This window comes from Corvus moneduloides, chromosome 3 (genome assembly GCF_009650955.1).
Source record: "Corvus moneduloides isolate bCorMon1 chromosome 3, bCorMon1.pri, whole genome shotgun sequence".
Taxonomy (NCBI): domain Eukaryota; kingdom Metazoa; phylum Chordata; class Aves; order Passeriformes; family Corvidae; genus Corvus; species Corvus moneduloides.
Window position 1 is genome coordinate 15,343,503 of NC_045478.1, and position 121,896 is coordinate 15,465,398.

Consider the following 121,896-nt stretch of genomic DNA (forward strand, 5'->3'; position numbering starts at 1 on the left):
CTTTGTTAGCAGGACATTATGTGGCAGATAGGCACACACACAAACAGCACCCCATCAGAATATTAATTAGTGCTTCTGTATGCAATTTATTTAAAAGACAGTGTTCCAAATTCCACAAGACTAATGTTACAATTAAAACACTTGAATAACTCTCACTGTAATTTCCATAGCCAAGTGCTCATCCATGCCTACACACTTGGAGAAAACAGATCTGGAGATAAATTCACTTAAGAATATTTAGATCTTTAGCTGAGAAGAGCCAAAGTAGGAGAATAAACGGAGGATCCATCTCCAAAGCCAGGAATATGCTGTGACCAGTGGGAGTCGGTGTCAATAAATCAACTGTGTGCTCACATTTCTCATATTTGGCTCCTGAAGGTGCAGGGTGGCAGCTGGGAGGGTTTTCTAGCATCACACTGAGGTTAACTCCCAGTAGCATCCAAGTCAGGTTCTGAAGCACGCACAGGAATCCCACCATGTCCTGTTTGCTCTCTGATTAAAATCTAGTTCTCAGTAAAACTCTTGACTGCCTTTCCTCCTGTGACTGTGTCGACTGACAAGACTGCCACAAGGAGACGCTGGTCACTGCTGACACTGGAGCTTTTTCATTAACTAGACCTACTGCTCAAGTGACCATCTTATTTTGCTGGCCACGGGCTGCAGGGCAACCACACTGCTGCTCTGGCGGCCTGTCCAAAGCAGCAGAAGAGATGTGACACTTCCAGGCTGCCCACCCACACTCCAAAGAGGACACATTCATAGCTACCACCATGTGAAAGAGAGAGAGAGATCCCTCCCAAAATAGCCCACACTCAAAGCAGGCAACGGCAGAAAACAACAACCCCAGGCCACACAGCCCTCCATTTTCAAAGGTGTATCATCCAGAGATATTTAACCAGGTTCATGAGAAGGGGTAACACAGAGTCCTCAGCTCAATTTAGGCTGTGAACACCTTGGGTATAAAATTTCCCCTTTTACTTAAAGGAGGATCAGCCTGCCTGGCACAGCAGTACCATGTCCTGATCAGACCATCCCAGCACAGACCCACCACAGCTCCAGCAACCAACCTCAGGAGCAGCTGTGGCCTCAGCTGCAGCAGAAGCGATAATGGGGTGAGAGAAGTGCTGGCAGGGATGAGCAATCAGGGAAGATGTGTATATTTTATCTCTCATTGTTAAACTACATGGTAAATGGCATTGTACTAAGAAGTATTCTGCCATTTCTCTGAAAGAGTTCTGTCTTGATATGTTCCATGGTAAAAAGTTTCTGAATAATTTAAAGCCAAAATTTATTGTCTTCCTTCATGTCCAACTGTCCTCTTCTCTTCCCAATGCACTGACAGTAGAACAGAGCACAACAGGGCAGGGTGGAATATATTTTTCACCTTATTAGATGAAGCTGCCTGACATCCATGGCACAGTTTGACACCCCACTGAAATGCTGCAATTCAAGGAATTTGTCTGATGTTTCCACCAGAAGCATTTTTAGCTTTTCTCTTCTGCAAAACATTTCAGAATTCCAGCTTTTCACCCCAGTTAAGGACAAACTTCATGATGCTGGAATGTCTCACAGTACTTACCATTTCAGTGGGCTGCAGTTCAGCTGACAGGTTTGTGTAACACCAACCTCTAACTCCATCCTTTCTATAATTGGAGAATTTCAAAGATAGGTTCAAGTACAAAAATCAAACCCAACTGCTGGCAAAACTGAGCATGGTTTTCTCTGGGGCTGTGAATCACATGTGATGCTACTAGAAATAAAGGATATAATGTATCTCAAAACCAAAAATCCAAACTTAGAAAAAAAAAAAAGGCTATATATTCAATATTCACCTTGCTCTAGATATCACAAATTATTTCCAAGCACAATGGTCATATGCCTCTCTCTTACCCATTTCAAGGCATACTATTGTGTCAATGCTAGTTCTGCGCTAATAGATATTAACAGCGTTTTTTCTCATTTTCATATTGACCCAAGATCTTCAATATCTTGACAGGTTACTTGAAATGACTGTTCAAGTCAGCTCACATTTGTCACATATTTAAGTCACAGGTATTGAGCTTGTCAGCTGAATTGCCAGTATTGGGCTTGTCAGCTGAACTTTTCAATTTGGTATGAGAGAAAACCAAATTGTTATTGACACACCACAGGAAATATCCTGCTCTCTGGATACAAAAAGCCAAAGGTTACCACAAGGACCACCTGGGGAATTGAGAGTATAAAAAAGGGAAGAATGGGTTGTCATGAAGTCAGCAGGCAGGTCCTGAGAAAAAAGAAAACAATTCGTTTCTGCTTTTTGATGTTCTACTAAAAATTTCCTTGGCTGAACCTTTGTTAGTCAAGCCCAGTAGGACTGCCAGCTTTCTTTGGTCCTACCAGATTTTCTATTCCTCTTGGAAGACTTTTAATTCTGGACCTCAAGTCTGTGTTCCTTAGGCATACTTGGTTTTGCATCTGTTCATCCTATTTGCTGGAGATGAAAGATGGTTGACAGCAGGCATTTAACTATAGACAAAGTCTGTAAAAAAAAGAGTATAAATATTTAACTGTTAGTCTAATAAATAGAGCACATATTATAGTGGTTACTGCACATTTAAAATACAAAACCAACAAAGCGCCCAGAGATAAAAAATGGCAAGAAGGGAGCTGAGCTTCATTCACAACTTTTCATACAAAATTATTGTGTGTTAGACTTGTATATGCTTTTGTGCTCAGCTGGGCATTCATTTTTCAAGCTGCCTCTTAGATGGATGGATGGCCACACAGAAGATGTGCAAAGTAATGTCAAAGTGTGTGCAATAATTTTTAAATGACATGGTGTCACAGGGAATCATCTCTAATAACAACGGCTCCGTGCAGGGTGATGACAGTCCTGAAGAGGATACTGTGATACTGAGTCTGTCATGAGCAACACAGCTTCAGGTTTCTTCCTATTCTTTTTTCCTGACAGTCACTTAACTGAAAGCACCACCTGATGAAAACTGGCAGCAGTGTCCTAGGGAGAGAGCAGTGTAATGACATAAATTCAATAACCAGGGATCTTCTCCCAGAGATCAAATGAAAGCCTGAAAGAGTTTCGCACACACTGTTGTTTGGGTCAAGATTAGTCATTACGCTTTTTTTTTGAGTTGGACTTTGAAGAGCATATCCTTGCTGTTCTTCCAGCACAGTCAGTCAAAAGAAAAGAACTTCCACAGTATGGTAAATCTTTTAGCTCTGCCAGGTATGGTTCCCGTCTCTGTAACCTTCACCAAGACCCTTTTGGAGCTCTGTTCCACCCCCATCGGTGATGACTAGGAGTAGCAACTCCATACAAGCCAGTAAATTAACCCTGGAACACAATGGCTGAATCAGATGTGTACATTTTGTCATTGATATTGACTGCAGAAAACCTAAAGGTATTGAGTAATAATTTCCAGGATCCCTTGGCAGCAATCCCTTGAGCAGCTGCCAGCCTCTGGTCTCCGCAGGGCCATCTCCATGCCAAGGTGGCACTGAACTGCTTCTGCTCAGCCTGAGCACCTCTGGACCAAAGAGGAGCTTCAACACTACGTACCCAGCTCTCTCCTACCACTCCCCAGGCTTCAGAGGCGGCTGGGGCATGAGAGGTAATGGTCCCTATGAAAAGGCAGAGAGTGAGGGGCGAGTGCCTCAGCCATGAGCACAAAACCAGCCCTCACTCCTCCGCTTCTGAGCTAAAGACTCACCAGGTTATTATTGTAAATGCCTTTCCAGAAGACTTAGTACCGTGGTACAGCAATGCCTGGCAGTATGGCAGGATGCCACAGATGGAGCCCATGGGTGTGTGGCTGCACTGAATTCCCCAGGGAGCGATTACGGCTGACGTCTTTGATGAGGAGATTTATTTATGCACGGGATGCAGTCAGTGTCCTCATCTTCCATCTATTTTCTTGTAATTACAGGGACATATGGTTGTGTTTCATAATTAATTTTCACAAATTAGGAGCATTCAGAGGAGGCTGCTTAGAACAAAAGAGTCAGGGTCTTATGTGAGTTTGTTCTTACAATAATTTAAAATATTTGTAAGAAAGTTGGTTGTTCCAGCTGCAACAAAAAGATTTGATACCTTCAAAACCCATCGTCACTGGGGACCTCAGCACCCTTGGTGAATCTAAACAAAATTAAATTCCCAACACTATTTCATGGCCAGAAAATATTTTTTCTACAACTGGGGAGACCAAGACACAAAAAGTGAGTGTTTCAATTCAGCCTTGTAATAGGAACCGCAGCAGGGAAAATTTAGGTCAAAATGTTTTCATCAAAAGAGGAGAAGAATCCACCAGAAGGATAATAAGATCAATGGTTCAATTCATATTTTTAGAATTCCCCTTTTTAAATGTCAAAGATGATTTTCCTGCTAACATATTACCGAAACATAATAGCATCAGACTTTTTACTACAAAGAAGTTCTGGATGCATAGTTGTAACTGCTTGGATTTAAAGAGGATCAGTGTTTAGACCTTCCCAAGTAACAGAAATCCTGGCAAAGCTTACAGATGTCTTAGGCCCTAAAGATTTGCTTTGGCTATGGTTTGCTTTCACTTCAAGTATATGCCATTAAGAGATACTAATGGTTCAGTATTTGACACACTGAAATAAATCTGAAAATAACAAGAAGGAATTAAGAGGTCTTGAAATTTCCCTGAATACCCAGAAGAATTCCTGGAAAATGAAGCAGTGGAATAATTCCCTAGGTAAGCAGTCTCCCATTACCTTCCAAATTTAATTACAGCCTTGGATGTACAACTGGAAAAACAAACAGCAGTGAAAGGATTCTGCCCTGTCAATAAAGTTCTTCTATTTCTGACTTGCACCAGTGTTAAGTAAGTTTTTCCCTTTTTTGATATAAAGACTAATTAAAAGAGCTCTAGATACATTGCTACTTTTCAGTGGCTCCCCACAAATCTCTTCAAACAGAATATTCTACTTTCATGGCTCAGCATCCAGATATACTCTGAATTGACATTAAATTAAATTAAATTGTCCTGCAGAAAAATAATAATAAAAAAAATCTGCTCCAGGTAACTAACAAAACCTTGTTTTAATGACTGTAGAATACAAAGGAAATTCCAGATATTTGAAGGTGTGGGATTTTCTCCTCCCGACACAGCCATTCATCCAGTACTGTTAGAAGTCAAAAGAATTATTCTGGAGAAACACAAACACTCTAGGAAGGTATTTAAATAAATATGTAAAGCAGATTGCCTTATTCTATTCACTTATTTAGATGAAAAACACAGTAAATTCTGTTTGGCATTTCCTGATGATTGCCCTTGTTAAAAATTGCACTTAATATTCTCTCTCTGTGGAATCATGGAAAAATTTTAGCTAGAAGGGACTGCTAGAGGTCCTCAATCCAACCTCCCACTTAAAACAGGACTAGCTTCAAAGCCCTTCAAATTTCAGGTTTTATTGCCCTGTATATCAGCTCTGGACCAGTAACAGAAAACTACGTGGTGCTGTAACATTTCAAGCAGAACCACAGTGGTCAAAGATGTCAGTTTGGGGCAGTCTCCTCCGTTACAATCTGAAGGTAGCCTGAATAAACCCAGCCTGTGTATGAATTTTGCTCTTCCGCAAGCCCAAGGCTTTCTCCAGTGGGACCTCCAAGTGATGCTCCACATGGGAGCAGTCTGAGCCTGCTCACGGGCTCTACAGACCCACCCTGGCACTGCTGGGTGCCCATGGAGCACACAGAGGGCACTGCTGGGTGCCCATGGAGCACACAGAGGGTACAGAGGGTGCATGGCAGCCCAAGCCACCTCCAGGTGCCCTGAACCCAACTCATCCAAGTCCGTGCTGAGCCCAGCACACAGCCAAGGTAAGGCAGCAGCAAACTGGGGGACCTGACATGTGTGCCTGCTCCCAGACCTGTTTTTTACCCCTCCACAGGATCACAGCAGTGGAACAAGCACTGAGGTTCCTCAAGGCAGAACATTGTCCTCTCTGACTGCATGAATAAGATGCAAACCTCTTAAATCCAAATTAATATTCTTATTACTGTGGTGGAGTGAAACGATGCAGGCAGTACCACACAGAGGCGAGACTAAAAGAGTTCGATCTCCCAGTCTCCAGTGGGATTTATTATGGCCATTTTTTACAGTCTTTCTGAGCCCAGCAGGCAAACCAACTGCACTTCCCCAGCACACACAGAAACATGTTTTCACAAACAGTGAATACCTTGTGAGACAAGCACTCCCTGCACTTGCAGCAGAAAGGGATTATGTGGCTATTCAGAAAACAGCATAATAGAAATTTAATTCTGCTGTTTTAAGGATTTGCAAAGATCATTTGCCCAAGGAGAAAAATAACATCAGAGAGTAAAAGCATGAGCAGCTGAGTGTGATGGCTAGGCTCGTCCTTGCCTTTGCTCCAATAGATGTGACTCAGAAATGTCACACCCCTCTCCTCCTGCAGCAGCTCTCTCCTGACTCCTAACAGCGCCACGCAGGTAAGCAAACACGGAGGAAATAATGACAAGATGGAAAAATAAAGGAGGGAGAGAGGATCCCACGTTATGTAACACTGCATTTAAAGGATTAATTGGGACAGCCTGATAAGGGTGAATTGAATGTGTGAGAGCTACAATTTTTTTAATTGAGCAGCTTTTCTCCAGGGAAGAGAGCTAAGTTTAAACCATCTGTCCAATTTCAGTGTCATTTCCCAAGGAAATGATTAAATATTTTAAGATTAAATCAAAATATGGGCATCAAGGCAGGAGCCTAGAAATAAATGATTTTGGGGTTTGTTTTACATGCAGTAATATGAAGTTCAAAGTTGGTGAATTTTAAACACCATTTCTCCCTCCCTCATGCACATACACACACACACATATTTTTACCCACAGCCAAGTGAAACACTGAGACACAAGGCACTTTACAGCATCTGCGTGAGCCAAAGGCCAGTGTGCAGCAAGGGACCAGAAAAAAAAAAACTGTGAGAAAGGGTGGGACAGCATCTGCCACACAGGGAGAACCCAAAAAGGCTCCTGGGGTGAAGGATCCTCTCATGGGTGCCTCAGGGGAAGAGTGAACATGGCAGCTCTGACCCCACAAAGTCATTTTCCATGAGGCTAAGAGCATTTCTAAAGTCTAACAAAGGATCTGAGCTACAGATGATAATCACAAGGCAACTGAGGAAATAAGGGACTTCAGGTGGTGGCTCATACACAAAGCAACTCCTCCACTACCCTGACATGTTCCGCATGTCCCATGATGTCCATCCCCACCTCGTGTCCAGCTGTGAGGTGTTGTCCAAGGCAAGAGAGAGGTGAGGACACAAAACCGAGCTACTGTGCCAGTAAGTCCCTGAGCATCTGCTGAGGTAAGCCAGGTGGCCAGAGTTCATGTTTCCCTTCCTGTTCGGGGCATACTAGAAAGATTTTCCCTTTCCCATCTTACAGCTGAAAAGTATCCAGCAGTCAGGACTGGAAATAGGCCTGCTGAAAGGACTGCCTGCTTGGAGTGGAGAAAGGTTTGTCTGGAAAGTCAGTTAGCTCTCCTGACAAACAGAGCACACTTCACTTAACCACAGTAGTGATGCTGTGCCCATCGGTGAATGATGCTGGTGAGAACCTGGTCATGACTCAATTTCAGATTAAGAAGCCTAAATTTCAGATACTTACATTTACACTGAGCGTATAAACTGGCGTCATAGTCCCTGGTGTTTTAGGGATCATTTTAGTTCTCTAACCAGAGTCACTGAGTGCCATTGAGGGTTCTCAGGGTGTCTGCAGAGGGCTCATGGGCATGTCACAATGTCTGCATGGACCTGTGTTCTGCTAGAGACACCCTGGGACCTCCCAGGACCACTGAAGTGGTGAAAGGCACTTGTGTTTAGGTCACTGCCCCTTCTTCATGCCAGACTTCCCGGCTACAGCTCTGAGCTCCAGAGCAGGGCTCAGCCCACACTGCCCGCAGTGTCCCAGCAGGACACCAGCCCACGGTGTCACCTTTTCCATAGGGGACTTCCTCCTGCACTGCTCCACCTTTAATGTGGAAAGCCCTGTGTTCTCCCAGGTAGACACAACAGCTGATAGGGGCAGACTTTACCCCAACCTTGGGCACCCTTAGACCACGCTCACTGTGGCGGAACAGAGAAGTGTTATGGAATTTAATCAGGGGCCAGTGGCAGTAGAGATTTTTCCATAAAGTCTTAAGTTGCAGCTCCAAGTGTTAAAGGGAAAACCTTTGCTTTTATTTCTGATTATGAAGGAAGTTTCTCTCCTTTCTGCCTAGGAAGAAACCTGGAGAATATGAGGAAAGCAAACTGAACCAATGAAACCAAAGTGAGCATCATTAGTATTTTCCTCTAAAATCTGATGGTTTTTAACTCAAACTCATAATGGGCCAAGAATTCTTGCTCCTGGCAGTGCTGTAGGAGAGGGATTAGTCTCAGCTTTATCCAGCATTTATCTGGTCTGTCACTGAGAGCTTGTTTTAATGGCAATGAAGCGAAACAGGCACTTTCATCTCAGCAGGTGTCTCAGACACCATGTTAGATATTGGATATAAAACTTCACTAACTCTGTGCCTAGAAAAATTCATATCCTAGCTGATCACTGCTGCAAAATGATAATTTTCCTGATTTTTTTGATGTGTCATTTAATCAGTTTTTAAGACACAAATGTTATTTTTGTAGGGCAGCCAGCTCCTTAACCTCATTTACAAATTTTTTTAATTTTTGGTTTTATCTTCCCTCAACAACATTTCCTAATGTTCAGCTAATTAGATCCATCAGCTTCCCTTTCACCCTTATTAAATATTGATTTGTTTACAAAACTTTTCACACCACCTCTTAACCAGAACTACTTCATAACCAAAGTCATTTTTATCAATGAGCAAAACACCATTTTTCTTCAAGTATTTAAATAATCTTTTCAAATTTTTAACTTTTCTTCTTCGAAAAACAACCATTTACCAAGTACCCAGATTATGCAACCACTTGTGGAACTTACCTCCTGTTTGCACACCCAGGGAAAAAAAACATATCTGTCCAGTGGTTTCTATACCCTTGAAACAACTCTGTTATTGACCTTCTCCATGGAACAAATAAAAGGCTGACCTTCCACTATGGAAGGAGTAATTTTAACTTATAAAACTGTTATAAAACTGTACTGTGAAATTTTATAATGCATTGTAATTTTTGGGACTGCCAGGGCTATTTTATTACTAGCAGCACAAGTTCTTGAGCATCTTGAGTGGAATGGTGAGGCATTAGAGAGTAGAGTAACCAAATTCCATTAGCATTTTCTTCTTGGTGAAGAAAATACATTTGCAAATATAGGAATTTTAAATGTGAGAGTAATATTTTTCCTTCCTTATGAAAAAAGCAGGTATAATTTTGTATGCAGGAAAACATTCTTCCTCATAGAGAAGTTCTTTAACCATTGAATTTTTTTCCCTTTTGACAATACTATATATTTCCAACCCGACTTTCAATTTAATGAAGGAAACTAAAGCTGCATTTCTTCCTGGTAAACTTAAAATAAATGAGAAATGTTCAGATGAAAACAATCTTCATATAAGTAAAAATCATATTTTCTTCTGCCATTGCAAAATGTGTTGAAAAATACAGACTAAAATAACCCAGATACAACCAGTCTGTGTGTCTATTTTAAAACAAGATTACTGGATTTTTTTCCTCTTTGTTGAATTATACTTTCTACAAAAATCATAGCTTGTGCAGGCTAAGATTAAATTTCTTGCTAGAGCTATTTCAGGGGAAAACTATAGAAAAAGGAAGAAAGATAAGACTGAACCAGAATCTGCAGTTCCTTTGCCTCCCCCCCTCCCCTCCCCAGTAATTTTTATCTTATCTTTACTGGACTTTGTTGTTAAAAGACAACAAAATGAGAGAAATTCTATGGCTGTGGGCTGACTCCTCTGAACTGTTGACCAAAGTGAATACACCTGCCCTGGTGCAAGCAGTGAGCACCAAGAAGATGTCTGCAAGATTTTCGTCAGAGCAAGGGACTGGGGCATGTCCTTGGTGGTTGGTCTAGGGGGAGCAGGCACCCCTCCCCACAGCTTCCCCAGTAGCCACAACCTTCACTTGTTGTACCAGCTGTGCTTACAAAATTACAGCCTGTGCCAGGCTGGACCACTACTGATGTGGAACTGGGGGAAGAGAGTGGAGGAAGGCTGTAGGAAGGCTGGAGCACAGGTCTTACCAGGAACAGCTGAGGGAGCTGGGAGTGTTTAGCCCAGAAAAAGGAGGCTCAGGGCAGACCTTATCTACAACCATCTGAAAGGAGGTTGTAGCAAGGTTGGGGTTGGCCTCTTCTCACAAGTAGCAAGAGATAGTACCAGAGGAAATGGCCTCAAGCTGCACCAGAGGAGGCTTAGATTGGATACTAGGAAAAATTTCTTAACTGGAAAGGCTGTCAAGCATTGGAACAGGCTGCCCAGGGATATGGTGGAGTCACCATACCTGGAGGTATTTAAAGATGTAGTTCTTAGGGACATGGTTTAGTGGTGGAATTGACAATGCTGGGCTAATGTTTGGACTTAAAGATCTTAGATTTCTTTTCAGCCTAAATGATTCTGTGATTCTCTGATTCCACATTTTTATGAAAATAAAAGGGAACTGAGAACCCAAGACTCACATTACAAAACCACCTTGCCAACCACTAAAAAGCTGTTTTACATATTTGGCTTGATTCATTGTTTTAAGTTAATTTTCCAACTCCAGCTGCAAACAGCTTCAGGACATGGGTGGAAAACTTCTCAACCCCACCAGACCACCCTGGGACATTGTGCTGGGCAGCCACACAAAGAAAAAGGGGCTGTGGTTAGGATTTGATAATACACCCTGCACTGGCTGCTACATGAGATGTTGCCAAGAAAAACCCAAGGCCCCTTCATGTCTCCATAGTAGAAGAGATACTGATGGTCAGCAGAAATGAGACTGGGAAGCACTGGCTCAGGGCCCCATCACAAGAACAGCCCTGCTCTATAAGCTGAGTCCCGTGACATAGGGATTTTATTGAAATAGCCTTCTTGGATGGTAACGGCACTAAAAGGAGGAGTAACATCTCCAACAGCAGAAGCAGCGAGCAGCTTCCCTGGGTTCTTTCACAGCAGCTGCAGACCACATGCTGGAGGGACCTTCTGTGCAGCCACAGGCTGTGGGCCCTGAGCAAGGCTGCACCAGCATCTCCAACAAGGGATTGTCTCTGGGTGCAGATTCCAGCTAAACTGTCTCCTCTGTCAATCAGAAGTCAGTGTGTGTCCTACAACATCCTCGCATTGCTTGCAAGTTGTACCATACAAGACCACAGATGAATCCGTTCTGGCATGGAAGAATCACAGACAGCACAGACCCCCTAAATAAAGCTGGTGCACTGTCTGCTGTGACTTGCTAAAGTAGGTTAAGCATCTCTTCTCCTAAGGCAAGAGGGGATTCATGACTAGGAAGTCTGTGGTGTTGCTGATATTACTGTCCATTGTCATACACATCTGTGTCAAATAGCCAGAACTCCTCAGATCTTATTCTTCTGTAGTGCAAAGGCGTGGGTTTGTAGTTTGCGCACATCTTTGAACTGCAAGATAAACAACTGAAGGGAACTTAAACTGAGGAGCTCAGAAGTGGTGCTGCAGAAGAGTCTGCACCAGACACAACCCCTCACTGCACTCTACAAGCTCACCCCTCCCTGACACGAGTGATCCAGGGATCACATTGCAGCTCAACAAAGCAGATACCTCCCCCCAGAAGCCTCTGCATCACTGAACTAGATCAGTTTTGTCCTGACTATATTGTGCTCTATCCAGTTCTATAAGCCCCCCGCTCACTTCAGCAGCTTTCAGGCAGGACACTTCTTCTTCCAGCTTTTTAAGTCCTGACTGATATTCATGAAAAGTTTTGCTACCCTGAGAAGCAGCAGGGGAAGGGATATGGAGGAGGAAAATTAATGTTAGTACAGAGATGTTCTGCACGACTTCAAGACAAAAAATAGCCAGGGAGACTTTTAAAGAGACACAGCTAATGCAATGGTCTTGAAATAAAAGCAGAAATGAAGGCAAAAAGTTAACCTTGAATTGAGGAAGTTGTATAGTCTGGGAATTAGCGACTGTGGCTGAATCTCTACACTGAGAGATATTTTTCTGGAGAAACTGAGACTGAAATAAATGCTGTAACTTAATTTCAGTGCTCCAGAAAGCCAATGGCAGTCAGGACTTAATCTGTCCAGGCCCAGTACACTGCGTTTTGCATACTGCCTGCTGTGTTTCAAAGGTGACCCCTACATCCTCATACTCTACCCAAAACAGAGAGGGATAACATTGTCTTCACTGAGATCAGGAAATATTTTATCATTAACCTGGACCCAGCTCCAACCCTAACACCTGCCTTGATGGCAATAGAGCCCCATTTGAGCAGCTCGTCGTATCAATTTTTTGTGCCTGAGTAGAACATCTCATCGGAGGAGGACCTGAGCTAGTGTCTGCTGCCTCCTTCAAGCAATTAACACATCTACTATGGGGAATGTTTGACAGGAAGGATGTCTTCCCTCTCCAGGAGAGAAGTGGTATGACTGAGGTGCTTTGCTAAAGGCACAAAATGCACCCAAGCTTGTACCACAATGACAATCTGATGTCTTCCAAAGACCTTCAAAAAAATGGCTTTCAAAGGGATCTGAAAATGGTCCCTACTTCACATAATATTTGGGAGGAACTTTGGTGTTGAGAACAGCCTTTAGCAATACCACTTTAAATGAAAGAGCAAATGAAAATTAAATGAAAAAATAATCAGCATTTAATGCTCTCTTTTATGTACTTTTCTTTTTTGAGTAGTTTTTTGTGATGGGTTTAAAACTAGATCTAGATTGTGCCTCTCATGCATCAGACAGGCTAACTATAAGATACTGAGACACTTGAAAGTCAGAAATGTAGGTGATGCTGATAACATCTTCAAATAGTGCAATAATAGCGTTCAGTCACTCAAGGTCTTTCATTTTTGGAACTGCCCCATATGAGCATGACATTCATTAGTTCAAACCTGTATCGTGCTACAGCAGTTTGAAAAAAAAAGTCACTAGGAAGAGTATTAAAAATTTCATGAAGTAGTCTTTCCCTCAGGCATTTCTTTCAAGGTCAGAAAGCCTCGCTCTTGTTTTTTATGCTGACATGAAAACATTCAGAGAGATGCCGTGACGTGAAGACCCACACCTAATCCTGATCTTTAATTCTGAAAAACGTTCATCTTCACACAGTGTTTTCAAATGTGACTTTCTTTGATCTCCACGAAATTAAGAAAATTATGTGCCCTGTTCCCAGGCATGCCTGCTGTAGGATGCTCACATAGAAAGCTTCTCAGGGACCAGCAGAGCCTCATGAATAAAAACTGCTCCAAACCTTCCTTCAGCCAAACCAGAAGGAAACATTTATGACAGGTGAAAGGTATGATAAGGGTTGCATCTCTCAGCTTTTCTCTTTGCTTGCAGCAAAGCGAAGCTCACTTGCTTTGTGGTGAGGGACCTTGTCCCCCCAGAGGCTCCCAGGCAGGACCAGATCCCAGGGAACACACATTGCCTGGAGCAGATGCTCCACTCTCCATCCCAAACCCCAAGCCCCTGTTCTCCACATCATCCAGCCTTTCAAATCCTCAAACCAATGTTTGCAGCATTCAGTCTCAAGGATCGCTGGCAACATCAAGAGGAGAAACACACCCATTTGGTTTCCTCTGTCAGATAAAGCATGGCTATTCCCAATGTCACTTTCAAATATCAAGCCTTTCAAAATTCTGTGAAAATATGATTTATGGAGTTGTGCATGGGGGAATTCTATCAACATTAAAAACAGAGCTTGTCAGAGCTTTATGACTTTTCCTTCCTCTCATCTCCAGCCTTTTTTTTTCTCAAAAAAAAAGGGCATTTCTTATAGTTCAGATGTGTTCTCCAAAAAAGTTCAGTTTTCTGATTACTAAGTTTACCAAAGCCACACAGTAATGAGAAAAAAGATTTTGAAAGCATCAGTGTGATTTAGGTGCCTAAATCCTCTTCTGTAGTAATGATGAAGACCCTGTTCTGCCAATTCACCAAATTTGGCTTCAGGGCTCCTACAGGAACACAGGAGTTTCAGGAGCAAGATCACCCCATCAGTTTGACACAAATTCACCTTTTAAAGTTTTATGTTCCTTAAAATTTTTTTGAGAACTTTATACCTGTATTTGTTAGACTGCAGTTGAGTACCACCTGCCCAAACCACCCTAAATTCAGACAGGAGTGGTCTCTCTTAAAGCCAGCACAAAAACTTGAAGTCGATGCAGCCCATGCCTGCCAGTGCTCTGGCCAATTTGGGAGCACAACTGCATTCCCAGCAGGCTCTGACAGACAGCTGGCAATGCCCAGTGCCCTCTCCCCTCTGCCATCCCCAGCTTCTCATGTTTGCAGTTTGATGTCCCCTTTGGTTGTGCAGACACAAGTTTTCACGGAACTGTGATGGAGTCAGGATCATGGAAATGGTCTGGGCTTTCTAAAAGAGAAAGGCAAAGGATCTCCAAGAAGAAAAATAAATATCCATTTTTTTCCAGGCTCATTAGAGTTCATAGCATAGCCCTACAAATAAGAAGAGCAGCAAGAAGAGAGGAAGAAGTGACAGGACTCTTCTCTGGGAAAAAAAAAGAAATTAAAAAATTGCAGATGGCAATCCACCCTGACCTTACGGAAAATCAGGAGGACCTAGGCTCCCCTCTAAGACTTTTCCCCCCTCCCTCAAGTGCACACCCTTGATGTCAGCTGCTGCTGCTTGTGCCCAGAGCTCCAGCCCCAGCTCCACAGCAGGGCCAGCTCTCCCTGCAGGCTGCCCCCAGCACAGGCAGCCCGAGCTCAGCCAGAGTTCAGTGCACACTGCCACTGGCATTTTGACTTATCTCATACAGGGAAGTAAAATACCCTAAAATAAAGCCCCAAACCAGTGGAGTTTTGTTGCTACGCTGTGGCAGGATTCCCTCATGGCTTAACAACATATGAGATGTGCAAGGAAGTGATTGAGTCATCCCTGGAGGTATTTAAAAGATACATAGATGTGGCACTTGGGGGCATGGTTTAGTGGTGGACTTGGCAGTGTTGGGTTAACGGTTGGAGTCAGTGATCCTGGAGGTCTTTTCCAATTTAAATGACTCTATGACTTTAAATTCAAAGCTTCCTGCAAGGTTGGGAATTTCATAACCACACCCTTGTGGCAGGAGTATCCAGTCGGGCTGAGCTCTCAGTGCAGTCTTTCCCTTCTGGGAGCACATCAGAGCAGCTCTTCCATACCTACCCCTGCCAGGACATTACAGCTTTGAGACCGCTGACCACCGCCCCTCTGTAAAATGGAACTGAAACTAGCTTTTCCATGGATATGCAGGCTTCTTCTTTCCAAGCAAAATGGCAGATGCTCTGGCACAGACTGCAACTCTCGGCTTCATTTCCATAGGAGGTCAGCCTAAAATCTTGTGTAGAACAGTCCAGCCAAGTACAGAAAGGTAATAGACAGCCACAGTTACTGCAGTGGACAGCTGGGCAGCCAGAATCAGCCCAAGCAGCTCATCCCCATCTTCCCATCAAGTACATCCAGGAGGACTCTGAAGCTTCTGAGTCTTGGGCCAAATCACAGAGCTGCATCCAGGTGCAGCAGTCCCCAGGGATCATGATCGAGACCAAAAGAAGCCTCCTCTAAAGTGAGATCAACGGCCATGACTGAGTCAGCTGATGGATGTGGACACGTGCCCCAAGCTGCCGCACACAAGCCATGGGGACCCGGGGAAGCTCAGAGCCTATGGGGATCCAGGCAGGTCCCCAGCCATGCTGCACATGAGGAGGAAGGACTGGAATGGGTGGCAGATGAAGAGCAGCCTGACAGAACACAATGCCATGCCCTAGAATAGCTTGGGACTGCTCAGACAAGTCTCAGCTTTGCTGTTTTATTGGGCACAATCCAGCAAATCCATTTACTCTCCTGCTAATGCTCATTTTATCACACTCTAATTTTATGAGAACTTCCTAACACAGGGAGACCCCACACAGTGTATACAAAAGGCTTCAGTGCTGACCTCTAAGGCTAATGGCTCTGTCTGCATTTGAGATATTTGGAGTTGTACACTTAAAGCCAGATCTTGGGCTGACAAGCACTGTGAGCAATATGGGTGGCACTCCCAGCAGGCCAAGCAGAGTTCCAGTCAGAGGTGTGCAGGGGGTCTTTGTGGGGATGGAGCCAAGGGAGCTGTCCTGCCCTGGGATCAGGATGCTTCTAACAGTTCAGTAAAGGAAGATGCTGCTGCTAGCTTTTGGACAGCAGTAGCATATTTTCAGCTACGGTGGCAAAATCTGAAAAGAAAAAGAACCAAAGGATCTGGCTCGGTGCTCACCACCAGTTTTATTTCCTTCCTCATAACACCCAGGCAAGATGCTGAAGTAAACTGTCCAAGCACTGCTTTCTGTCAAGGTCAGAGTTCAATGATGCAAAGTCTTCTCGGGATGAAGTACCTCAGTACTGAGGCTGCTGCCACTGACACCATCAGCCTCATCTTCAGTGGCAGTCCAGCACTTGCCCTGACCCCTTGTGTTTTCATACCCCAGTAGAGCCTACAAGCCCTGTGCGCACTCGCTGCCGAACACAAGAAACTGATGCTCCAGGGAGCTTTCAAAACAGAAAGAACACACAAGACCAGAGAGTAACATTAAATGACTGTCTTGTCCACAGCCAGCCTGGCTTCTGAGCATGGTGTTTCATAATCATGAAGTTATGATTAGGAGTTAAGTTTATCTGTTCACACACCTTGCAGTGCACAGTCTTACAAAAGCCAACACAACTGATTTCATCATACTTTCATCATCTTACTAGTAAGATATATGAGTGCTCATATCCTCTGCTGGACCAGCATAACCTTGGGCATTAGGTGGCTAAATAGCTGAAGGCAAATAGGAACTTCCATTACCTGAAAGGAGACTAATATTTATTTTAAAGTCCCAAAATGAAAGTAGAATTTTGCCATTTTACAATTGTATTTTTCATCGAACCTTCATGCAGATGGAAACCTTCATATAGTATAGAGCTGTTTTAGAGACCCACACAGAACAGAAAGCACTTTAAATCTGCACAGGAAGACTTAGAAGCAACAGCGGCCTGGTCAAAGGAAAAGAAAACAAAAAAATAGGCATTTTCCCTCACCTCTGACTACAACACCCAGATCCCAGAAGCAATTTTCAAGTAATTTCATGCCAACATTTATTGTCTCCAGTAAAGAATTTGCAGACAGTGAAACCTGGAATGGCTAATAGGCACTTGTCCATGATCTGCATCTAAGGAGTTGCCTATTATTAGTTAATGAGCAGACAGCAATTCAGAGTTCTAATTTTAGCACCAACACATGCCAGGAACTGGAAACAAAAAGAAGCAAAGAGAAACAGGCCAGGACTGAATAAAAAAAGGATGTTCTGCTGCCTTTCCATCAGTTGTAGAAACGGTCCCACCTGCCACATCTCAGACTCCAGTTGTCTCCTGACAGCAGCAGTCACTCCATGGTGTGGAACAGAAACACAGACATGGCACTGACCCCAGAGATCAGCCAGTCGGCATCTCTCTCCCTCCTCAAGGCAGGCTCAGGTCTCCTCTAGCAGGTTCTGATCCACCTCTAAAGCTGTGCAAAAGCAATGCTGCTACTAGAGGTTCCCAAGGGCTGGGGCCATGTCTTTGAATAGCTCTTCTTCTTCTAAACTAGGACATCCTTCAAGAGCAAAACACTTCACTGTCAGGCTGGAAAGACCCAACAACACAGTTCTATGAGATGTCCATGACCACTGTGAAGAAACAGTGGGGTGGGTGATGCTTGGTGCTGCAAGGGCTCCACACCCAGCAGGGAACAAGTATCCAGCAGTGTCAGTCATGGTCAAGCCCCTACAAATACATAAGAGAGGTCTTAAACACTGAATCATAACAGCACAGCTTTGGCTCTTTGGAGAGTGGGGCAGATTTACCCATCTTTGGCTTCACAGCTCGTCATCAAACATGTGCAGGCCCTTAACTGGGTGTCCAGAGCAAACAAAAGCTGAACTGTGACATTGCCACTTTTCGCTTAGCAGGCAGGCAATTAATCTCATGTTTAATTGTATCTGATGAATGACACTCACAGGCCCCATGCTGTTTAAAATGTGACATATTTTATTTATCATAGCAGCTTCTACAGTTCTACAAATGGATGACACACAATCCATTATCATTTTGGAAGCATTATTATTCACACGAACGTCCCAGAACCTTAGAAATTTTTTTAATTCCTCTTTTTTTCTACATTCCTTTCAAATTCAGAATGCAAATTCCCTATCTTGCCAGTGAGATTTCCTCCTCCTCACCAACCCAAAATAAATTAGAGAACAAGCTGCTATCTCTAAAAGCTTTATAAATAAAACATACAGCACACACACACATAAAGGCTACAATTTTAGAGTACTTTTGTATCCTGGATGGATTTAGAGATGTCATTGCAAATGCATAGATGCTGCCAGTCACGGCAGCTTAACAAGTGCTATGAGGTTTGACACCCATCAGACTGCAGCCCTTTGTGGCAGCTGAGGCTTTCCAGGGCAGAAAGTAACATGACAATTGCTTCTATCAAAGAGAGAAAATAATGGCAACCACACCGGCAGATACAACAAGGGACAGCACTAAAATTACTCTTTCCTGGCTCAACTAAATAAAAAATTATGACAGTTCAAAAGAATGTTAAAAGTTTTCTGGAAGTGGCTGAATCACACTATTCAAAGCTGTCAGTGGAAACATCTGCTTTCTTCTTTACCTCAAAAAGGAAATATTTAAAAAAAAAAAAAGGGAAAAAAAATAACTCAATTTGAGTTTTGATTTTTCTCCTTTTTTCCAACCAAAACACACAAAGTATGAGGAGAGAACAAGAAAAGAAAGTAGCTCCAGAGCTAAGAAATCCTGTTTGCTCTACGAGATTGTGCTGGTTTTTAACTCAATTAACACAAAGCTGCTGTTTAGGCATCACCCATCTGTCGGTGATGCCTGCAGGGGATGGCTGCCGGAGATGGCCTGGCAGAGACAGAGGCTGCACTAAAGTTTCCTTCCCACGGCATCTAATGCAGCCTGAACACCGACTCAGAGCTCTCCGTGGCTTCCAGCCCTCCAGCTTGGAGACTAAACAGGCAGGAAAGGTGAAAAAAGGAAAAAAGAGAAAAACTGGAGCAGGAGGAAAATACTACATTCCAAACTGAATAGCTTGAAACTTTTTAACCCATGTTTGGAAAAATTAGATACATCAATTAAAGCAGCCCTCCTACGGCACCAGCACCCACTGTGGGTGAGGAGGCAGCTCACTCACTGCCTGCCCAGGGATCACAGGGAATGGTCACAGGATCTCTGTATGATCCCAGCACAGAGCAGGCAGAGAAGTACATGACCAGCCCTGAGCAGCTCTGTGAAGGGAGGTGGCCCTGCATGAAGCGTGAGGTGAGGGGTCTGGGACAGAGGTCTGCAAAAACCTCTGTCTATCCATCTAGCTCACTATGTAACTCTCCAAATAATCATCTTCCTTTCTTTAGGGCTTAAAAGGCTCCCAAGGGATCAAGGAGGTGGATTCAAGAGCCAAAATGGGTTCTGCAGACAAGTGGCTGTCACAAAATTGTTTTTCTAAGCCAGATCACAAGTGTGGTTAGCTTCAAGTGCCACGGCGACAACTAAAAAGCTGAGACAAAAAGAGTCATGCTGGAAGTTTTAAAAGGTCGGATGCATTTTAAACATTTTTGAGGTCTGGTTTATTGGCTCTGCTCCTACAGAAAGCTCTCTGTTAGACTTCCACCTGAGCAGGTAACACAGCTTAATGCATTAGCTCCACTCTCAGCATGAGGCACACATAGAAGCCTTGCACGTCTCTGCCCGCCCAAGGTGGTGTCTGACCCCCACAAAAGCTTGCCGAGCTGGACGGGCTGGGAGACTGCTTGGGAAGCCCCAGCCCTGACTAACCCCCTGCAAAGGGAAGCATCTGCCCTCACTGGCATTTCCCATGAAATAGGATACACACAAACTTCATACCATCTTTTTCTGCCCTGAAATGGGAAATTTCATTACCCATGCGGGTGTCTGAGTTTTTGGAAAACGCTAAGCTCCTGGCCTCAGTAAGGGCCCACAGTAAACAGACCTAAAAAAGAGCTTTTTCACTCCCATTAGGCTCACTAACCTCCATTTTCACTAACCTCCATTTTCACTGCATTTCCCCTGTTCTTGGATGAGGAGGAAGAGTGAAGGACACCAAGCTGACCTTCAGCACCCCGATGCAGGATCTCCAAATTGTTCTCCCAGCTTGTTTTGCTCAGCTCCTTTGCAAACCGGACAGCCCCAGCCTCCTTTCACAAACCCCCCTGTGGTGTGAGCTACAGGGGTTCATCACACCCTGTGTCTTCTCTGCTTTCTGGGAGTGGGGGCTACTTTTTCCTACCTGCCATTAATTGTTCAGTAACCAGGACACAGCTGGGTCTCAGGTCACCAGGCAAGGCTGTCACGACATGCAGACAACTGCAGCACTACAGTTTAAAGCCAGAGTCCAAGAGAAGGTGGCAGCAGGCAAGGCACAAAGGAGAAAATCAAGCTGCCATCTTAACTGTGATTTCAGTGATTCATAGGAGTCATTTTAGTCAATTCACTGGTTAATGACTTAGCAGCACTGGCACAAGGTCAAATCACAAATGGGTAAGAGCATTCCTCCAAAGCAATCACTTATTTCTCTATTTCCAGCTCTCCAACTCAACTTGAAGAGCAGCACTAGAAAGGAGAGAGAAATCAGCTTTTCGTCTAAAAAAGACTTGTGAGAAACCGTAAGTGCCAAGCATGTTTCCTCTCCACCCTTGTCTCTTTTCATACCAGCCCAGTTCCTTAATCTGCTACAGCTGCCACTCCTTCAGTGGTGAAAAATATTTGTAATACACATTGCTGCATGTTGCAGAAACACTGAAGAGCAACTGGAGATCAATTAAACAGCCTTATCCCTAAGCAGCAACACGTTAAAATGCAGGAAAGGCAAGTGATAACCAGCAATGGGTTGATGCAATGCACTATCTTCATTAAAATCTACCCGTAAAAATTAATCTTGCTGAAGTACAGCTGATGTTTCATCCTATTTGCGTGTGATCTTCACGTAACTGGTGGTAACAAGATGACGGATAAAGGCAATAGAAAAACATGGTATTAATTATGCAAACTCCTTGGTTCTAAGTCCTAAGCACATCAAAATATCCACACCATAAGAGATCAGGAGAATTGAAAGAAAGTGAAACCTTGTCAGCTCCTGCCCTTCCCTCCCAGAGGACAGGAGACAGCTGAAGCAGCACTCTGGGATCAGTCCCTCTGATCTTCTGACCATGCTGCCCCAGAGGGGTCATCTTTCACTTCAAAATCATCTTTAGCCATTCCTCTCCCTTCAGACATGGTTTATTAAATGACATACTAGAGGAAGACTGACATGGACAGAGGACAGGAGGAAAGCATGGAGGAGCCCAGATATTCTTAGCTCTGACAGGTCCGTGGGGACATCTCTAGGTGGGACTCTGAAATAGACAAAACAGCAGATGGTGGCGGCAGCAGATAAGAGACTTCCCCTCATCACTGCCCTCTCCACATTTGACTGAGGCATTTAGTGAGCATCCATCCCAGCCATCCTGGATGCTATTTCTACACGTCCTCCCAGCTGCTTCCACCAAACCTGAATCCCTCAAGTATTTTGTATATGTTGCAGTTTAACCCCAGCCAGCAGCTCAGTCCCACACAGCCGCTCACTCACCCTCACCAGTGGCATGGGGGAGAGAACTGAAAGCATGAACATGAGAAAACTTGAGGGTTGAGATACAGGCAGTTTAACAGCAAAAGCTACATGCACAAGCAAAGCAGAACAAGAAATTCATTCACTTCTTCCCATGGGCAGGCAGGAGTTCAGCCATCTCCAGAAAAGCAGAACTCCATCACACATAACACAGACTTGGAAGACCAAACACCATCACTCTGAACATCTCCCCTTTCCTCCTTCTGCCCCCAGCTGTATATGCTGAGCATGAGGCCATATGGTCTGGGGGGTCAGTCAGGGTCAGCTGTCCCAGCTGTGTCTCCTCCCACTCCTTGTGGCCCCCCAGCCCACTCACTGATGGGGTGGGGTGAGGAGCAGAAAAGGCCTTGGCTCTGTGCGAGCCCTGCTCAGCAATAGCAAAAACATCCTGGTGTTAATTAACCTTGTTTCTATAACAGCCCAATACGATTTAGTGTGCAGAAAATTGTGTTTTGCTGAGATGAGGGCACTTGCTTTCAAAAACAAACAGGGCTGAAACGGTTTCCTTTTTCAAAACCATCTCAGCTGTTTAAAACCATCCTAATTTACTGATAGTCACTCTATTAGAGGTATCCAAGGAAGGGCTGGGACCTGAAATAGGACTACATCCATAATGAGGTGAGATAACACACTACACCTGAGAGTTTTTGACCATGGGTGGGGTTAATTTCAATCCAGGACAGAATTTCACAGACCTACATTCCTACATGACCTTTTCCAGTTTCCAAGAAAACAGTTCTCTTTCATGCTGCCTTTTATTATTATTAACTGAACAAACTTGAGTGATTGGGACATACAACATGACAAGAAAATAAAGACAGTTTGAGATGAGCATTTTTCATTTGCACTGCTCTATTGGATTACACTAAGACTGTTGACCTTATTAAGATTCAGGTTAACAGCCAACTTCAGAAATATCTACATGTGCACCTGAGTGTTAAACTAAATGCTTGGAAGACATATTAAATCAAATAAAGAATGATAGGTTGTTGTTTCTATCCTACCAGTCATTCAAGCACTGCTTGTTTCTGCATATACATGAAATACAGAAAACTGACAAGGGTGTTTGTCATGGCTGCTCTCCCTTCCCTTCAAAGCACACCTATCTTTACACAGGTACCTTTCTTGCAAGGCCACCTTTTCAGTCTTTGCTTACACAGATCCAGCACAATGCACTGTGGCAATGTGTGTTGTGCATCATCTACTGCAAACCAAAAGCAAACCTGGGCTTGAATTCAGTCCTTCCTACTTGCAGAGGTTATAACTCTCAGATCAGCCCCACCACTTTCCCTAGGAATCAAGTTTGAAAGAAGAGACAGGACCTGAGAGGCAGAACCTCTGAACTACATACCTTTCAAGGACAATCTGGATTTATTTTTGTTAACACACTCAGTCACAGCCCACTTAGACAGTGGACATGTGAGATCCCCCAGAAATCCCTTCCCACCATGCCACCCAGGATGCAGCTTCATGAAAGGAGCCCAGATAACTACCCCTGTACCTCTGTTTGCCCCTGGTGAACCAGGAGCAATGATGGGGAGTAAGATTTACCAAGATAGACATGCATTTTACTACATCTGTAGTCAAAATTTTGCCTAAACCTCAGCTCAAGCTTCCTCCTTAACCCAGACATATCCTGTGGGTCAGGACCACCACCATTTCTAGTTCTTCTTCTCAACATCCTCAGCAGCAGAAACGGACTCAGGACAATAAAAGTGTTGCCTTAATTCAGGCTGTCTTCCCAGATCTCCCATGACTAATGATTTCTTTTCCTGATTACACGAGGAAAGAAGATATTCATTCCAGCTGAATCAGACACTGCAAAGGTCCTCAAAAAATCGTCTAAGTGACTCCACCAAGACAGTGAAGCACAGGATCCTAGCCTGTCCCTGGCACATGTTCATGTAGCTTGTTCTTGAAAACTCTGCTGATGACTGTTTATAACCTTCCCAGATGATTTATCAGTGCATCCCTCCCTTTGTAGTTAAACTGCTCTTTCTTCACCCACTGTAAAAATTAACCCCACCCAAGCTGAGGTGCTCATGGACAACACCATGACCTGGTGACTGCTGCCTTCCAACATACCACTTTGCCCTCATTCACTCCATAATTTTTTTGAATGCCATACTACAGCAGCCTCATTCTCTATCTAGCTCCTACCTAACAGATCCTTTTTTCCATCTCATTATGTCAAAAGCACAACATATTTTGCTTCCCTTTTTAAAGCTCTTCTTTGCCTGTTCTGCTTCTCTCATACTGTCTCTTAGACACAGAGTTTGCAGTAAAACCTTTTAAATCCTACATTAACCTCTCCTTCCAAGTCTCCTGTGCCCCAAAGCAGAGGGATTGTTCTGGCAGGGAGCTGGTGGCTGGTGTTGATTCAATAGCATCACTCTTGCTTTGCACCCTCTTTTTGCTGCACCAACATGCCCTATCTCATCTTCAAGTAGGCATTAGGGTCATGATACAATTGCTGTGCTTAACAAGCCTCCTCTAGGCCCCACTAATGGTCTGAACTACACTCACTTCGAGCCTCTGGGACATGTGTGGCAATTAGTTTTCACGTGTGCCTCTAAATTAAGCCAAATTATTCCATGTTTGCCATGGCTAAAAGCGAATGCATGAACAAGACCAGAAGGTAAGGAGCAGGAACTTGTTATGCAGCAGTCACTTGAGTCTGAGCCCTTGCTCTTTTCCAAAAGAGGTTTCAAGCTCTTTCTCCCCTGCAGCACCTCATAAATGGGGTCCAGCTGCCTTGAGGCAACTGCAATTAAAAGCACTCTCCAGAGGAGCAGATTTCCTCTGACAAAGTATTTCTGTGTTCCTCTATATTACATTCTTATCCACGAATAAATGCAGTAGGCTTATCTCTGTTACTCAGTGTTTGCTTTAATAACTAGCATGAAGCCTGTATTTATTACCCAAATCCTGTTTCTAAATCTCACTCCTGGATAAAGACATGGCTGCTCTCCTCAGATTGCCCCACAGCTCTTCTTTCTTTCATAAGGAAAGAACCTACCTCTATCCTGCCCCAACAGACCTGCTGCCATTCTGACATCTGACGTTGCTGCCAGAAACATCCATGGGTTGTCCCAAGTTGCCATCCTTCCTGGGAAATCAACAAAAAGATCACAGTGACTTTGCAAAGCAGATGCACACAGTGCATGGCTCCACCTACTCAAAGACTGGAAAAGACTATGGTTATCTCCCCAAAAGTGGCAAAGCCACATCTGGAGTCTCACTGAGAGACACTCTGAAGTAGCAGAGAACAGTCTATCAGTACGTATAGGAGGGTCTCATTAAGAGAGCTGCTCAGGTTTTCATATGCTCCAAGTGTCTTGAGTAGAGTCTGGTAATCACAACAGAGTAAGCTCAAGACTTTCCTTTTCTGGGAAACTACTTGGCTCAGGGAGCAGTGCTCTCCCAGCAATGCTCCTGCGCTTCCTTCCAAACCCCAGAAGAGCAGTGCTGTCTACAAGCATGAGAGATGTTTTGCTCAAGGGAGAATGTAGGAAAGTTGTTGAGATGAGGAAAAGAAGCTCAGAAAGCAAAAAATACATTAAAAAGGAGAGCAGCCAGGAGGTTTCCAACAGGTATAAACTCAAATGGCTTTTAAAGCAATTAAAAATTGTCCTCTCCTGGCTCTAGTGAAATCAGCAGAGATCAGTTCCCAGTTGCTCATCAGATTACTTCTTCTTCCTCAGCAAGCAGAGCAGTCTAAGGGAAGGTTAAAATCTGCTTCAGACAACAAACACCTGGCTATGTCAGAGCAGGGGACCTGGTCAACCTCGGCAGGAGCACACAGCCAACGGGGCAGCAGAGCTGTCCCCAGCACCCATCCACCCTCAGCCATGGGCTGCCACGAGATCCAGCCCACTATCCTGGCTGGCCCAGGGTAGCATCTTACCAGGTTCCCAGCATCACACTCAGCTGGTCAGTCACCTCCTGTGAACACCACCCTCCACTCAACCCCATCTCTTACCCCCTTTGAAGTTGTCTGCTCCCTCCAGTCCTCCAGCATAAGAGCTCATGTAATCAGTCTCTAAACCTGGTTTAGTCAAGTGATCTGGATAGCTTTAAAAAAAAAAAGAAATTGTTCTGTCTTGGTTCAGGGGTTTTTTACCCCCTTAACCCACTCATTTTGACCATCCAAAGCTTCTGGAGAATCATACATGACATGAGATGGGACAGCTGGGAACCTCTGGAGGGAGATCAGGGATGTGAAAGGAGCCTAATAACAACTGGAAGTATGTCAGGTTCCCACAGAGCAGAAGTCTCAGAGCCACAGGGGTCTCAGATGCAACACTCCAAAGCAGTTGTGTTGTGTTGGAAGCTGTTAATTAAACACAGTTTATTTTGGCTTTCAGTGATTTACACAGATTTAAAGCCAGACTGGTTAAAGCAGTCATTTTGCATGAGCTGTGCCATCCATGCCTTTAATCAAAAGCAACACCAAAGAAGCACTTTTCCACTATCAGTTTTCTCATCAGTGTTTCATTGGGCAACCCTCTTTAATGAAATACAACTGCATTTTGAGAAAGAGCTTTTGTGGGGATTTTTAGACCAAATACCTGGATGCTTCTAGAATCCCAGCTTGGTACCAATTAAAAAACAGGGCAGCATGACCTAGAGAATTCAAGGAAATGTCGTTGCCTACTGTGAGCTCCTGGGCAGCAGCTTCATTTGCTAAAATTAGAGGAGCAAGAATCTTTGTTTTTAAACATGCCAGATTACCATCTTTTAAGTAAATGCTCAAATGTTTCAACCTAGTCCATACTACATCAGTAAAACCTAACCATTTTTTTCATAGGTTGCTCTGACAAAACCTGGCATGTGCCGAATTTTCTGGATAAGGCATTTTGTTGAATAAGTGATGGAAACAATTTTTAAGAGTTAAACCTTAGGACCTGCAAGTTGAGAACTTTACTGGAATCAGATCACACTCTATGTGGACAGAAATTTGCAGTCTGCCTTCTCACAGTAGCTGCTACCTGTTTTGTGCCAAGAACACAACAGGCATTGTCTGAGACAAGAAAAAAGACAATTTCTGCCCTAAGAACACCTAAAACCAGACAACTGGTGAACTGGAGGCCTTGGGGGTGTTCATCTTTGTGCATTAGTATAGTCACTGCAGTCCATGAAAAAATTAACTGAAGTCTTTGAAAGACTTTTGAAAGGAAATCAAAGTTTTGATGACTTGATGGTGAACATGGTGGTGATGCTGGGTTGATAGTTGGACATGATGATCTTAAAGATCCTTTTCAACCTTAAGGATTCTGTGATTTTGCGATGTCTTGGATAGTTTTGCATTAGCCCAGATAAGTCTTTAAACCAGAAGTCATTGTACAGCAAATCCTCACAGGCTATGAAGGCATCCAGCTTCGCCTCCAAGCTCCTGTGATCCTGCAGGAGAGCTAGCAGCTGCCTTCACTAGTGTGCCCAGGGACATTACACATCACATCTCACATGCAATATTCTTTAGATTTTAATGGAGAGCTAGTTCTTCTCTAGGATGATCTAGAAACCACATGCAAAGAACAGAACTGCCTCAGAATCTAGATGATGTAATTTATTTTCACCATTACTTTTATCCCTATTGAATCCAGACAGACTTTTTGCTGAAGGATATAAAACCCTGGAGTTCATTTATTCAGGCAGCATCCTCTACTTGTGAGTCCTTCTCTCATACTGTAAAGTCTTCTGCAAAGGGCATCACTCCCTGGCACAGCTTTCAGATCCATGGACAACCCATGCACAGCTACACAAAGAGACAGGAGGACTATTTATAGGTCTCATCCTACCAAATGACTGATTGTTGTGTTGTAAGCAAAATTCAATTAGGAGAGCCTGCAAGATCAGCCTCTGTGCTCGTTAGCATCCAGCACAGGGCAGCTGGTTTGGCTGCCTATTGACTGAGCAATCGACAGACAGTCGCTGCATCCAGCCACGGAAACATCTGAGGAGTACAGTTCAGGAATGGGGGAGGTATCCAAATAAAATCAGCCTGAAGGGGCTTGAACTACAAGACAATTACAAGTTTCCAAGTTTGCCAACAAAACTTCAGCATTATCCTTATAAGAAATCTTTCATACATGACATTTTGCTTGCCTGCCTCTAACAATAAACAACTTTAACATTAATTTTGCTGCTCCCACAGCTGTAAACTCTGCAGATCAGGATCTGGCTTGTATGATTGTATCTAAGTAAAGAGCTCCTGAATCAAACCATCTACCCTGAAATGCCCACGGGAGGCCTCAGAAGTACCCCACACAAGTTACCACAAAACCTTATGCATGTCCCTGCTCCTCTGCTCCCCAAATCATCAGCTCTCTCCCCAAAAGTTTCTCACTTTGCAAGGGAGGTTCCCAATAATCAAAGGCTCTTCCAGAGGAAGATTTACTGGAGGTGTCTAAGAAAGGTGAATGACCTGAAGGTATGTCCCTTGTCTTCCCACCGTTTGTACTCATTTAAACTAAATTGGATTTTTAGATAAGCTGGAGTTGGGTAATTTCCTTCCAAGTACTTAGGACCTGCCACAACTTCTAAATGACTTATCATCATGTAAGTCTCAGGAGAGCCTGGGAACAGATGTAACCCAAAGGGGAACTCTGTAGTCAGTGAAACAGCAGAGCTCAGAACAAGAGTTTTAAGTATTTCCTCTCTAAGCTCCAACAAACTTTCCCATGGCTGGACACACACCCAGGTCAGTGACCTGGCATATCCAGGCCTGATAAAGGCAAGATTATTCAGCATGGAGGTTTAATACACACAGTCCTTACACCAAAACCCCACCTATTCCAAAGGGGCTTTTATCAAAGTCACCAAGATCTGACACAGCTCAGATACACAAGTGTGCTGTAAATCTTGGTGCCACATTGCCATATAATTTCAAAACAAATTATTATTGAAATGGTCCCAAACCAGTTTGTGACTACTGAGAAAGGACTAATGGGTTACAGTGAGGGGGTAAAAACTTCCTGGAGTCTTGTCCAGGATCAGGGTTTGCTGCTCCCAGCCTTTAGTTTCATTGCACACAGGAGCCAGCAAATTAAGACTTGAGCCATCATAAAAATTTGCATCATGTCAGAAGCATTTGGTACCCTGAGGATGATGTACTCAGCGCCGTCTGTCAGCACTAAATGATGGCAGTGATTTCCATTGGGAGCAGAGTCTGGACACAGCATAAGATACAGAGGCACCACCAAGAAGACACCTTGATGCTGGCCACTTTGAAGTCCTGCATTTTAGCCAGCAAATGCAAAGTTTCCTTGGCATTTGCAAAAGATGATCAGAGCAGGAGAATTAATCAGACTAAACAGGCACTGTCCAACCATTGCAACTAAATACATTATAGCGTCACTTTGCACTGACACTGCATGGCTACTTTATTTAGAAAACAAAAACGTTTACCTGTTTACAGAGTCTTGCAGCTTCCAAATAGTTAGCAATTGTCATTGTTTTCATCTTCTGCAAGGGGAAACTGAGAAATGATTCCCAGTCACAAAGGGGCTGGATAAGCAATGACACATACACAAATCACAAATCCATGTCCACAGGAATAAGTTTATCCTCCTCTAGCTTCTGACCTGCCTAACAAAACCAAATAAAAATCATCTGCTCACACTTGTCTACAGGTGAGTTATTTACTGACTAAACTCCTCCATGAATAATATTTCAAGCACTTGTTCCTCTCCATCTGCTTCGCTCTTTTATCAAGTGTGGTGAACATGGGAGATTGTTTCCTCAATTTTTTGTTCATTTCCTTCTTGTAATTAACCACATTCGCTTTTTACAGCAGCATGAGAAACACCTCACTCCCTGTTAAACTGCCAATAGATTCAACAACAACAATTCATTATATCCTGCTGGACTTACATCATCTCTAAGAAAGATGATCTGGATAAACACCTTTCTTTGATACCCTCTGTTCCAGCTTAACATTTGGGGAGGGGTCAAAGATGTAAGATGAAAATATACAGCATCTTTTTCACCGTCCATCTATCCAAAAAAAAAAACCAAAAAAAAAAGAACAGAAAGAATGCAATCAGCAAACACAAAGTACTTCACTGCAGGTTGATAGTTGGTAAAACAATCTGCAAAGAGTCCCTGACCTTAACTGAACAACTTCTGAAATTATGCATGATCCCAAGATCTGCCATTTGACCAGAGCACAACCACTAACCCCAAAAAAGTCATCACTAGCAACCACAATGAGAACTGGATTTGAGCTCAGAGACAAGGAACTAGACTTTGTTGATCTTCTTACCTGGAATTCAATGACACAGTGGGGAGGCCAGAAACCTGAATTTATGGGCTGAGTTTAAACTTCTCCTGTCCGGTGATTTCCAGGCAGTGTATCTTACTGAAAGCCAACCTACTACTTTTAATTTGGTGTCTGGCTTTGCAGCTTAGAAAGCTTCACATGAGTGATAAACTTGTAACTAGAAAATGAAGTTTGAATCATTACTGTTCCAATTACTGAAATAACTTGCATTTGTTAGAATTTTTTTTATTGTGTTCATTAATAGTGTCTAAATGTCAAGCAAAAAGCATCTTTGTGCATTCATTCTACTGTCCAAATTTATTCACCCAGCAAAGGTCAGGAATTTGCTGAATTACAAATGCAATTGTGTAGAGCAACTTAGTGTAACTTAGTGAAAGCTGCAGTCAATTTGTTCAACCCAGCATCCTGAAGTTCCCATGGAAAAATTATTGCGCCAGATGCATTAAGTGCAAATTGCATTAGAAATTCATTTATAATTAAAACTGCCATTTCTGTGCCTCCTGCCATATCCCACTTTCTGCTGAACAGACACATCACTCCAGCCCTTGCTGCTTCTGTATCTGTTTTAGTCTTTGTAACAGTTAATCTCCTGGGAGATGCATGTGCTCAAGAAACCACGGCAGGAGTTAAGCAGTGCTTTGTAGAATGGTCTGGGTTGGAAGGGACCTTAAAGATCTTCTAGTCCCAATCCCCCTGCTGTGGGCAGGGACACCTTCCCCTAGACCAGGCTGCTCAAACCTCATCCAGCCTGGCCTAGAACACTTCCAGGAATGGGCCCTCCACTGCTTCTTTGAGCAACCTGTTCCAATGCCTCACCATCTGCACAATAAAGAATTTCTTCCTTCCTAATATCTAATCTAACTCTGAAATTATGGGAGTAGGAGCAGAGAAACTGCCATCTCTCCATTGGCTTTTTCTTTCCCCCTCCCTAGGACTGAGCTAAGCACACTGGCCTCAAAAGCAAACGTGGCCAGCCTGGACTTGCTCCATAGCTCTGCTTGACTTGTTCCAGTGATGAGATAGGAGACACCAGTGATTTGATCTTCTCCACTAAATGCCTGGAAACACTGAAGAAGGAGCCACCAAGGACACCCAGCTCCTTGCACTGATCAGTGCCCATCTCTTCATGTGCTTCTACCACTGCCCACTCCTGCAGGAGACATCCACCACTGCCCTAGTGCCTGCCCCAGGACAGAGAGGGCCCAGCCAGCACAGTTTCATCTCGGAACCCCTCCCAGCATCTTGTCTGCACCCTCCACCCTGCTGGCACTGGATCCGCAGCCCCTGGGCAAGCCTGTACCCTGTGCAGGGGAGACTGAGCATGCAGCCTGTACCCCTCCCTGCCCCCACAGGCTTATGTGGCAAACAGCTCCTTGTGGGCTGTGGCGACCCAAATCATGGCATCAGCACATGTCACACATTCCATAAAACCTAGACAGCATCTGCCAAGGGAGAAGAGCAGGGAAGCATGGCATGTGCTTTGAAGGATTGCATCACTGGGAAGACACCTCTGATGCTGAGCTCAGCTCCACAGTGATACAGGCATTTCTTACCACAGAAAATCAAGCACAGACACAGGATTCCACAAAGCTAGTGCTTCTCCCTCTGATGTGATACACAGCACAAGGTTAACCCATCTATGTGGAGCATCCCTTCACTTACCTCCCCCACCAGAGCAGTCCCACTGGACAGCGCTGGTCCCAGCATCACTACCTCACAGTAGCACCTCACCTGGGATCTTGCTGGGCCAGAACTCAGGTATAAGCTTTCCTTGTGAATTTCCAGTTTAAAGCAAGGTTATGGTACCCTTGGTTAAAAGGGCGATAGAAGTACTACTTAATTACTCAGCATTACAACGCAGCTCTTCTGAGAGGCTGGAGAAGGAAATTGGCACTGTTCTGATGGAATATTCCATGTGGCTAACAACAATTTCATGCAGCCTAAGAGAAGACAGGCAGTTATCTAGATCTGTTGAAAGGTAAGAGCGACATGCAAAGTGTTATTCTTTCCTTACATGAAGTACAACCATATATTTTCAGGCTATATAGCTTATATTTTTAGATGAGAAGAAAGCAAAACAAGGAGAAAAACATCAAGCTGAAAATAAATTGGATGCAATTCAAAGGGACAGTGGAAAAATACAGGATGACAAAGAGATGGTAAAGCAGCAACTTAATAAAAAAAGATCAGGGCATCACTACTAATCACAAGCAAGCAGTGCCCTGCAAGCACTGTGTGCCTCCACACCATGCAGAATGAACAAACATCCTGCAGCACCTGGCAGGGCTGGAGGCAAGTACTACCCAGGAATCAACAGCTCTAAGATCTCAACAGCAAACCTAAATGTAGCCTTGGACATGTGTTTCAGAAAAGATACCCAGGAGACCAACAGGCATCATCAGTGACCAGGAATGTATGGCCTTAAAGGAAAGGTTGGACTAACTGGTGGTGAGGCAGTTAAGGAGGCAAAAGGCTGACGAGAGACTTGATACTTCCTTTTAAAGACATGAAAAGCAGCTACCAAGCAGAGAAGATTAATTGTCTTCTCTGTCAGGATAACCAAAAGGTTTAAATCAGAAGGATGCTTAGAGTAGACAAGAGAAAGGATTTTTAACAGTGAGGATAGTGAAGATCCAGAGCAGGTTACCTGGGAGTAAGGTGTAATGCCTTTGGTGCACATAAGTAAAGTAATTCAGGCAGAATCCACCTGTCCTGGGACAAGGGATGGCCTCTGACTTCTGCAGGTAAACAAACCCCTGCCCTTTGAATCACCCTCTCCTATAGGACATCTAAAGACAGAGCAGCACTCATTGTGCTCCAAAATGTACTCAGGATCATGTGAGAATGGAATTTGCCCTGCTGACAGGAACTGAGAGGCAGACAGTTGGGAGGCACATCAAGGGACTTGGAAGAGATGCTCCTTTTATCTGTTGGGCTGCAGGTTGGTAAGAAGAGCCACTGGCTGGCTCCTCACCACCAGCAGTGACCAAACCAACCTGACCTCACAAGCATACTCACTCACTTATTAATTGGGAGAATAAACCACCTGAAGAAGGAACATGAGCAGAAAGAAGCATGCTGCACTGCAGGGGAAGCTCAGCTTGGCTAAGCATGTGAGGCTTTGAGCTGTGGAGGTTGCAGAGGGTGGGCAGCAGGCAGCCTCCATGGGAGGTCACAGATACTTGTGCTATGCTTGGCCCACAAACTCTTTTGCCTCATTGGACACACAAAAAAAAATCTTAAATATCTAACAGCTCCTGTCAATATTAATTCTCTCCCAAGTGGCTTGCTATTCACAGCAGGATAACTAAAGCAACACTCATTACTTTAATTAGTGAAGGAGACAGAAAAATACAACCAGAGCTTGCAAAACAGCCACTTTTACTTTATTTGAAATGCCTACCACGAGCCCATAGCAAAAATGCTTAATTTCTGCCCATAAAATTTGTAAGTACTCTTCTGCATATGCTGTCTACAGAGCACAATTTCTTTTCTGCTGAGGAGAGTTGCACCACAGCAGAAAATGCACTTCTAAATTTTCTCAGGACAGATATACCCAGAAAGACATTTTATTACTGGTACTATGAATCCCAATGCTACACTAAAGCAAGTGATACAGATGCAGTGTCTCCAAAGAGACCAAGAACCAGAAAGCCAACAGGTTTCTTCAACACTCTACTGTAGTGGTAGTTTATGCCTGGACTACAATTCCAAATCATGTCTTAGCACATAGAAAATAGGCTTTCATGGGCTTTTTCTTTGCAATCAGTCATTCAACATCCCATTGCCAGCAAGGAAAATTGGTCACCTGCCTAACCCCTTTCTGTGATGAGTCTAGCTCCAAATAGGAAAGCAGGAGGCAGGCGTGGTGGATTACACAGTGAGACCCTGAGAGCACGTGTCTGAGCAAGGTTCTGCTGCAGCAGTGAAAGACACAATTACGCTCATCATTTTTTAATTAGGAAATGATGTGTGATTTACAAGCCTTAGTGCAATGTGGTATTTGAACAGCGAGGAGTGACATTTCCAAACGGCATTACAGGAACTTTCTCTTCCCCTGCCCAAGCCCCCCAGTCATTTAAGCAAGTCATTCAGACAAAGAGCAAAAGTCCTTTGTCTGGGTTTTAAACCAAACTAGTGGAGTCCTGTATGTGTTCTTTTCATTCTTTTTTCCATCTTTTTCCAGCCTCTTTTTCTTTAATAAGACACAGTTTCTCCTCTGCAGTGACAACTGTGAGTGTACCTGTCTGAAGTCCAGCATACATAACTGGGATTTGAGTTTCCCTTGAAAGAAAGTTCACCAAGTCTGAAAGAGGAGAATTATGCACCCAACAGCCCAGCCATGTCAGAGACCTTATCTGCTGAAGGACTGTGGCTAGCGTGGAGCCACCATCACCACTGGCAGCATGATCCTGCAGCCTGCTCCTCAACCACACCCAGCACACACTGCAGGTCAGATCCACATCCAGCATGTGAGGTCAAGATATCCAGCATGTGAGGTCAAGATATACAGTGTGTGAGTGAAAAAGCTCAGAGAAGTTGTGTGGAAAGAGCTCACTCTCAGCACACAAGGCTTGGTGGGTCTGAGAAGGAGGAAGGATGCTTTGCTCGTGTCTCCTGCTGCTTCAGAACCCACAGCACTTCAGTTACAAAACTTACAGACAGCTATTTGACCACCTGGTGTGTTCCCCAACCACAGCTGCAACAAGGAGACACATCTGCTCTCCCCAGATCTGAAAAAACTTTTTATTTAAGTCTTCATCAACCATGGAAAGCCAGGAAGAATGTCATGGCATCTTTAGAAACTCATGGTCCCAAACTCCATGGTCCAACCAGGATTTGGGGGATCACAGCTCTGTGGTACACTCATCCCAGCTCAGAGGTGTGTGCAGTGCACGTTCAGCTCTGGTGGTGGGAACTCTGAGAGCAGGCCAGAGCACACAAAACTAAAGCTATGGAATGATAACTGTCTGTTAGGGATGTAGCTGTGACCTGCCACTTCATATAAAGCTGTTACTACAAAAGAAAATTCCCCACGTGCAGGCGAGGCCTGAGCCTAATGCAGCATCTCCAGAGGAAACATCTGCTCACTGGTACATATGGGCAGAAGGGTTTTAAGAAAGACAGTGAGAAAGAGTAATAGAAGCTACCAAAACCACAGGTGAAAACCTCACTAGCAAGAATAGCATGGTCTCAAAAATAAGAGGGCTGAAATATTAATACTGCCCATGCCTGCTGGGAGGAATACAGCAGGAGAAAGGTCGCAGACAGTACTTCAGACTCAGAGGCATGAGTCAAAGCATGACTTTAGATTGCTAGTAGACATGGTGTTCCATCAGCAGTCATGAGTGGATACAGCCAGCCTAGGAATCAACAGAGACATTCTAAATGCACCACATAAAACCTCAGGGGTCTGAACAGACTAGCAAGAGCTTGGCCACCAGTTTCAGGTGGAAGGCAATCATTCCCTTTGGCACACTTACCTCCATGTGAAGAGGTGAGAGTGGTGTGTGGACACAAACCATGCTATCCTTGATTGCAGCCTGAGCAATGCCCCAGGTCATCACAAAGGCTCAATGAATTTAACAACCCCTGGAGCATTATGTAGGGAAATGAGCACCCAAAGGGAAAATACCCAACAATCTACCTATTAGAAGGAAAAGCAGTCTTTAAGAGGCAGCTGTTAATATGGGAATTGCATTTCTAGAAAACGTACTCTCAACACAGTCATCTGTTGTGTTTTAAAAAAAGACATTTCTTACTGTTAAGGCTTTATCAGACCACTCGCACATGAAACAACTGCTAAACCTTACACATTCAAAACCAGATTTTTTTTTTCCTATCTACCAAAATATCCCACCTTGGGATTTGACCTTATCTTGAAGATGACTTGAATAATCTGAATTAAATTATGCTTGCAAAACAATTAAAAAATACTGCCTGTGGACTGCAAGCACTTAAATATCATTAAATGATGATACAGCAGTAAATTATGCCATCCTTGGAACTTGCAGCTCCCAGGTTCAGACTCAGAATTCAAACCTGTGTAATTTAAATCTTGCCTCTCCCTAAACTGAATAAAACATTACCTGTGTTTGTTTGTATTCTCCATATTTCATTCACTGTAGTTCTCTTCCATGCAAGTCTCAAAGACAAGCTCTAAAATATAGGGGTGATCATGAGATATGTGTTCCACTGTGACTTATCTTCACTGCTTCTAATTAATTTCACTGTTAATTTCATTACTAAAGAACTCCAGAACAGCTCAGTATTTTCAGTAATTCTTCAGTTTTGTTTGGGTTTATCCATTACTCCACCTAATTCCAGGTGCTTCTGTTCATTTCAATAACCACACCAGATTTGGCACAGTCCTATAATTCACCTTTTCACACAACCATTAAGGTAGAAGGAGATCTTCAAGATCATCCAGTCCAACCATCAATGCAGCACCACCACATTGATGCCTAAACCATATTCCAAGTACCACATGCAGATGCCTCTTGAACACTTCCAGAGATGGTCAATCCAGCACCCCCCTGAGCAATTTATTTCAATGCCTGACCACCCTTTCAGTGAAAAAAGGATTTCTAATATCTAACCTGAACCTTCTCTGGTGCAACTTGAGGCCATTTCTTCTTGTCCAGTCTCTTGAGACATGGCGGAAGAGACCAATCCCCACCTCACTACAACCTCCTTTCAGAGCTGGAGGGAGCAATGAGGTCCTCACTAAGCCTACTTTTCTCCAGGCCAAACAGCCTCAGTTCCTTCAGCTGCTCCTTGTAAGAGATGTTTTCTAGACCCTTCACCAACTTCATTTCCCTCCTCTGGACCAGCTCCAGACCTCAATGTCCTTTTTGAGGTGAGGGGCTCAGAATTAGACACAGCACTCAACTTGTGGCCTCACCAGTGCAGAAAAATCTCTTCCCTAGTCCTGCTAGCCATAATTTTCTTGATATGGGCTTTTGTCTTCTCTCCCACTGTGATATCAGATGAGTTTTCCAGGGGGTCATCTGCTGGGGTGAGGAAGAAGCAGGATGAGCAGCGACCCTCAGCAGCAAGAGAGCCAGGAAGAGCTCACATCATGTAAATGTTTCCTGTCCTATTTGAGCATGGCTTTGCAAAGGTAACACTGCTAGTGATATAATGAAGCACTAACTGAACATGGAAGGCTCCAAATAACACAGGCACTGGGCAAGAGAACACATACCTTAAATACTGCCCCTATTTCCCAGCCAGAGGTGAGGGAAGAAGTCTCTTGCACAGCACTAGGGGGAAGCTTTATTAGAAACATGGGTGAGTGTGGTCCAGTTCCTTCAGCTGCCTCAGGGACTCAGGGTGGCATCTGATTTTGGTTGCTTAAATTAACCCCAGGCTCCAGAGTCCCTCAGGGCTGGGCTCATTCTGTCATTTCCCAGGTGAGAATAGATGATCTCCATCAGGCTCGTAATTCACAAGGAGGACAGGCTTCCCTCCCCATAAAAGTCTTCTGCTTCCAGGTAGCCAAGCCACAAAATACACCTTGCATGTCTTGGGAAGCCAAAAAGCAGGGGAGACTGGGGCATCTGCTCCTGAAGGCCACAGCACTCAGTTTCTGGAAACAGTTGAGCAGAGCCAGGCTGCCTTCAAGGATTCTGCAGCTTCAGCATCAGAAGCCCCAACTCTCCCCACCCATTCAAATCACTCACAAGCTGGCCACCTTCCCCCTGAAGTATGGATGCACATCCAGGGGCTTTCCCTGGCCCAGCAAACACCTGGCTATGGAACATAAGAGGGGAAAAGTTTTACAGGCAAAGGACACTCCTGTGGAGCACATCACTTGAACCCCACCATGAGAGCTGGCAGGGGGACCAAGAGGGGGACACCTCATGTGGGGACCAGCTGCTCGCTGCTGTTGCAACTAGCACTGCAAGCTTAGAGGAAACCTGGCTGCTAAGAGGACTGGATACCCTGGGATTTTAGTCTCAAGTTGAGGGACAGCTCCAGCTGGGGTTAGCCACTGGCTGCTTTATAGTAGGTGGATAAAACATGGGTGGTGGGGCATCAGTTCTGGCCTCTTTTGTTGATTGCAAACAGCATTTTCAGCAGGCTGAACTAAACACAAGGGGTTTTCTCCTACAACAGGGCACTCAAGAGTTGCCAAGCAGCCATAGCAGAGCACATCCAGCTGCAGATTGTTCCTTCAACCTATGAGGGAAGCGTGTCTGTTTTGCAAGACAGGAGAGATGTGCTTGGCTGGTTTCCACTCCCACCCTAGGGAAGGCTGTGCATCACCACTCTGTTTCTTCATAGATCTAATCATCTGCTTCATCTCTTCACCTTGCAAAAAGCTGCTGCAAGAAGCAGTCTGATAATAAATTGCTGCATCTTACATTTTAAATCCTCAACACAATCAGCAAACTGCTTTTCCTCCACACATTAAGCTGCCCAGAACAATGTTTCCCAAACAGGCCAGGCTTCACCTGCAATACTCTTCAGAAGATGCTATCCCACAGCCCCAGGCAAGCCTGAGCATCTCTGCAAACATGGAGCTTGCTAATGAATGGTCCCCAGTTGCCCCGGATCTAACTCTGGAGTGAGGTGCCACAGAAAATAAGCTCAGTTTTGGAAGAGGGTGCACCTCTGAGCAGCAGATGGGATCAGACAGGTAGTCTTTGTCCTAATCACTGGTTTTTTCAGTATAAGGAAAAAAATACTACAAGCTTCAGAGTTTTCCCTCCAAGATCCTGTTAAATTCATTAGCAGCCAACAAAGAGAGGGAATTCTCCATTTGAGGTCTTTTCAGAGAATAAGACAGTACAACACTATTAGTGCAGGAAAGCACAGAAGACACATTTTCTAGGGCTGCAGGCCACTGCTAGACTGCATGAATGTTTATATGAAGGTCCTTTTTAAAGTCTTCACATAAAGGGTCAATAACAATCCGAATACATAAACATGTACGCAAGTTAGTAAACACATAAGCTAACATATAAATTGCTTATGCCCATCCATAATACATACTTTCATCTCATTTATATTGCATACTCTTCACATCCATGACATGCTTATGAGGATCCATTCAACAAGTTAATCTTTGATACAGATTAAGCATGACCTAAATTTTAGTCTGCATCTCTCATATGCTCCCTCAGGACAAAGGTTTTATTCAGAGAGCTCTGGTTCCTATAGGCAGCCTCTCTGCCCATAGGGGCTGCTGCACAGCTCAGGTACCTGCCTGCATGGATGCAGACATGGCTTGAGCTCCACTCCATGCGAGCTCAGGACTGCCTGCACCCACCTGAGCAGAGATGCTCCCACATCCCTTTCTTCTCCTTTCAGCCACATTTTGCAGACAACAAGCATCAAACAAAGCAAAAAGGAAAAACCAAACAAACAAGTAAAAAAAGCCCCAATATGAACATCACACTGCTTGAATTCTTCATCTTGGCTGCCTTGATGCCACAGCAAGCAGAGCATCAGGGCAAAGAGGGAGGGAGCATGTACAAAGAGAGACAGAGGGAAAACAGATCACACAAAGAGGAAATAAAAACACAAACCAAAACGGGTAACAGACAAGATCAGCAGCAAAAGAGGCAAATTCAGGAGACAGGCACTCGTGAGCATGACAGGTGAAGCGATGCGAGCAGCCAATACATGACTGTGGGTTTCAGCAGATAGTGTGATGCTTTCACTCCCATCCAAACAGCTGCCCCATGACTGCCTTCTCTGTGCCTATCGGCCTTTGCTGAAACCAGGATGCAGCAGCTCCCACCCCAACAGGCAGCCTTTAAAAACTCAACCTGTGAGCCCATGGAGGGCAGCTCTGACAGATGGGCAGGGCTGGATTTGGCTGCAGGGGCTGTGGGCTCCTGCCTGCCGCTCACGGCCCAGCGCATTAGTGTAAGCTGCCCTCCTTGGGTTCACCATTTCAGCAATCACATAATCCTGGGGATTAAGCAGTAAACAGAGTGCCTGCTCAGCAAAGGTCTGAAAAAGGTTGTGTGAGGTACAAAAGAGGGAACCAGAGGAGGACTGGCTTGACCCCAGTGTGATACAGAGGACCAGCAGCTGGGCAGCACTGAGAATCCCATTTACAAAACCCACAAGCTTCAGATGCATCAGGGAGATTATGTGATTCCAGCTGTGTAAAGCTGGAATTCATGTCACCAGATGTAAATGCCGAAACAAGAGTTAATCTCTAAGATTGCCTGTGCCATTCAAGAAAAGAAATGAGGCACCTTCCATCCCTCTGGAAGCTGTTGTCTGACACTGGCCAAATAAGCTGCCCTTTCCCCTTCATCAGCTCTAAGGGGGTACTGGGTTTACCAGCCCAGATATAAATTTCTTTGTCATAAGCATGGAAACTTAAATTAAACTAATCCCAGGATATCTCACATGTGGTACTTGCTTTTCATGCTACCACAGGTCTGCTCCATCCCAGCAGCTCATCGCCCAAGCTGAATAAATATCCCTTTGACAGTGATATTTAAAAATATGTATCTTCTGTAGCATGTCAATGAAGTCTGAGGGCAGTGGCTTTATGTAATAATTAACAACTGTTTGGGGAAATTATTCGTTAAGTTTTAAGGGCAACATTATTTGTCATTCTTGTCCTAATTAAGATCAACACCAAGGAAATGTGGCTGCCTTGTGGGAAATTATGCTTCTTCCAGACAGTACATGAAGCCTCTTGAAAAGTGAAAATTTAGCAACAAGTGCTTGATTTTGAGAAAAGCTCTAGCTTGGGGGAGTTCTCTTATGGACTTCCAAGAAAGACCAATCCACCCGTTCAGGAATCTGTACCCAAAGTATCATGCAGAGAGGCTGCACGCACACTGAAACCCCAGTGAACAACACATACCATCGTGCTTCAGCACTGACCTGATGCTTCCACACCTCAAATCCCATTCCAAGGCATCAGCACCACAACCACAGCTAACAGTGAGCTTTAGCAACCTTCAGCTCTGTGAATGGAGACACAGCCCTGTAATACAAGACAAGGCTAATAATATTTTTTGGACACATTGGTCTGGGTAACACAAATGACACGGTGATTCAGCTTAATTATAAACTTCCTGTTAGAAATATCAAGGTTGCTCTGATGGCACTGTCAATTGTTCTTCTGACTCATCCAGTTGTTCTTGTAACCTGGCAAAACAAAACCTTCTTTGACCCTTAAGGTATAAATAATTAAAGAAACCATCATTTTGAAAGAGTACCTGGCAATTCATAGTTGCTGGAACACCATAGTAACACACAGAGAGAATTCAACATTCTGCTTAGGGACAGTGGCTTTTATTACAATCTCCACTCCCTGAAAGACAGCCATAAAACACCCATTTCATCCCTCATTTGAAAGAGGCACATTAACTTCCCACCCCTTTATGCTTCCAGCAAGGTCAGATAGATCATCACTAATCAAGGGTGAATCAGAAATCCACACGTTCCAGGCCAATCTTACAAGATCAGTAGTTCAGAAAGTCTTGCTCATTTGACACACAGGCTTGAACCTTCCTGCAAGTTAGTTCTACCTTAAAGCACAGAGCTAGAGACCCAGCAGGAAAAATTCAAGGGCACTACACCCCTTTCCATCTCAAAGCCTGACCCTTCTGCATGAAAACAGGACCCTCATCCCCAGGTCCAAGGGGAAAAGATATTCATGGTAAACAGAGAGACAGAAAGACAAAGCCCACAGCAAAACAATTCTGTACCTCTCTGCCTCAGCAGAACCTCCAGCACAAAGCAAGAAGCAGCCTCCTTACCAGAAAACTCTACGGGCTCCCAAAGCAAGAATGGCTTTTTTTAAAAAAGCCATGTTTTTAACTTACCTCTCAGGAGGTCTTGAACATGATTTGCAAAGCCTCAGGACCAAGTGGGCTCCCACAGCACACAACAGAGCATCACCCCAGGCTCCTGGGAGGCATTAAGGCAGCAGTCAGTTAATTAGGGTAGGGTTTGCAAGAGCCTCCCAGCCTTCTCTCACAGACAATACGGAGTGGCAGCATTCACTTCATCAAGGGCAGGATCAAGTTATTTGTGGTTCACAGTAGCCCACTTGTTCCTCTTGAGGTTTTTGTCTCTCTTTGGCATAAACAACTTGAAAAGCCTGTGCAGCTAAGTTCCCAAGTCCTACACAACTGTGAAACTTCCTTTCCAATCTCCCTTTGGTGAACTCTAAAATGCCACATGGGGCATTAACAATCCCCATAATAAACCCTCACTAGTATGACTACAGGATACATTTTTTTTTCCATTACTCTGTCTTCTATTTTATTTAAGAACTTGATTTTGGGAGGCACAAAAGGCCTGATTTGCAAAGATGCTGTGACTGAACAGGGAGGGGGGAACACAGATGTACAGCTCTTCTGAAAATCACATCTCACACTGTGAAACCAAACACCGAAAAATTACCAGTGAGAACTCTATTTTTAGCTATCCTGTGTCATAATATTCACCGTTCCCAAGCCAACTTTCTGGCAAATATTTAGAGTGAGTCTCACAACCCCATGCTTTGTCAACAAAGCTCGGTGATTACCTAGAGCGGCTGCAGGCACAGCACCTGCAGCACTGCAGACAGCAGAGCTTCAGCCCGTTACCATGGCACTTCTAGGTGGATTTTGACTGTTTGCATGTAGAGAAGGCAAGATAAACCTACTATGTCTTTAATATGTGATAAGCAGGGCACAACTAATCCCCAAATAAAATGGCTTACAGGGCTCATCTAAGCCAGGGGAAAGTGAATTTTCACACCGGGCATTTGTGGCAACTCTGAACTGCACTTGCTGCTGGAGAGCTATTCCTGGATGGGTGTTGGTCACAGTCAGAAGCAGATGCTGCTGTGCCCAGGGGTGGTGAGGCTGCAGCAGGAAGAGCTGAGGTTGGGCACCACACTGCAGCCAGCCCCATCCCCTGCCAGCAGCCACATCCCAGCACCTTTGTGTTGGCAGCAGTATGAACACAGGTTCAGTCCTCAAAGCCACCCAGGTGAACCCACCCCAGGAAACCCCTGCACTTGTGCAGTTCAGGAGATGTAACACCTCCATTTACAGCACAGCCCATTTAAAGTGAATTTTAGATTAACTACCAGCACAGCAATACATGGTTTGTTGCCGCAAGTCAGATGCACCCTGCCTTCTACCTGGTTTAAGTATCACCTGGTGCTTTGATTCAGCAGTAGAGGGTCAGGCCTAATAAACCCACCTTTAAACCCTCATCCTCAATTCGCTGTGTGATTGCACCCAAATAATTATTCCCGAACTGACACTACCCTGAGAACCAACTCCAATTAGAGGATCTGTAGGACAGAACGAGAAGGCCCTCTCTGCTCTCTTCTCACCCCATTAAATCCACCTTTCTGCTTGGACTGCTTTTATCTGCTGAAGGCTTCAAGGAGAGCCATGACCTTGATTCCTAAGGGAAGAAGTTAAGATTAGCAGACATTAGGATCTCTTCCTACTTAGAGCACTTGGGGGGGCACCCTAAGAAGTCCTTCTCTACAGGAGCTATACTGCTTGTTGCTATGGCCCCAGCACCCTAAAAAGAGCACAGCACAGTCCAGAAAGGGCTCCCAGAGAGGTAGGTGAAAGAGAGCACCAGCAGAGGTCTAGCATTCACTAAAATACATGACACATCTACTAGACAACCACTCCCACCCTCAGCAGTCATGTTGCACGGTGAATTAGCACTAACGAGGCACTTCCATTTAGTCCCATGTCTGTGAGGTTGTAAGAAAAGCATCCATGCTGCAGAACAGGCAGCTCCCCGATAAACACAGCAGCCTGTACCCCACTGAAGGAACAAGTCCGCTATGAAATGCTGTGCAGAGCAGGATTTGCACATGTAATCTCTTGCACTGCACGCAGTAAACAAGCCAGTGTGGCCCATACTCATATTCACACAGGGAGGGAGAGCTCCTGCAGCACAGCTCTCCCCCAGGTGTGACAGCCACCTGGCACTTCATGAACAGCCAGCGCCTGGCAGTGTCACCTGAACTGCTGCAGCAGCTGCTGCTTTCTTTACCAAGGAGCCCCCCTGGTGACAGCCACATGTACTGCTTGCAGCAGGGAACGTGATACGGCACAAATCACTCCAAAATAAGATTTTTGATTAACTGCTGTGGCAGGGCCCAAATCAAAGAGAACATTTGAGGTAGCAGAGCAATGGTGTGTGTGCAGGCACAAGGCAGGGTGGCAGGTCATGGGAACACCCACTTGCTGAGATCTCCAGAACCACATGTGCCAGCTCAAGGGGCACCACAGCACCCTTTCAAGCAGCCCCTGCCTGCTCACCTCAGCACAACAACTGGGACCAGTTGTGTGATGATTGGTTTTGGAAAGCCCTTTCCTAAAAGGCTTCTTCAAACAAAACTACTCCATCGCGGTGATCAACTTCCCTTAAGCCACACAAAATTCCCTCCCCTGGGAAACCTGCAAAGCTACACTTGAGTGTATAGGCATATTTAAATGTTTCTCAACCTGCTTTTGCATGTGTTATTTGGGGATATAAGTGGTGAAATCACATCTGCTTCTTGAATATCTACACAGCAATATTTAACATTTTATTTTAAACATTTGTGCTTTAATTAATTTAAATGCAACCCAGCCATCCGACTATTTCACATATAATCCCAGGGATTTAGTAGCACCAAATGCAGCATCACAGCTAAATAATGGAAAGGTAGCAAAATTTAAAATTTGCTGTAAAATTAGCATATTTAGCATAGTAAATAGCTTTTCAATTTGACAAGGGATAACCATTTAATGAAAATGTGTATTAAAAATAATCCTGTTAGGTTGCCCAATATTTGTCAGCCTTAATCCACACACTATAAGAAACCCAGATCAGAATAACTTTTCCAAAGTCTGTGTATCTGTATATATTTATGGTATTATCAAGAGTAACTGCAATAGTTGTATCAACAGAATGAGATGCAATTTTCACAAGCAGTAATCGAAACAGTAAAGTCATTGCTAAGCCTCTGATAAACCTAGTGTGTTCTGCCTACAGTTATTACCAAATCAAATATACACTTAATATTTCAATTTCTTGTATGAGTGAATTACATTTAGTCCCCCTTATAGCTGTCACTGCATTTAAGCGACATCACAGAAATTTACAGCCAGAACAGACACCAAACACTTGGCCCAGCCAATGTTTCCCTATCTTGAAATGTTGCTCTCTAATACACTCCCTACCTCCAACCCTGTTCCTTACCTTCACCCAACGCCTGCTCACTGCTCCACAGCTTCCCTGCCAAGTCACTGCTGCCTGCTGAATGCTAACTTTAAAGCAAGGAAATGCAGGGATTTTGTTATTTCTTTTTTGAGGTTCACCCTGAAAATAAGTTCAAAAAGAGATAAATCATTCAATTAAATACCAAGAAGAGACAGAGATGTGGAAATTCAACTGTCACCATAATCTTCCCTGCTTATAGAACCAGGATTAAACTAAAGCAGGTGGCAACTCACAACTGTTTGTGTCCAGAATCAGAAGAATACATTTCAATGTCTCCTAGAGCAGAGGTCCAGGGCTAGGAAGATGGAGATCCATTCTGAAGCATTTAAACATACTTACTGCAAGCTCCTGGATCACATCAAACCAAAATCATTACAGGAAGTGCTACAGCCACCACAAAAAACACCACTGAAGACAAACGCTTCATCTTGATTTTGAATCATATCAGGACTTTGCTGGTTGAGTATTTAGGAGATAAATACTGACAAAATATTTTCGTTTTAATGAGGCAACATCTTCCAGAGAGAAGCAGGGAAGCTCTGGCCAACACCAGTCAGAAAGCAGACTCACTGCAGTCCCTGGCAGCAGAGCAGCCTACAAGGCTGCAGAAGGATGCAGAAGGAAAACAGGCAACACAAGGCTGGTGTTTGCTGTTGCCTGCCCCAGATCTACATGAGCTTACAAATGCCTCTGAGTTAGAACACTGGGGCAACACCTCAGGGAGCCGGATTCTGACAGCTGACTGAAGGATAGGCAAGGTAGGCAGCTCCCTACCTAAAAGAAGGATAGGAAAACACCTGGCAATGTGGCTAAAGGTATCAGAAACCACCATCAAAATATGAAATAAAATGCTGTGTAAGTGCTGTGTAAATGCTCATCTGCCAAAGATGCAGATAAGTATGAAGCAGGAATGTGGAATGAACTGAAATGGCATTGTCCTTCCCTGGTGCTGCACCTTTGAGAGCCAGGGATCCAGAGGTAGGTACCCTTTCTCCAGGAACATACGCAGGATATACTTAGATTGCAAGAACTAATTTGCCTAAGTATTAGTTCATCTGCAAATAAATACCTGCAGGCATCTTCCTCTAGGGCCAAATACCTCAGTCTTCATATGACTGGCTTTGTTACCCCACAATTTGTTTGGATGGCATTAAGTCTTAGCTACCTGACAATCCATTTACTGGATCCTTGTTAAAATGAAAATCTAGCAAAAAATTAAACTCAACTCTCTGCTAGGCCCAATCCAGGGGGTGCAAGAATGGCCCAAGCCATCCCTGATTATATCAGTAGCACTTCGTAACAGAAGTAGCAGCACCCCCCCACCCCAAAAAGAACAGAAACACAGCTCAACATTTTGGAGTTTTTTTGCAAGCTCCACACTCAAGATTTGGACACGTAAGAACTGCAAACTCTCCCCTACTTTCAGCTAAGTCCTGCAATACTTAGAAAACACAAATTACTTACCAGTGACAGGTAGCAGAAACTGGCCTGGGGTATATTTTTTCCCAGCCTGCATTTCAGAAGCACTTGAGTTTATCCAACACTGGAGTCTTCACCCTTAGGCCAAGAGGAAAACCTCAACACATGTTCAGCATCAGGCAAAGGCTCCAAAATGCTGTATGGACTAAGTGGTATCACCTGTGGCACAAACTACATATTGTACAATAACCAAGAGAAAAGCAGGAGTAATTTGGTTGAGAGAATTACAAGAACATTCCACTAAGGTATTGTTCTCTAGATATTTGAAGTTTAAAAAAAGAAAAGACTAAAAGATGGTTTTCCTTCTTCACCCAACCCAGGGTCCCACAGCTATCTCTAAGAGCAGATGACCAAACACACCATTTATCTGATGATTAATGATATCAGTAAGATCTAATCACTGGGGGCTGAGATATTCTCTAAAGGGATAAAGCTTTCCCCTCATTTCTCTGCAGGTCCAGGAAGCAGCAATATTATCATTATTTCAAAGATCCATTGGGCATAACTTGAAATGTAAAACCAGTGTCTGACACACATTAAACATTTTTCCTATTAGCTTAATCTTTCACCATTCTTCACGTAAGGATTGTTTTACCACAGAAACCAAGACTATGTGGATCATAGGATCTCAGAAACAGTCCCAAGGGATGAATTCCTAACAAAAAACTAGCTGTCCATCAGCAAACGGGACACGAGACTTAACTCTCTGTAGCTCTCAAATCTTTCCTGATGAAAGCATTTACTTCTCATAGTGCATTACGCACAAAAAGAGAGGCCAAAGCTCCAAGAGGTAATCAACAGCTTCAAATAAAGCAGGCTGTGGCAGACTGTGAAAAGTAGGCTTGGAATAAGACAACTCCATTCACTCCCTGCTTCTGCCAGGCAAAATTTCTGATTGACTGGTGTGCAGGAAGTGGTTACCCCTCCAGGAATCACACCAGACTGTTAATGTGCCTTCAGATTCACAGGCTGACTGTGCCCTGTTGCAGGCAGGAGCAGCTGCAATTGTTCTCTGACCTCTTCTGGACACAAATTGCTGTAATCACCCCAGGAGATTTGAGAAATCGGGATTTTCTACTCATTACACTCTGATGTCGCAGTTACTTCCTGAGGACAAGGCTGACATTAGGTTGCTTTTTACTCCTCCACATTGTCAAAATTTCAATGTTTGACATATAATGTAAAGTGAAAATGCATCAATTAAGGAAGCTTTCTTACCTGACCCCATGTGTTTGGCTTTTTTAACAAAACACAGTAAAAAATGTAACAAGAGAAACCACGCTTGAGGTTACTCTTCTCCCATTTTATCTGCTGCTATTAAAAGCCATTAATTTTAACAGCAATAAAGAAACACAGGGGATAGCTAGGGATCAGTTACGCATAAATTTACCACCAACATTAGAGTGTTGCATCATCAAATATATCCAGTTTTACTTATCCCTTGGTGTTTTTTCCTCTACTAGCCTAATCACTTTCCACTTTTCTGTGGCAAGTGCAGACAGCCTACCAGACAGCCATTCTGATTCACACATGAATAAAAACATCTGCACTTTCATCACTTCAAATCTCTCCTGTTTCTCCAAACTCCATTTCAAAAAATATTCCAACGGGCCATTTAAATTTTCATTGAAATTTATTTTGGGGAGTATTAGTTTATTTTTTTTGAAAGAAATAAAATACTTATCTCCTCAATTCTTAAGAGGATCAAGTGTCCAAACAACTGGTATCACAGTCAAATTCGAAAGTAATCCATTTTCAGTAAACAAGTGTTTCATCTAGGCTTGGACATCATCTGTTCAAACTAAGCAACAGCAGGACATTTCAATCCTTGTGAGAAGAGAGAATTAAAATAGGTGGGATCAGATGCACAGCTTTTCTCCAGACTGTACAGGAAAAATCGACTTGCATTACAGCAGGCACATATACCAAAACTGAGGCATTTAGACATCAGTAGCACCAATAAGATTAATAGCAGCCACAGCAAGCCTTGTTCTCTTGTGGAATGACTTCTAATTCCTATCTAATCTATCTCTAATGCGTGCACAACTACAGTATCTATTACCCCATAAGAGCGATGCTTGGCTAAAAGGGACATTCTTCCTACCTCCCATTATAACTGATTACTTGGCCATCATATCCATTCCTAGCAGTCCTAGTTCCAGTTCCTATTTCCCAGGATTGCAGACAGATTAAATCTTCCTGCCCTAATTGTTTGCACATTGATCCTTGGCACATACCAAGAATCAAATGAGAAGAGATAGCTATAATACAGGCAGATCATACTCAAAGATCAGAAGTTTTACTCTTTTTCTACATCACCTAAATATATAAATTAACACATTTGAATATAAATTAAATGCTGCTAAATCATACTTTGGTCCAAACTAATCTCAGTATTTTATTACTGTCTCCTTTGTGCTCTAAACAACACAGCCTTAACACTGAGTTCTGATGCTTTTATCACTTAATTTGATCAAAGATTTGACTGCTAAGAGAAGCCAAGAAAAAGCACAAAGCCCAATTTGCTGAGAAAGAAATGCTGGTATTTAGGCAGAAACAAGCATTACATTTCAGTGCTTCAAAATAACATGTCTGGTTGTCCAATTTAGCACATCCCTATTCCAGTTCCTAATACATTCTTCTCAGGCCACTGCAATCACTGATCTGTTACCAGCATCAGTGCTGCAAGGCCTTTATTAGAGATGTCAGCTAACAGTCCTCCACCTTCAATTCGACTTTGGGGTTAGGATTTTTTAATTATTTATCAGGGTTTTCTCCCTAGGATAGCCTTGTGCATCCTGCTAGCTTCAGACTCAGGGGAAGAGCAGTCACATACCATCTCCCATGCAATCAAGAGCAAAGGAGCAAAGAAAGACCAGCAAGTCAGGTAATTGTACACCAAGACAGAATCTCTCAAAGAAGCACCAAAAATACTGTGCTTTAAGAGAGGGAGCGCTTGAGCAGCAAGAAGCAAACTTCAGCGTTCCTTCCTATGAAGGAAGAGGTTTTGAGTTCTATAAAGCTTATTCACTTTAAATATGCTTGAAGAAAGACAGGCTTGCAGGAACAGTCCTTGTTGGATGTTAGCCTGTATCATGGATAAACTCCTTTTGTACAGCAAGGCAGTAGCCATTTTCAGTCTATCCCACTGTCACTTCACCTCACTGCAGATCATTTCCAGGCTCCTTCACAGACCAAACACCTTACACCAGTTATATAAAGCATAGTCATTTTTACTGCTCTGTTTAGTGTAGAATAACCATGTTGTAGCGTATGCATTGTTTTCACTACTGTTATGTATTAAAACCAAGACTTAACTGCATGATGCAGAAGCTCAGAATACTGCCCCCCTCTGAATTAGCTGAATTTACCCTGAAACATCATCTGTTTAGTGCAGTCCATCTGAAAGTCAGAGCTAAGCACAACAATTTCACTAGACATCTACCAACCACGAGTAAGCAGCTATTTCCTGAAGAACTTGCATGTCCTCAGAAAAACTGTGATTTAAACAGAAATCAGCACACAGCTTTGCCATTGGAGCACTGAAACCAGCACAACAGAGTCCAACCAGCTCTTTATTACATGAAATACTGTTCCCAGGTAATAAAGAAAAAGCAATCAAGTCCAGAAGCCAGCTGCATCTTATTTTTCAGTACCCAGAATACCCAATTTAGTTCCTTACCTTCCATATCAAGTTTCTTCCTGTTCTTTAATATATTTCAAGACAAATAGTTTAATTCACAGCACCATTTTTAAATTACATACCCAGAAAGAAATACAAGTCGTAAAAGGTTAGGCTGCAAAAGATTTTGACATGCATTTTACTATTGTTGAATATTACAAGACAGTTGTTTATTTTAAACATTAAAGTGCCAGGTTTATGTACAAACTTAAAATAGTAAAAATGGTAAACTTAAAACCTGCTAAGAAAGCAGTGAGGTCATCATGCAGTTGCCTCCAGAGTTTTCTACAGGCTATTCAACAAATTTACAACTGGAATTTCTCAGCTGTTCCTGTTTATGGTGAGAACAGAAGCCAGGGGTCAGTGCCCACAACCTCCCATCTTGCAGAAGGAAGTACCTGTATCTTTCGTGGAGTGGAGTAGCATGTACTGTTAAGATACACCTAAGCATTCTATGCATTAACACCATTGGCCAAGTCTAATTAAAAAGGGTTTTACTGCTGGAGCTACACCAGCCCTCTAAAGTACACCAATATCACCACACTTTACAAGAGTGGGATTTCAGTACAGGAACCGAGTCACACTGTGACTCGGCACATTGAGTGTTTCCCTGTAAACAGGGCAGGATGCACATTAACGCACATGGTCCCAGGTCACTTAAAATTCCGCATCCAGAGTGAAAGAGTTGTCTGTGGGCTTCGACATGACTCCCATCCTCTGATATTCACCTACTCGCTTCTCAAAGAAATTTGTCTTGCCTTCCAGAGAGATGTTTTCCATGAAGTCAAAAGGATTCTCTGCTTTGTATATCTGAAATACACAGGCAATTCTACAGTCACTGCAGGTGCTCACATTTTGAGTATGCAAGAGCATTAGAGATCAGTTGGAAGGAGTCTAATGGCAGCATCAGCAGGCTGACTGTGTAGTGAACAAAAAATCTCTGCCCCAAGCCTTTATTCTATTTGTTCCTGTCTTCTTTTAGGTGCAGTAAACACAAGCACAACTACTAATACAGCTTTTTCCATAGCATCCTTTTGGCTTTTCTTCTGTGGGTCTTCAAACAGGATGTAGCAGCATGACTGCTAAATCATTTTACAAGTTAAAACAATATTGCTGCAGCCAATTTAGGATTTGGATTTCTGAAGGAAATTAAATTTAACATTATCTTTCCCCCATGAAATATTCAGTGTATTAGAGCCTTACCTTGTTAAATCCCAGTTCCAACATAAGCCGGTCTGCCACAAACTCAATGTACTGTTTCATTAAAGTGCAGTTCATGCCAATCAGCTTTACGGGCAGCGCCTCCGTCAAGAATTCCTGCAGATAACAAGCATTTTATGTACAGAAACTGGTATTCACTCTCTATCATCTAGGTTAATTTTATGCCCAACAGCTCCCCAGCTTTGTTTGATTGCAATGAAGTTCCTAAACAAGGGGCAGACAGTTACCTGTTCTATGAGAACAGCATTCATGATGATTTCCTTTACTCTCTCCTCTGATGGTTTGTGTATCAAGTGCTTGAACATGAGGCAGGCAAAATCACAGTGCAAACCCTAGAAAGAAGTTTCAGAAAATTATTTCAGGAACACTGATTTAGAAGAGCACAGAGTAAGTGGCATCACCTTTGCCACGTTACTGTTCCCTACAGACAACTTTCTGCCTCACCAGAAGGCATCACAAGCAAGTTCTGCCAGTGCAAGGCACAGCAGCTGTGAGCATTGGTGAGAACCCTCCAACTACTTTAGAAAAGTAAAATGCTAAGTTCATTCATACACTTCTGCAAGATCCACAATGACACATGTTTACACACTTTGGTGAGCTTTATAGTCTGCCTGTTTCTAAATATACTCCTGTTTTAAAATATAGGCTCCAATTGAGTATCATTACTTTGAGCTACTGTGGCACATTACCATCTTAACTGCTAGAATTTGACTCATACCTCATCTCTACTGATGAGTTCATTAGAAAAAGTGAGTCCAGGCATTAATCCTCTTTTCTTCAGCCAAAAAATTGATGCAAAGGAGCCAGAAAAGAAGATTCCTTCCACAGCTGCAAAGGCTACTACACGTTCTCCTGTTGAGAGAAGATTGATAGTAACGTTACCCAGAAAGCTTAGCAGGATGGATACACAGAAATTGCAAATAGACCAGTGAACTGCATCCTGCAAAGCAAATGAAGTTGTTTTTGCCTAAGTGTTTTTTGCCTAATAAGTTTTAAGGACTATGGCCTGTACTTATAACTTATTAAAGATTTCTGATCATTAAACAAAACAAACATGAGAGGAAGTAGGAACTAATCAGACTAGCTATAGCTACTAAGTAGCTGAAGCCAAGGCTCCATCCTCATGGGTCAACCCCCAACATTATTCTTTTTCAGATAGCTCACTAAAAAGAGCAGCCATTTTGGCAGCTGATTTAAGTCAGTGTCTGCTAATCTTTGGCCATGAAAAATGCTTCAATACTAGTGAAATAATCTGTACCATCTCATCATCTCACCTTTGAAGCAAGACATGAGGCATCACCAGGGCAGAGGAGCTACAGCCTCCAACCAGACATGTTTGATGGCTAAAGATGGCTGTAACATGTCCTGACATGTGGCAGCAATTTACAGTTTGATCATATAGTCAGGCATATGATGATTGCCACATGACATTATTCACAACGTCAGCAATCTTACAAAGATTTCCTGTCAGTAGCTCATTTGAAGATGAAAACTATTTTCTTCATGTTCAGGATTATAGCAGTGTCTTATACTGGAGAGCATGTACTCTGTGACAGCAATAATCCCTGTTAACTGTGAAGTCTGGAGAAATGGTGGTTCCTTCCATCTTTAGGGAAGGAATTTCACTTTGCTTCCAATAGCTCTACTCACCATATGTTGCTTTCTTGTCCCCAATCCAGCACATGGCCCAGTCTGCCTTCTTTTTAACACATGGTAACGTTTCAATAGCATTGAAAAGAAATTCCCTGAGAAAAATAAAACTCATTAGGATCAGATCTCAGCACAACAAAGATTCACTGCCATAAACAGTCTTGATCACTTAAGCATGCTCTGCACCTTCATGCCGGTAATTCTCCTTCCCCTGCTCACCTGGCACCAACCTAGCTCTATTTGTTCCAACCAACTACCTTTTCTTCACCTACCCACCACATCAACACCAGTTCACATGAATTCCCATGACAATAGCAAGGGGAAAACTGTTTCACCAAGTGTGGTCGTTGAACAAGGCTTTCAGAACTACAGATTAACCAGGCTCCGCTTTACAGTATGAAGGCACCAGACCTCTCATGTAAGCAGCTCTTGCTGGAATTTAGCATCTCAGAGTCAAAATGACACAGCAAGCTTTCTAAGTAGCAGTAAAACTCACTGTAAAACTTAATATATTCCCCTTATTTGACTGCTCCATCTTCTACATTGTGTAATTCCTTTATTTCAGTACTGAATGATTTCAGTTTCACTCTTAATATAAGCAAGGTCTTACACCTCAGAGGAAAAAAGATATTGTGAAGTTAAACTGCTCTTAAGCAGCAGTGGCATTTTATATAAGTCTAATTTACATCCTAAAATTAGTCTGAAAGTCAGAGAATAAGAGACATGCATTAGTTAAGTTCTGAATATTTACTGAGTTCTGAACTTTTCATCATCAAACAATACAAACCTCTCTTTAGAATCCTTAATGTAGGTGTCAATAAGAAGACTGTACATTTCTGAATGTATATTTTCCATGGCAATCTGGAAGCCATAGAAACAACGAGCTTCTGTGATTTGTACTTCTTGACTGAACCGCTCCACCTAGAGGAAATAAATAAGCATTTGCAAAAGTGTTTTTGTAGGTTAGAGGGATTAATGCCATATAGACCAGTTATTGATCAACCCACAAAATCATCTTCAGATTAATTCCAGACATGTGGATTACTAACAGCAATATGCAAAGCTGTAGGCCCTCAGAGTTTCAAGTCGTGAGGTTTTCTTTGTTCCCATGGGAAATGGGAAAACTTCTTAGTTTTACTTATCCCCCATTAGGGAGAAGAGCATAGAGGGTAGAAGCAGAACATGGGCTCTGAAACATTCAAATGTTACTGTAGGGCAGCACTCAGTGGGGATTGGGCAAATTTGGGGATTACAAAACCGACCCCAATTTGCTAATTAACACAGGACACAGCACTACATGTTGTAATGCTGTAACATTCCATCATCCAGCAAACCAGCTGGATCAGCCACAGCAACCATGTCAAACATGTGAGTTATCTGCCCAAAGTGGTATTTCTGTCGGGATTTTCTACACACTCACTAAGTTTTCGTTGACAATGCCATCGCTGGCAGCAAAGAAGGCAAGGACATGAGAAATGAAGTACTTCTCCTCAGGCTTCAGGGACTCCCAGTGCTGGAGGTCTTTGGAAAGGTCCACCTAAAACATTGCAGGACAAATAAGAAACGGGCGCTCCGGTGGGAGGCCCGTCCCTGAGCACCGGGGCCGCCCCGGGCACCGCCCCAGAGCTGCGGGCAGGAGCGGCCGTGGCCGCCCACCCCTCACCTCCTCCGCCGTCCAGAAGGAGGCCTCGGCCTTCTTGTACATCTGCCAGATGTCGTGGTACTGGATGGGGAAGATGACGAACCGGCGGGGGTTCTCCCGCAGCAGCGGCTCCTCCTCCTCCACGCCCCGCGGCACCTGGAATGGCGGGAGAGGGGCTCGGGGCGGCTGAGGCGGTGCCGGCCTTTGGAGGGAAACTGAGGGGCGGCAGCTCGGGCAGACCCCCGAAAGGGAGTGGGGCCGGGAGGACGGAAACTCCTCCCCGAGGAAGAGGGACTGGGCAGGGCGGAGAGACCCCCCCTGAGGGAGAAGAGCCCGGGAGAATGGAAAGACCACCCCCCGAGGGAGAGGGGCCCGGGAGAATGGAAAGACCACCCCCCGAGGGAGAGGGGCCCGGGAGAATGGAAAGACCACCCCCCGAGGGAGAGGGGCCCGGGAGAATGGAAAGACCACCCCCCGAGGGAGAGGGGCCCGGGAGAATGGAAAGACACACCACCCCACGCCCCCCCCCCCGCCCCCCAATAAAGGAGAGGGGCTGGAGCGAGGGGGTTGTGGTGCAGTGCCCGGCGGGGACCAGCGGGCTCGATCGGGGGCAGAAAGGAGAGACCATCGATGGGGAGAGAAGAGCGGAGCAGAGATTGCCGGAGCCTCCGGGGAACAGGACAAGGGCGGGCTCGGTGCCCGGGGGTTCTGCACTCACCGGATTCTCGTTGCCCTCCTGGAAGATCTTACGGGCTGTCTTACTGGCCAGGACACGGGCGCTGCTGAGCGCGGGGGGCTGCGGGGAGAGAGGGGCAAGGTGAGCACGCTGCAGCGCTGCCGGGCGGGGGGTGGGAGGGCGGGCGGGCGCTCACCGTGTTCTCCTTGTCGCTCAGCGCCAGACCCTTCATGGGCGACAAGCTCTTCATAGGAGACTGGCTCTTCTTGGGCGAAACCCAGGGCTGGTCGTGGCGCGCAGCGAGCGGGACGCGGGCGGACAGCATGGTTGAAGCAGCAGCGGCGGCAGCAGCAGAGCGAGCGGCAGCGGCGGGGCGAGCGGCAGGAAATGAGAAGTCCCGCGCCGGCCCTTTATATCCCCTTCGAAGTTGGCGCCAGAACGGCCGGCTGGCCACTCACAGCCCTCGCCACGCCCAGCGCCGCCCGCCCCCGCGCTCCCATTGGCTGCCGCCGCGGGCGGGGCCCCGCCTCCCGTTGTGGCGGCGGCGGCGGCGGAGGGAGAGCCCCGCCCCTCGCTTTGGCGCCAGCGGCGCGCGGAGAAGGCGGGAGAGCGCGGCGGGTCCCGCGCCGCTCCTGCGCGGAGAGGCCCGAGCGCGGGACCTGCATCTTGCGCCTGTTTGGGAAAGATTCGGCTGCGATGGAAAAGTCCAAAACTCTTTTCTGGATATGAGAACGTAGCCTGGGCTTGGGGTACAGATCTGGAAATGCCACTTTGCCTGGATTTCCCCCTTTTCTGGTCCCTCTTGCTTACCCATTCATTTTCACTTTCAACACTGATCTCTGAATTTGGATAGAGATTCCACATTCCTGTATTTGGAGGCAGAAATTGGCTTCCTGAAGGAACTGGCTCTGTGTGCCACCCAGTTTCACGTGTTTTAAAGAAATAGCACAATAAAAGAAGAACACATGTATGAAGAAGAGGTGAATATTCATATTTTTTTTAAGTCAGCATTTATTTTTTATTAATTAAAATTGCAATATCGTTCTCCTCATCCAGCTCCACAACGGAACTGCTTCTGCCAGCTAAAATGTTTTCTGTTAAGCAGTTTTAATGAAACCAGGAGCTCCATGAGACTTGGACGCTCTTCAGTCACACAGGATGCAGAATGGCCTGGACTGGTCCCTGTCACCTGAGCGTGTTCTCAGGGACAATGAGTTACATGGCCCAGCACTGCATTATGCTTGGCTGGAGAAGAGGCAGGTAGAGCAGGAGAGTAGCACAACTATATAATGATACTATGTTAAATTTACTGGATTTGGAAGAAAAACAAAAGTACTCCCCTCCATCACCACCTCTGACACTGTAAATTCAAATCGATTATTCATTTTAGCAGGTCAGTTTCAAAGTCACAAATTTAGCTCTGAGCTCTCCCCAGCTGGGATGTTATCAGAAATGGCCAACAGAGACATTAGGCCTGTGGTTTTTCTTGGTCCTGTTTAGGACATCAGACTGGTGCAGACACCCACCCAGATGTTCTGTGCGATTTTCTGTGCTAAATATTCATCCCAATATACAAACTTAAATATACATCTCCATCCCAGGAGAGGGAGCACCACAAAACCCCATCCTAGTAGGCAGCCTGGACAAGCACAAACATACTCCTACTCTGTCCCAGGAAGCTGGTCCCAGAGGCAGGAGTACCAGGCATCTCTCAAAAGGCTTACAAGTGTCCATGTAACGCCCTATTATCTCCTGCCACCTCTACAGCTGCTGGGATAGTTGGCAGAGAGCTAGAGCAGCACCCTCCCCATCCCACCCAAACTCATTTACCCTCCCACCCCAATAAAGAACCCCAAAGCCACCACAAGCCCTGGGCCAAGGTCTGTCACAATGCAACAGCTGTGCTATCTCTGCAGTCCAGCTCCTGTTCTCAGAAGCCCATGGCAGGACATCAAAGCCCTGTCCTGAGGATGATGGCTCTGTAAGGAGAGAAAAGCGCCAGGGAGAGCACAGAGAGGGTCTGTGAGGAAGTGTGTTGCAACTCTGTGCTGCTGGAGCTGCCACGACATGGTATTTAGAAATGAGTGTCCATGCTGAATTTTCTGATTACAGCAGTTTAACCCAACTGCATTTGTTCCTCCTTCGTTTACATCCTTCTCCATGATGCAACTGCATTTTGGGATGGGCATTTTCACAGCAGCTTCTTTGGCAGAGCTGGGTTGGGGGGCTCTTGCCTTGCTCTGAAGTGCTCATCATCACACCAGGGATGTCAGCTAGCTCCTGCCCTCTCTTTGGGTGCGTGAAAGAATGCTCTGCCCTTATGGCTTCTGGCCACTAGTTCTGAGTACTGTGTGTTTAAAAAAACCCAGCCCCAGACTTGTACTGGTTTCTTGCTTTCTTTGTTTGCAGGAATACAGACACTCAGAATGGTGGAAGTAAGAGCAGCCTGGGGCATCTGGGTGAGGCAGGTGTGGGGTGTTGTGTAACCACCCTGTTCGAACTGGTGCCCCCCAGGCCCCCACGCTGGGGTCCCAGCACCCAGCTCCACCCAGGCCCTGACATTCCCATCAGCTGCATGTGGAGCTCAGCAACAGCCTCTGTCCCAGCCAGTGCTGTTGTGGCACACTCAGTGCCAGCATGGCAAAGCCCCATCTCACCAAACACAGCTTACAGCCCCCAGGCCTCACATCCCCATCACACGTCTGATTCCTCAGGATGGCTACTGCCATGGCTCTCAGCTCACTGACCTGCAGGTAACGCTCAGGACAGGGCTCTCCTTACTCAGAGGATTGGTTTTCTTACATTCTAACGCAGATTGCCTACAGAACAGATAGACGGGTTGCTGACTGCCTCCCACCACTGCGGCAACTGGTCTGATGAAAGTCAGTGAGGAGAACTGACTCATCACTAGCTGAGGACTCAGTGTTTGCTAATGGTTTTCTCCTGATTTGTTTGCATGGTCTCAAGCAGCCACATTCATCCATCCTGAAATCCTAACCCACTGCTCAGTCTGGAAAGGTTGATATTTGTATAGAGCACCATGCTCGAGGGCCCCTGCTTTGGTCTGAGTTCCAGGTGCAACACAAAGGAGCCTAAGAACTCTAAATATAAGCTGAGGCAGGGTAGGTGAGCAGGTGAGGCCATCAGCCAACACTTCCAAGATGGTAGGTGGTGTTCTCAATGGCCTCCACTTTCTCCAGCAGGTTTGGAGGTAGGCCTCAGCATTTCCTCACCCAGCTGTGCTGAGGAGAAGGATGTCCCACACTCCTCCAGAACTGATCTGAACCATAAGGACTCAGACCAAAACTTCAAAAATTTGAATGATTTCCCCCAATAGCTGTCTACCTGTTTAGAGGTGGTCACCCTCCACTAACTCCAGGATTTACAACTGCAAAAAACTTAACTGCAGGGCCAAGGCACTTCAACAGGTTGTTTCACTGAGAAATCTAGAGCAGAACAAAACAAGTCTTCAATAGCATGATTCTGGCTGGGTATCACGTTTGCCAATACAGCCCATTCATTTGTAGCACCATCATTAGCCACCTGCTTACCTGACAATCAGCCTCTTTGAAGATAACAAGCTGTTGGAAAGCAAAGTCCTCACAGGGTTAACATCTCCAGTGTCTTGAATTTTTTTAAAACCATAGTTCTTGCCTATTCAAGGTCCTTACTCAACATTTACAACTCTCAGGACAAAGTCTGCAGATAATATATGACCACATATGGTGTTTTAATGGTATAATTGGACATGTTGTTTCTTTGCTGTTCATGGGCACAGTGCTGCAGACATAGTCCCACAAGTGCCAGGTAGATGATGCAGCATTAAAAGGCTTTCAAGAGCTGGAAAAATTAAGCTTTCCAAGTAGCTGCACTTGCTGGCCATCGGCAGTCAGTAATACACAAGAGCAGCACTGATTCTGATGCCTTCCTCAGGATCTCTGAGCACGCTGTGGAGCTGGAATAGCAAGGCCCAACACTGCATTCATACCTATGTTCAAGAAGGTAGTCACTTTTCCTGGCTGGTAGCACCACCTCCTTGTTTCCTGCAGCAGCAGAAGGCAATGGCTCCAGCCTTTTGGCCCACCACTCACTTGCCTCAAGCAGGTTTTGTCTCAGTTCCTGTGCTCTGGTCATGGAGACAGTGGCTGATCTCTTGCCACACATGGACAACTACAAGTCCCGCTCTAGCAGCCTGTCAGTTACCACAGAGCAGTGAACTTTCCTGAGGGTTACATTCCTCAGCACTTACTCATCCGAAACTGTCTGTTGGAGGATGCAGCCCCAGGTCCCTCATTTCTGGGCAGGCTGTGTTGATTATGTTGAGCAGGGCTACTGCACAGCAGCATTTCTGGGACATCTCATTGCTACCATACACACACAGTGGTCTGAGCCACCCTTTCCCTCTTGGTCCAGAAGACAACCTTCCCATCTTAGCAAGGCAGCCAGGAGCCCCCCTGTACTTCCAAATGGTTCCAAAGAAAACCAGCCTCAAATCATGAAAGTCAATAACTGACAAGACAAAGGCAGGACTTCAAATAATTTTTCTTAACTGGGTCAGCAGTGGGCAGTTTGGTTATCACCCAAACCTTACTCACCTGTGGGGAACTCCTATGTATTACCCATCCCTGCTCTATCTTCTTCCAATGACCTTCTCTTCCCCAGCAAAGACTTTTTTTTCCCCCCCTGGAAAATGCAGATTGTCTTCAACAAAGTGGATACCTCCTACTACCAGACTTCCTGGTGTATGTGGGTATTTCTATCCTAAGAAACCACCTGGTCAAGATTGTCGTGAAAAGCCTGAGAAAGGATGCTGCCTCCCACCTTTGGGACACACATTTTAGCCCTTTTCTGCTCCGGATGCCCATGACATTTGCACTCATCCAGCAGTGCAGAGAAAACAGGGAGACTTATCATTCCACGTTTTTCTGGTGGCATCTGCCAGACACTTCCCTGCAGAGCATGAAAAGGTTCAGTATTTGTCAGGATTCAATTATAATTTTGCAAAAGAAGGGACTGGGAAAAGTCAGCTCCTTCCATACTCTGTCCTATTGTTCTGCCATGGCAATTTTATTGTAGGGTCTAGCAGTGACCTCATGGTGATAGGAGAAGGTGCAATGGACTGTTTATGGTCAGTCCCTGTGCACAAACTGGCAGCAGTAGAAAAGATCCCAAATACATTCAAGGAAGTGAAAGATGAGTTAGGAATATGCCTATATATGAATGCAGTAATTAACCCTGGGAATTGTAACCAGGGGAAAAAAAGAGAGAAGATGGAAATTAGAAAACTAGAGAGAGGCAGGTGCCCACAGCACTTAGGGGACCATGAAAACACATAAAATTTGGTTTATGTTGCACTTGCATTCAAAGGGATAACCACAGTTAGATAAATTGATGCAGGTCTGATATTAAATGAGACAGAGGCCTGCATGGGAATGTAAAGGGGTGTAATGGGTGACAAAAACAAAGATTGTCATCCATTATCCTTTTCGCAGTACAGTCAGGCTGATAAAAAAAAAAAGCCCTTGCTTTTTAAGGGTGCATTTGATTCACTGCTTTATGATGCTGAGAGGATTAAAACTGGCTAACTGATAGATTTTAAAAAGTCACTGTAGGGGCATGTCATTGCCAGCTCATGTCCTGAGGTGCCTGCAAAGTTTTATGTGGTAGATGTGGTGGGTAGTGAATGTGTGTAAAAGTAACCTGTCCTTGGTATTAATGAATGCAAATGCAGGATCATGCACTAGGGAAGAAAACTGAAGATCACATTTATTAAATGCTGGACTGGCCCTGCAGAGAGGGGCTCCTGGGTGATGATTCACAGCAGCTCCATCAGCAGCTTCCCAGGCTAACCCACGGTCAAGGGAGCAAACCAGATCCTCTGCTCCATTGGCATCGGGGGCATGACTGCTTCCCTCCTGCATCGTGTGAGACAGGATCCATGGGGCAGCACCAGCAGGGCTCAGCTCGAGATGCAGCCACGCAAAGGCAGGTGTCTGCTCATGGGTGGGGTGTGCAGGCACTGAGGGTACTTGAGACATTCTGAAGCATCCTGTCTGACCTCACTGAGCCCTTGGGGCCTTTCAGATCTCCTGTGCCACTCCTGCCAGCCACACATCTATGCCCCCCAGAGCCTCTCAAATGGCACAAATATCCATATTTAGGCAACTGAGTCAAGCCGTCCAATGAGTTGTCTGGATGTCTAAATGCATTGTCATTATCTCAAACCAAACCCAGTGTGCCCAGTCCCATCAGCAAAGGGTGGAAAGGGTGTTGACAATGTGGGAGCCGTTCAGAAGACAGCTCCGGGGCACACCAGAGGATTACAAACCTGCCCTGGAGCAAGATGCTGGAGGAAGCTGTCCTGTTCACTGCTGTGAGAGCGAGCTGGGGAGCAGCCAGGTAACCACCCCTACCAAGCATGGCTGTAATCAGCCAGTGGGGAAAAAAGGCATAAGATCTTACAGCTTTGAACAGTCACCAGAACATGAGGTTCAGAGAGAAGGTATTTCCCACCAGGGGTAATGATGCATCGAACAGCTATCCTGGGCACATGGCAGATTCCTCAATTCCCATGGCAGATTCCTCAGTTCCCAGTAATGATTTCAAGATTTCACATGACAGTTTTATTCAGGCACATTATATTTTAGTCAGCAGTTACTGTCAAGTTTTGCTGAGCATAAAAGAATTAGGATATATTGTTTTATTAGTCCTTTTGTCTGGCATCCATCAAGATGTTCTTTCATTGCACAGCAAGCTCAAGGGCACACCAGGAGCTTCTCCCCAGCTATGCCTGTTGGCACACACAGCTAAATAAAGGGGAAAAAAAAGAATCTTCAAGATAAAGTTTTAACACTGAATACATCAATAAATAAATCAATCACTGATATTTTGTTGCAGCAAAACACTGGTCTGATGTAACTCCAGCAGGAAAAAAACCCCACTATAAAACAGGAGACAACACGTCTCTTACCAACAGAGCCCCACCTTACCTGCTCCACCACATATTGCCACATCTCCCTCTTGGGGCTTCAGTGACCTCTAGCATTTTCAGTGAAGCTGAGACACAAATAATTCCTTTAAAGGATATAGCATTTTCCATGCTCCCTTCCTTTTAAAACCCTTAAACAGATCCACTCCCTCCTCCTTTCCCACACCAGCCCTTGGGGAAAAAGAGGCATTATTTTATTTTTTAACAGATACATTTCTGCAGCTGAATTACTACTGGTGTTTCCTTCCTAGCAGGAACTGGGAAAGCTTCCATTTTGTAACCATCCTAGATCAATCACCGATGGAGACAGCAAGGCATTATATGACCATTCTTTGCCTACACTGTGTTGCAGAACTACATATCTATATACAATTTTCTACAATAGCTGCCTTCCCTGTGACTGTCCTCATCTCTTCTTTATTTTTTCATGTTAGCTTTAAGTTCCCATCTATCCCCTTTTCTCCAGTGCTGCCACATGAATTGCTCAGGACAAGGAAATTTGCACTCTCTTTCCACTGGGATCCTGCTCCCTCCCCACCTTGGCCCTGAAGCTCATGTCTGAGCTTTCAGTACCAGCTTTCCTCAGCCACTTCCATTCTGATTTTCCTCAACTGCCCCAGATCAGAGCCCAGTTGTCCCAGCTCAGCACAGATCCCAGCTCAAAGCAGCTTTGGAAAGCAACAAGTACCCCATGCATGACACATCCCTTCCCTGGCCGCAGGCCTGACACCCCAGCTACACATCCCTTACCATGAGACCTGATGTCTCCAGCTCCACGCAGGGGGAACACAGGCACATGATAACCTGGGCATGAAGTGTTTCCTAAGGTCCCCGTCCAGAAAAGGGATGAGACTGATACACAGCTGCTGTCCTATCATCTCCTCTCTGCAGAGCTCATGGATCCTCAGCTGCAAAGGTGATGAGCACAGGCACAGAGCTCAGAACAGCAAGGCTGCACAGGGGAGAGGAGAGAGGGTGCAGAGGATCTGCACTGTTTGGACTTTGTAAGCCAGTCCAACAAAGGCACAATTCTTTTTTGCATTCTCTGGGCACTGCCTGAAGGGGAGCGAGACTTCACACAGATTAGCAGACCAGACACACACAAGGTGGGGAGCAGGAGTAGAAGAGACCAGAGCTCCTTTCCTTTTTCCTTCTGGTCTTCCTGAAATTCATGCACTCTGGTGCCCTTTTATTTAGAAAAAACATTAAAATGGCCCAAGCTCCTGCCAGCAGCTGCCCTGTCCTGAGCAGAATACACTCTCCCTATCTTGTGCTGGCAGTTATCAAAACACTTTGCAAAGTAAATACCAGAGGTGGAGATAAGCACCAGGTTAAATTCGCCCCCCACTATGTTCAGGTTTCCATTCTCCGTATCACCTCCTCCTCTTTCCCCAGCTGATGGGCCAATAATCTTAAAACCCAGAGAAAGTTGTGCCACTGGAAGAAAGCAGCTTGCTAGCCAAGCTGAGCAGACTTCAGCCACAGCACCCAGAAACAGGCGCTAGAGGGCTGCTTCCATCACTCTGCTCCTACAAAACACCGCTCAATACCCTGTACATAATCTATAGCAATAACCTTAAAATCAGAGAAAGTTGTGCCATGGGAAGAAAGCAGAAGGAATTAAGGTCATCACTGTTTTCCTAGGTGCTTGTCAGCACCAGGAATTACTTAACCACCAAAAAAATATTCACATGGACATTTAAATGCTGAGAGGAATGATCATCAGATGAGAGCCATGAGCAGGCCCTTGTTGTCTCCCACAGTAGATTAGGGAAAATACACTTTAACTTCTGGCCAAGCATTTCCTGCTCCCACCGTTGCCAGGAGGAAAACGTACCTTTTCCCAACGCCTTTTCCTAACGTACTCACACTGGTTTCATACAGAACCACTAATAAAAGGGGAAGATGTCAGGGATTGTGAGGAACATAGACACACAACTGCTTCATTTTTCAAATTAGTCCAACTGAGTGCAGCCACAAATCATGCAAAGTTTTGTTAAATAGAGAAGAAAGCTGTATTGAGCTTGCCTGGCAAGCACAGGAGGAGCAACCATGGTTCAGAAGTTTATTACCTCTCAGTGGGGCTAAGCTGGCTCTGCTCTCATTGATTGTGGAGAGACATGAGCAGCTATCATCTGCTCTGATGAGGTTGAACAGAAATAGAGCAAAACCAGACATATTTAGCAACAGGGCATTTATACAAGTACCTGATGAAGTGAAGAGTAACCACCACCCTGCTGTCAAACCAAAATAAGCATTTGGCTGCCTGCCTTGACCAAGGTCCAGGCCTCAGGGGGCACGGCACAGACATCAACACCTCCCTCCACAGCTCTTACTCAGCCTCCAGAGTCAGCTGGGGCTTTTGATTATAATTTCATGGCATAAGCCTAGACTTCAGTGGGTGAAGTGCAGTCTCCCTGCAATCTACAGCTCAGCAAGTGGAGGTGAGAGCTGAGAACAAAGCATTGCTGACTTCCAGAGGTGGTAAGATGTGAGAAAATGCTGCAGCACCACCCCTCTGGCTAGTAACTCCTCTGAGACAGCTAAATTTCAGGCAGGGCCTGAAAGCTGCCCTGCCTGTTGCTGCTGACACAGGAGGAGGTGCATCCCTGCTGCACCAGGCACACTGTGAAGCTCTGCTTGCACACAGCCTGTGCATGCAACACACCAAAACCCACGCTGGGAGCAGCAGGCAGGCTGCAAACTTCTGAGCACCTTCTGAAGTGCCAGGCAATGGCATGTCCCATGGGCTGGGAATCTGTACCCAGCACAGAAGCAGCAGCTGGTCCCTTAGCGGCTCTGGCACAGCTCTCCAGTTGGCAAAGCTGAGGAGCAAACTGAGTCTCATCCTCAATCTCCTGCCACTCCCCAGGCTGCAACCACAGCATCCTCAGGGGTTACAAGTAGCACAGAGGGGAACAGCCTTCAAAACTAGGTGGCCACAGCCAAATCGCCCAACAAAAGCATTCAGCAGTGGTGTTAACTCCCAGGGGACCAGGACCTGGCAGGGAGGAGAGAGTCATGCAAAAGGAAATGCTGCTGAACTGGTCAACCCTCTCCATCCCCTCTTTTGAGCTCCTGGATGTAATCCAGGCTGTGTGTAAGGGACAGTGCTGGGCAAGAGACATCCTGGGTGCCATCAGTCCTGGTAGTAAACAGTGGGTTTCCCAGACAAGCACCACAGTCACTGTCAGGTTTTCATCCTTCCCCAGTGCCTGATATTGACTGAAGCAATCAAAAACACGTCCATCCGTGTTTTGAACTGTGTAGTGTCAGAGATGAAAGCATGGCTGGCTGCACCCCTGGGGTCTGCTCATAACTCCAAAAGGTGACACATTAGATGGTCATGTTTGAGAGGCGCTCATAAAAATCACCATCTACTGAAGTAACAGAAAACAGTGACTGCTGTCACCAAATTGTACAAACGTTTCCCTGCTCTGTGTTATCTCCTTTTCACAGGCTCCCCTCAGTGATGTTTTATGAACATATTTTCAGACAGCTTCTCACTGTTAGCTCAAGCCAGTTCAATTTCTTGTAACATTGTACAACCAGATAAGGTTGTTTTACATTTAGCATTGTAAGACAAAAAAAGACTCCTGATGGTTTGGGTTTAGCAAAAGAAAAACCATGGTGAAGTTGGGGGGATTTGTTGGGTTTCTTGGACCTAAAGCCAAATTAGCCTCTAGGCAATGAGCTAGAAAAAATACCCATGTTTCTAACCCAGAAAATCTTCCTGGTCTCTATTAAGCATTAAATGGCTGATTTATTCATCAGGGGGATGGTGGAGGGTTTTTCATTCACAATCCTTTCAAGATGATTATTATTCTACTTAAAATGCCTTCCAATGTCTGCTTTTGAGTCTAATCCATGTTAAACAAGAGCTGGGAGAAAGCTTTCTCTGTTGAGCTAACAGAAGCTTTGTTTCAAACTCAAATAACCTCTTTATGGGAAGCTCTTCTGGAAACAGTATAAAACAAACATTGGTGGAAAAAAAAGGAAAGAGAAGAAGAATTCATATCTTCCTTCTTCTCAAATCAGACATCTACTGCTACAGTTACCCTCCATGTTGTGAAGAGTCCTTCTTTGTGATCCCCCTTAGCTCAGACCATGTGCAAATCCCAATCCTACATGCATTTATTAGCAGGCTCGGGTATTTAAGGGTTAAAAGGCTCACTTGTGATAAGATGAAAATTAAGTACATTGAGATTGCAAGAGAGCAACAGCTTGCTTAGAAATGCCTGTAATCAGTAGTCAAAACTAACAGGAATAAGCCATCATACAACTATTTTAAAATACCACTTTTCCTTTTTCCCATTTTTTAAATGAAACTAGATGAAAAGCAATCAAAATATTCATACAATGCCTGTCAATGCCAGCTTGTGTTTGTAATATAATGTAGATTCCTAAGATGTTGATTCAGTGTGATTACTAGTATTTAAAATAAAGTCTATGAAATAGCCACATCAGAAATTCATATAGGAGTCTGAATATTACCAAAAAAGCTGAAGAAAGCTAAATAAAAAATCAAAGGACTGAGAATTTCTCATGTCTCACCAGGTGATATAAATTTAGCTCTCCTTTATAAAAAGTTATTTAATCCAACTTTAAAAAGGTCTTTGTTCCGCTTATGTCTTAAATGACAATTTAAGGATACATCTGTAAAAGCAGCACACTCTAAAAGTCATTGCATGACTCTTCTAGCTAATAAAACCACAGTAACTTTGGTACAATATTAAAGCAGTCAGTGTTAATGGATTACAGAGTTTTAAGCAATCCTGCTGCAGAGGCATCCAAAGCACTGCAGGAATGTGGTGGTGTTCTCCTGCACCGATCTGTGGGTTTCGGTCCAGGACATCTCCATATCAGTAGGTGGCGGATCATTCAGATTATGGCCCATTTGGTCTGCTCTTGCCATGGAGAGCTAGAAACACCGCAAAAAGCAGGCAAAGACAGTGAGTGAGGCTGCTTCTCTTAGCCCCAGTGTCCAGTTGGGATGCTGGGGGAGGGGACTCCATGCCAGTCACACCAGAGAGTGACCCAGAGGTGAAAAAGTTCCTCTCAGATGGGTGCAGGAGGCATCACCACTCGGACACAGAGGGATGGACACAAGTGCACAGGAGGGCCTGGTGTTTGGCGTGTTCTGCCTGTACTTTGTGTGTGGTCTAGCATGTGGGTGCATCCCTCAAACACCAGTGTCGGGGCATGGCCATTTCTCAGACTACTGAGTGGCCAGGAGCTGCACAACTTAAACCCTGTCTTCAGTGGGCACAGCAGGACTCCCTCTGCTGGGTGCCGAGTTTAGGTACAAGGAGCACATAACTGAAAAAAAGAAAGATATATTCAGTCACAGAGCAGGTTAGCAGCAGAATGAAGAATAAAATCTGATCTTCCCGCTCCAAGGCAGAGACCCACTGCCGATGGTTCCCACTGCATGTTTTCCACAGACCCCAAGAGCCTTCATACTATTTCAATAGATCTTCAGAAATCAACTAAATCTATTGTCGCCTCTAAGATAAGCATCCTTTGGGGACACCTCAGTTCAAAAGGGAACATGGAGATCTGCTGCATCCTACCCAACAGCTTGTGAATCACTGCCAACTGTTGAGCAAAGGCTCTTTATGATGCTGTGGACTGACTCAGCTAAAGGCAGCATGGCATTACACTGCCTTATGGGAAATGAGCCACCGTCAGCACAAAGGGAGTCCAGCACAAGGTTTTATGGCACACAATTTATTATTTCCATCCTTATTACACCAAGGTGTCAGACAAGATCCTGAAGGTGCAACAGCAGCAGACAGGATGCTAATGGCTACACTGATTTTCAGCACCCTACAAACCACTCAGGCTGGGAAAAAAATTGCAGCCTGCCTTGGCATTAGCACTTTGCAATTAAATCCTCACCTTTCCATCTCTTGCTTGGAGCACTGTCTTGCTAGAAATAGTGCAGCTATGTCTGGCATTCCACTTTTCTCACATCTTTATTATTCCAGCAGGCTGCGACCACTTGGTTTGTGAGTCCCAGCAATTCATAAACCCTTGCCTTGCTCTGTGGAAAGCCATTTCATGATAGCACAAAACCCACACTGACACTGCTGAGTTACACACAGGCTTTGGAAGCTTTGCAGTTAAATCCATTAACCACGTGCATTTAGAGGAGACACAATTACTCTGCCTGTAACTGCACCTTAGTGACTGATCCTGCAGTAACATCGTGGACATTCACTAACAATCACCACTCTGGGCCTCAGTAAGGCACAATGTGGTGTCCCTTCAGTCAGTTGCGCAGCACGTTGCCACAAAGGAAAGTGAAGGCAGCCTCTTCCACAGCCTTTGTAACCGCAGTTGTAATAGAAAAATAACCCCATACAAATCCACACAAACCTTTTAATTAAACAAGTTACTTCAAAACCAAGACCTACCCACACTAGCAGCAGATTTAGCATTAAGTTCTCCTAGGGGTGATGGAAGTGTTTACACCAGCCAACAAAGCATCTCTGCACTCTCTGCTTTGCCCTTACAGAGAGGAGATAACCACATCCACCCCAAGAGGGGCAGGAAAACTTCATTAACTGATGGTTACATAGGTTACACAATACTTTCACAGGGAAGCCACATGTTTACAGTTTCCTTTTGTCATAATTAGGGTTACATACTACAACAGTGTTTCCAGGACTTTAATACCCAATTTGTGTAAGGGGCATTTCACAAAACTCAGCAAAAAAATTCTTTGCTATTAAGCAATCTAGTATTCCCACATAAGTACACTTGTGTCTTACAGATGCCCTGACATGTCTCAGAAGAAGCAGGTAGTAGGCAAAAGTTTTACTTGCTCATGACTCAATGACATTAAACCAAGTTGCTTTAACTAACTGTCTCTGATGCAAGGAGCACTATTTACCCCACTGCTAAAAAAAAAAAATTAGAAAAAAAATGTTTTGCCTTCATTGAAAATAAGCCTGGTTCAGGTGGCTATCAGGAGGCTATTCCTCCACAAGAGTGGAGGAAAGGCAGGTGAATTGGTGTCCTCTGGGCTAAACCAAATATATTTTTCAGGACAGGTCAGCAGAGCTGCCAAAGCTGTGCTGTTCATTGTGAGACCTGAGCTGTGACTTCGCTGCAATGCGTGACTGACCCCAGGGCGAGGCACTGGTCTCCCTTGGGCCCAAGGCACCTGAGCAGATGTGACAATGAGCTTCCATATGGTCTGTTAATGAAGGTCACTACAGGCCGTCAGCAGATACATGTTTTGATATCTTCTGGACAAAACCATGTTTCCATTTGATCACTGTAAGATGGTATTTGAGTGCTAATACTTAGAAATACCTGAGGCACTTGACCTCTTTCTTCTGGGAATTTCACCCTGTGCTTTGAAAACATGACCTGCTGAAGTGTTGCTGACATTTCATGACATCCTGGAGCTGGCTAAACAGGGACAAGATCCCTAGAGGAAGAAAAGGAAAGATTTTTGCAGAGATGATGTCCAGGTGGTATTGTACACGGATATTTAAAATGAAGGGCATAAAGGATTATTTAAGGTCATTACTGGGGTCATGGTAATAAACAGTTCAGGCCTGCAGAATATCAGAGTAATGGCAGTAGAAACTCACATGTGAGATTAAAGGTAATGACTACATCATGTGACAAATCCCATCATTTTGTTTTAAACTATTTTTCTATGCAGAGCATCTCTGCTCCCTGGGGTCTGCCCCCATAAAATATCCCCATCTCCCCAGTTCTGCTTGGGTTTTCAATCTTCAGCCACACATAGGTGACAAATCTATCAAATCTATAATTTACACACATGTATATCTACCTCCAACTTTCCATCAGCTCCAGAGAAGATTCAGAGGGTCCATCTGTGTGTGTAAATAAGGCTGAGCAGGACTTCTCTATGACCAGGGGCCACCTGACACAGCCTGGCCACAGATCCATTCTCTTCATACCAGTCTCCAGTCAGACCTGAGGGTGTAAAGCTGACCTCCCCAGTGCCTGTGGAGGCCAAGGAAAGGATGGGCATTTTGAGAGAATAGTAACTGATGGATCTGGTCACACAAAGGAGTATTGGGAGTAATCCCGAGCAAAGAACCTGCACAGTTCAGTAGCCTCTGTGGGAAAGGTGAAGAAGGCAGCATCACCATTGAGCTCAGTTGTTTCTACTGATCAGGAGCAGGGCCATGTGCTGTTTTTCCCCTGTGCAGACAGGCTGCATGCATGTTAGCAAAAATACACCCTCCTCTCCAGGTGGGATTTGATTGCCCAAACAATCCCAGAGTTGGACTCGGTGATCCTCATCGGTCCCTTCCAACTCAGGAGGATTTTATTATTTATTCTGTGATTCTTATTCCAGTCATGGGCTAGTGTCAGTGCTCTACTCAATCACAGCACTCATGACTCTTCTCAGAGGAGCTCAGCAACAGGACAAGAGGTAACAGCCACACACTGGAAAAAGGGAAATGAGTTTTTACTGTGAATGTGGTCAGGCACTGGAGCAAGCTCCCCAGAGAGGATGTGGAGTCTCCATCTTTGGAGATACTTAAAAGTGGACAAGACTCTGAGTAGCCCTATCTGGCTGGCCCTGCATTGAACAGAGGGTTGGACTAGAGACCTTCCAGGGGTGACATCTCTAGGACATCTCAAATGGTTCTGTTTTCCCATGTGGAGATTCAGTTTGCTGGAGTCTCTGCTCCTCCATGAGCTGGAAAAGAAAAAATCTTTGACAGCAGAAGCAATTTGCCCATCTCTATTCCTAGTGAAGTGACTCTGTGTTTGCAGATTTGCCTCTCAAAAGAGATGCAGTCACTGAGTTTACAATACCCAAACCCTTGGATCTATGACCCATATTTCTGGGGAGTTCAAGGAAACAATCCTGTGTCTCCTCCTTCCTCTTTGTAACTCCCAGCAGCACAAAGGGGAAAGCAATGCCAATTCCTGGGCTCCCATACATCCCATATCTGCCCTCTGGAAAAGCATAGCTTGGCATTTTTAACTACACACTGAAAGGGTACATTGTACATTAGCTAACTGCTGTACAGGTGAACTTTTTTATAAAGGAAATGCTTTTAAAAACCTCCTTGCCATTAATCCCTTCAGATGTGAAATACCAAAAGTTGTACAAGTTCTTTCAACTAGAAGAATGCAACGGCTTCCTCTAAGGTAAAAGCACACATTTTTGCACATTAAAGAGAGGGTAGATGAGAGGAAAGGCTCTTCACAAGTGATCTGAGCCTGTTGACTCTACCCTTTGCAGATAAATCCCTGGGAAGACCTGCCCTGCCTCTCCCCCAGGCCACTCAGCTCTGGTCCCACCTCCACTCCATCCAGGAGATGGATATGCTCTATCACAGGCCAGCTTCAGAGATCTTTGTAACAAACCCTCCTCGTCTCTGGGGTTGGCTAGGAGACACAGGTTTGCTAGCACCACATAGGTCATGAATATCATGGAGGCACTGGGCAGGTTCCCAGTACAGCTAACAGGAAGTTATTCCATGGCCTGTGCCATAAAACCCAACATTACCCACATGCATGTCTTTATTCCAGGTCACCTGTGAGGCATGGATGTAGCTCAAGCCTGAAGTGGGCTAGGGGCAGAGGGACTGCCAGCACAGCCCAGCTGTCAGGGGACAACCCTGCCAGCTCCCCTAACTCAGATACATGTCTGAATACCAGGTCAGTTTTATTACTTGCTGATAAGGCATTAACCTCAGCTATTTTCTTCCTCTGTGCAAGTTAAACCAGTTTGATTGCATCTATATTTGGTGGTCCCTCTCTGTCAGGCTTCCCAGCACAACCAGGGCTTGGTCCTGGCTCCACAGAGCAGAGTATTTGTTTAATAACAGGAGTCTCAGTTTGGTGGTAATGAAGGGTGCAGAGCTGGAGGTCAACCAACCTAACAGTGTCTCAAGTCACAATAGTTTACATTTGCCTTTGAGCCCCCCGTCGCCTCTCTTGCAGGGCTCCAGGCTCTCAGGCCGGCACAGAAAGCAAAGGTGCAGGTGTAAGAGAAGAGGTGTCCCTGGTCAGGGACACCTGCAATAGCTCAACTTGGCAAAGGGGACCAACAGCAATGCCAGATGTCACGGCTGCCTTTTGCTCTCTGGACGAAGCATCACCAGGCTGCAGCAGGTCTGTGCTGGGCAGGCAGCCAGGGAAGTGCTGTAGCCCCTTGCCTTCTTCCAGGCTGGGACAGCACAAAAGCCACAGGAGAACTGGGTGCTGTCTGGGCAGCAAAGCAGTTTCTGCCATACAAAGCCAGGCCTGTCACCTGCCTGCTTCCCTACACCCTGCCTGGTGTCACCCCAGGCTTGTGCAGGTCTGCTGAGGTCCAAGCCCAGCAGCACCTGTAACTCTGCTGAAGTCTGGGATTTAGTGCCATAGCTGAAATCCTCTAGCCTGCCAAACATTGGGAATGTCAGCCTGTCTGAGGTCAGCCAGTCTTCAGAGACTTCAACCCTGTCCTCATTGAGGATGAGAAATAATCTCCACAAAACCAGAAGAACAAAGTTTCTGCAGGAAGGGGAGGTTCATCTCTTGTTGATTAGCTTCACACACCCACGGGATCTCTGCAGAGCTCTCCTGCTTCCTTACACTCTTGCATTTACCCAACAGAGTTAGAGGCAGCCATCTCTAAGGGCCACCCACAAAGTCCCACCGTGAATACCAGGACAATGAGAGGAGAAGGACAGGGAGCCTCAGCAGGACGCTCAGCAGGGCTCTCTGCAGGAGAGCAGCCCCCTGGGGATGGAGCAGGGGTGTGGAGTCCGCACATATCCCTGTTTGGAGATATGCTGGGGTTGGAAGTCACAGTGGGAAAGGCATGGGGGGGAAGTCAGAATTGAAACAAGCAAACTGGGACAAACTCAAAGGGGCTGAGGGGAGCCAGGGGTGGCACTTATGCTACTGATGATGTGAGAACACCATGCAGACTGCTTGAGTCATCCCCATTTTGGTAACTGCATCCATACTGTGGTCACTGACTGGAATTTGCAGCTTGAGTTGTAAGTCACTGGTGGGAGCACAGCACTACCAGAGGGACACCAGCTCACCTGCATGGTGCTGTGTCTCACCTGCTGTGGAGCTTCCCCCACCTCCACTGCAGGTGACAGTGACTTCGGCCTTTTTCCTCATCTGGCCATAGTTGGAGACTCACAGAGGGACTCAAAAGAAAGGGCTGTCCTATGAGCACACAAGCTGCTCACACAGGACGTACTGTCGTACTCCAGCTGTGGCACAGCTGCCTCTCTGACACTCGGGCGGGAGCCGGCTGCAGCTGTCGCTGATGGAAGCGCTCCCATGGCCTGAGCCCTCCGTGCTCCCAGAGGAAAGACTGCAGGAAGACAGCATGGGGCGAGACACGAAAGGCAACTCTTTACTGGGCTGGGTCTTTATTCCTATGTTTTTGAACAAAGCAAAGCCCTTCCCTTGAAATGTGGGAAGCATGGAGAAAATAAATGTTTACTGGCAATGCCTACGTTGCAGTAAAATCCAAGATGTGTTGAAAGAACACCCCTAAAAAATATGCTTTTATATTTAAACATCTGTTCTCAGCAGGTTTTTTGTGAATTAGATGAGTCAAACCCCAGCCTTCGGCCAAAGCCTAGCTCCATTAATTACACTGGGGCAACCTCCCTCCCTCCTCCAGCTGTGGTTTCCCTACAGCATCCTGGCCCCAAACTGCTAAAGGGTGGTTCTTCACTCAGGGAATTTGTCTCCCTTGCTGTGAAGCACCCACCTTTCCAGCTCCTCTCAGCCAGGAAAGGTATGTTCAGGGTGAGGCAGCACCTCGAGGAGCAGCAGAAATGAAGCAGGTTAGGAACATTAACTCCTAACCATCACCTTCCAACTCAGCCTCTTGGACCTTTCTTGTCTGCATCTCAATGGCCTCTCTCTTGCAGTTATTTTTCTCTGGAGAACTTGTGGAGGCAAAGCCAATTTCCTCTTCCCACTCCCCCTTTGGGTCCCCAGGCAGACAACACTGGCTCTGCTCTCTTTCTCAAGCCCAGCTTTTTCCATCCACTGAAGTTCACAGCACATCAGGTCAGGACGTGGCTCAGACCCACCAGACATAAGGTCTCTGCATCAAAGCAAATACCTGAAGAACTGTTAACATTAGAAATAAATTTTGCAGAAGGTTTTGGGTCAGAACTTTAGAAAAACCCAAGTGAAGATGATACCTGGGAAAATGCTTGGAAAGCCAAGTGATGGATGCTGGCTAAACTTTGAACAAGGTACACATTGCCTTTGCTACACACAGGTTAATGTTAGAAAGGCAGATTAATATATAAACTTGTTCACTGAAGGGTAACACCAGTCCAGCAATTTGCAGTGGGGAAGACGAAGGTTTTCCTACTTGTTCCATAGAGACCAAATCTTACTATTTTCTTCTTAGAGCATGGCAAAAGCGGTCTAAGCTAGTTTGAAATCTAAACAACTTTCTGATGGACATTCACTGGGCTGCTTGTAACAAATCCACAGTAAAAATCGGTACCAAGATCTCCAGGCCCTCTCCAAACGTGCCATGGTGTCCTCACGGTGCAAGGCAGGAGTGTCCAGGTCCTAGTAGTGGTCAGCCAGCATCCATGCTATTGTGGAGGACAGCCAGGAAGAGGCAGTATCTCCTCATGCTACATTCCAGGGAAGTGGATACCCTGTGAGTGATGCCTGGGAAGCATGGGAGAAATCACCCTGTCAGTCAGCAAGCAAGAGGGAGAGATGCATTCTGATACTATGTATTTTAACTTTGAATTTTAATCCTTTTTGTGGTTAATACAGGTGACCACAAAAAACCCCTCGTGGTTTTCTATAACTGTTATGACAAGGGACTGTATCTATCTCTGTTGAAGAGTTGCTGAAAACACACCAAGTATTAGGAAAGAAAACAAAATCTAAACACATGTGCTGTGATATTTATTGTTACAAGATCAGCTCATTCAGTGAACAAACTGCAAATAGCCTAGAAAATTTCTGGTGGGAACAAAAGCCTGGAAAAACACAGCTCCCCAGGTTCTGTTTTGATTATTGTATCAGAGGGAGCCTGTTATTTTACCCAGCAAGGAAACTCCTCGTGTGTTTGGCTCTCTGGTGCTCCCATCATGACTCCTCGTAATGCTGCAGCTGCCTGTCACACCTCACCTTCACCAGGGTGAACAGCAACACAGCCCAGCACAACACCCCGCCCAAATGCTGGTGCTGGGACCTTCCCAGGGTGTTTTCCCTGCCAGGGGAACGTGTCTGTGGGACACAGGGTATGTTCTCCCATCCTCCCCACCCCCGCCTTGCACCAACACTGCCCAGTGCAAGGGTCAGGTTGGGCTGGGCTGGACTGGTCCTTGCACTGGCTACAGCCATGGAGAACTGTCCTGTGGCCAGTCAGTCACTCCAGGGGTTGAAGACAGAGAGCAAAGACCTGAGGAAGCAAAAAGCTCAGGCTCTGCATCACAGAACAACAATTCCTTGGCTTTAGCAGAGAACAAGTCTGAACTATGGGGTCTCACTTTGAGGTTAAGATGAGGTGGATGATAGGGTCTGTGAGACCACCCTGCAGCAACCATGAACTGGGGAGAAGGCAAGGAACAAAAGATGTTGCTGGAGCTGGCTGCAATTTTTCACATACTCCCTTTCTCTTCACAGATGAAAGATTGTCAGGAGAGAGAAGAGTGACAGTCCTGCCTGTAGCCTGTGTTTAGGATGAGACATGGCATGAGGCAGAGTCAGGTATGAGCTAACCATATGGTTTAGTCTCATACCTGGGGAGTGAGCAATCTGAAGATAAGAACTGAAAGTCACATTTTGTCCTGGCAACTTCATGCCTCAACTCCACTTTGGCCTTTGCTCACAAAAGTCCAGTCAGATTCTACAGCAGGGTAAATCAGTGCTAGTGGCTTCAATAGATAATGGTAATCTTAAAATAATCCCACATACCTCAAATAAATGTGATGCTTTAGAAAGACTTGGATGTTAATACATACAAGTATAAGTGTGTGTGCATATGCATGCATGCATTTATCTCTCTATAATTAAATCTTTTATTACAAGGCATGATTGAAGAGTGCTAACAGAGGGCATCCACAGCATACACCCTTGTCTTTCCCAAAGCAGAGGCTGAGGGTGCCAGCACAGCAGGAGTCAGAAAAGGCCATCTACCATGTAACTCCAGCATCATTGTCCAGAAGAGCTCCTGGGCTCCCACAGGATTTGGGAGAAGCCAGGAGCCAGCTCCACCACTGGCTCCCTAATGCTGTGCTTTTGATATGAAGGCTTCTGGCTCCCTGCTGGTCTGGCTGGGTGCCATGCAAAATTGATCCACATGCCATATTTGGCACTTGCACTACACACTTACACCCTTGCTCTTGAAGATCAGCCAAGATCTTATCCACTGACCCTGCTGGGAAATGGTCTTAACAGCCATCAGGCCATCATAAAGAGGAATTTGCCAATTTTCACTGATTTTTCTGAGGAGTCATGTACTTATCAGGCCTTTAGCTTTTGGGAAATTTTCTCTTTAATTCTCAGCAGTCCTTTAGGAGCAGGGAAATATCACTGAATGGCCTCAGAGTCCTTCAGTGTCACTGCTGAACCACAGCAGCATTTGAGGTCACTGCTGCTCAAACACTTTCCTGGCTCCAGCAGTGATCTGCTTCAAAACACAAGGCATTTGGCTCATTTTGACAGCTGGTTTATGGAGCCAGCATTGCTTCCAAGTGAATCTGAGGAACTGTCCTGGAATGAACTGTTTCCATGGGGGCAGCCAGGAAACTTTCCAGGAGGCTCCACTCCTTCAGAGACAGCCTGCAGGGATGGAGAAGTAGGAGGAATTTGCTCACTTCTTGTTGAGAACAATTTTTGTCTCTGATGCTTGCAGAGCCTGTTCCCTTGGGACATTTTGTTTGGAGCTATTTAATCCTATACTCAGCTCCACCATCTCCTCCTCAGCAACCAGGCCTCATCACTTCTCATTTCTCCAAAACCTGCCTCAGATCCAAAACAACTTCTTTGTGACTGCCTTGGCTTTGGACCCAGGGCTCTGCATGTGACATCACACCCCCACGCTCCCAGATGATCTCCTCTTCCAACAGAACATCCTTCTCAGTCACAGTTTGTGTGGGAAGGGACCTTTAAAGGGCATCTAGTTCAACCCTCTGCCATTCCAGTAAACCCAGTCACTCAGAGCCCCATCCATCTGTCCTTGAATATTTCCAGGGATGGTGCATCTACCACCTCTCTGGGCAACCTGTGCCAGTGCTTCACCATCCTCACTGTAAAAAATCTCTTCCTTACATCTAGTCTAAATCTGCCCTCTTTTAGTTTAAAACCTTACTCCTTGTCCTATCAATACATGCTACAGTAAAAAGTCTGTCCCCATTTTTCTTGCATACCCCCACTGCTATGAGCTCATCTTTCTGGCAATGATCTGACCACTCGTTGCCTTCTCTCCTCCAGCCCCTCCGTTACAAACTCTTGGGCTTTAGCTCAGTGGTTTAGGAAGGACCAGCAGAATGAACGTCTGGTAGATGCAATCATTACAGCTAGTGCTGAGGAGCAGCAAGAGGAATTACACCTCTTCGTCTTCTGCCTTTATCAGCCTCTGGTTTGGAAGGAAGGGAGGCAGAACAGGCTGGACACCAGGCAGCCACTGTCCTCCCCTGCTCTCCCTCCCTGGAGGGAATGACAGCCTTGCCTTTAACACCTATAATCTTCCACTGTCCAACAACTGCGCAAATATTGTACTGCTGGAAGCAAAGAGCAGCCGAGGAGGGTTGGGGGATCAGCTCCACAGGCTCGACAGGCTGTCGGGAAGCAGAGTGACTCCGTCTGTGGGCATGGGCCCAGGGGGTGCCCGGCTGACTCATGCTTTGCACGGGGGCTTCCCTGAAACTCCAGGAACATGGCCAGAACCGCCGCTCAGTGCCACAAACCTGCCCCGCAGGGCATCCCCCGGGCTGGGGTGTTCTCCAAAGGTCTGCAAAACCTTCCGTAGCCCAGGAGTGCTGCTCCTGCTGCACGGTCCCCGAGGATGTCAATGTCCTTCCCCCAGCTCCGGGAGATGTATGTAAGGATCTGGTGCTGGGGAAGCCCGAGCTAACGGGCTGGGCTGGAAAGTTTTGGAAAGGACAGGGGAGCGCGGCAGCCTGCCCAAACCCGCGATCAGAGACGGCCGCGCAGCCCTCCCCTGCGCCGCCGGCTCCCTCCCCCGGCCCTGGGGCGCTCCGGGGTGGGATTCTCCCCCCGAAAGGCTCCCGGAGCGCCGAGCGCCCGCCCCGGCCGGCAGAGGCGGCGGCCCGGAGCGCTGCCCGCCGGCTCCGGCCATGGGCAGCGGCAGCAGCCGGCGGCGGGGCGCGGCGGGGCCCGCGGGCAGAGCGGGGCTGAGCCGGGGCCCGCCGGGCACCGCGCCGCCCGACAGCGAGGGGGCGGCGGCACCGCCCGGCCCCACAGCCCCGGCCGGCCCCACAGCCTCGGCCGGCCCCACAGCCCCGGCCGCCGGCGGCAGCGCCGAGCCCCGGGCCGGCGGCAGCAGCGCGGAGGCGGCGGGAGGCGGCGGCGGGGCCCCGCTCCAGCAGGCGGTAAGTGCCCGAACGGGACCCGCGACCCTCCCGGCGGCGGCCCCGGGATACCCGGCCCGGTCCGGCCCGGCCCAGCCCGGGTGTCCCCGCCGCCCCGGCAGCCCTGCCGCGGCCGTGGCTTCCTCCGCACATCAGCGGCGTTAAATTCTTTTGATCTTCGCTGCGAGACAGGCTCGATGCTCTCTTTGCGTTTTCTCTTTGCTGCTCTCTTTGCGCTTTCAGTCTCCGGTGCGAGGCGAACACGGTCCCGAGCGGGGCCGTCCCGTTCTCCCTTCTCCCGGTGCTACTGGAAGTTTCTTTTCCTGACTTGTGGAAATAGCTCGGCTTTATAAAGCTCGTCTCCTGCTTTTCCCTGGGTCAGGCTTGTAAACAGACGTTTAAAAATGTGAACATAAAGCTGCCCTTTAATGTTCACCAATCCACTGCATCTGCAGTCTGGCTCTTCCTAAAGGCACATTTCAGTCTCTTTCAGTTTAACAAATAATGGATGTGCCTCTGAGAGAGTTGAGCTTTATCTTCTGGGCTTTTTTTTTCCAATCCAAGAATAACAGCAGCATATATATCAACTGGTGATGAGGCCAAAAATCACCGACATCTTTCATTTTAGCTTGGCTTTGGAAGTTGTGTGTTGTTAGATAAACACTGCTCTCCACAGATACACAAGAGTTGTCAGAATAAAGTAATAAATTTAAAAATTGAAAGAAATATTTAGGACCCAGGAACATTCTGCCTTGCATGCCTCAGTTTTGCTCCTTAGAAGTGTATCATTTCCATCACTGAACTGCACATCCATGGGTTAAGGACTACTTTAATACAAAATAAATTTTCCATTAGGAAACTTGGCAGGGTTCTGTATGAGAACCCTTTATTTAGACAGGTTTTAAAGAAAAACCTCAAAGGAAGTAAGGTTTGGAAATGGAAGAAAAAAAAATAGAGATCTTGTATTGACATTTTTTTTCCTTGCTCTTTAAACTCCAAACCCTCCTGCAGAATGAACAGAGCTCACTCCAGCACTGCTTTCTCCTCTGAGGGACTCTCATTTATGAGGAATCCTCCTGACTTCTACCATTTATCTTTACTTACAGAAATAGAGGCTGCTGGTATTCATTTTCCCTCTTTTTCCACTTGTGAATATCATGGCTAGATCTTTAAAAGTAGTAATTATATAAGCTGTGAGTTTTCCTATGCATAAAGCAATAATTCAGCTCTATTCTGAAGTGGTGTATTTCTGGGTAATAACATATCAGGAAAGCAGTGGATCTGCCTCTCATCTTTCTTTTCTAGTATCAGTAGAGACAGTCTGCTACAGCAGTAGATACCAATGAACTAATGACAAGGAGCAAACTATAGAGGCTGAAGAATTTGAGATGTGGCCCTTCGGGTAGCGTGGGGAGGTCACCATGCCCCACTCCCTGCTTCAGACTTCCCTCTCTGGCAGAAATTATGGTGACAAACCTGTAGCGTCACCTCAGCCACCCCAGGTTGTGGTGCAGACCCAGGGTGGGAATGCTGTCAAGCTTTGCAGCACAGAGATGTCCATGAGGGTCCTCAAAACTCAGCCTGGAGCAGGCATGTGGGCCTTGGTCATCCAGTGAGGTCAAATGGGTGCAGCCCACAGCTGTGCTACCAGTGAGGCAGCAGTGATGCTGAGCATCCTATGTGTCTCCTCCTCCAGCTGCTGCTGCTACTGCCTCTTGTTTGGGAGGAAATTCACAGTTCTGGTTGCACCCAGACAAAAACAGCAAAGAACTACAAGTATTTTTCAAAGATTTAAAAGACATACAAGAGAAGTCTCAGGTAGTTTCAGGGTAAACTTGAAGCTTTTCTTGGTAGCACTTTATTTACCTGAACCTGAGATGGCAGAGACAGCAGTTGTGGGCTTACTGTTCTGACTCCTTGAGGCCTAAAATGTCACTAGCCTGTGAAGAGGAGGGAGGAAACAGTTTGTAGCACCAGGTTTTGGTTGTTTACTGGAGCAATATAGTCTTTTAGGTTGTTGTGCAAAGTGCAGTCCCACCCTTCCCAAGAGGCTGGTGGAGGAGGTTTCTGGAAAGGGATATCAGCTTCACTGCGTCGCTGGTTCCTCGCTAGAAGTTTTGAGGGCAATTCGTCTGAGTCTTGGCAGCTTCTCAAGTCATTGATCCTGTCTTGTGGAAGGAACTTGCTTGCTTTGCCCTGTTCAGCTGTGCAAATTGGAGGATAAGCAGAGAAACTTCAGAGAAGAAAGGATGAGTTAATTTAACAGAGTTAATGGGGGAAAGATGAGGCAGGAGGAGGAAAGGCAACAAGGAGGTATTACAGTAGGAAGGTCTGATGAGAAATAATCCCTGGAGGAGCAGATTTTGGCCAGTGGGAGTAGAAGAGATGTTTGACACAAGTCAGAAGACAGCAGAATTGCAAGCAGGACTCATCTTTCTGCTGTCACGGCTGGGTTTGTCCTGGGCTTGGTGTGCATCAGTGTTGTGTTTCACACCTGAACCCTGGCACAATTTGCCATCCAGCAGCAAGCTGGCAGTGCCGGTGGGCAGTCAGGCCAGGTGACAAGGGCTGGTGGAGGGGAATGCACCTGCATTTAAAGGCTTGAGCCACCTCTGTTACATTCAAACAGTCCTTGGGAGCAAGGGTGAAAGTGTATCACAGCAACAGGCTGGAACCAAATCCTGATGGGAAGCGTGGACATGGCTCAGAGCAGACCCAAACACCTCTTGTCAGCATCAAACATCTATTTTCATCTTTGATCTCAATTCCAGATGGTTGTACATGCTTTTCCTTGTTTCTTTGCTCAAGACAGAAAAATGTAGTTCAGGTTTTGCGGGTGCTGCTGCAGCACAGAGCAGGGGAGGCAGCTCTTGGTGGAAGCCAGGGCAGAGGCTGTGGCCTCAGGCATTTCCCCACTGGTTTTCTGAAATGGAGGAATAATGCAGACATGTTAGGATCTTGGTTTTAACAGCTTTTTTTCCATGGCACCATCTCCTCCTGACTGGAGACGGGATGTGATTTCAATAAGCAATGTGATTTCGGCTGCAGCACAGGAGTAACAGGTAGAGGTTGTATTCACCAACTTCTAGTGGGACTATCATATACTTGTAGAACACCCAAGTCTTCAAAGCTTTGCCTGATTTTTTCAGCCGGATGTTTTTCCTGCAGAGTGATGTGGCACAGCGTCACCTCGTGGCTGGCTGGTCCCAGCTGCAAACACATTAGGGTCCTGAAGGGACATTAAATGTCACACCCCATTAGTTTCTTACAGGAACTCAGGTTTATTTTTCTACTCTTGTTAAAATGTGCTTCCCTCAAACAGAAATTTGATCTTTCTAATTCCACGTTGTTGGCAGTTTATTTCAGCATTTTCTTCCTGGTTGTGTTAATAGGCAGAAATGCCCTCGAGTGAAGACATTGTGCTACACTTTTATATGGAGCCTGGGGCCTTCAGAAAATGTCATTTCCAGCTGAACATCTGGGACTCCTGGAAATTCCCAAAATCAGATGATTTCAGATTCTGCAGTTAATGTCCAGTTGTAGATCTGGCGGTTGCTGAGTTAGAGGTCTCCCTCTCTCCCGTTACATTCATTGTCTTGTTAAAAGCACCTGAAACTTCACCAGAGCCCAGAGGCGGTGAGCTGTGCCGTCCCCTCAGCCAGCATCACCCTCCCAGCCACAGCTGTGTTGCACCTGAACTTGGAAAACTGCTGACTAGGTATTTTCCACAACTCCTCTCCCTTCACTTGGCAGAGCAGGGGTTGCATTTGCCCTGGAAACTATTTGTGATCTAAAAAGTAAGCCCAGGGCATGCGCAGAATAGCTGGGAGCTGGTGTTTTAGTTGGCAGCAGAGGAGAAGCGTGGGAACTCCTTGCATCCCTGCCCACTTCCCGTCCACTGCCTGCTATTAATTCCTTGGCTGGCCAGAGGATGTTGCTGCAGACCAGAGCAAAGCTGGGAATGCTTTGCCTGGGAGTGAGTGCTTTGCCTGGGGTGCAGCTGGGGCCATGTGTCATGTTTGGTACCTACTGGCACCTTAGGTAAGCTACTTTTTTTTGCCAGCAATAACTTGCTGCGGGTTGGAGAGGCTGATTCTGGCAGTGCTGACCGGCTCAGCCCCCAGTCCTGTGCTGGTGTCACTGGAGGCTGCTGCCCTGCTGTGGTACCAGCTCAGCCCTCCGTGCTCTGCTGCAGACTGCACCTGCAGGGCTCTCCAGCTGATCCCCTCCCTCCCTGCCACAGCAGCAGGTTGGCGTTTCAGCTCAGACTGGTCCCCTGGTCCCATTCACGGGGTGTTTGTGAAGAGGGATTTGGGAGGAGCAGAGGCTGGGAAGGAGGCACTGGTTTACATTTTTCAGAAATGCTGCACTATTAAACCACATCCAGTGGCAGAGCACACTGCTCCATGTAGATATTTCACGTGGCTCAGTCACTCACCAGGCTGCCTTGGACGTGAGTTGCACCTGAGCTGCGCTCAGGGCCTGTATCTCTACTGCATCCAATGCTGTATCTGTACTGGTAAACTGTACCATAGCAGCTGCCTGGCACTGGACCAGGATGATCTGCCCCATTGAGCTGGCATGATTTTTGGTCAGGACCAGCTTGTAGTCTCCCAAATAATGCTTGGGCATGGCTCAGGGGCCAGCACAGGGACTGTCTCCAAGAGAGCTTGAATTTGGCCTCCCAGTTTTGGAGAGAATTTTAATAGTCGAGACTGTAGCTGGGTGTTTCAATGCCGCTTGGGAGCAGCTCTAGAGCATCCAGAGGTACACGGCTCCAGATCACCCTGTGGAAGGTCCCAGGGAAGGGTGTTCTCACCCAGCTTACTCACAGGTGCTGGAGCTGACAGAGAGAAGGTGGGTGAGGGCTGGCAGGGCCATGAGGAAGTTGCACTGGACTGGGGGGAGTGGGAAGCCACACCCCAGGAGTTCTGGCTCATGCATGCAGCAGAGAGAAATAGCTCTTCCAGCTCTCCACTCTGCCTTGCTCCCAGGAGCTGCTGCCCTAAAGGATGGCTGACTGTCTGTGCAATGACTGTCAAACCATTCCACCTCACATGTCATGACATTAAATTAAATGTGGATACATGCTGGGTAAGCTTAATAGTCAAGCCTTTAAACTTGGAGGAGGGGGTGATGTGGGGCTTTGTGGCACAGCAGACCTCAGCACAAGATGCCTATGCTGAGAATAGGGTGGAAAACGAGGAGACACGCCACAGTCTAGATGAGTAATAAAAAGATGACTGCAAGCTGCAGAAAGGAGAAGCTGACTTCATTTATCTCTTAACAGGGCACAGGCCAACCAGGCCAGCAATTACTTATTTAGCTGTAGGATAGGAACCCATAATATTAAAGTGTCCTGACATGCACATCATCCTAACCCATATAAAGGGCTAATACTAATTATCTGCTGAACTTGCAACATACACATTACAGCAATCCCGAGCCGGCTGGGTGGGGTCAGTTTTTATTGTGTCTCACAGCCCAGGGCAGCTGGTGCTCCGCACCCTGCCTGCTGCCTGGCGCGCGGTGTCACCCGGGCACTCCCTAGCAGGGTGTCCTTTCCCCGCAGGAATTTGGAGCAGCTCTCAAAGCACGGAGACTCTGATGGCCAGGAAAAGGCAGAGGCTGGAGGTGCCTTTTGTTTTTACTTGCCACCATTTACTTGCCACCATTGACTCATGCAGTGGATGAAATGTCAGTAGAGATCTACCTGTGCTAGTTCCAAAATCTCTTGGGAAATAGGCATTGTTGCTGACAGATCCCTTGGAAAAGGTGGGAGCAGGTTTTGCACAGAGAAGCAGATTTTTGCTAACCAGGGCTGCTCTGTCCTGATGACTAATTAATTCTGTCTTCCACCCACACAACACGTACAGCTCGTAATATGGAGGAGTCAGCCACAAGGGAAGAGAAAACAGACAACCTACTGTACAATCCAAACCCCTCCCTAAAATGATCCCAACCCATCCTTTGCACAGAAGTGTTGGAAGCTGCGTTCTCATTGTGGGAAGAACATCATCAAAGCACTCCTCAAGAAGTGTATTTCCCTTGGTGCTGAGGATGAATAACGTTCTTCGCCTGGTGGAAGGAAACTCAGGCGGCAACAGTAGTCCAGTGGATGATGGATGAGGAGCTGCATTGTGGGATGCAATCCCAGGAGAAGTCAGCCGTCAGAGCTTAGCACGCTGTTTTCCTGGCGCTGCTTCTTGCTCTTGTTGCTTGTGGGAGGTTGCCAAGAAACAATCCTAAATAACCAGGAGAGAACTGTCTTACCTCACTGTCAGCTTTCTCACATCCCTTTGTCTCCGCTTGGACCCAGAAGCTGATTTTAGAGTAGTTCAGCCTCTTCCAGAGAAAACAAAGTGTTGCCAGAGAGCTGGGACTCTTCTGAAAGGATGTGGAATGCCTTTTGACAGGTATTACACTAAAACTCTGCGAAAGACTGGCAACATCTATTGTCATTTTAAGCAGGCAGCTAAGATGTGAAATGCTGTGGATGACAGATACCTTTCCCAGCTGCTGAAGTGGAAACTACTAAGGGCTCACCTGGAAGAGATGCTGACCCAGTGCCATGAGAGGTGTCCTTGCTGCAACCCTCCTCACCTGCTGAAGCATGGGAGCCAAATATGACCGCAGCAGCACAAAGCCCTTGCAAGAGGCAGGGAAGAACTGAGCAGTTTGTTGCCAAGCACCTCTCTATCTGCCTAGCAGTGTCTGAGACCACGGTGTTTAAACCTCAACTCCTGTCCATCGCCATGAGAAGCAGCTGAGGAAGGACTGTAGTGAAAAAATCTCCTTGCAAATTAAAATCAAATGCTGTGGAATAACTGCAGACACCCAGGTGGACATTTCTACCCAGCAGATGGCACATACAAGCCTGACCAACACCAACAGATTTAAATTGGTGCAAAACTGTGTGTGAAGCCATCACTGCTGTACCAGCAGCGCCTGTAGTGGGGCATCACCCCTCCATAGCTCCCACACTTGCCAGCACCAGTCCCGAGGTAGCACAGGTTTGAGCTGTTCCAAGAGCATATACATGATCTTGCTGAGGAATCGCTTGATCCCATCCAGCCCTGCAGAAACACAACAGAGGAACAGGCAATGGCTCTACATTGCAAGCTTTTACACACCTCTCCCTGGTTCCTTTGCTTCCCTTTTTTCTTGTACAGAAAATACTTTCCTCTTTTCCACACTGATGGAACAGCTTTTAATTTCTGTTTTCTCGAGGGCCCTGTTTTGGTGCTACCTGTTCAACTTGTTAGTGTTGTTGTGAGATTCAGGAACGCTTGTATGAGGGAGGCCCACCAGCTTTATTCGCACCTCAGAAAAAATAATGACAAGCCAAGATGGGCCTAGTTTTATGTAAAGCCATGTCCCTGTCCCACTCCCTTTCCCTGTAAGAGTATAGTAAAAAGGTAGAAAAAGATGAGAGTCATATTCTTCTCAGTAGCACCTGGCTACAGAGGGTTCATTTCATTACTGACCCAGCTGGGGACAAAGGGTGCCGTCACTGCCCTCATCCTAAATACCGTTAGGTTTGTCTTTGGTTGCTCCCCATGTATCCCGTTGAAAGCCTGTGGATTCCAGCATAGGGAAGATGGATGTTTCACTCCAGATGGATAATTTTTCAGGGAAACATCTTTTGTCAGGTGCAAATTGGGTTGATGTTGCAGTAACTTCCTCCCTTAGCTGGTGTTTTCGTACTGCTGCCTACAGCTAGTGGCACAGTGGGCATTCATGGAAAACTGGGAGGTTTAACAAGTCAGCATTCAGGGTTTCAGTTCTGTATCGTGCAGCCACCCAGCTGCCCTGAATGCTGAAACAGAGCTGGCAGAACAGGGCTAGTACAGGAGAGTCTCTTGTACCTGTATTGTCTCCACAGAGGTTGGTTGGGGGTTCAAACCAGGGCATGTAGCCCACTATAGACAGAGATAGGTTTCATTGAAAGAAATAATGGTTTGGGTTGAAAGGGAGCTTTGAAGATCAGCTAGTTCCAGGCCCCCATCATGGGCAAGGACATCTTCAGCTAGACCAGATTGCTCAAAGCTCCATCCAGCTTGGCCTTGCACACTGCCAGGAATGGGGCAGCCACATCTTTTCTGGGCAACCTGTTCCAGTGCCTCACCACCCTCACAGTAAGAATTTCTTCCCAAGTTCTAATCTAAACCTGCCCTCTTTCAGTTTAAAACCATTGCCCCTTGTCCTGTCACTACAGGTTTTGTTAACAGCCTCTCTCCATCTGTCTTGTAGGCCTCCTTTATGTACTGAAAGGTTGCAGTAATGTTTCCCCAAAACCTTCTCTTCTCCAGGCTGACCAACCCCAACTATTTCAGCCTGTTCTCACAGGAAAGGTGCTCCACGCCTCTGATCATTTTCATGGCCCCCCTCTGGACTCATTCCAACAGGTCCATGTCCTTCCTGTGCTGAGGACCCCAGAGCTGGGTGCAACACTGCAGGTGGGGTCTCACCAGAGCAGAGCAGAGGGGGAGAAGCCCCCTCCTTGACTTTAAAGTGTTGTAACTGTGTCTTGTTTTTTATCCTAGGCTTTGTCAACCAGAAGCCCACCAGGCCCAGAGAACACCATTGACCATCAGTGAGTATCCCCTGCTTTCACAGTATCTTCAGAGGGGAAAAGTAGGTGGAATAAGGGGACCTTCCCCTTCAGGGGAAGGCTATTTCTGCATTCCTAACACTATGCAAAAGAGATGGGAATGGTGTGAAATGGTTTATAGCCCTAAATATTCTGCCCTTTTACTTATTCGCAAATTTTTGAAAATGAGGCACTGCTTGAAAAGATCCAGGCTCCAGCTCAAGTGTAGTATGGAGGTTGTGAGCAATCAGAATTTGGGATGTCCACGTGTCAGAGAGGCACCTTGGAGTAGCTGGTGCAAAGCTGTGGAGAACTGCTGCAACAAGGAGCTCAGGCCCTGATTCACCTGTGGCCTCTGCAGTATGTGGAAAAGGAGAATAACATCACTTTGCTCCCTAGGAATCATAAGAGAAAGCCCATGAGATGCTCCAGTGCTACACCAGTTAGAGATATGAGTGTCCCTCGGGGACAGGGGAATGGTGGGGACCTGCTGCTCTGGATGCCAAACAAAAGAAATCTGAAATTTTCCGTAAGCAAAAGCTGCCCAGCAAACTGAGCCTTCAAGTCTGCCAGCACCAAGAGCAATGGGGCAGTTTAACACATGTTAAAAAAACCCAGGTGAAATGAACAGTCTTAAAAAACCATCTTAAAATTTATCACCTCCTTACACTAAAGAGTGATTCTCTTCAGGATTAAGCTCTGGCTGTCATCCAGTGCCTCTGCTCCTGCAGCACTCAAGAGCAGACTAATCTGCAGATCTTGGCCGTGGGCTGTGACCTACCAACACCCAGCAGTGCTGGTAGATGTGTCAGCAGAGCCCAGGCACCCGCTGCTGTCCGCCCTCCCCTCCTGCTCTCCCTCCCGTCTGGCAGGGAGCTCACCTGGCAAGGCTGCTGGTTCCCAGAGCGCTCAGAAAACGCAGCTGCCCTTGGCTTTTCTGATGGCAAGGCTTGTACAGGTGCTCTCACAGGGACTTCAACTTCTCCTGTGCTTTTCAGTGTCGTCGGTGGGCTTTGGGCTACAATGGCAACTGAGCAGTCTCCTCCTGGGGTGCACAGCCAGCCCTGCCAGTCCCCTACGCAGCTCCCCAGCCCCAGGCACCCGCTGGCCCCTCACACCCTGGCAAGGCTTTCCTTCTCCCACCCTTTTTGACATGCAGAGGGAAGATTTGAGAGAGCAGAAAATGTTTTCTGATCTGGGATGACAGAGCAGGAGCTTACTTTCATTTAGATAACGTTTACTTTATACCCACTGCAAAGCCCCATAGCACAGCTCACATGTGACGTGCCTGTACTGCCTGAGATAAGCAGAGTTGGAATTTCTGCTGGCTAGAACTCTGCAAATATTTTTTTGGAAATGGCCCAGCACCAAGCAAAATTTTGAAGACATCAAATCAAATAGTATCAAGCCATGGAAACAGAGGTCAGTGTGTGTGCGTAGCTGTCTCATCCTTCACATTTCTGAGGCTGGAATCATTCTAGATGAACACTCACTTTACAAACAGCAAAAGTCAGCCTTGTCTTGATAGAGTTCCTGACTGAAGAAGTTCCCATAAAGCCAATTAAAGGAGAAGTAAACGTTGAGGAAGGAGAAGAAAAGCTGGAAGGAAAAAAGATAGAGACTTAATGCTGTCTGTCAAGAGAGCAGTCATGCGAGGCAGAGGTGGGTGTGCACCTCCTGTCCTGGAGCATGCTCATGTGACACCACACAAGCATCTAAACCAGCCCCTGGTAAATAGTTTGGATGCGCATGGGAACACAGTTGGATGTGCTGCTGCTTGGGCTATGTTACCTCTCCTCCTCCCTCCCCCAGAATCTTTTGGGAACTGCTCTCTAGCATCTGGTAGTTCATGGGTGGATGACACAGCCCAGGCACACGGCAATGATTTTACAGCTGCTGCCAAGGCTCGTGTCACTGGCACAGTTACCAGGGCGTTGTTTTGACCCATTTTTCAGCTGCTAGGTCTTGCAGAAGGCATTTTAATGATTAACTCTGGACTTCCCCATCCTCAGCAAAATGATAAAAACCACTGGCCTAGATTCATCCCAACCTAGTTTTCAGCCACTTAACTCAGGTTTGCGCCTCAGAGCTTGTCACCCCAGTGACCCATCAGGGCCATTGTCATGGGAGCCCTCAGGCCGCTCCCCCCCAGGCACCTGCCCGACACGAGGGATATGGCACTGACAGCCCTCCCTACTGCTGGGATCTTGCTCAAAGGTGGTTTTGCTCACTTTTGGTCTAATTTTTCCCTTTGCATTTCCTTCTCCACATTGCATAGCTCATTGTCTTTACAGTTAACAAGAAAAGCTACCCATAATTCCTGCTTCCCGTAAGAAACTTTAAACACCCAGAGGCCTGTAGCTGAAATGGAGCACATTTCTTGCTTTCCTCTTTCCTAAATTGCTTTGCTCTAGCCTTTTAAATCACTTTTATTGCGGCTTTCTAAACTCCCTCCAAGCTGTTAATAACACTTTAGCAATGAGGCATCCAGCAGCCTGCCCAGTAATCCTGATGGAGCTGCACTAGCCTTCTTTTTCCTTGCTGTCCTACCACACAGCAAATTCCCTCTTGTATGCTTTTCAGCTAACTCCTTCTCTCTCAGCTTTGCTGCTTCACAGGTTTCTCTCCTCCCTCGAACATCTGGAGTTTAAAAGTCTTTCCTCTCAAGGTACTGACCTGTTGTTTTCTAGACTGGAAGGTCTAACAGCCCTCAGCTGGATTCAATGTGTTTGAAGCCAGGCTCTGCAGCCCTGGCATGTGGTGAGGAGAGCAGCAAGGTGCCTCCTCTGCTGCTGGAGCAGCTGGAGGAGCGTGGGAGCAGGCTTGTGGTCCACCAGCTTTTGTCCTGTGCACATCCTGAGCTTGGGATTTCCCTGCCACAGCCTCTCACTAAATTCTAGGATCAGCAGAAATAGCTGCACCAATGTGCCTTTGAGATGGAGGCTTAGGTTGGGATGGCCTCAGGAGGTCTCCAGTCCAATCTCCTAGCTCTAGCTCCAAGCTGGATCAGTTATGAAGTCAAAGCAGAATGCTCCCGGCTTTGTCCCATCAGGTCTTGAAAGTCTCCAAGGGTAGAGCCTGTTCCTCTGCTTGCTGTCCTCAGGGTGCAGAAGTTTCTCCTTTTATCCAGATTAAAGCTCTCATTTTTTATTTTATTTCCATTTTCCCATATTAAATGGTACAGAACTTTGCCACAAATACAGCAATAGTATGAACAGCAGCTTGCTTTTCCTTTGCTCTTGAAAGAAACACAGCCCTCTCTTTTCCTCTCATTTCTGGGGTGTGCATGGTAAGTGGAGCCTGCTTTTGTTTTTTCAAAAGCACGTCTGTGCCTCAGAGAGTTTTACCTGGAGATTTTCTCCATGCAAACCAAAGCATCAAGAATAATTAACAGTGGGAAATTATGTAAGTGCTAAGGGAAACAATGGCTCTTCTGTGGGCCTGCAAGCAAGCTGCCAGGAGCTCTGCCTCTTACTCACCACGTAACATAAAATTAGTTTGAGGATTGTCACAATGCAGAGTTTAAATCAGTAAATCGTGTGTTTTAACTCAGATTTCTGCACTTCTTTTCCCATTATTGCTTTGCAAATACTGCTGTATGGTTCGAGCTCTTGGGCTTGTAGCTTTCTTTTCAGGTCTTATTTATTGCAGTGGGAATCAGATACCCTGCAGCCCTTGAGCAGGAAAATGAATAAAAGGAGTAAGAGAAGAGTCCAGTTGCTAAACCCTAGTTGCTGCTAGTAGAACTTGCCATCAAGGGCACGGTGCAGTGTAAGTAAGTGTAGAACACCCACACGACCAAGTGTCACCAGCTGTCCATCGAGTGACTCCAGGAAAAACACCAGACTATTTCTGACACATGGAGGGCACAGCATAAACACAGCTTGGTCAGAGCAGCTGCACTGGGCAGGAGCCTCTGTGGCCAGGGCAGGGCAGAGCAGAGCAGAGGGAGGGTGGCACTGCACTGTGGCCACTCACTCTGCTGCCTGTGGGAGGAACACTGAGGATGCTCCCAGGCCCAAGGAGAGCAGAATGAAGGCACCTCCTCTATAGGACAAAGTGTCCTTAGAAAAGCACTTCAGGGTTCTTTCCTTCACTTCTGGTTCTACATTTACATACCTGCTTTGGGGCAATTTCTGGGGTTTCATATAGTAAACAGGTCCTCAGTTTTTTCATTAAAGGATGGTAATGGATGAATTTTATTCATCCCAGCTGCAAGACCAATGGTTGGGATTGATCTCATCTTTAGAGGAATGGTAATTCAATAGATAATACATGGTGAGTCTGGGGCAGATCTGGAGCCATGCTAGTGCATGTGAAAATCTCTCTTCTTTGGCAATGAACTAACTGACACACAAAAGCATTTATTTCTTGTTTACTCATTCTTCACTACTGGATGATCACAAAGCCTTGGTTGACATGGCATGGCAGAGCACTTTGCAGTCTGGATTTACCAGCTCAATTCTCCACTTATCTCTGCACCTCACCATGACCTCCATTCCAAGGAGCCATGCCTTCCAAGCCTGACAGCCCAGCTTGCTCGCCTCCCAGATCTCTACAAGGCCAAGGAAGAGCACCCACTTGTCAGCTGATGGCTCCTCTATTGAGTCCTGGAGGGCAAAATCAAGTAGATTTAATTGGTAGCATGAGGTGCAGCGGTCAAAGCCTGCAGAAGACTTTTCAGTATGCACTGTATACTCCCTCATGCAGGTAGGGACAGATTTCTCTTGTACCCAACATAAACCACCTCTGATAACACCAGTAAACCCCATACCAGTTCCCTTTGAGTCATACATCAGTTCCCACTCATGGGAGGGCTGTGCTGATGTGGAAACAAATAAAAGCCGTAAGAGCAGTTTGAGGGAGCTGCATTCATTGAAACTCAGATCCCTTACAAATACAAACAAAATAATCTCTTTATCCATAAAACTGTAAAAGTAGCATAAAGATTACACAGTCCTTTAGCTGGGCCTAGAACCTTAACTCATGCAAAGGTTCTGGGAGCTTGATCTGGGGCATTGCAAGGGTTGTATTGTAATGAGCTCACAGACTGAACTGGTGCCAAGTGATAGCAGAAGTCGGCAGGCAGTGTGCCAGTGGGGTATGGGAACTAGACATGACAAGAGTATCTGTGTCTCAGCAAGCCACATGCAGCTCGATCTTTCCATTCACAAAAAAAATTAAGTAAGGGTCTTCTTGTGTCTTCAGAGCCTGATTCTCTCTCATAACACCAATAATTCATTCCCTTCCATGACAGGTGCCCAGAAAGCAACAAGAAGCCATTGGGACAGTCCACAATATTATATGATTACTCGGAGGAGGAGCTCATGGCAAGCATCGAGCGGGAGTACTGCCGCTGAATCCAGTTCCACAGCAGGAGAATGTCAGGCATGATCCTGGGAGCTCAGCTGGAGCAGAACTGCTACTGACAGAACAACAGTGAGACAGCAGGGAAGAGGTGGGTGGTGGAGGGTGGTGGCGCATGAGAGGCAGCGTGGCTGCTTGGGGAGCATGGAGGAGAAAGTTTACCTCATCAGCTCTGGGTGAGAGCACAGAGATCCTCACCAACTGCTGATTGCTGATCGGTGCCACTGGAAGAGGGACCGGTTCATCTTAAGGGTCAATATTTAGGAGCTCTTATTCTAAATGCTGTTTATAAATGAACATGTACTAGAATTGAAGTGTCACTCTAGAGGTGTTGAAACGTGGTGCTTTGAAGGAAGATCTTGCTTTGACTTAGTAAGAAAAATGCATCAATATCATTTGAGCCAGAACCTACTTACGGGGATGTTGAATGAAATTCATGTTCCTGCCACTTAAAATGTGCCAAATGTACTCCTTGCATTGTGCAAGCCTCAGGTCCAGGTCTGAACTTGGTACTGTCTCTTTCAATCTGGTTCCCAGTAGGGGAGGTAAGAGGAGAAGGGGACTGAACCCACCATCCAGTACACAGGTAGTGTAATCCCAGAGTTCAAATCCGACCACACAGGCAAATCAGGCTCCTGAGAGCATCAGGGAACACAGAATTTGTATGATCCCTTTGGGGCAGGATCCTAGCATAGGTGTCCTACCTGGGGCTCCTTGGTGTGGATTCTCCAGTGAAAGCAGGAGGCACATCCCCATTTCAATCACCCACCTGGAGAGGGACTTGCATGCTCTTGTAGAGCAGCTGTTTGTGATCAGTTTTCAGAATTACCAGTCCTGGCCTTCCCCTACACTTTTATCCTAGAAGAAAAATCACTACATTTTACCATTAGCTGACCACAAAGTAAAGTGGAAAGTTATCTCTCCTAAGGAAATAGTACTTTTTCAGTGCTCACAGACAGGGAAGCCTGGTATATTTGGTTTCTGCTTTTATTTTACTTGCATCTTAACATATTATAAGCATCTGCTTATTATCAGAAGTAGAAAAATACTTTATTTCTATCTTCAGCTGAAGCATAAAAGGCATCAGATGAAATCTTCACTATGTGTAAATGTAAGAAGAAACTGCAGGACACCTCTTAAGATGCTGTATTTTAAGTACTTTTTGATTCCTGGGACCTGTGAAACAGAAATAAATGCATCTTATTCTATGTAGCCCTCTGTGAAAGCATCAAATACTCTGAAAAAGGCTCTCTGGCTTACCTGGGAAATCATCCTCTGGTACCTGCAGAGACTAAGCAGGATGCATCCCTGGAGGATGGCAGGTGGGATGCCTTGAGAGGGCACTAGATCACACCCCAGGCACACAGACTCACACCCCAGTTGTCTTCCCTGCAGCAGCCTTCAGCCAGGCTGGACATTGTGCTCTGCCTGGGAGCCCAGGGGTGGGCAGTGGGAACGAGCCAACCTCCCACAAAGCTGTGCATTCCTGGAGGCAGGAGCTCCCAGCACACCAGCTGGGGCACATCAGCAGGACCAGGGATAATGGTTTTAAACTGAAAGAGGGTAGATTTGGGTTGAGCATAAGGAAGAAATTGTTCACTTTAGGGGTGTTGAGGCACTGGAACAGGTTGTGAATGCCCTGTTCGTGGAAGTGTCCAAGGCCAGGTTGGATGGGGCTCTGAGCAACTTGGTCTAGTGGAAGGTGTCCCTGCCCATGGCAGGGGGTGGGACTAGATGATCCTAAAGGTCCCTTCCATCCCAGGCCATTCTATGATTCTGTGATACCTTGGTGGCCCAGAAATAGCTGGAGTAGAGAGCAGATGTCCTTGAATTGCTAGAAGTTGGGTGGGCCCTCTGGAGCAATGGCTCTCTAACCCTCCTCGGAAATAATCCAGTTTTGAACAATAGCACTTCATTCACAGGAACAGTCATTTTTAGACCTATTAATGTCACTGAGCTGTGGCAGGAACACAGTTTCTCTACAATGTGTCAAGAGTCCACTCAGCAGATCTCCCAGAGCTTGTGTTAGTTTTCAGCAGCTCTCAAAGACCTACTGGGATGAACAGACTCTGCCTGTGGAGAGCAGAAGAAACAGTGACCCCAGCACCACAGGGGACCATGGTACTCACTGTAGTGGTTTAGATTTTCTTTCAATTTGGATTTCATTCTTTCAACTAAGACCTTCCGTCAAGGTCCCCAGAGTCTCTGGCACATGTGGGGAGATATTTCGAGGAGCTCAGTCACAGCTGCCCCTTCGTGAGGGCAGGCCCAGTGGATTGCTGCTGTTTTGGGTGGTCTCCAATGACACAGCAAACCAGAGGAAAGCCACGCTGCTGTCAGACCAGGCTGTGACAGGAGCAGGCAGGGACCAGAGCTCTGCCTGCCCCCAGGGATGTGCCCTACCTGCCCTCACAGAGCTTCTCTCTGTGAGGCTGCACTTGGTGACTGGCCCAGGTAACAGCTCTACAACCCATGTCAGGCTCTCCTACAGGAAAGCCTAAGTATTAACAATTACAGAAATTGGCTAATTAAAAAGAACACCTAAACCGAACATACTGTTAAGCTGCGAAAAAATCTCTCTCAACTGAACACAGCAAAGCTGCTTTATAAAATGAGTTTCTAAAATAACCAAGATACAAGCACATTTCTGTACCTGGAACAAAGGCGCAGTGGGTTTCACAGATAACATTTTCATCATCACCAACAGAAAAAGAGGAGCTGCAGGAACACAGGAAGGTCCAGAAAGGAGTGATGCAGCTGGGACAGTCACTGCACCAGGGAAAAGGTGCAAGAAGTAAGTTTGGGGATGCAAGGAGGGACCTCAAACTGTGGCATGGTCTTGGCAGGCTTTCCCCTGTGCCATGAAATGATGAGTGCTCAGCACTGAGCTCAGATCACAGAGCCAGCCAGCACACACAGCTCACAGCCATCTGCCTTATTCTCATACCATGCAGAACAGGATGGTGGTACCCAGCCAGGTTCCCAGTCTGCCCAAGAACTGATGGGGACTCTGCTCCTCCACGCGCGTCATACTGCACCCAGCAGCACGCCAGAAAGGGATGGTGGCAGTGGGGCTGGTGCCCAGCAAGGCACAATTACAGTTTAATTACCTGGTGTCAGTGTAACTCTGCTTTTGGTGCACCCTTTGCTGAGGGAAAATAGGACACTAGATCATTTGTAGGTAAATAATAGTATGGAAGCAGTAGCTGTGCCCATGACAGATTTCAGGAGAAACTTCTTGAATTAATGGCTTTTTCAGAAAAAGGACAGTTGCACTATAGAGATCACTTTGCCTCATTTCAGGGAGTGAATGCTGACATCCTACCAGCTGAATTATGGGAAAGTTCCTTTTCATGGTATTTCTTTATAACCACCATCAAATCAAAACTGCTTGAAGGATAAAAAATTATTCAGCTTGCCAGTACTTCCTGCCCCTAAAAGAGTTTGCTGGAATTAAGCAGGGTTCTGGAGAGTCTCCTATTCATCATTTTGGAAACTGCCCTCCTATTCAATACCTGCAGCATAAGACAGGATAGCTGACGATGGTTTTTGAGCTGACATTATTAATCTCCATTAATAAACCAGGAAAAGGCCACTGCTTTTAACCAAATCACATTATTCATCTAACAAAGACAAATGCTACATGCTGCATTTTGCACTAGTCCAAAAGGAGCAAGAGAGCCTTGCTGAAACAGAGCCCCCGCCCCAGCAAGGGGGGCTGCAAGGGGGCAACAGGGGCCCACAGGCCTGGAGCTGTGCCACAGGAATCTTATGGAGCTCCCCACCACATTTGTCAGGGAGGTGTAGCACCAGCTGCCTGGCACAAACTACATCCACAGCAGGGCTCCCCCTTGCCCCACTCTGGACACAGGTCATGGCAATTATTTGCACAGGGTGAAGTGGGTTAATCTGGGCAGTGATAACCAACAGAAAGAAGTTGCTCTGAACTCAAGAGATGCTACAAGAAAGGCAATTAAACCTAAGGCATTCTTCCCATCTAAGACAAATTCTCCCAAGAAAGGGTATGCTCCCTTTCTTGTGAGTTTTCTGCATGTTTAAGATGTGCCCATTGCCTTCTGCACACATCAGGACATAAAAGCCATCAATTTCCTTCTCCTGCACCGGAGGGCTGAAGCAGAAAATGAGGAAGACTGTATTTGACAGAGGATGAAAGCAATCTGGAAAGAAAATGGCTCAGTGCTAACATGCTGCAGGAAAGGGAATCCCAGGACAGCCTGGACTGTGAGACATGGCTGAGGCTTTGCAGCTTCCTCCTGGACTGTCTTCACCATTTCCTCGGCCTGCAGGTTGCTGGGTTTTGAGTCATGATTTACTCTTGCTGCACGCATGGAAGTTTGCCTTCTCACAGCCAGAGCCTGCCTGCCTCAAGCTGCCTTGCCAGACATGAACGGAAGGTAAACAGGCAGATGGGCTCACAGATTAAACTTCAAAACCAGTCAGAAGATTTACTCCTGCAGATGAACTCAAGCCAGAGGCAGTCCTGGGGCAGGACTCAGCTCGTGAGATGACAGATGAAGGATGTTGAGTACAGCTTTCACAGCTGGAAAGGGAGAGTTAGCCAGAGCTGTGGCCTCAGTGGGAGGAGCACACCAAGCGTGCAGCACAGGCCACCTCTGCAGCATCAGACTGGATTCACTCTTCCAGTGTCCAGGCTTCAAGAGGATCTGTGCTCGTTGGTTTGCAAGGCAACTCAAGCTGCTGCTCAGCCCAAGGTTTGGTGTACAACCACGCAGGGTGGTGTGTGTGACAAGCAATGCCACTCTGCAAAATGAAGCTTTAAGCCAACAGGCATGTTTGAACACAAATGCATTTTCCTCAAGAAAATGATTTCTTTTCATGGATTTAGAATGGCTTCAAGACAGAAAGACTTGCCCTCAACAATGCTTGTGTCAGCAAAGGGGCAGTTGGGAACGCTTCCTTGAGTGCAGGCTGTTTTCTCTCAGCAGATGAAGCTGTTCCAGACTCCAGCCCCATTAGGATGTGTTCTGAGTGCACCTCCTGGCTGCATGGAACAGCTCAGATCACATCTTGGTTCTAAGGAAAAGCAGAAAGGTGAGCACAGACTGTGAAATCCATTGCCATGTTTCATACAAACAGCCAGGGAAACAAAATAAAAATCAGCAAAAAAAAACCCCAAGTATTCTTAGGGATATAATTGGATGCTCAGAAAAATCTTCCTTGAAAAATAGCAGTAGGGACAGGTAGGATATCTTCCCCTGGGAGACAAAAGCATTGTGGCAAGCTGCAGAGCCCAGGGGCTCTTTGAAGAATTTGTGCTATTCTGCCAGAGCATTGAACCTGCACCTAAGCTTTCCCTTCCAGTTGTTCTCCTGACGAGTAAGCAGAACCATCCATGAGATCTTCTCTTTCCACCTTCCTCACACTTGCAAGAACAATGTGCTCTTCTGTGGACAAAACCTTGAGTCACTGCTCCCAGGTAGCTCTGAGGGCTCTGCCTGCAGAGACTGAGCCACCTTGCAGTGAAAGGCTGTGACAAAAAGCTGGAATCATTACACCTTCTCCCTTCCTGCTGAAATACTTTCTGCAGCTCAGGAACTGGTCAGAGGGAAACAGCAGAAAAATGTAGGTATTTGCTGCTGCTGTCCCATCTCTGGACACCTCCTTCCCAGCTGAGACTGGGAGGCAACACCCAGCCTGCCAGAGCCACTTCCCCACCAGAGCAGGAAGAGCTGGGGCTAGCACAGCCATCTTTTGAGTTAAATTCTCATCTCTGCCTTATTTCCAGCATTCACTCCATGCACAGCTTGCAACACCACCAGAGCAGCACCCAGCACATCCCTTCTGCTGACAGCTGCTGGAGGCTGGGCTGGAAGCGGTGTGGAGCTGGGAACTCTTGTTCCCAGAGAGCACAGAGACGCTTCAAGCCCTGGTGGGGGTGTGCACCTTCTACCAAATACACGAGACGAGTGGTGTAAAGTCATAATCGAGCAAGCACTGGTCACCCAACAGGATCCAAAAAATCCTGCCTTTACAGATAAGTGAACTAGCAAGCTCCAAAGTCTTCCACTGGCCTAGACATACAACCTAATACTGAAGATTCACATAGTTCTGGAGTGGACGCCTATGAAACCTGAAAATTCATGATTTTTTTATGACTTAAAACCAGTCACGTTACATACATTTTATTTAATAAAAGTTAAAAACACGTACAAAAATGCAGTTCCATTTCCTTAAAATATAGGCTCAAAATAAAAAGACTGAACGATAGAGTTCAGGCAGTAAAGTGCAAAGACAGCAGCTATGCCAGTCATGCTTAATCCATAAATAACCCTTACACAGCAGGAAGGAACAGACAGAGCAGACACAGCCACACCACGGCACAGCTATTCATGCACATCCACAAGAGAACAATCCACACATCCCAGAATGGGCTGCCAGGAATTGCAGGCCAGGTACACCCAAACAAGGAGGGAGCAGTTGCTTTTCCACATCATGACACACATACATGACACACTTTTTAAAAGTCTGTATTCTCCAGTCCACTGTTTCCCCCCCCGTGATGCAACAAACATGACAATTTATATAATTATGACACGAGTTTCCAAACTGTTTTCTCAGGTGAGCACCATAAATGGTTAGTCTGTAAAAAAATGAATTACTAAACTGGCTACTGAACTGAGACAGGACATGCTTCCCCTGGTTAAAAGCATGCAAAAACAGCATCCAAAAGCCAGACTTCTTGTTCTAAGGTATTTCTGAGAAAAAAACCAAACAAAAAAGTAAGAGCAGCAACATCTCTTTGTTCACCACAGAAACTCGGAAAACTGGGTAGCAACAGAGAACAGCAACACCACACGGATCCACTTCACCAGGAAAAGAGGTTCCAGCTGAGCCCTTTGGAGAGTCCAAAGCAAGCTCCACACACACACTCACTGGCACGTACGCTGGGGTCAGTGGGATTACAGCACGTGTCAGTGAACAGGGTGTGGGCCTTTGAAAGGTCAGGCACAAAAACTTCAGTACACTTAGCACAATACTCCAATTTAGTGCAGTTTGAAAACTTACTACTGTTAATTATAACTACAGACTTTAGTGTAAAAAATAATGAGTAGCTTTAACTGAAACAGGTCCCTGCCGATTCCAGGCGAGTGCCAGCTGAGATCGGCAAGTCAGCACTTACACAGATGAGATCCATGCTGTGCCCACACTGGGAAGCAAGACCAGGATTTCAGAACAAAGCAGTAAAAGAGACAGTGCATTCCTAGGTATCCACATTTGACGCATACAGGAAAAACAATCCTCCTCAGTGCTCAATTAAGTCTCAGTGCAGGAGTGGCTGAAGGCAGAAGAGTCCAGAAAGTAAGCACTCCAGAAATATTTAATTCAGTGGGGAGCTGCCTCTCAGCAAAACACCTGGTGCTTTGCTCTCCTGTCAGCTCTGCTACAGGACATACGCACTCCTTCCGCACCAGGGGAACGGAGCAGTCCAATTGTGCTACGGGCATTTTGTTACTCATACCTTGCCAGTACAACACAGCACTCCTGCAGCCACTGCTTCCACTTCTCAACTAGCATTACACTTTGTGTAAAAGAAAATCCATTCAACAGGGAGAGCGTATTGTTTAATAGAAAAGGGTGATTTTATACAAAGTACTATGGAGAAGTATAAGGCCACATGAAGAGCATCATCAAGTTGACATGGTGGCTATTTCTTAACTCAGGACACAATTAGTACTTCCTCTGGTGCTTTGATACAGGTAAAAGAAAGCCTTGAACAATTTCATATAAGGTGCACAAGCATCCACAATACAAAAAAACCCTTTAATTTTCTATTTCTCCTCTACTCAGAAAAATATAGAGACCCACTAATTTTTCATGGGCTATCTTGCCATTTTTGCATTTTTCAGTTTACTTTGATATGTTGCTTTATAGGACCAGAAATAAAGCATAACTTTTAGTGTCAAAATTTCTAAACAGTGTTTGTGCTTCTACCTCCATCAGAGCAGTCTGGCTCCTCCAAACTTTGCTCCAGTGGAGTGTGGACTCAGGAGTGCTTCTACCAAAAGCCACATCGGCTTCTACTTGCAAAGGGTATGAATTCATAAAATGTTGAGGATTTCAACACTTGTATTCTCAAATTAAGTCGTTCTGGTTTGGTTTGTTTTAAAAATGACTGATGCACTTTGATCTCCAATGTCACCTGCATAAGAGGGTGCAATGTCACGAGCCTATTGCAGGATCAGGAGCTGTAAGTATGAAAACGCCAACCAGTAGGAGTTACCAAATACTAAGTGTTTACAAAACAGTCTGAATGCAATTGTTTAGGTTTACTGAAAAGGAGTTTTCAAAACTCTGGGTCTCATCCAGCACAGCCCTACTAATGCAGGTAATTTGCCTGCATAACAAGACCAAAATGAACAAATAGAAAATATATTTGGTATAGAAAATAGTAGTATAAAAATTAAAAACCACCCTGTTTTACTGTCCATCAAAATATTAACAGCAAGCATTACAAGTAACTTTTTTTAACCTATTGCCAAAATAATTTCCAAAGAGTTCTACTTTCCTGAAGTGCTGGTGATTGCAATTGCCCAAGTACTGAAAAAAACAAACAGGGAAGAGATGAGGAAATATGACAGACTTCTCACATAGCACTATCAACAGAGGACCTAAACTGCAGGAAACTAAAGTACGCACAAACATGGGGAAAACAAAAACCATTGCCCGTTCTGTTGTTGCCATTGGAGCTCTTCCTGATCTTCACAAAGTTTGCAGAGAAGGTGCTTCTTCACTCTAGCCCTGGCAGACAGGTGATGGCACGGGGATGAGCATACTCAGAGCGCTGCTGCTCTTGGGTTTCTCTGCTGTGGCAATTCTGCTGAGTTTGCCAACCTCTGTCTGCCAGCTGGGGGTTTTCTTGGTGGTCATGTGGCGGCGGGTGTGCTTCGTCAGGTGGTCGCTGCGCATGAAGCGGCGCTCGCACACGGGACAGGCGAACTTCTTCTCCCCCGTGTGCGTTCTGCGGTGCCGTGACAGTTCATCCGAGCGGGCAAACTTCTTGTCACAGCCATCCCAGTTGCAGCTGAAAGGTTTTTCTCCTGCAGGACATAAAGGAAGCCTGTGTTACTTTTGAGAAGCTGTGCTGCAGTTTTATCAAAGAACTAACTTAAAACCTGCCTTGAAAAAACCAACAAGTTTCACAGAACTGCTCATGTGTGCAGTCAACACAAGCTTAAGCTCAATTTCTGTTCCAGAGAAAAATAATAGGTACCGTTTCTACTTATTCCCTTGTCTCTCTTTAAGTGTTCTTTAATCAAGTCTGGTTTTTCAGTTGTCCAAAATCCCAGTTTAAAGATACAGATCCTTCATAAAGATGCCTTATCCACTGACTAAACTAGAAGCAAGCCCCTTCCCCCATCCCTGTGTCTCCACATCTCTATGGCTGCAGCATGTCATCCACAAATACTGCAGGCAAACAGGAAGCCTGGAATGGAGCCTCAGGGTCCTGCTGCTCCAGTCATCCAGTCCCGCACGCAAACACACCCCAGCAAGCAGTCCTGAGGCACAGCCTGTCCTGCCAGCTCAGGACCACAGACCAGTGATGGCAGCAGTCAGCAAGGCTGCCCACATCAGCTGCTGCTCATCCTGGGCCACTGCTGAACATCCCACCTGTCCTGAACAACCACAACTGCAACTACTGCCTGCAACTCCTACAGAGCTCCAGATAAGCATCTACCACATGGCCCAAATTTATGGGGACACTTTGGAGCGGAAGACAAGGGGCCTGCAGAAAAGAAGCCCCATAGGAGTGTTCATATTTCAGGTGTTGAGAGAAAAGTCTGTCTGCTGGATGTGCTCTCACCTAGCTAGTCAGCATGCAGGGGAAAGGTAGAATAAGAAAGCTGAACTACTCTTCCTCCTGATCCTGTAATGTGAACTGGCTAGCGAGGGGTCAGTGTGTTTCACCTCCCATTGATGTCTTAATGATGATACAGGGACACACACAGGCTCCCTATGGATCAGCACCCATATGTGCACAAAGCGAGGCACTTGCTGATAGTCTGTTTATCCTGGAGCACCAGGTTTAATTCAGCAGCCTCTCAAGCCAGAAACAGAAGCATCATTCTACTTCTGAACTACGGTTTACAAGAATTATCAGCTTCATGTAGAGGTTAAGCTCTTTCCTCAAAGGAACTGTAAAGACAAGCTGGCAAACTAATGCAAATCCCATCACACAAGCTGACATCCAATAAACCAGTGACTGATCACAGCAGGTAGGGGAAAAAAGTCAAGGAAAACCAAAAATAGACAGAACTATCCTGTACCAATCTCCCACTATGCCTATCCTTCAACACCAAAAATAATCCCTGAGAAGTCAAAGTTAGTTTTAATTTAACAAGATCATGGAACCAGGAAAAGTGTAAGTAAAACACATGTATACTGTTTCCACACTGACCAAATTTTATGGAGCAAATCAGTTCATATTAATAACAATTAATTTCCATTTACCTCTAAAATTCCCTTCTGTAACTGAATAAACAGTTACATTCCTGTGGCAGCTATACTTCCTAACACAGCAGCCCAAAATCTCAGTGCATTCCCATTTAGCCTAAACAAAACTCTGGGGGAACAAAAAAAAAAAAACAAACCAAAAAAACCAACCAACCAAACCCACACAAAACCAAAAAACAACAACAACAAAAAAAAGGCAGCTTCTGAGTTTCCCTTTTCTTTTACTCATGTAACAATTAAAACCAACTACCTGTACTATGCTTTGCTTACACCAGACCTTTCCATGCCCCAAAACAAGGGACTCGCAGAATTCATTTCAATCTAGTCCAGATGGCAGGATTCCACTTACATCTAAACACACGCACACAGACAGCAAAGCTTCACTCCAGCTAAAGCCTGTGAAATTCAGCTAACACTACAAGGTCAGCTGAGGTCTGAGAACAAAGTATGTCTTGTTTTGCTTGTCCACAGAGAATGAACATTCCTTCCATCCCTGATACGAGCAGAAGCTTCCCTGCCACCTGCTTCTTCCCTTTCCCACCCCCCTCCCACAAAAAACGTGCATTTCAGCATCCCAACACAAGCAGTGCCAGAGCCCTCTCGTACGCACCAGTGTGGGTGCGAAGGTGCGCTTTGAGGTGGGAACTTTTGAAATAGGTTTTCTTGCACCCAGGGAAGTCACAAACGTAATTCCTCCGCCTGGAGAAGTCCAGCTGGGGGGCACAGGTCTGGCCAGAAGCGATGAACATGGGAGCGGGAGCGAGGGGCAGTAACTTGGTGCTGCCAACAGTCACCACGGTCTGCGGGCACTGCGGTGTCTGCGTGACAGCGGGCTGCGGAAGAACCAACATCACAGTCCCCTGAGGCACAGAAGGTCCCATGAGTACAGGCTGGGAGAGCGGGGCTGTCTGCGGTAAAATAGGCTTCATGGGAGTTGAGAGTGCTGGAGTTGAAGGCTTGACATACGCATTGATCATGCTGCTTTGTCCATTTAAAGGGATCATTTGACAGAGAACCTGGGGGCTTGAGACAGGGGCAGGTGTCACTGGGGTAGCTCTTTTTTGCAAGTCACTCTCACAATTCTTTGGTAAGTGGGTTTGCGGCGAAACAGGCCGGACTGGTAGTTGCCCTTTATTGGTCACAATATCACTGGAGTCATGTGCATAAGGCTGATGTACTAGAGAGGTTTTGTTGATTAAATCATCTGCAGCACACATGTCCTGTGGCAGTCTGGAATGTTTTCGGTCATCCACTCCATACCAATCTCTGGAAGTGCTGTAGCCTGAAGTTACCTTTGTTTTCTCTTGCGCAGCAGGAATGTGATGGTAAGCAGAACTATCACCTGTGTGACGTATGACACTTGTTGCCATGGCCCTGCAAGGCTGAGGTGCGCAGGATTCAGCGATCACTGGCTTCTGACTGCACTGTTGCCCCACACTGAGAACAGATGGCTTGGTTATGGGAGAGGCACCGGTCGCTGATGTGACTGAGCAGGCAGCTGTGTTTGCCATGACAGTCCTTGGTTTGGAGTAAGTGACTTGTGAGGAGAGGAGCGTAGCTGCCGACATCTCCACGAAGTCAGGGCTGTGCGGAGGAGTCATGCACTGCAAAAAAACCCCACACCAGCATGGATCAGTGTAATTCCATAGCACAGTTTTCCCCTATCTTTACTCTGAAAAGTAAAATTACAACCCCTCCCCCAGCATCTCAGAATATGCCTCTTAGGACAAAGTGATTAAAGTATACTGCAGTGGTTTAATCCCAGATGGCAACCAAGTCCCATGAAGCCACTCACTCACTCATCCTCCACCCCCAGATGGATGGGAAGGAGAATCAGAAAAAGGTAAAACCTATGGGTTGAGATAAGAACAAGTTAATAATTCAAATACAGGAAAATGCAATAATAAAAATACTAATTGCAATAAAAAGGGAGATAACAAAAAGAGAGAGAGAGAAATAAAGCCCAAGAGAAACAAATGATATGCAGTACAACTGTTCACCACACACCTGGCCTGGCCCCAAGTGGTGATCGGCCCCTTCTGGCCAACTCCCTCCAGTTTATACACTTGAATATGATGCTCTGTGGTACGCAATATCCCTTTGGCCAGTTTCGTCAGCAGTGTCCTACCCATGCTCTCTCACAGCTTCGCCTCCTCACTGGCAGAGCTGGAAACACTGAGAAGTCCTTGACTTAATTGTTACTGAGCAGTGCTTACCCTAAAACATCAGTGTGTTATCAATATGTGGCACTATTCTCATCTTAAATCCCAAATACAGCACTGTACCAGCTACTAGGATGAAAATTAACTCTATCCCAGCTGAAAACAGGACAATACCCACCCCATATTCTATGCCATTTATACCATGCCCACGCTTTTCAATACATCCCAATTAACCACCATCACTTTTTCTGTCTTTTGATACAGGTATCATTCCCTTAGTCCGTGGGCCATCCCACTAAAACATCTGTTGAGTTCATTTATGCATCACTTTGGGCTCCATCTCATAGCAGTCCCTTTAGGACAGGAAAAATGGTGTGTTAGGCAGGATTGCTGCCTGCCGAAGTCAGCTCTCATTCCATTGCTGTGTTTGTCCAGTTTCATCGAAGCCTGGTCTTCCTTAATCTGGGTGATTCCTACCGTAATACTCTCGATGTTGCACGTAGCCACCTCAGCAGTGGTGACATGAGTGTTATATGGCAACTAACATCATACAATCCACATCACTGGCTATTCTCATACAATCCACATCCCTTGGAAGCAAACTCTGGACTTCCCTATCCTCCCACATTACCCACCAAGTGCACCCAGGTCCTTGGGCAAAAGCAATCCATGGATGGGTTTGTCACTGCCTGACACAGGAATAACCCAGATTGTTTTCCCCAGAATCTTTTTTCTGTGCACTACAGGGACTTTATCCCCCTTCCACAGTATGTAAAAGTTTTGCTTGGGCACAGCTGGCCCAGCTGGCAGATCCTCTAGTGCTGACTGCCCAGGTGGCCTTTGCTAAACGTGTATCCCATTGTTTGAAGGTCCCACCACCCACTGCTCTCAGTAACAGTCTATTCCATGATTCCATTTTCCTGGAGACTGGTGCATGATAGGGATGTGATAAACCCACTCAATGCCATGCTCTTCAATCCAGGTGTCTATGAGGTTGTTTTGGAAATGAGTCCCCTTGTCTGGCTCAATTCTTTCTGGGGTGCCATGTTGCCGTAAGACTTGCTTTCCAAGGCCCAGGACAGTGCTCCAGGTGGTGGCATGGGGCGTGGGATAGGTTTCCACTTATCCAGTGGTTGCTACCACCATCATAAGCACACGGTGCTTGCCTTAGTGGGTTTGTGGGAGTGTGATAGAGTCCATCTGCCAGGTCTCCCCATATATTATTTCAGCAATTGTCCTCCCCACCAAAGAGACTTTAAACTGCTCAGCTTGAGTAACTGAAATGTATGTTTCACAGTTATGGATAGCCCTACAATAGTGTCCATGGTCAAGTGCACCCCTCGATCATCATCCCATCTACATGTTGCATTTCTTCCTTGATGGCCTCCGATGCCATGAGCTCACCAGGAAATAAGTAATTCACTCTTGTGTTGCCAATCCAGATCCACCTGAGCCATTTCAATTTTAGCAGCCTGATCCACCTGTTGGTTGTTCTGATGTTCCTCAGTGGCCCAGCTCTTGGGAACATGAGCATCTACGTGATGTACCTTCCCAGCCAGGGTCTCCAGCCAGGCAGCAGTATCTTGCCACAAGGCCGCAGCCCAGATGGGTTTACCTCTGCTCTGCTTCCATCACTGCAACCACCATCACAGGGCATTTGCCACCACCCGTGAATCAGTACAGAGATAAAGCACTGGCTGTTTTTCTTGTTCAGCAGTGTCTAAAGCCAGTTTTCACCTCTGCAAACTGACTCGATTCACCTTCTCCTTGAGCAGTTTCTGTAATTTTTTGTAGGATACTCCATACAGAAACTGTGCATCTCCAGTGCTTTCCTACAATACAGCAGGAGTCATCAAACAAGGCATATTGTTTCTGATTTTTTGATATCTTATTACACAATAGAGTCTCTTCAGCTCATGTCACCTCCTCCTCAGGTGGCATCCTGGAATCTCTGCTCTCTGGCCAGTCTCAGGAGTCTTCGAAGTAATCACGATGACTGGGGTTTCCAATTTGAGCTCCCAGTGTAGCCAGCAAGACCCACTGACTCCATACAGCATCAGCTACATGATATGCAAGACCCACCCTTTGCACACCCAGCCCAGCACCGGCAGTCAGGAAGCGAGGGGGAGCTGTGCTTCAGTACCAATCACTCCCAAAGCAGCTGGAACCTCTTCGCAAGCTGCCAGTATCTCTTTTACAGTTGGAGTACAGCAGGCTTCAGATCCTCTGTACTCCTGACTCCAAAATCCTAGAGGTTGACCCAATTCTCGCATGGTGCCTTCTGCCAGAGGTTCCAGGTAGGACCATTCTCCTTGGCTGCAATGTAGAGCACATTTTTTGTATCTTGTCCTGCCTGGACTGGCCAAAGGGCTGGGACAGAGTTAATTTTCTGCATGAATTATCTCCTGTTTAATTTGTTCAAAGGCTTGTTGTTGTTCAGGGCCCCATTTGAAATCATTCTTCTTCTGGGTCACTTGACAGAGAGGGCTGACAATCAGACTGTAATTCGGAATGTGCATTCTCCAAAAACCCACAATGCCTACCAAAGGTTGTGTTTTTCTTACTAGTTGCTAGAAACGTAGCTGTTATTTTGCTAATCAAATCCATTGGGATCTGATGACATCCACCTTGCTATTTTATTCTTAAAAACTGGATCTCCTGTGCAGGTTCCTGGACCTTACTTTGTTTTATGGCAGCTCTCAGAGGGATTTGGACTACTGTCTTCCCTTTCTCAAAAACTTCTGGCGCTGTATTGGTATCACCAATATATTACAGGTGTTTCGGAACTGGATCAGTCCATGGCAAATGGTTCAAATTTCAGTCATGGGTTGTGCACACTGACTTCATCTGGATCTGTGGGTGACTGTGCCTTGCTCATGTCATAAGAAATCCCCTCTGGTACAGCTAATTCCCTCAGGTACCAGTTATCTCTCCCCACAGTGGCCCACCTGCCTGGGTGACATAATCTCTTTCCTGAAGGGATACCTTTCCTTTGCACTTGACAGAATTGCCTCCAGAGGCTGAAGACTTGTGTCATTTTTCCAATCACCTTGTCAATGCTCTCTTCCCTAGGAAGTCATCCCAACTGCTTGGCTTCCCTATCTCCTAATTCCAGACTACTAGCCCCATTGGAGCAGCCAGGTGATAATGCGCACAACTGGATGGCAGCTGAAACCTTTTCACGTATCCCACAGCTCCCTCAGGGATAGGGATCCAGAACCTTTTGTTCTGCCTCTTCCTCCAGTTTTTGTGATGGCCCTACTTCATCCCCCTTTACTAAATGAGCTGACTTTCATGTCCATTTCTTCTTGTGTACAAGGACAACTGATAAGGGCACAAGCTCATCCTCTGGCTCAGCTGCATCATCCCTTGCTGGGGTCTGAGTAGTCACAGTGCATGATGCCACAGTCTGAGCAGCCACAAACAGTTGCTTAACCCTAAACAAGACCTGAACCACGTTCACAGTTCCTTGTCATTCACAGACCATGCTGGTTTCAACATCCTAAGGATATTCAAAATTTTCAAAATTCCCATGCCTGGAGGAGAAGGGGAAGACTGTGTGTGTCTTCTGTGCAGGTTGGCTTTCTGAGGCAAAAAGGTAAAAGATGCCATTATTAGCAGTTTCTAATAGATGGTTCCCCAAGTACAGAGGTGATGAGAGAGGGGCTGAGAGTATGAAAACCAGATTAGTTTCAAGGCCAGCAGTTCTGTGCTATCATAATCCAGTGTTACGAAGTGCAATAAAATGATAACCTTAGCCCAGCCCCCAGAGATGATACCACAACACAAGAGAAAACATACACAGCAAGTAAACTGTTACATAACACAACTGATACCAAATAATTCAACACTGTGACCAACAACTATTAAACTAATAAAATGAATCCTGGTAACAAATTTGTTTCAAAACATTCTGGTCAGATCTGTCATGGAGGAGAATCAGAAAGAAAAAACTCATGTGTTGACATAAGAACAAGTTAATAACGGAAATAAAGTAAAATATATTAACAACAATTGTAATTATTATTACAGGGAGATAAAGAGAGAAGAATAAAACCCAAGAGAAACAAGTGGTGCACAGCACAGTTGCTCACCACCCACTAACCAATGTCCAGGTCCTTCCCAACAGCACTGGTCATCCCAGTTTTTATGCTGGGCATGACACTCTATGGTATGGAATATCCCTCTAGGCAGTTCAGATCACCTGCCCTGGCCATGCTACCTCCCAGCTTCTTGTGCACTTCCTCACTGGCAGAGCATGGGAATCTGAAAAGTCCTTGACCTGGGGTAAGCACTGCTCAGCAACAACTAGAACATCACTGTGTTACCAGCATGATTCTCATCCTAAATCACAAACACAGCATTGTGCCAGCTACTAGGAAGAGAATTAACTCTATCCCAGCCAAAACCAGGACACTACATTGCCTCATTTCATGGCCATTCTGAAGATGCTCAAAAGCATATTAATAAAAGGAAGGCAATGAGGCAGTTGTAAACCTGCATAAAACACTGCAATCACTGCACTACAGTCTTTCATTCCTTCCCCCTCAGAATGGGCACAGCTCTAAGAGGCTATGAGCAGAATAAACAGACCAGCAATAGATAGCAATACTGTACCTTTCCATTTCAAGCTCCCAGCAAGCCCTAGCTCTTTTCCCTCATCATCTCATGGCTACTTCTAAGATAAAGACAAATGAAACTACTCTCTCCCTCCTTATTCATCCACTTCTCTCTATGCTGTCTTCCTGCATCACCTCTCCTTCCTCCTTTACCACTGAAAGGTATCTCCTGTGCTGCTCAAGAGACAGTGTCAACACTGAGCAGCAGGAGATATTATGGCAGCTCCTTGTCAGGCTGCTCTTATCTCAGCCTCTTTCCTCTATTATTCCCCTTTTTCCTGGCAGCAGCATACTAGAAGCCTACTGGTTGAAATGGGCCTTAACCATCTAAAACCTTAATGACACCAAGCCATTTTTTAATACCTACTTTTGTTGCAATATAAATTGAAACAAAAGAAAAAAAAAAAGTGGATTCAACCAACATTAGTCAGCTGGAATAGACCAATGTCTGGAGAAATAACTGACTACATGTACAAACACATAGTACAGAAACTAATTAAATTCCCTATTTCATAATGGTAACGTGTACTTTCTCTTATAATGACCAGTGAAGCATAATGTCGTCAAGGGCCTTTTTTTATACAGTGTTTGCAGATATGTTGATGCCAAATCACCAAGGCTCACTCTGCCATTCTTACTCAAAGTGCTCCAAGAAACCTACAACAGCCATCTTGACATCCCTGTCAAATCAAATAACCTGTCAGCAAAGGCTTTCACACCTAAATTTAACAAAACCCCCTATATTTGCTAAACCAGAGACAGAAAGAAAACCCTAAACTCAACATGTTCACCTCACTACTCTGTGCACACACACAAAGGGACACCTGAGCAAGTCTATCTTTTCCAGCCAAGTCAAAGCATTGCACGGATGTGGCATTCAGGTGTTGGGCATATTTATTTTGTGTTCATGTTTTTCTTACCAGTGTCGATAGATAGTCCTTTGGTAATTCAGCCGTAGCCTCGGCGTGCATTGCGAAATCCCCAGAATCTGAGAAGGGCGTGAGGGGCCTTATCTTTAATATGTCACCTTTCTGTGATCTTTGACCCCAGGAGCTCATACAAACAAGGGCTTCAACGGCTTCAATGTCGTTCTGCTCCAAGGTGCTGCAGGTAGACCTCTCACTGTCATGACGCTGCCGTTCACGGATAGACTCATAGATGTCCACAATGTCAACCTGAGTGTAATCACATTACTGGCTATTAGGACAAGTCAGAATACAAAGCCCACACCACCCACACACTGTCTGCTCACAATGAAGGTCATCTGAAACAGATCCCATGCCCATGGCAAGCCTTTTACCAACTGGCTCAACTCTCACTCTCCCGCCTGCAGCTTGTCTCCACAATCCCTTCTCTTAAAAAAAAAAAATTAAAAAAAGGAAGACGTGTGATTTTCCAGGAAAAGAACAGGTATCTGTGTGTGGCTCACATTTCCAAGCTTACTTTCCTGGATTACACTGCTCTGAATAAACACATCCCATGCTTGCACACAAGCAAAAAAGAGGAAAATGCTGACTTCCAACCCTGTTTAAACAAGGCTGTTTCCTGAATCCTTTAGAAGACAACTGCTATTTGGCACTAATCTCATTCTGGAAACATTTATAAAATAAATTTCAGCTGTCAGTAAGATGCTTTAAGGTATGATCATTGACTTGGAGTACTGCACATCACAAAAGAACTTTAATCTTATTTTTAATAGGGAAGCCAGGATGGGGAAAGGATGGAAGGAAAATAGTCTTCAAAGTGCAGTGGCAACTATTTGTATTGTACTTTAGAAAGGTCTGATACTACAGAGGTGCTAGGTATCTTAAATGCACTCTGAGTAACATGAAGACAAATGTAATCACACTGATTTGTTTCCAGTTGCAAGCATCACAGAGTATTTGTGCGTGCATGTGTATGCATGCAAAACACTTGACTTCTCTACAAAAGGATATCCAAACTTCATAAAGCTCTCACAGTGCTTGGCAGTGGCTCCAAAAGCTATGCTGCACTCGTGGTTTATTACTCACACGCCAGCTCAGTCTCAAACTAGGCATCCAAACTCTTCCAGTCTTCAGACACACCAACTAACTTGAAGGCTGGGATTCAGAAGCATGGACCAAGCCTCTTGAGCCTACTGCTGTTACACAGAGTGTTTATATACTGCAGGAAAAAGGTTTTAACTCAAAAGGCAACACCACACCATTAGCATGGCCTCAAGCCCTAGAAGGAATTCTTCTCAATGGGTGACAGCACTTAAGTCAATGAGTTTTGTTACTGAGTTAAGTAATGTAGGATGATCCTTATTCAATCCTTATTCAGTGTCACAAAGATGTAAAGCTGTGTGACACTGTCTACACTCTAGGGATGTGGAAGCAAACATGCTAAATATAATGGATCAAAAATGTTGGTACCATACTCATAGAGGACTTTCACCTAAAACACGAGGTACCAGGAGATATCAAGATTCAGGGGTTTGGAAGAGGTAAAAGTGATTAACAGCTTGGAGAGAGACTTCTAAGAATTCCCATTGAAAAACCGATAATTTTCCATTGAAAAATTAGAGGAAAACACGATGTGTGCCTGCAAGCCTGGACCCCAACCGCCTGTCACACCGGGGCCACGCCAGGCGACGCTCTGCACTGAGCTGAGTCTGCCAGTGTTCCTCTAAGTGCGCCTGCAAACAGCGGGTTTATTTTTTCCAACCTTATGTTTCAGACGAGTAGCTTTCCTTAAAGAAATGTGGAAAAAAAAAAAAAGTGCCTCGCTTCCTCAAAAAAACCCCGAAATCCAAAAAAAATCCTCACAAAAAAAGCTCTTTCTGCAGACGAGCGCTGCAGCCCGGGCTCCCCGGCTGCTGCCAGGGAAATGGGCAGCCGCGCCGGGCGCCTGTCCTCACATCACCCCGCCGGGAACTACGTGCGCGGGCTGCAGGCAGGATGGGGACGGGCAGGAGGCGCGGGTAGCACGGGCTGTGGGCAGGATGGGGACGGGCAGGATGGGGACGGGCAGGAGGCGAGGGTAGCACGGGCTGTGGGCAGGATGGGGACGGGCAGGAGGCGAGGGTAGCACGGGCTGTGGGCAGGATGGGGACGGGCAGGATGGGGACGGGCAGGAGGCGAGGGTAGCACGGGCTGTGGGCAGGATGGGGACGGGCAGGGCGGGTCGCTGGCGGGAAGGATGGGGCTCGGGCAGGGAGCATGGCGGGCGGGCAGGGAGATGCGGGCAGGGCGGGTCGCTCCCGGGCAATTGGGAGCAGCGAGCAAGGACGTGCGGGTAGTGAGGGTGCAAGGGGAACGGGCGGGCAGTGCCGTGCGGGCAGCGCGGGTCACCCCGCACGGCAGCGCCTCCGCCCGCAAGAGCCGCGTTCGCCCCCGCCCGCTCCCCTCCCCACAGCCGCGGCCCCCGGCCGGGCGGTGCCGCTGAGGGGAGGATGGCGCGAAGGGAAAGAGGAGGAGGAGGCGGAGGGCACCTCCCACCCTGCCGCCGCCCCCACACGGTCGCTTCGGGAGGGCGACCCCCATTCCCGGCAGGTGACCGGAGCAACACCCGCTGCTGAGGGCTCTGCCCTGGCACAGCCACCCCGTCCCCGCTGACCGACCAAGCCGCTCCCCGCAGGGCGAGTAGCGGACCCTGCTGAGCTGGCGACGGTCCCCGCACTCTGCCCGGCACCGAGCACGTGCCCGGGCTGTACTGGGTACAGTACTACCCCCGCCACCCGCTCTTCCCTTCTCTCCCTCCGTCCGCCCGGCCGGTGCTCACCGCGGGCGCATCTCCCATGTCCGAGCAGGGCGAGCCGTGCATGGCGCGGCTCGGGCGGGCGGCGATGGCAGCGGTGCGCCCGGGGAGCGGCAGCGGCAGCAGCGCACACGCAGCGGCGGCACCCGGCGGCGCCGCCTCCTCCTGCCCCGCCCGCCGGGCGCGGCGCGGCCGCGCGCTGGGGGAGCGCTCGGAGCGCAGCCTGCGCCAAGCAGCGCGGGGGGGGGGGGGGAGGCCCCGGCCAATCAGCGCCCGCCGCGGCCCGCGCTCGGCCAATGAGCGCGGGCGGGCGGCGTGATCGCGGCGTGCCGGCGGGAAGGGCGGCGCGTGGGCACGGCCGGCGGGAAGGCGGGGAGGGGGCGGGGCGGCAGGGGCGGGGGAGCGCGCGCTGGAAACTGGGGGAAAGGTCGGGGGCGGGGCGGCGGCCGGGAATGCCCGCGCGCGGGGGGGCGGGGCCGCCGCCTTTCCCCTCCCCCCGCGGTGCGTGCGGCGCGGCACGAGCGCTCCCGCCAAGCGCTCCCGGTCCGGGGAGCGTCCCTGTGCCCCCGGCACCCGCCGCCGGCATTCCCGGTCCGGGGAGCGTCCCTGTGCCCCCGACACCCGCCGCCGGCATTCCCGTTCCGGGGAGCGTCCCTGTGCCCCCGACACCCGCCGCCGGCATTCCCGTTCCGGGGAGCGTCCCTGTGCCCCCGACACCCGCCGCCGGCATTCCCGGTCCGGGGAGCGTCCCTGTGCCCCCGACACCCGCCGCCGGCATTCCCTTTCCGGGGAGCGTCCCTGTGCCCGCGGGCTCCCGACACCCGCCGCCGGCATTCCCGTTCCGGGGAAGCGCCTGTGTTCCTGCAGATTCCCGGCATCCGACGCCACTTTCCCCGTAGAGGTCCTGCGTGCCACATGCGGTAGGGAGGGGGTCGGGTGCCTTCCCGTCCACGGCACTGCTTTGCCGGACGGAGGATTTGGGATTAAAAATAACCCTAAACCCCCTCCCAAAACCCATGAAGGGTCAGTGTGATTGATCATTGCATCCATTGGTGTTGGAAGGCCTCCCCTGGGCCAGCCCAGCATGTGCCTCTTAAAAGCATTCAAGGCACAACATATATTCTGTTAAAAAATGTGTGTTCTTCGGTTTTTCCTGTCCCCAGCCCTTGTTTTCATTTTCCAATGGCAGCTGAAGCATATTGGCCCTGTGATTTCCAGCAGGATTTGTGGCTGTGCTGGCAGTGGCAGCACTGACCCCAGCTGGGCAGCTCTGCATCCCAAAGCCTGGGACGGGACAGGAAAGACCTGGGTCCCCAGGGAGGGTCAGGGTCAGAGCTGTGTCCCCTGGGACAGGACAGACGTGGGTCCTGCAGGCCTCTGACGGCTGCTGGCCTTGCCAGCACTATCCCAACCCACCCCTGCCCCCTCCCTTGTGCCTCCCTGACACAGAATATGGACAGCAAAAAGCATTTTATCCTGCTGAATTATCTCTATTTGTTCCTTCCCTGGTTTTTCAAGATGTGACATCCTCAAGTGTCCACACAGAGAATCATCTTGAATCTCTCGGCTCCTTCTGCTGTCAGCTTCATTTGGCCACTGGGGTTTATTTTTTCCATTACAGCTCTCCCAAATCCCCGTCCTTCCCTGCTGCCCACGTAGTTTCTAAAGCTTCACCGCACTGGTCTCCATTACTGCACATTTCATGTCCTTCAGCTTTCCCAGCACTACCACTTCCCAGCCCATCAAACAACAAATTAAAAGGATCTCCCTGGCCAGCGCTTTGTGCCGTACGTAGGTTACCAGCAGCTTTCTCCCTGTGTTTGCATGGGACCTGCCGTGCTGCAGCCCTGGCCTCTGCTGTATGATGGTGAGGAAAATGCTGGTAATTCAAACTGCAAATTGAGTTCTAACGTTAAAGAGTTCTGTTCGCAAAAGGGAATCAGTTGTGTGACAGAGAATGAAAAACAATTTGTGAAAATGCCATAGGTGCCTAAAAAGCACAGTTGAGGTGGCACAGTGGGGACACAGGGTTTGTGCCTCTCCTGTGAATCACTAACTGTTCTTTGTAAAGAGCCAATTGCATGGATCCATTTCAAGAAAAACCTTTAGGGAATTGTAAAACTAGGAGAATACTGTTCTATTTTGCATGTGTTCCAATTCTGCTGTGGCTGGGAAGCGACTTGTGTTTGTCTCCTTGCTGCTTGTTGTAACACATGCAGTTCCTGCTCAAAGCAGTTACTCGCACAGCCTTAGTCATTGACAGCACAGACTTTTAATTGAGTAGCAGCATCTGGGGGCAGCATAGCAGCCTCACCAGGGAAGAAGCAGTCACAGGGAAGTAGAATGGAATCATTTCTCCTAACTCCCAGCAGGATGTTTTCCCATGTCACACACTACAGACTCTGCCTACATGTTCCAAGTCCCCCAGGGGTCCTCGCTACAGCTCATGGATGCGAGACCAGTTAAAAGAAGTGACGTTAAGGTCTGTACTCTGACTTGTGCTGTAGGGAAATTGTGTTTGATTATGTTCCCCTTGCTGAGCTAAAAATGGCAACTAAAGTTTTTAAAATAAATCCTCGGATTTATTTTAAAGTCACCTGGTTTGCCCTTTTTGTGCTGCTGCCAGCTGAAGCAGTGTTAGATGAGGAAGGAGCACCTTCATCCTCACATCAAATGTCAGGGGTCTGAACCCCATGGAGCCTGAGCCCCCAGCCCTGGCAGCCTTAGAGCTTCTCCCTCTCTCCTGGCTCCTACTTCTCCCCCCTTTCTCTTTCCCTTCCCAAGGCTGCACCAAGGTGAATAATAAAGCAGTTAACATTATCCTGCTTCTTTGTACTTGCGCCTACACCCACTGATTTCCCCATGGGTTTCACCCAGCAGCACAGCTTCCTGAGCATGGCACAAGCAAGCTCCTTGGGATGATCCACGCTGGCTGCAGTTTCCCTCCTTGGAAGTAGTAACCTGGAACAAAGCCCAGCTATGCTCAGTACTCCATTCCAAAGAGCTTGGAGCAGCCTACCTATGTCGGTGTCCCTGCCCTGCCTGGCTGTGGCAATGTGCTGTCCCTCCCAGCAGAGCCATCCTGCACCAGCCTCTCCTTCCAGTGCTGCTGCTCCAGTATTCTCTGGACCAGGCTCTCTGAGGACCATGTGGTTTTATAAAGGCCTGTTTAACTCAGACCGCTGGCAAACACTTCAGAGAAAAGCTTTCCTTGTTGAGATAGACAATGCCTTTGTTCCGAGGTAGGAAGGAGCAGATGTAAGTGGCTGCAGTGGAGGCTTGAGAAGGCTCTGCTCTGGTTATCTTATCCTTTTGGCTGGGATGACAAGAAAGAATCAAACATCCTGTGTGAGTAGGAGGGAAAATAATTAATACTGGAGACTGAAAACAACAAAAGGTCATGCAGGCAGCTCTCCCCCATTCCCTTCTTGCAGCTAATTATGCCATAAACAATTCAAAAGAGACTGAAGGGAGAATATTACGGGCTCAGGCGGTTTTCCTAATATTTACCAGCAGTTAAAAATAGACCAAAGCAGTTGTCTGGGGTGCAGCTATACAGCTAGTGCATTTTGGCAGCAGCATCTGGTCTGGCTGAAGCAGCTACTGCAGCAAACACACAGAGCCTAGCAAATGGGACAGCACGGAATAAATATAGATAATTACAGTCAGAGCTCCCGTGCAGGGGACGTGAGAAGATGCATGGGAAGAAGTGAAAGACTGATAGGATGCATGTGGTAAGACATGTGTGAGGATGCATCTCTGTCCCCTCTCCCTCCTCTGTTGTGAAGGACAGAGCAGTCAGAGCTGCCACAACCCCCGATTGTCCCAAACCACGCTTGCTGGGCCGACAGCAGGCTTGCAGAGGAGAAACGCCCCACCACGGAGGAAGCTAAGGGGCTCTGCCAGGTGGTGTCTGTCACCAGCTGATGGAAACGGCTGCAGCAGCCCCTGGCCAAGGGCAGGAGCAAGACCGGAGGGATTCACCCAAGGAGTGAATGCACTGTCCTCAGTGGGAATAGCAGAGATACGGAAGGAATTTATAGGCAGAGTTGTATATACAGGGTATCTCTGAGAAATAGTGGGGGGAAAGGAATATAAGAGAACCATGGAGAATAGAGGTGAGAAGAAAAAGAGAATAAAAGAAAGCAGGCAGACCAACAAGGAATATTTCTTGGTGGAATAATTTCTGAATGCAAAAGTGATGATAAGTCCACGGGCTTTTACAAAGACTGTGCCCAGCTGACATCGAGTGTGAGGGACCTTTTGGGGGGTTGCCTCTTTGCCGTGGAGCGAGCGGGTACAGCCGGAGCTCGGCCGCAGGCTGCTGGCGCTGTCCCCGCGGGGCCGGAGGGACAGGGACGCGCTCCCGGCGAGCCAAGGGCAGCGCTGGACAGCGCGTCCGAGGGAAGGGCAGTGCAGACGTGCCGTCCCCCCACACTGTCACGCTGCGTGTGGCCAGCTGCCCAAGGGGACATCTCATTTGTGGCTGCGGGTATCGGGTAGCGCAGCAAATCCCCCCGTCCGCCCCGGCGGACTGCCTACGTGTCTGCCAGCAGGGACAGCTGGCGACACAGCAGCCTTTCCCAAAGGGAGGACAAACCACGCTCCTCACGTGCTGTCCCCAACTGCTTTGAGTCAAAAGTCAAATTCTTCCTCGCCTGCATCTTTCATACTCGCTTTCAGAAGCAGATTGAGCTTTTGGTGCGTGGATAAGCATCCAAGGAGCGGAGAAGCAGCCAGCACAGCGTAAGAAAACATAGCCAGGTTACAACAAAAGGAAAGGCTTTAAGAGAAGAACCACAAAAACTGTTTCCCGCTCTATTTTGGACCCAGTGTGCTGATAGAATAAACACATGCTGCCAATTTTTTTTCTTCACTCCCAAAAATATGTTTCTACATGAAAAAATATTAACTGCATCAAAGACTTTGTGAACCCTGGCAGTACTACTGGGAGAAATCACCACTCAAACAGATTTGTTATGAGTATGTGAAATATAGTGTTTACTGAACTAAAAGAATCCGGTCCACAAATATTGATTACAGGTGTGGACTGTCCACAGGTCCACTGTAATAGAAATAAAAAAGTGACAGCGATAAGTGTAACATGCTAGTGCACCATCTGCTTGCTCAAGTGCACCATCTGTTTTTTCTACCGCTGCTATTTGTGCCCTGATCCTATTTTAGTGGCACCAGGAGATGGATTCAAATACTAGCAAAAATTAAAATTACATCTCTTTATTTATTGTTCTGCTTAAGAGGATATCTTCATTGTTTTCAGTGTTCCCTTGACCTCAGCACTACTGTTAGCTAAGCCTGTACATATTTTCTGACGCACAGTGTATTAAAGCATTAGCAATGCTGATGGATGTTCCCCTCTTTTGGTCATCTCAGGACTTGCTGGGGCAGGTATCAAGCCTATGTGCAAACATGTGTTTCATCCTGAGTTGTCTTCCACATGTTAACAACCCTGCACTGTTTTCATGCAGCACTCAGGTGCTGGAAGACATCCTGTGTGACCAGAGACCAACTTCTGGACCACTGGACATCATTCCTAGTGGGGGTGATTGGTACCATGGAGCCGCATGGGGCAGCAGTGGCCTGGTATTGGCAGTGGCTCCCCCAGTACCAACCCTGGCATCTCCCCTGGGACATTGTCCACGGGCACCCGAGTGTTGTGCAGCACCGAGCACAGAATGGTGCCAAGCCCCAGGGAGGGCTCTGGGTCGTGGTGGGGATTGTGGCTGGCCACAGGTGTCCTGCTGTCTTGTCATGTGTCGTCTTTCTTGACACCAGATGGGGCTTGTTTAAGACCCTGCTTTTTCCTGTTCTTCAGACTGGCTCTGGATTACCCAGCTGGTATCAGAGGGGCTCTCTGCATGGCTCAGATGTACAGTCTCTGTCCCCCCTCTTGTTTGATAATGTGAGACACTACTGAGCACCTTCAAAAGTTTCCCCCAACACCCCTTTCTGGGAATGGCCCCTTCTTATGTGCCTGGGAATGGCCAAGACATCCCAGACCTAGATTTCTGATGAAAGGTTGCTGCTGCTTGAGGTCATGTCTCTAAGCAGACCCTAAAGTAAGAGTCCGTGTTATTTCTGGTCTAGTGCCTTATCTGTATCCCTGCTACCCTCCCCGACGCACGTCCAGGGTGACTCCTGACCCTGCACTTCCTGGGGAATTAATCAGTCACATATCCCTGCTCCACATCATCCATTCTGCAGCTTTTCCATCTCCTCCTCTTCCCTGGAACTGCATGTCCTATGCTTTCCTCCCTCAGCCCTGCAGAACGAGCCTCTCCCTCTCCCTTCTTGGCCCTCTCCTGGCAAAATATTAAGAATAAGGAGCATCCCAGTAAAAATGTCAGTATCAGGGATTGCAGTTATTGACCATCACTGAAAGTCAGACAAATGAGGGGACTGAGCAGGGGCAGGAGACCAGGCAGGACAACCCTGGACAGAAGTAAACACAAGGCTTGTGTGGAAGAGAATGGGACAGATGAGAAGGCCACTGTCCTTGGCACCAAACATGCCTCTAACTGCTGCTCTCCTGCATGTGGATATCCTCATGGACACCAAGGCTCAGCCCTGCTTGCCCTGGATGTGTTCTGGCCAGGGGTGAAGAACCTGGCTGTGGGGCCACCAGCACAGTGGGAGTGTGGTCTGCCCCCCTTGCTGCTCACAGATGCACAGGGTCTGCAGTAGGTGAGCAAGAGACAAAAGTTGAGGTAGCCCTGCTCTGCGTGCTCAGCTTTGCTTGCTGCTTCCTACAACAACATACACGTATGAAATTGTGTCAGAGTGAGTGCACTGCGAATTTTGCTGCGCAAGGTCCTCCCCATGGCAGCCAGCTGTCACACCACACACATCCAAACAGGAGTGTGATTGCTAACCCATCATGTTTATAAATAAACTCCTCACCAACCACTCTGGCTACACCATCACCTTCTTCGAGTTTCCTTGGACTGTGCTGTGCCCACTCCCATCTCTGCTCCTGGTTGCAGGATCTGCATCCTGCTCATCTGACACCTTCCTTTGCCTCCCCAAACACTCCCAGAGGGCAGAACAGCTGTGCTCTCACAGACACGTTGTCTCCAGCTCAGGCAGCCCGTGCTCCCTCACGGGTGACAGAGTTCCTGTGTCCCTCTCCAATGCCACATTTGTCTCACTGGGCATCACAATGCCAAATGCTGGGGGGCCAGAGAAGAGCTGCAGCTGGTAGCACAGACACCAAATCCAGGGACAAGGATATGTCCCTGGTAAATGACAGCCAAAGCAAAGGACAGTATGGGCTGAGGAAATTGCTTGTAAGGGTGATTTCCCCCACCTTAGTGCTTGCACTCAAACTATGCCACCAATGATTATATACCCTGATCAGCCTCCTACATAAAATGCTGAATTAAATATATATTGAGGGACACAACCAAGTATAGGATTTTACTGCTGAAAAATACATTTTCCATTAATAGTTAAATAAATAAAAAAGCCACCTTATGAGCTTTTTTGGGGGGGAAGTCAGTAGCAATTGAGTTGTTTAACAGTTTAAATCCCTGTTCTAGTATCTAAAGCGAGGTGTCTCACCCCAGCAGTGGCCACATCCCATCCCTGCCCCAGCTGAGGAGCTGGAAAACTGCAATTCCTGCTGTTGTGATGCTTCCTTAGCAGCATTGTTGGTCATACATGACTCAGTCGGCTCCATTCACTCGCTCAGCTGCAGAACAGACCCTGCCTGTTGCTTGGATCAAG

At 46.4% G+C, this 121,896-nt stretch overlaps 2 protein-coding genes and 1 long non-coding RNA gene across 3 annotated transcripts; 1 reads left to right on the forward strand and 2 right to left on the reverse strand.

Moving 5' to 3' along the window:
- Positions 1 to 50,360: 50,360 nt before the first annotated feature.
- RRM2 (ribonucleotide reductase regulatory subunit M2) lies at positions 50,361 to 56,000 on the reverse strand. The gene is made up of 10 exons (XM_032104526.1): positions 55,872 to 56,000; positions 55,718 to 55,795; positions 55,021 to 55,155; positions 54,778 to 54,894; positions 54,145 to 54,278; positions 53,358 to 53,452; positions 52,426 to 52,559; positions 51,935 to 52,039; positions 51,690 to 51,803; positions 50,361 to 51,296 (listed from the first exon to the last, which is right to left on the reverse strand). Exons 1-10 carry the CDS (start codon positions 55,998 to 56,000, stop codon positions 51,144 to 51,146), a joined length of 1,194 nt encoding a protein of 397 aa, XP_031960417.1. The 3' UTR covers positions 50,361 to 51,143.
- A 23,187-nt stretch (positions 56,001 to 79,187) lies between these two features.
- Positions 79,188 to 94,370, forward strand: LOC116441891. The gene is made up of 3 exons (XR_004239267.1): positions 79,188 to 79,219; positions 87,745 to 87,794; positions 93,049 to 94,370. It is a non-coding gene; the product is annotated as an uncharacterized LOC116441891 (long non-coding RNA).
- Positions 94,371 to 99,306: 4,936 nt separating this feature from the next.
- KLF11 (Kruppel like factor 11) lies at positions 99,307 to 114,289 on the reverse strand. The gene is made up of 4 exons (XM_032104292.1): positions 114,178 to 114,289; positions 111,354 to 111,608; positions 104,263 to 105,256; positions 99,307 to 102,238 (listed from the first exon to the last, which is right to left on the reverse strand). The coding sequence occupies exons 1-4, from the start codon at positions 114,217 to 114,219 to the stop codon at positions 101,934 to 101,936; spliced, it is 1,596 nt and encodes a 531-aa protein (XP_031960183.1). The 5' UTR covers positions 114,220 to 114,289; the 3' UTR covers positions 99,307 to 101,933.
- Between the last annotated feature and the right edge of the window lie 7,607 nt (positions 114,290 to 121,896).

Bases quoted from the DNA above. Each gene is read 5' to 3' on its own strand.
- KLF11 (XM_032104292.1), bottom strand. From the start codon at position 114,219: ATGCACGGCTCGCCCTGCTCGGACATGGGAGATGCGCCCGCG. The intron at 111,609-114,177 runs GTGAGCACCGGC...GATTACACTCAG, and splicing joins ACATGGGAGATGCGCCCGCG to GTTGACATTGTGGACATCTA. The intron at 105,257-111,353 runs GTAAGAAAAACA...GTTTTTTTGCAG, and splicing joins AGGACTATCTATCGACACTG to TGCATGACTCCTCCGCACAG.
- RRM2 (XM_032104526.1), bottom strand. From the start codon at position 56,000: ATGCTGTCCGCCCGCGTCCCGCTCGCTGCGCGCCACGACCAGCCCTGG. The intron at 55,796-55,871 runs GTGAGCGCCCGC...CTCTCCCCGCAG, and splicing joins TGAGCGACAAGGAGAACACG to CCCCCCGCGCTCAGCAGCGC. The intron at 55,156-55,717 runs GTGAGTGCAGAA...CCGCCATTCCAG, and splicing joins AGGAGGGCAACGAGAATCCG to GTGCCGCGGGGCGTGGAGGA.